The sequence below is a fragment of the Oncorhynchus masou genome, chromosome 33 (genome assembly GCF_036934945.1).
Source record: "Oncorhynchus masou masou isolate Uvic2021 chromosome 33, UVic_Omas_1.1, whole genome shotgun sequence".
Taxonomy (NCBI): domain Eukaryota; kingdom Metazoa; phylum Chordata; class Actinopteri; order Salmoniformes; family Salmonidae; genus Oncorhynchus; species Oncorhynchus masou.
This window is the reverse complement of record NC_088244.1, coordinates 5,878,877-6,023,055: the sequence shown is the minus strand read 5'-3', so window position 1 is coordinate 6,023,055 and position 144,179 is coordinate 5,878,877. Positions and strand designations below refer to the sequence as shown.

At 43.9% G+C, this 144,179-nt stretch overlaps 5 protein-coding genes across 11 annotated transcripts in view; 2 read left to right on the top strand and 3 right to left on the bottom strand.

The window, feature by feature from the left end:
- LOC135527733 (S-adenosylhomocysteine hydrolase-like protein 1) overlaps positions 1 to 31,946 on the bottom strand; it is a 45,124-nt gene extending 13,178 nt beyond the window's left edge. For 2 of the 3 annotated variants that reach the window (XM_064956256.1, XM_064956257.1), the window contains exons 1-3: positions 31,416 to 31,946; positions 4,674 to 4,788; positions 3,643 to 3,786 (exon numbers count right to left, since the gene is read on the bottom strand). In XM_064956256.1, the coding sequence (XP_064812328.1) occupies positions 3,643 to 3,786; positions 4,674 to 4,788; positions 31,416 to 31,607 (451 nt within the window). In that variant the 5' untranslated portion in view covers positions 31,608 to 31,946. Of the gene's footprint in view, positions 1 to 3,642; positions 3,787 to 4,673; positions 4,789 to 18,412; positions 18,546 to 31,415 lie in introns of those variants that run through there. The other variant, XM_064956258.1, reaches the window with a different exon arrangement.
- A 5,332-nt stretch (positions 31,947 to 37,278) lies between these two features.
- LOC135527731 (nuclear transcription factor Y subunit alpha-like) lies at positions 37,279 to 55,610 on the bottom strand. 3 transcript variants are annotated; one of them, XM_064956252.1, is made up of 9 exons: positions 55,505 to 55,610; positions 54,432 to 54,522; positions 52,860 to 53,006; positions 52,490 to 52,666; positions 48,089 to 48,266; positions 47,757 to 47,911; positions 46,548 to 46,721; positions 40,618 to 40,728; positions 37,279 to 38,724 (listed from the first exon to the last, which is right to left on the bottom strand). In XM_064956252.1, exons 2-9 carry the CDS (start codon positions 54,498 to 54,500, stop codon positions 38,659 to 38,661), a joined length of 1,077 nt encoding a protein of 358 aa, XP_064812324.1. In that variant the 5' UTR covers positions 54,501 to 54,522; positions 55,505 to 55,610; the 3' UTR covers positions 37,279 to 38,658. The 3 variants fall into 3 exon arrangements, with proteins under 3 accessions (XP_064812324.1, XP_064812326.1, XP_064812325.1); XM_064956254.1 differs by lacking the exon at positions 55,505 to 55,610 and adding an exon at positions 55,381 to 55,478; XM_064956253.1 differs by lacking the exon at positions 55,505 to 55,610 and adding an exon at positions 54,734 to 55,374.
- Positions 55,611 to 56,235: 625 nt separating this feature from the next.
- Positions 56,236 to 59,191, top strand: ngrn (neugrin, neurite outgrowth associated). Of its 2 annotated transcripts, none has more exons than XM_064956251.1 (4): positions 56,236 to 56,341; positions 57,089 to 57,335; positions 57,615 to 57,725; positions 58,107 to 59,191. In XM_064956251.1, the coding sequence occupies exons 2-4, from the start codon at positions 57,124 to 57,126 to the stop codon at positions 58,951 to 58,953; spliced, it is 1,170 nt and encodes a 389-aa protein (XP_064812323.1). In that variant the 5' UTR covers positions 56,236 to 56,341; positions 57,089 to 57,123; the 3' UTR covers positions 58,954 to 59,191. The 2 variants fall into 2 exon arrangements, with proteins under 2 accessions (XP_064812323.1, XP_064812321.1); XM_064956249.1 differs by having other exon boundaries at positions 57,086 to 57,335.
- A 376-nt stretch (positions 59,192 to 59,567) lies between these two features.
- Positions 59,568 to 105,781, bottom strand: LOC135527729 (sortilin-like). The gene is made up of 19 exons (XM_064956248.1): positions 105,134 to 105,781; positions 93,164 to 93,223; positions 92,723 to 92,796; positions 91,891 to 91,993; positions 91,507 to 91,668; positions 88,322 to 88,395; positions 83,308 to 83,357; positions 82,870 to 82,997; positions 82,226 to 82,370; positions 75,837 to 75,992; positions 75,323 to 75,532; positions 69,989 to 70,157; positions 68,017 to 68,207; positions 66,508 to 66,697; positions 65,499 to 65,615; positions 64,582 to 64,693; positions 64,057 to 64,169; positions 62,324 to 62,450; positions 59,568 to 62,149 (listed from the first exon to the last, which is right to left on the bottom strand). The coding sequence occupies exons 1-19, from the start codon at positions 105,392 to 105,394 to the stop codon at positions 62,135 to 62,137; spliced, it is 2,457 nt and encodes an 818-aa protein (XP_064812320.1). The 5' UTR covers positions 105,395 to 105,781; the 3' UTR covers positions 59,568 to 62,134.
- Positions 105,782 to 121,229: 15,448 nt separating this feature from the next.
- On the top strand, positions 121,230 to 131,792 carry sypl2b (synaptophysin-like 2b). Of its 2 annotated transcripts, XM_064956246.1 has the most exons (6): positions 121,230 to 121,390; positions 121,575 to 121,652; positions 125,325 to 125,443; positions 125,575 to 125,776; positions 129,848 to 130,039; positions 130,332 to 131,792. In XM_064956246.1, exons 1-6 carry the CDS (start codon positions 121,373 to 121,375, stop codon positions 130,464 to 130,466), a joined length of 744 nt encoding a protein of 247 aa, XP_064812318.1. In that variant the 5' UTR covers positions 121,230 to 121,372; the 3' UTR covers positions 130,467 to 131,792. The 2 variants fall into 2 exon arrangements, with proteins under 2 accessions (XP_064812318.1, XP_064812319.1); XM_064956247.1 differs by lacking the exon at positions 121,575 to 121,652.
- Positions 131,793 to 144,179: the final 12,387 nt, after the last annotated feature.

The window sequence follows — 144,179 nt, the reverse complement described above, 5'->3', positions numbered from 1 at the left end:
CCTCCACATTGACTCTGTATCGTGATACCCTGTATATAGCCTCCACATTGACTCTGTAATGGTACCCCCTGTATATAGCCTCCACATTGACTCTGTACTGGTACCCCCTGTATATAGCCTCCACATTGACTCTGTACCGGTACCCCCTGTATATAGCCTCCACATTGACTCTGTACCGGTACCCCCTGTATATAGCCTCCACATTGACTCTGTACCGTAATACCCTGTATATAGCCTCCACATTGACTCTGTACTGTAATACCCTGTATATAGCCTCCACATTGACTCTGTACCTGTACCCCCTTTATATAGTCTCCACATTGACTCTGTACCGTAATACCCTGTATATAGCCTCCACATTGACTCTGTACCGTAATACCCTGTATATAGCCCGGGTTATTGTTATTTACTGCTGCTCTTTATTTAATATTTTCTCTTCCTTTTTTTTGTGTATTTTCTTAAAACTGCATTGTTGGTTAAGGGCATGTAAGTAAGCATTTTCTGTATTCGGGCGCATGTGACAAATACAACTTGAATTGATTTAAAATGAGGATAGGAGAATCAGGATTAAATATGAAAAATAGGCCAGGGGAAAAGCTAATGACAGATGGAGCACAATTGTGACACGTTTCAGGAAACTAGGCGTGTGTCACGGGTCACCACTTCACAGCCATTTGAACATAATCTTTTTAATTTTTTAAAATCAAAATACATTTTGGGGGCAGAAATGCCTTCTGGAACATGTAAACTTTCATGTGCCTTAATAAGAAACTTGTATGCCATTTGTAAATACGAATAAAATTGTTAAATTACGAGCCTCGTTGGTTTCGCCGCAGAAAAAGCCAGCAACATTCCCGCTAGCTATGATTGGCTGAGATAATGAGTGGGCTGGACATGCCGAGAGATGAGTTTGGTTTGGTCTGCCATATAGCACGCTTCTGTCTATTTGAGCTGGTTCGTATGTCTATGTAATCCTGTCTAACGCGTTTAAAAAAATGTATATATAAAATGCTTAGTAGAACTGAACTCCACTTTCTGGAGGACCGAGTTTAGAAATCAGTGGAATTAGAGTATGATAGTTTAGGAGATGGAGAAAACACAAGTTTCTGGATTACATCTTCAAACGAAGGGCAACCATGTGTAACAGTATAACTTTAGACCGTCCCCTCGCCCATACCCGGGCGCAAACCAGGGACCCTCTGCACACATCAACAACAGTCACCCAACGCTCCACAAAAGCCACGGCCCTTGCAGAGCAAGGGGAACCACTACTTCAAGGTCTCAGAGCAAGTGACGTCACTGATTGAAACGCTATTTAGCGCGCACCGCTAACTAAGCTAGCCGTTTCACATCCGTTACACATGGCATCCATGACAGGGAGAACCATGATGTATACGGACGGGTAAGATAGTCTAACTAGCTACATTTTCAGATATTACACATTTCTAATTTTGACAAAGTATTTTTATTTCAAGTTAAAGTGTACTGTTAGCTATCTAGCTAATGTTAGCTGGATGGCTCGCTAGCTAACGTTATGTTTATGATCTTATTACTCGTATCTTAGAGCCATTTGCTTTGCTTGTTATAGCCTAATGCTGGGTAGTAACGTAATGAGTTGTGATTATGGTTCATTGTTTAGCTAGCTAGCTACATGTCTTAACAAAGGACTCCACTATGCAAGTGTCCATTTAAAAAAAATGTCACTGCGGGAACTGTTAGCCAGTTAGCTTGGGTGCTTGACTGCTGTGGTTAGGACAGAACGCTCGGATCAACCCTTAAAGAGATTGGTGGATCTAAAGCTTAACAGGCTGTGAACGATGCTGAACAGGTGTAGACAAAGAAGAGCTCTTCAGTAGGTACCAAAACTTTCAAAGGCCATTTTCTCAAAAGTGAGGTTACAAGTTTATCAACTTTCTTAGCAGAATCACTTTCCCATTGTTCCTCAAATGCAGTATATGATACACCATGTTGTAGCTCTGTGTATCTGCTTTTATCCAATGTAAAAAACACCATTTCTAATTTTGCTACATAAAACCTTAGTTTACATTAAAAGTTTACAGTAAAACCTGGATTCCAGGTGGTCGGTCACAATTCATGTAAAACCACATGCTCATCTACATATGCTTGCAGTAGGCTTACGGTAAATACCAGCAACAGCTGTCAAGGCACAGGCAGCGGTTCTAGGACCACTTACAGAGCACTTCCTCATCATCTTGGTCTATACAACCAGAGAGATACTGTTTATACAACCAGAGAGATATACTGTCTATACAACCAGAGAGAGATTCTGTCTATACAACCAGAGAGAGATTCTGTCTATACAACCAGAGAGAGATTCTGTCTATACAACCAGAGAGAGATTCTGTCTATACAACCAGAGAGAGATTCTGTCTATACAACCAGAGAGAGATTCTGTCTATACAACCAGAGAGAGATTCTGTTTAAACTACCAGAGAGAGATTCTGTTTAAACAACCAGAGAGAGATACTGTCTATACAACCAGAGAGAGATTCTGTTTAAACTACCAGAGAGAGATTCTGTTTAAACAACCAGAGAGAGATACTGTCTATACAACCAGAGAGAGATACTGAGAGAGAGATACTGTATATACAACCAGAGAGGGATACTGAGAGAGGAGATAGTCTATGTTTTGTCTAGATTTCTTTGATACCTACAGGGGCCCTAAAATGCAGAATCAAAAGGCTAAATGATCCTTGGTATGACCATCTTAAAACAACTCCATATGTCAGCTCAGTCGAACTTCCATAGCAAATCATTGAGTCAAACAACGCCAGCACAGCAGAAAGAGAACACTGCTGTTTGATCTGTCTAGGGTCTAGGACCAAAAAGTTCCTTAATAACAGCTTCTACCCCCCCAAGCCATAAGACTGCTGAACAATTAATCACATGGAGCACCAGACTATCACATTGAACCCCCCCCCCCTCCCCCACCCCTCCATTTGTTTTGTACACTGCTGCTACTCTGTTTATTATCTATGCATAGTCACTTTACCCCTACCTACATGTACACTGCTGCTACTCGCTGTTTATTATCTATGCATAGTCACTTCACCCCTGCCCACATGTACACATTACCTCTAACCTGTACTCCCACACACTGACTCAGTACCGGTACCACCTGTATATAATCTCGCTATCGTTATGTTATTGTGTCACTTTAAACAAATATATATGTTTTAACTTTTGTTTATTTGGTAAATATTTTCTTAGCTCTTCTTAAAACTGCACTGTTGGTTAAGGGATTTGTAAGTAACATTTGTTACTTTTCACGGTAAGGTTCTACACTTGTTGTATTCGGCGCATGTGTCTAATAAAGTTGGATTTGATTTGTGTGCTGTATCTTCTTATTACCGATGCTGAGTCGGTCCTCGACGAGGTGCATGGCAGCTCTAAGCACTCTCTGCAGACTCTAACCCACTGATCCTGAATCAGCACTTACACTTATCATTTTCACAATAATGAGCCCAGCCAATATAAGCTGTACTGGGCTGGCCTGATTGCAAATCTACCATAGTTGCTATCAGAACGATGACTGAAAGTGTACGCAAAGTGGATGCCAGAAAGAGGATGCAAAGACAGTGGATGCCTGAAAATAGATGCCAGACAGTGGTAATTCCACACCTTGTTCTGCGATCTCAATCTCCCGTCTGCCGAACTCTGCCTGTTTGACGTTCTTAACGCAGAAGTCGCTGCTGCCCTTGGAGTTGGCCTGGGCCTTGTCCCGAGGAGAGGTCTCGTCATCGGAGCTGTCTGAGTAGGACGCAGCTGGACATTGTGTTGGTGGAGGGGGGAACAAAGAGTCAGAGACACATAAGGAAGTGATTTCTGGTCTACCAGCCTACAGCAGGCAGTGTAGTGTAGTAGCTTGACAAGGAATACCTAGGATAGGATAAAGTAATCCTTCTCACCCCCCCCCTTAAATGATTTAGATGCACTATTGTAAAGTGGCTGTTCCACTGGATGTCATAAGGTGAATTCACCAATTTGTAAGTCGCTCTGGGTAAGAGCGTCTGCCAAATGACTTAAATGTAAATGTAAAGTCTTCCACATCAGTTGAATAATAGCAGGATTGTCAGCTAATAACAGATGTATGATCCTCGACTGAGGACTTTTGCTGCCTTGTTAATCACCAGCACCTATTGCTGTGTACCGTGTGTGTGTACCATGTGTGTGTGTGTGTACCGTGTGTGTGTACCATGTGTGTGTGTGTGTGTGTGTGTGTGTGTACCGTGTGTACCGTGTGTGTGTGTACCGTGTGTACCGTGTGTGTGTGTGTACCGTGTGTACCGTGTGTGTGTGTGTGTGTGTGTACCGTGTGTACCGTGTGTACCGTGTGTGTGTGTGTGTGTGTGTGTGTACCGTGTGTGTGTACCGTGTGTGTGTGTCTTGGTGTGTGTGTACCGTGTGTACCGTGTGTGTGTGTGTGTGTGTGTGTGTGTACCGTGTGTACGTGTGTGTGTACCGTGTGTGTGTGTGTGTGTGTGTGTGTACCGTGTGTGTGTACCGTGTGTGTGTGTCTTGTGTGTGTGTGTCTTGTGTGTGTGTGTGTACCGTGTGTGTGTGTGTGTGTGTGTGTGTGTGTGTGTGTGTGTGTACCGTGTGTGTGTACCGTGTGTGTGTGTGTGTGTGTACCATGTGTGTGTGTGATCTACCTGAGCTGTAGCTATCTGTGGAGGACTGGGAGATGGAGCGAGAGAGGGAGCGCCGGCCGGCCTTAGTGGGGTACTTCTGAAACTCCTGTTTATCCTCCGCGTTGGCAAACTGGATCTGAAGAAGAGGGGGGGGGGGGGGCTTGAGTTACTCACCTGCTGACATTATGGTGTAAACTTTATTCAGTGAGATGGGGTGAGTCAGAGCTACAGTCAGTGAGCCTGTAATGAGTCAGAGATACAGTCAGAGATGCAGTCAGTGAGCCTGTGGTGAGTCAGAGATACAGTCAGTGAGCCTGTAGTGAGTCAGAGATACAGTCAGTGAGCCTGTAGTGAGTCAGAGATACAGTCGGTGAGCCTGTAGTGAGTCAGAGATACAGTCAGTGAGCCTGTAGTGAGTCAGAGATACAGTCAGAGATGCAGTCAGTGAGCATGTAGTGAGTCAGAGATACAGTCAGAGATGCAGTCAGTGAGCATGTAGTGAGTCAGAGATACAGTCAGAGATGCAGTCAGTGAGCCTGTAGTGAGTCAGAGATACAGTCGGTGAGCCTGTCGTGAGTGAAAGATACAGTCGGTGAGCCTGTCGTGAGTGAAAGATACAGTCAGTGACATTGAATTTCCAACTATGGACATTTATGTAGATATGTTAGTGTTTAATGAGGAGGGGACCAGATCTATGGAGATCTGCTATAATATTTGGGTTACAGGACAGTAGTTCTCCAGGAACAGGGTTGGAGTGAAAACATTACAGGAGGGTAGCAGACGGTCAAGTGCACCGTCTGGTTGCTCCTCATTACACACCACAGACCAGCAGCGTCTGGTTGCTCCTCATTACACACCACAGACCAGCAGCGTCTGGTTGCTCCTCATTACACACCACAGACCAGCAGCGTCTGGTTGCTCCTCATTACACACCACAGACCAGCAGCGTCTGGTTGCTCCTCATTACACACCACAGACCAACAGCATCTGGTTGCTCCTCATTACACACCACAGACCAGCAGCGTCTGGTTGCTCCTCATTACACACCACAGACCAGCAGCGTCTGGTTGCTCCTCATTACACACCACAGACCAGCAGCGTCTGGTTGCTCCTCATTACACACCACAGACCAGCAGCGCCTGGTTGCTCCTCATTACACACCACAGACCAGCAGCGTCTGGTTGCTCCTCATTACACACCACAGACCAGCAGCGTCTGGTTGCTCCTCATTACACACCACAGACCAACAGCATCTGGTTGCTCCTCATTACACACCACAGACCAGCAGCGTCTGGTTGCTCCTCATTACACACCACAGACCAGCAGCGTCTGGTTGCTCCTCATTACACACCACAGACCAGCAGCGTCTGGTTGCTCCTCATTACACACCACAGACCAGCAGCGTCTGGTTGCTCCTCATTACACGCCACAGACCAGCAGCGTCTGGTTGCTCCTCATTACACGCCACAGACCAGCAGCGTCTGGTTGCTCCTCATTACACGCCACAGACCAGCAGCGTCTGGTTGCTCCTCATTACACACCACAGACCAGCAGCGTCTGGTTGCTCCTCATTACACACCACAGACCAGCAGCGTCTGGTTGCTCCTCATTACACACCACAGACCAACAGCGTCTGGTTGCTCCTCATTACACACCACAGACCAGCAAATATTCTTTACATCAACAACATATGAATCACTACAAAACGTATTGTCTGACCTCTCATACACTATATTAGGCCCGGCCTGACCTCTCATACACTATATTAGGCCCAGCCTGACCTCTCATACACTATATTAGGCCCAGCCTGACCTCTCATACACTATATTAGGCCCGGCCTGACCTCTCATACACTATATTAGGCCCAGCCTGACCTCTCATACACTATATTAGGCCCAGCCTGACCTCTCATACACTATATTAGGCCCAGCCTGACCTCTTATACACTATATTAGGCCCAGCCTGACCTCTTATACACTATATTAGGCCCAGCCTGACCTCTCATACACTATATTAGGCCCAGCCTGACCTCTCATACACTATATTAGGCCCAGCCTGACCTCCTATACACTACATTAGGCCCAGCCTGACCTCCTATACACTACATTAGGCCCAGCCTGACCTCTTATACACTATATTAGGCCCAGCCTGACCTCTTATACACTATATTAGGCCCAGCCTGACCTCTTATACACTACATTAGGCCCAGCCTGACCTCTTATACACTATATTATGCCCAGTCTGACCTCTTATACACTATATGAGGCCCAGCCTGACCTCCTATACACTATATTAGGCCCAGCCAGACCTCCTATACACTACATTAGGCCCAGCCTGACCTCTTATACACTATATTAGGCCCAGCCTGACCTCTTATACACTATATTAGGCCCAGCCTGACCTCTCATACACTACATTAGGCCCAGCCTGACCTCCTATACACTATATTAGGCCCAGCCTGACCTCCTATACACTATATTAGGCCCAGCCTGACCTCCTATACACTATATTAGGCCCAGCCTGACCTCTTATACACTATATTAGGCCCAGCCTGACCTCTTATACACTATATTAGGCCCAGCCTGACCTCTTATTCACTATATTAGGCCCAGCCTTGGTAACGTTGGTTTTCCTAGATATGGCTACTATATTGTGATCACTACACCTGATGGATCTGGATACTGCTTTAGAGCACATTTCTGCAGCATTTAGTAAAGATGTGATCAATACATGTTGATGATTTCATTCCTGTACTGTTTGTAAATACCCTGGTAGGTTGACTGATAACCTGATCCAGGCTGCAGGCACTGGTAACAGTTAGAAGTTGTTTCTTGAGTGGGCAGCTGGATGAAAGCCAGTCGTTATTTAAAATCACCCAGAATATATACTTCTCTGTTGATATCACATACATTATCAAGCATTTCACACATATTATCCAGATACTGACTGTTAGCACTTGGTGGTCAATAGCAGCTTCCCACAAGAATGGGCTTTAGGTGAGGCAGATGAACCTCTAGCCATATTACTTCAACAGTATTTAACATTAGATAATCTCTTAAGCTTTACAGGAATGTGGTTCTGAATATAGACCGCAACACCTCCTCCGTTGGCATTTCTGTCTTTTCGGTCGATGTTAGAACCATGTATTGCTACCACTGTATCTTCAAATGTATTATCTAAGTGAGTTTCAGAGATACATGATTGGGGATTTATAAATTAAATGACTTACATTGTGTTTGCCACTGTCCCTAAGATCATGTACATTTGATGCAGCATTATGACGACTCATTGTCACAACGGTAGGGATTAACTGAGCTGGTCTTGGATCATTTACCAACGCAGCCTTGAAATGCGTGGACAGAGTCCAGGAGCCAAGATGATTAGGATGGACTCCGTCATTAGAGTATTTTCTGTTTCCAGAAGGTGTCAAAGTTATCTATAAAAGGGACTCCAGCAGAGCTACAGTCGTCTTTTAGCCAGAGGTGTAATCCGCGGTGGTACCAACGATGGTACTGGACCTGGAATTATTGGCCGCTTTCAATGCTAAAATCACTTCTTTAAAATCCATTTTTCAAATGTTCCGAGCTAGCTCTTCTGATGTAATTTGACCCCGCGTGGACTACGACAGTGTCATCTCCCGGGCGCCTGTCGTAGAACAGTCGGAAGCAGCCTTGTTATGTCCTGTACTTGTGCTCCTGGGTAGAACAGGGTTTTTGACTTGGGAACCAAGATGTTTCTCACCATAGAGCTGCCTATGATGACAGCTGGTGATGTTGAATGGGATGGTCTATCAGGCAGCCTCACGGTCTGGTCTATCAGGCAGCCTCACGGCCTGGTCTATCAGGCAGCCTCACGGCCTGGTCTATCAGGCAGCCTCACGGCCTGGTCTATCAGGCAGCCTCACGGTCTGATCTATCAGGCAGCCTCACGGTCTGATCTATCAGGCAGCCTCACGGTCTGATCTATCAGGCAGCCTCACGGTCTGGTGAGGCTGGGAGCTCCGAGGATCTGAACCAGCGGTAAAAGCCACCAGAGAGGGAGACAGAACCGAGGACGAAGAAGCAGGTACCTCCGGATACGATCTTGATTGGGAAGCCACCAAGGAAGAAGGTGCCGGATCCTCTGGATCCAGGTCGACAAAGCTGTTTCTGGTCTGTGTCAATTCCATGCTCAACATCTCCATGGAGACCCCCGTTGCCAAAGGATGCCTTCTTCGACTTTCACGGCGACTGACGTACCTACATGGCTGCTTGGTTTGGTCGAGAACAGCTCCGTTTTCCAGGGAAGGGGGAGACCCCTTCTGCCGAGCACCGGCCAGTCGGTTGTGGAGAGCCGACATGGCAGCGAAATTTCCAGCAGACCAGAGCAGCGTCCGGCTACTGGGGTGGAAGAAAAATAAAAAGTAGGTGGGTGTGGGTTCTCCTGTAGTTTATGTAGGTTTGCTACTTGCTTGCTAAGAGGAGCTACTTCACTCCTGTAGTCCTCCGCAACAAGCAGTTGCTACATTGATGGCATAGAAAGCCCTTCAGTTGCTACATTGAAAGTCAGTGCGGTCCACATTGTCCCGGAACAAAGCAAAGTAAACACAGCTCCTGCAACACTGGAAACATTCAATAGTGGCCCCCATTTGAGACCGCCGAGTCAGCTAGGCTAGCTATGCTTTCGCATCTCTCCCCCTACACTGAATCTGGCAGAATCCCGGGACAGATGGCAGCACTCACAGCAATTTAGCCCAGAGCCGCATGAATTATTTATTTATTTATTTCACCTTTATTTAACCAGGTAGGCAAGTTGGGAACAAGTTCTCATTTACAATTGCGACCTGGCCAAGATAAAGCAAAGCAGTGTGACGAAAAACAACACAGAGTTACACATGGAATAAACAAACATACAATCAATAATACAATTGAGAAGTCTATATACAGTGTGTGCAAATGGAGTAAGGAGGTAAGGCAATAAATAGGCCAATAGTAGCGAAGTAATTACAGTTTAGCAAATGAACACTAGGGTAATAGATGTGCAGATGATGATGTGCAAGTAGAGATACTGGTGTGCAAAAGAGCAAAAAAGTAAATAACAGATGGAATATGTACAGCTGCAGCGATCGGTAAGCTGCTCAGATAGCTGATGCTTAAAGTTAGTGAGGGAGATATGTCTCCAACTTCAGCGATTTTTGCAATTTGTTCCAGTCATTGGCAGCAGAGAACTGGAAGGAAAGGCGACCAAAGGAGGTGTTGGCTTTGACCAGTGAAATATACCTGCAGGAGCGCGTGCTACGGGTGGGTGTTGTTATGGTGACCAGTGAGCTGAGATAAGGCGGCGCTTTACCTAGCAAAGACTTATAGATGACCTGGAGCCAGTGTTGGGGCGGCAAGGTAGCCTAGTGGTTAGAGTGTAGGGGTGGCAGGTAGCCTAGTGGTTAGAGTGTAGAGGTGGCAGGGTAGCCTAGTGGATTAGAAAATAAATATTTGATTAATCCTGTAACTACTATGTAGAGATGCTCTGTTTTGCTGTTACGAGATCAGTCTGGACTAACACGCTTCTTCTTGGAAGTACACACACACAGATCAGTGTGTGCAGATTGAACGACGCTCATCCTGAAAGAAACACAGGTGTTGGATTTTAAATAGATTAAGGGAGAGTTTTAACTGGGTCAATGAGGGCAACTGAGACAGCCATGGTGTTGTAGGTACAGCTCTGTGGAGCGACCTGTGAAAGCTTAGAGAGTGAGAACAGACCGATTTACCTTGTAGTGACGTCCTCACTGATTTACCTTGTAATGACGTCCCCACTGATATCCTCAGAAAAAGAGAAGTATGATATCTAGCGATCAGGCTAGTTGCACCAGGATAATAAACAGGGACTACTTTACCGGACCCAAAGTAGACCCCAGTAACAGAATAGATCTGTATTGTGCACTTGATCTGTATGTATAGCCTCTTATTTTAGTTGTTGTCACGATACCCCAACCTGACACCACACACACACACACACACACGACAGACTGGGTGCAGCCCAAGGTCAGAAACAGAGCATCGTCCCTGGCCAACTAATAACTCAGCCTTAAGACACAAATGTACCAGTGATGTATCCATATCATAGCTCTGTTTCCCTGTGGTCATTTCACATCATTAGGTTTCATTAACCGACAGTGTCCTCACTCCTCAATGACACTTCCACTGGGCCACAGCATCCAGTGTCCTCACTCCTCAATGACACTTCCACAGGGCCACAGTGTCCTCACTCCTCAATGACACTTCCACAGGGCCACAGTGTCCTCACTCCTCAATGACACTTCCACAGCACCAGTGTCCAGTGTCCACCAGTGTCTGTATCTGTGTGTGTACGTGCCTGCGTGTGTGTGTGTGTGTGTGTCAGTGTGAATGTATGTTTGCACGTGCGTGGGGGCGTGCCGGCGTGTCTGAGTGTCTGTGTGATGTCACTAGATTTGTCCCTCTGCAAGAGTTGCAGACATTCCTTCTTCATTTAACTCAACACAACGTGAAGAGAAGGGCGTAACCATGTGAAACGGCTAGCAAGTTAGCGGTGGTGCGCGTTTCAAATCGGTGATGTCACTCGCTCCGAAAATTTGAAGTAGTTGTTTCCCTTGCTCTGCAAGGGCCGCGGCTTTTGTGGAGCGATGAGTAACGATGCTTTGAGGGTGTCAGTTGTTGACGTGTGCAAGAGGGTCCCTGGTTCGAGCCCAGGTATGGGACGAGGAGAGTGACAGAAACAATACTGTTACAGGGACAACCTCCCTGGACATCCATTCCTGCATCGTCAGCTTCCTGGATGTTCTGTTGCTATATTTTAGATGTCCATAGGTTGTGTTTGGACTGAAAACGACACGTGTGGAGCAGACGTGTTGACACAACACGCAAGGGATAGCTCACAGACAACAAGGAGGCAGACTAACAACAGTGACTTGGCCATTATTGGTTTCATTCACGTATGATAAGCACACGTAGTCATTGCATGGTCATCCATACTTTATATTGACAACAACAACAAAAAAAGTGAAAAGGTACACAAGTCAAAACCAGTATTGTTAGTGACAATATTTTATAGAGGCCTAACCCAAAACACAGAAACAAAATGTCATGCGTTGACACTTACAACCATGACAGGAACTGTCTTAAAGATGGCCTGATATGTAGAGTTAGTTAGTTATACACCTAGTCAGTAGTAGAGTTGGTTAGTTAGCTATATACCTAGTTAGTAGTTTGAAGAGTAGAAGCTACCCACTGGGCAAAAACTGGTTAAATCAAAGTTGTGTCAACGTCATTACAACCCCAAAAATGAATATGATGACTTGAATCAAGGTGGATAACTTATTGGATTGGCAAAAAGTTATCCATTTAAGGGCATTTCCTATTTTCTTTCACTCAAATGGCAAATTGTTATGGAATTTGATTAGGATCCTCATTAGCCGTTTGCGAAAGCAGCAGCAACTCTTTCTGGGGTAACAGAACACAAAACATGAAACATAATACAGAACACTAATAGACAAGAACAGCTCAAGGACAGAACTACATATATTTTAAAAAACGACAACGTATCCTACATGTCAGTACAGTGTCCAATAGGGGAGAGGCGTTGTGAGGTGTTGCTTGATCTGTTTTTTTTAAACCAGGTTTGCTGTTCCTTTCAGCAATATGAGATGGAAGGAAGTTGGGTCTATATAATACTGTACGCTTTCTTGGATTTGGGGACTGTGAAAAGACCCCTGGTGGCATGTCTGGTGGGGTAAGTGTGTGTGACAGAGGTGTGTGTAAGTTGACTAAGCAAACAATTTGGAACTTTCAACACATGAATGCATCTTATAAAAAGAAGAAGTGATGTAGTCAGTCTCTCCTCAACTCTTAGCCAAGAGAGACTGTCAGCATAGTATTTATAATCAGCCTTCTGATTACAATGAAGAGCAAGACGTGCCACTCTGTTCTGGACCAGCTGCAGCTTAACTAGGTCTTTCCTTGCAGCACTGGACCACACGACTGGACAATAATCAAGATAAGACAAACTAAACTTTTTACAGTGTCAAAAGATCATCTTTTTATAACGGCTAGACCTCTCCCCATCTCTTTATTACAGACAGACCTCTCCTCATCTTTACAACCATTGAATCTATATGTTTTGACCATGACAGTTTACAATCTAAGGTGACACCAAATAATTTAGTCTCCTCCACTTGTTCAACTGCCATTCATTACCAGATTCAGCTGAGGTCTAGAAAATTATTTGTACCGAATACAATGCTCTTAGTTTTAGAGATGTTCAGGACCAGTTTATTACTGGCCACTCATTCCAAAACAAACTGCAACTCTTTGTTAAGGGTTTCAATTACTTCATTAGCTGTGGTTGCTGACGCGTATATAGTTTAACCATCAGCATACATGGAAACACACGTGCTTTGTTTAACGCCAGTGGCAGTTCATCGGTAAAAATAGAAAAGAGTAGAGGGCAAAGAGTGCTGCCCTGCGGTACACCACCCTTTACATGTTTAACATTAGAGAAGCTTCCATTAAAGAAAACCCTCTGAGTTCTATTAGATAGATTGCCATATTGTGGATTCAAAGCTGAGGTTGAAAAGCCATAACGCAAGTTCTCAACAACAGATTATGATCAAATATCAATGGCTGCATGGAAAAATAAGAGTCCAGCTCCCACAATCTTCTTATTATCAATTTATTTCAACCAATCATCAGTCATTTGTGTCAGTGCAGTACATGTTGAGTGCCCTTCTCTAAATGCATGCTGAAAGTCTGCTGTTCATTTGTTTACAGGGAAATAGCATTGTATTTGATCAAATACCATTTTTTCCAACAGTTTGCTAAGAGCTGGCAGCAAGCTGATAGGTCTACTGTTAGAACCAGTAAAGGCCGCTTTACCACTCTTAGGTATTGGAATTACTTTGGGTTCCCTCCAGTCCTGAGGACAAAGACTTTCCTCTAGGCTCAGATTAAACATACAGTGCCTTGCAAAAGTATTCGCCCCCCTTGAACTTTGCAACCTTTTGCCACATTTCAGGCTTCAAACATAAAGATATAAAACTGTATTTTTTTTGAAGAATCAACAACAAGTGGGACACAATCATGAAGTGGAACGACATTTATTGGATATTTCAAACTTTTTTAACAAATCAAAAACTGAAAAAATTGGGCGTGCAAAATTATTCAGCCCCCTTAAGTTAATACTTTGTAGCGCCACCTTTTGCTGCGATTACAGCTGTAAGTCGCTTGGGGTATGTCTATCAGTTTTGCACATCGAGAGACTGAAATTTTTTCCCATTCCTCCTTGCAAAACAGCTCGAGCTCAGTGAGGTTGGATGGAGAGCATTTGTGAACAGCAGTTTTCAGTTCTTTCCACAGGTTCTCGATTGGATTCAGGTCTGGACTTTGACTTGGCCATTCTAACACCTGGATATGTTTATTTTTGAACCATTCCATTGTAGATTTTGCTTTATGTTTTGGATCATTGTCTTGTTGGAAGACAAATCTCCGTCCCAGTCTCAGGTCTTTTGCAGACTCCATCAGGTTTTCTTCCAGAACGGTCCTGTATTTGGCTCCATCCATCTTCCCATCAATTTTAACCATCTTCCCTGTCCCTGCTGAAGAAAAGCAGGCCCAAACCATGATGCTGCCACCACCATGTTTGACAGTGGGTATGGTGTGTTCAGGGTGATGAGCTGTGTTGCTTTTACGCCAAACATAACGTTTTGCATTGTTGCCAAAAAGTTCAATTTTGGTTTCATCTGACCAGAGCACCTTCTTCCACATGTTTGGTGTGTCTCCCAGGTGGCTTGTGGCAAACTTTAAACAACACTTTTTATGGATATCTTTAAGAAATGGCTTTCTTCTTGCCTCTCTTCCATAAAGGCCAGATTTGTGCAATATACGACTGATTGTTGTCCTATGGACAGAGTCTCCCACCTCAGCTGTAGATCTCTGCAGTTCATCCAGAGTGATCATGGGCCTCTTGGCTGCATCTCTGATCAGTCTTCTCCTTGTATGAGCTGAAGGTTTAGAGGGACGGCCAGGTCTTGGTAGATTTGCAGTGGTCTGATACTCCTTCCATTTCAATATTATCGCTTGCACAGTGCTCCTTGGGATGTTTAAAGCTTGGGAAATCTTTTTGTATCCAAATCCGGCTTTACAATTCTTCACAACAGTATCTCGGACCTGCCTGGTGTGTTCCTTGTTCTTCATGATGCTCTCTGCGCTTTTAACGGACCTCTGAGACTATCACAGTGCAGGTGCATTTATACTGAGACTTAAATACAATCCACCTGTGTGTAATCATCATCATTAGTCATTTAGGTCAACATTGGATCATTCAGAGATCGTCACTGAACTTCTGGAGAGAGTTTGCTGCACTGAAAGTAAAGGGGCTGAATAATTTTGCACGCCCAATTTTACAGTTTTTGATTTGTTAAAAAAGTTTGAAATATCCAATAAATGTCGTTCCACTTCATTATTGTGTCCCACTTGTTGTTGATTCTTCAAACATAAAGATATAAAACTGTATTTTTTTGTGAAGCCTGAAATGTGGCAAAAGGTCGCAAAGTTCAAGGGGGCTGAATACTTTCGCAAGGCACTGTATGACAGACAGGAGTGGCTATAGAGTCAGCTACTATCCTCAGTAGCTTTCCATCTAAGTAGTCAAAGCCAGAAGGTTTGTCATTATTGATCGATAATATTTTTTTCTACCTCTCCCACACTAACTTTAAAAAAATTCTAACATGAGTACAATGGCTCACTGTTCGTTGTTCGGATTTCCTGCATAAGTTTGCCCACTTTGCCAATGAAGTGATCATCAAAATGACTGGAAACATCAAATGGTTTTGTGGTAAATAAGCCGTCGGAGGAAAGAGTTGAATGTCTTTCTGCCCATAATTCCATCCAAAGTTTTTTTTCCCATTATTCTTTATATCATTGATCTCGGCTTCATAATACAGTTTCTCATTTTGTTGAGGTCAGTCACATCATTTCTCAGTTTGCAGCCAGTCAGATGTACAGCCAGACTTATCAGCCAGTCTCTGCCTCATCTCTTTCAACCAGACAGTTGTTCAATTCCTCATCAATCCATGAAGCCTATTTTAGGCCCAGCTGTTGGAACTTTGGCTTTCCTTATAGCCACTATATTGTGATCACTGCATCCAATGGGTACGGATACAGCTTTAGAACAAAGTCTTAGTGTTAGTAAAAATGTGATCGATACATGTGGGCGATCTTGTTCCTGTAGTGTTTGTAAACACCCTGGTAGGTTGATTAATAACCTGAACCAGATTGATTGCAGGCACTGGTTACGGACAGCTTGATGAAACAAGTCAAAATTCAGGTCCCCAAGAAAGTAGACCTCTCTGTTTACATCACATACACTATCAAGCATTTCACACATATTATTTAGACACGGACTGATTTCACGTTGAATTAGAGTTAGTTGACAACTCAACCAACTACATGTTGAACTGACGTCTGTGCCCAGTGGGTAGCAGACTATCCATTGAACTTTCATAACCTCGGATTAAGAAATCAGTGAGAGCCAGAGTAACAAAGAACTGTTTAAAAAATGTTTTAAAAGCAACATGAAGTGGAGAAATCAGCATGTCGCTGTTATGGCAACTAGGTGTGTGGCCTTACTGGCCTGCAGTGTGCTCTGTCTCACATTTTAGTGGAAAACTATTCGGTGTTTGCTTTGCATCTAGAACATGTAGGCTACACTTTGAAGAAATCAGCGCAAGTTCCAGAGATAGGTGTAATATAACCTAATCAACTCACTGCTAGATGGAGTCCATTTCAAATGTCCTGCTTGTCCCAACATGAAGTCATGACATGTGTCAGGACCCGGTTACGAACCCGGGTCTCCGGAGTGAGAAACAGTCACTTAAACAACTGAGCCACGAATAGTCAGCAGAACCCAGAAGATGAGGCAGACACAGCAGTACTTGAGACCGTGTATTTAATAAAGTAAAAAGTGAAGTCCTTCAGGAAAATATGTAACTCCACAACCTCAAAAGGAATTCCACTAGAACAAGGTAATCTACAAGGTAATCCTCCAAGACAAAAAGGTAAATCCACAAGGTGGTAGGTAAAGCATAAAAAGCCTCAAAAGATACTCAAAAAGAAATAAACAAGAACAAAAAAACAGAATTCCACAAGAGCGTCCACCGGGATCAACAAGAGTACACAGAATACTAGGGCTGGGTGCTAACATACAAACACAGAGCAAAGAACTGAGGGAAACTAAGGGTTTAAATACAATCAGGGGAAACGAGGCACAGGTGCAAATAATCATGGGGATCAAGGGAAAGCAAAAGGTCAAAAAGCACAATGGGGGCATCTAGTGACAAAAACCGGAACAACCCTGGCCAAATCCTGACAACATGGGCTGAATCTGGTCGCTGATCCCTGGTCAAAAGGCTTGACTCTGGCGAGGTATTCGAGGCCGAGGCCCGTTCAGATCTAAATGGTCACAGGACCCGGAGAGTGAAGGACACTGACTGTTTAGCACCACATATCACCCGCTTCCAATCTGTGTGGAGGCGGTCAGCTTTTTGAAACTATTTCAACTCATAAACGTAATAGTTTTAAAACCATGGACGTTTTAATGGCATTTTATGAAGCATGTCTTATCTTGTTACAAAGTAGCCCAAAAATAAACGACCACAGAAATGTTGAGGGAATTATTTTATAAATGCTTAATATGGCAGCACTTAACCAGCATGGCTGCCGCAGCATTCTGCTGCGATACGCCATCCCATCTGGATTTTATTGTCCAGTAGCCAAAAGGCATAATCCTAGTCATAATAGGAATAGGATTAGTAACCTATTGATGCATCTTCAGATCTTCCCTCTTTCTTCATTTCTCATTGAAATGTTCATCCCTGTCTCATGAAACCGCGAGCTGTGAGGTGCGCTTTTGAGAAAGGTGTTTTCCCCACGTAGCCTACAGCCATTCACTGGTAGCCTACAGCCATTCACTGGTAGCCTATAGCCATTCACTGGTAGCCTACAGCCATTCACTGGTAGCCTACAGCCATTCACTGGTAGCCTACAGCCATTCACTGGTAGCCTACAGCCATTCACTGGTAGCCTACAGCCATTCACTCGTAGCCTACAGCCATGTGCACATTGATTTCTTCATAATAAATAATAGCAAACTGTATCAACATTTGAAACATTGCTTTAAAAAAAATATGTGTGTGTGGTGATCGTATGAGTTCTGTAGTCCCACAACTGTTTGTTTTGAACTGCCCTCGACATATTTTATAAAGACATAAAAAGTATTGTAATTGTAAAGTTGCAATATTTTACAGGCTACCAAGGACGCCCAACCATCCTCCAGGAGAGCCTTAAAGGGGCAGTGTTGTAATTAGAGACAGGCTGGAATATGTAAAGGACCCAGGACCTCCACATCCGGTTTCTTCATCTGCAAGCCCCACAAAGCCCTTTTGTGGGGAAAAACTCGTTCTGATTGGCTGGGCCTGACTCCCCAGGAGGTGGGCCTGGTTGGCCACCCATGGCTGCACCCCTGCCCAGTCATGTGAAATCCGTAGATTGGGACATCATGAATTTATTTAAATTGACTGATTTCCTTGAACTGTAACTCAGTAAAATCTTAATATCTAAATGTCTTATATAGTAGGTATCCGATTACAGAGCAGAGACATATTCTGGACTAAAACACTATATAAACACTGTTTATAGGTCTGCATTGAGAATAATTACGTTAAGCAACTTCATAAAGAGTAGGTAACTTGCCTGCTCCATCCCGTGCCGATGCCCATGCCCAAATCCATGTTGTGCTTTTCTATATGTCGTGGTTCCCTGTCTGTCCTTCTCCATGGTCAGCTCTTAGTCTCTAGCTCTGCCTCTTTCCCTCAGCCTCTGTTTCTCTGTCTGAGTGATGGTCCTGCGCGTCCCTGACGTTACGTTGCTACTGGGTTATTATTACTGAACATACCAGACCAGACAGACAGCGGGAGGTTTCAGGCATTGGAGATCACCATCATGTCTAATGGACATTATGTAGAAAGTAGGGGTGTCCAAACTGTCCAACCTGAACAATCCCTCCTCTCTGTCTGTCTGTCTGTTTTCGGTCTTGTCCTTGGCAACTATATGCTAGCTAGAGCCGCAGACCATAAGTTTAACACACCTGCACACAAGACACCACGCACACACACCGAACTCTCAGTCCTGCCTTACTTAATCTAACCGAGGCCATTGCCAACAGCTCTTCCTTTCCTACTGTTGGTTCCCAGTCAGACAGGACTTCTAGCTAATAAAAAGGGGATTGAGGTGGAATTAAACCTTAGTTTCCATGAGCCTCCTAGCCTGGTTCCAGATCAGTTTGTGCTGGCTACAAGCCTACAGTGCATTCCTATACCCATCTAGTCATCCTAAAAATACTCCTTCTGTCTCTTAGATGGCTGAGTAGGTCTTCTGGTTCCCCTGGACTCTGTGATCCCCTAGTGACTGTCAATAGGAGGTGTAGGAGCAGAGAACAGGCTAAGTATAGAGGAACATTAAAACCACTTAGAGTGACACCACTAATACTACCATCTGACAGAACAGGACAGTACAGGACAGGAGGTGTAATCCATAGACCAGGGGAAGTCAACTACGATTTGAAAAAGGGTCGGGTCACACATACGATGCATTCGAAAAGTATTCAGACCGACCCCTTGACATTTTCCACATTTTGTTACGTTACAGCCTTATTCTAAAATGGATTACATAGTTTTTTTCCCCCTCATCAATCTACACACAATACCCCATTATGGCATACCTGAATGGCATACCTTATGGCATACCTGAATTTGGGGTGTTTCTCCCATTATTCTCTGTAGATCCTATCAAGGTCTGTCAGGTTGGATGTGGAGCATTGCTGCACAGCTATTTTCAGTTCTCTCCAGAGATGTTAGATCGGGTTCAAGTCTGGGCTCTGGCTGGGCCACTCGAGGACATTCAGAGAATGTCCCGAAGCCACTCTTGTGTTGCTTTGGCTGTGTGCTTAGGGTCATTGTCATGTTGAAAGGTGAACCTTCGCATCCAGGACCTCTATACCAGGCGGTGTCAGAGGAAGGCCCTAAAAATGATCAAAGACTCCAGCCACCCTAGTCATAGTCACACCGCCTGGTATAGAGGTCCTGGATGGCAGGAAGCTTGGCCCCGGTGATGTACTGGGCCGTATGCACTACCCTCTGAGGTGCCTTGTGGTCGGACGCCGAGTAGCTGCCATACCAGGCACTAATGCAACCAGTCAGGATGCTCTCGATGGTGCAGCTGTAAAACCATTTGAGGATCTAAGGAGCCATGCCAAATCTTTTCAGTCTCCTGGGGAGGAATAGGTTTTCTCGTGCCATCTTCACAGCTGTCTTGGGGTGCTTGGACCATGTTAGCTTGTTAGTGATGTGAACGCCAAGGAACTTGAAGCTCTCAACCTGCTCCACTACAGCCCCGTCAATGAGCATGGGGGCGTGCTCGGTCCTCCTTTTCCTGTAGTCCACAATCATCTCCTTTGTCTTGATCATGTTGAGGGAGATGTAGTTGTCCTTGCACCACACTGTCAGGTCTCTGACCTCCTCCCTATAGGCTGTCTCATCGTTGTCGATGATCAGACCTACCACTGTTGTGTCATCGGCAAACTTAATGATGGTGTTGGAGTTGTGCCTGGCCGTGCAGTCATGAGTGAACAGGGAGCACCGGAGGGGACTGAGCACGCACCCCTGAGTGGCTCCTTTTTTGAGGATGAGCATGGCGGATGTGTTATTACCTACCCTTACCACCTGGGGGCGGCCCGTCAGGAAATCCAGGATCCAGTTGCAGAGGGAGGTGTTTAGTCCCAGGGTCCTTAGCTTAGTGATGAGCTTTGAGGGCACTATGGTGTTGAACGCTGAGCTGTAGTCAATGAATAGCATTCTCACATAAGTCTTCCTTTTGTCCAGGTGGGAAAGGGCAGTGTGGAGTTCAATAAAGATTGCATCATCTGTGGATCTGTTGGTGCGGTATGCAAATTGGAGTGGGTCAAGGGTTTCTGGGATAATGGTGTTGATGTGAGCCATGGCGGCTGTGGAGAGTGTGATCACACAAACGTCCGGAACAGCTTATGCTCTCATGCATGTTTCAGTGTTACTTGTCTCGAAGCGAGCATGGAAGTGATTTAGCTTGTGTGATAGGCTTGTGTCACTGGGCAGCTCTCAGCTGTGCTTCCCTTTATAGTCTGTAACAGTTGCAATCCCCGACGCATCCGACGAGCGTCGGCGCCGGTGTAGTAGGATTCGATCTTAGTCCTGTATTGATGCTTTGCCTGTTCATGGTTCGTCAGAGGGCATAGCGGGATTTCTTACAACCTTCCGGGTTAGAGTCCCGCTCCTTGAATGCGGCAGCTCTACCCTTTAGTTCAGTGTGAATGTTGCCTGTAATCCATGGCTTCTGGTTGGGGTGTGTAAGTACAGTCACTGTGGGGACGACGTCCTCGATGCACTTATTGATAAAGCCAGCGACTGATGTAGTGTAATACTCAATGCCATCGGAAGAATCCCGGAACATGTTCTAGTCTGTGATAGCGAAACAGTCCTGTAGTTTACCATCTGCTTCATCTGACCACTTTTTTTATAGGCTGAGTCACGGGTGCTTCCTGCTGTAATTTTTTGCTTGTAAGCAGGAATCAGGAGGATAGAAATATGGTCAGATTTGCCAAATGGAGGGTGAAGCAGAGATGTTTACGCATCTGTGTGTGTGGTGTAAAGATGGTCTCGAGTTTTTTTCCCCCTATGGTTGCACATTTCACATGCTGATAGAAATGAGGTAAAACTGATTTAAGCTTCCCTGCATTAAGGGCTTGTAAGTAAGCATTTAATATTCTTTTTGATTTGATTTGACTGATAGTCAAACACTGTGAGCACAGCACTGCAGCATGACTCAGTACTGCTGGTAATGTCAGAAATAGAGAAGGTACTTACTGTTCCAGATTAAACAATGTTATCAACAGAGTTGCTGTTTGATTTTAGTGTTGAATTTAGATCCATGAGGCACCAGAACAGTTTCTGTCATAAGATCAACAGAGATAAAGCCTAGATAGTAAGTAAGCATTCAAGTTTGTTCTATAGCTATTTGCTAATAGCTTATCTTCTCAAACATGCAGTGCATATTAAAATGAATATCTGAGATTGACCTTGACGTAAACAAAGTATGCCATAAAATGCTATTACAAAATAAAATGGCTTTGAATGTTTGACTAATGTGGAACATTGTTTTTCCTAAGAGGTAGTCTTTCATGAATGCCAATGACGTAAGCGATATGACTGCCTATTAACTAGTGATATGACTGCCTATTACCTAGTGATATGACTGCCTATTACCTTAGTGATATGACTGCCTATTACCTAGTGATATGACTGCCTATTACCTAGTGATATGACTGCCTATTACCTAAGTGATATGACTGCCTATTACCTAAGTGATATGACTGCCTATTACCTAAGTGATATGACTGCCTATTACCTAAGTGATATGACTGCCTATTAACTAAGTGATATGACTGCCTATTAACTAGTGATATGACTGCCTATTAACTAAGTGATATGACTGCCTATTAACTAAGTGATATGACTGCCTATTACCTAGTGATATGACTGCCTATTACCTAGTGATATGACTGCCTATTAACTAGTGATATGACTGCCTATTACCTAAGTGATATGACTGCCTATTACCTAAGTGATATGACTGCCTATTACCTAAGTGATATGACTGCCTATTACCTAAGTGATATGACTGCCTATTACCTAAGTGATATGACTGCCTATTACCTTAGTGATATGACTGCCTATTACCTTAGTGATATGACTGCCTATTACCTAAGTGATATGACTGCCTATTACCTTAGTGATATGACTGCCTATTAACTAGTGATATGACTGCCTATTAACTAGTGATATGACTGCCTATTAACTAGTGATATGACTGCCTATTACCTAAGTGATATGACTGCCTATTACCTAAGTGATATGACTGCCTATTACCTTAGTGATATGACTGCCTATTACCTTAGTGATATGACTGCCTATTACCTTAGTGATATGACTGCCTATTACCTTATTGATATGACTGCCTATTACCTTATTGATATGACTGCCTATTACCTTAGTGATATGACTGCCTATTACCTACATGTATGGCTGCCTATTACCTTAGTGATATGACTGCCTATTAACTAGTGATATGACTGCCTATTACCTTATTGATATGACTGCCTATTACCTTAGTGATATGACTGCCTATTAACTAGTGATATGACTGCCTATTAACTAGTGATATGACTGCCTATTACCTTAGTGATATGACTGCCTATTACCTTAGTGATATGACTGCCTATTACCTTAGTGATATGACTGCCTATTAACTAGGTGATATGACTGCCTATTAACTAGTGATATGACTGCCTATTAACTAGTGATATGACTGCCTATTAACTAGTGATATGACTGCCTATTACCTTAGTGATATGGCTGCCTATTACCTACATATATGACAGCCTATTACCTAAGTGATATGACTGCCTATTACCTTAGTGATATGACTGCCTATTACCTTAGTGATATGACTGCCTATTAACTAGTGATATGACTGCCTATTAACTAGTGATATGACTGCCTATTACCTTAGTGATATGACTGCCTATTACCTTAGTGATATGACTGCCTATTACCTTAGTGATATGGCTGCCTATTACCTACATGTATGACAGCCTATTACCTAAGTGATATGACTGCCTATTACCTTAGTGATATGACTGCCTATTAACTAGTGATATGACTGCCTATTAACTAGTGATATGACTGCCTATTAACTAGTGATATGACTGCCTATTACCTTAGTGATATGGCTGCCTATTACCTACATGTATGACAGCCTATTACCTAAGTGATATGACTGCCTATTACCTTAGTGATATGACTGCCTATTACCTTAGTGATATGACTGCCTATTACCTTAGTGATATGACTGCCTATTACCTACATGTATGACTGCCTATTACCTTAGTGATATGACTGCCTATTACCTAAGTGATATGACTGCCTATTACCTTAGTGATATGACTGCCTATTACCTACATGTATGACTGCCTATTACCTTAGTGATATGACTGCCTATTACCTAAGTGATATGACTGCCTATTACCTTAGTGATTTGACTGCCTTTTACCTTAGTGATATGACTGCCTATTAACTAAGTGATATGACTGCCTATTAACTAAGTGATATGACTGCCTATTAACTAGTGATATGACTGCCAATTAACTAGTGATATGACTGCCAATTAACTAGTGATATGACTGCCTATTACCTTAGTGATATGACTGCCTATTACCTTAGTGATATGACTGCCTATTAACTATTGATAGGACTGCCTATTACCTTAGTGATATGACTGCCTATTACCTTAGTGATATGACTGCCTATTACCTACATGTATGACTGCCTATTACCTTAGTGATATGACTGCCTATTACCTAAGTGATATGACTGCCTATTACCTACATGTATGACTGCCTATTACCTTAGTGATATGACTGCCTATTACCTTAGTGATATGACTGCCTATTACCTTAGTGATATGACTGCCTATTACCTTAGTGATATGACTGCCTATTACCTTAGTGATATGACTGCCTATTAACTAAGTGATATGACTGCCTATTAACTAAGTGATATGACTGCCTATTAACTAAGTGATATGACTGCCTATTAACTAAGTGATATGACTGCCTATTAACTAGTGATATGACTGCCTATTACCTTAGTGATATGACTGCCTATTACCTACGTGATATGACTGCCTATTACCTACGTGATATGACTGCCTATTACCTACATGTATGACTGCCTATTACCTTAGTGATATGACTGCCTATTACCTTAGTGATATGACTGCCTATTACCTTAGTGATATGACTGCCTATTACCTTAGTGATATGACTGCCTATTACCTTAGTGATATGACTGCCTATTACCTACATGTATGACTGCCTATTACCTTAGTGATATGACTGCCTATTACCTACATGTATGACTGCCTATTACCTTAGTGATATGACTGCCTATTACCTTAGTGATATGACTGCCTATTAACTTAGTGATATGACTGCCTATTAACTAGTGATATGACTGCCTATTACCTACATGTATGACTGCCTATTACCTTAGTGATATGATTGCCTATTACCTTAGTGGTATGACTGCCTATTACCTAGTGATAACATCAAAGGTAAACACTTTTATAAATGTATTGTAATGACGACTCCATTCTCAGCCACATTCCTCCCAGGAAGTGTACTGTTGTGTTACTCGTGGGTAGATTGAAGAGGAGGAAGTAGGCACCCACCCACACACACACACACACACACACACACACACACACACACACACACACACACACACACACACACACACACACACACACACACACACACACACACACACACACGCACAGCCGGTCAAAAGTTTGGACACCTACTCATTTAAGGGTTTTTCTTAATTTTGACTATTTTCTACATTGTAGAATAATAGTGAAGACATCAAAACTATGAAATAACACATATGGAATCATGTAGTAACCAAAAAAAGTGTTAAATCAAAATATATTTGAGATTCTTCAAAGTAGCCACCCGTTGCCTTGATGACAGCCTTGATGACACACTCTCAGGCAGATAACTACACTCCCAACTTGCATAACTGTCCAGCATGCAGCCATTTGGTATGGAGAGAGGTCCTGGTTGAGACTTGGGGTAAATAAATCTCTTCCATTTGAAATGTGTTTGTTTGGTTTTAGAAAACCATAATAAAGCTATGTATTTTCCCCCAAATACCGCTTCCCACTCATGCAAAAGAAAAGCATATTTTTGGTAAATACTTTTTAGATTTTATCTATGTTCAGTGTTTACAAAAATCTATGTTTAGTGTTTACATAATCTTCTTCACTATTTTAACCCTGTAAATTAATCTTCTTTCCTCAAGACTTTAACACCATTACATGTGGCACAGTTTGACAACAGTCAGGAGCCCTGGTTCACAGCCTCTCACATGAATTCTTAACACAGATTTATTTTCCTAAGACTCAGACCACATTCCTCCACTGTTTAAACACCAAGACCCGTAATCACAGCGTTTCTCAGAGTAGGAGTGCTGATCTAGGACCAGATCCCGGCTGTACATATAATCGTATTAATTATTATCTTAAAGGGAAAACGTATCTGACATCAGCACTCTGAGACGCTTTGTGAATATGGCTGAGGCTCTGGCTCAATCCACATAGTCATATTGTATGCGACAATATTAATTTATTTTAACTAGGCAAGTCAGTTAAGAACAAATTCTTATTTACAATGACAGCCTACCCTGGCCAAACCCGTACGACGCTGGTCCTATTGTGTGCCGCCCTATGGGACTCACAATAACGGCCGGTTTTGATACAGCCTGGAATCAAACCAGGGTCTGTAGTGACGCCTCTAGCACTGAGATGCAGTGCCTTACACCGTACCCAAACCGGCAGCGTGCGTGCGCCATCATGCACAAATTGATTTTATCCCCCCACACCAAACGCGATCACGACACGCAGGTTAAAATATCAAAACAAACTCTGAACCAATTATATTAATTTGGGGACAGGGCGAAAGGTATTAAAAGGTTATGGCAATTTAGCTAGCTAGCTTGCAGATAATTTGTCCCATTTAGCTAGCTTGCTGTTGCTGGCTAATTTGTCCTGGTATATAAACATTGTGTTGTTATTTTACCTGAAATGCACAAGGTCCTCTACTCCGACAATTAATCCACACATAAAATGGTCAACCGAATCGTTTCTAGTCATCTCTCCTCCTTCCAGGCCTTTTCTTCTTTGGACTTTATATAACTTTCATTGTTACCACAACGACCGACCGAACTCAGTTCATCTTTCAATCACCCACGTGGATATAACCAATGAGGAGATGGCACGTGGGTATCTGCTTCTATAGACCGATGAGGAGATAGGAGAGGCAGGACACCAGCGTTCAGCGTTTAAATAGAAATGACTTCTATTTTAGTGCTTGGCAACACAGACGCGAGAGCAGTGTGGGTGCAATAGTTGAAAAACGTTTAAATGTATTTTTACAATGCTCGCGTCAGCATGTTAGACCGCAGAGCCACTTGGGGAGGGGGGGGGGGTTGTATAAGCCCAATGTGTGCCAAATTACACCCAAACTATTGGCCCTGGTCATATGTAGTGCACTATAAAGGGAATCGGGTGCCATTTGGGACGTATCCATGGATGTCATGTTGTAGCATAACTTGTATACATTCTGAGGATACTAAGCATACATCTTAGTCAGCGCCACTAAATTAGTTAGCACTCGGTCCACATATTGTCCTGCTACCAGAGGGTAGACTCAGCAGACTTAGCTATGTTCTGAGATTAATTAATCTCCAAACCCAGAACTCTAAATATAGGGTGCGCTGGCCAGTTTACCGTTCATACTAACAGTCTTTCACAGGAGGCATACAAAATGACATCTTATTCCCTTTAAAGTCCACTAGTTTAAACCATGGCCCATATGGGCTATTTGGGGAATAGGGTGCCATTCAGGACACAAACAAACAAAGAGTAGGACAGATCCAATTTGATTTGGGTTGAAGCAAGAGTTGAATAAGCCCTGGATGCTTCAACAGAGACCACAAGGCTTGTCCCGTCCACACTCTGCGATTAGCATACAAATCAAAGGGGTAGTGCACCAGGCAATCAGTTTTGCAATGGACATCCCTTCATAATGTTGGTTAGATCATATCAAGTTTCCATCTGTAGCAGCCTACTTTTATCCCCTGACTATACGGGATCTGTCTTTACTGAAACATACTCTGGGGATTAGCAAAAGTATTTATTAGTCTCTGTTGGGGTTAAGATCAGGACTCTGAAGGCCAGTCAAGTTCTTCCACACCGATCTCGACAAAACATTTCTGTATGGACCTAGGTTTGTGCACGGGGGCATTGTCATGCTGAAACAGGAAAGGGATTTCCACAAACTGTTGCCACAAAGTTGGAAGCACAGGATCGTCTAGAATGTCATTGTATGCTGTAGTGTTAAGATGTCCCTTCACTGGAACTAAGGGGCCCGAACCATGACAAAAACAGCCCCGGACCATTACTCATCCTCCACCAAACTTTACAGTTGCCACTATGCATTGGTGCAGGTAGCGTTCTCCTAGAATCCGCCAAACCCAAATTTGTCCGTCAGACTGCCAGATGGTGAAGTGTGATTCATCGCTCCAGAGAACGTATTTCTACTGCTCCAGAGTCCAATGGCGGCGAGCTTTACACCACTCCAACTGACGCTTGACATTGCACATAGTGATCTTAGGCTTGTGTGCGGCTACTCGGCCATGGAAAACTATTTCACGAAGTTCCCAACAAACAGTTATTGCGCTGACGTTGCGTCCAGAGGCAGTTTGGAACTCGGTAGTGAATGTTGCAACCGAGGACAGATGATTTATACTCTCTACGAGCTTTAGCACTCTGCGGTCCCGTTCTGCGAGCTTGTGTGGCCTACCACTTCAGGGGTGAGCTGTTGTTGCTACTAGACATTTCCACTTCACAATAACAGCACTTACAGTTGACCGGGGCAGCTCTAGAAGGGCAGAAATTTGATGGACGGACTTGTTGGAAAGGTGGGACACTATGACGGTGCCACGTTGAAATTCATTGAGCTCTTCAGTAAGGCCATTCTACTGCCAATGTTTGTCTATGGAGATTGTATGGCTGTGAGCGTGATTTATATCCACCTGTCAGCAACAGGTGTGGCTGAAATAGCTGAATCCACTCATTTGAAGGGGTGTCCACACAGTTTTGTATATATAGTATATTCAGGGAAGATGTTCATTATAATAAACATATGGGTAAATGCTAAAAATAAAGGACCGACATAAAGTGTCTTAACAGGGCGTTGGGCCTCCACTTGCCAGAACAGCTTCAATGCACCTTGCCATAGATTCTAGATGTGTCTGGAACTCTATTGGAGGGATGTGACACCATTCCTCCACGAGAAATTCCATCCTTTTGGTGTTTTTTTGTTTGTTTATAGTGGTGGAAAACGCTGCCTCAAAGACGCCACTCCTGAATCTCCCATAAATATTCAATTGGGTTGAGATCTGGTGACTGAGACCGCCATGGATTATGGTTCACATATTTTCATTATCATCAAACCATTCAGTGATCACTCGTGCCCTGTGGATGGGGGCATGGTCATCCTATAGCAATGGCACCGAAGACGTGGATCTCGATTAAGGCAGCCCCCCACACCTCTCTGATTCAGAGGGGTTGGGCTAAATGCGGAAGACACATTTCAGTTGAAGGCATTCAGTTGTACAACTGACCAGGTATCCACCTTTCCCAATGGTAGCCAAAATAATGGCCTGCCCAGCATTTATGACCCTTAGGCGGGGTGTGTATTACACGACGTTCAAAATCCAAACTGGTTCTCGCTGAGTCTCTCACATTAAACGACCGTATTTCCAGTCGTTTTTTGTTGTTGTCTTGCAAGTGTCGTGGTACGCACACTAATAAAGACGAGTGTACGCTACATGATTTTGGCCACGATGTAGCTGTCCCAGACAAGTTTTTAAGATCGGAGAAAAAAATCCCCATGCCATTGCCGACTCTGGGCGCACGGCAGTCACCGACGCTCGTTTAATTTGAGCAGATCAAACACGCAGTCTGAGGACTACCGATCTCTTCTTTGAGCAGTCCCAGATGTCCCGATATTTTCTCAGCACAAAATCTGCAACGCTCTTGTAGTGTGAGACGCGCAACGACAAGTTTAAAGAACAGTGATCAGCAATAGCCAATGAGAGCTCCCCAGAGAAGAAACCAGCGAGATGATGACGTTGTTTCGCATCACCCAGAATGTGTTGACTCTAGCAGGAGGGATGACTACTACTACTGTAGTATGACCTTGTACTTACCTTTAACCGAAGCCAAGGTGTCAGGTAGTTACAGCTCTGAAGTTCACAAGCAATGTTTTTCCATTCAAAATGTTGGCTAGATACTTCAACTCTGTATGGCAAGCGTGAATGTCTGATTTAACGTTCACGTGTCTTCTTTTGAGTCACAGCTCGTAGCTATGTTAAATATAATCACATTGAATAATCGTGTAGTGTCCCTTACAAACAAAAAAAGACTGATGTTTTGAAACTGCTGTAAAAGTGCAGTAAATGCAGTCGACTGTGTTACTTTGGACGCATATTATTGCCGAATAGCGGCCATGTAGTGCACTTGAACTGCAGTTATACATGCACTGTAACTGCAGAACCACTGCAGAATTACTTCAGTAAAACAAGTGTCATTTTGGACGCAATGTTTACATCATACTGCTGATATACTACACTTTAACGGCAATATTTTAAGGGTTGTGGGGTTGTAAGGGTTGTGACCACCATCTGTGCCATATCGTTTGGTGTGCGCACCACTACGTTGGGAACACGAAGAGAAAAACAACTACAGGAAAGAAAGACGGTCGTTCAATGTGAGCGGCTCAGCGATGTTAGGATTTTGAAAGTCATGATGTCCCCCCGGCTTAAACGATGTGGCACAGACAGGGGTCACACGTTACAAGGTTCTTCACTTGGTCTTGAGGATTCTCTCGATACAACGTTGTCTAACGAAAACAATAATGTGATTAGATTTAACGCAGCTATAACAAAGGGAGCTGGCCTAAAGCAGCCTCAAACGTTTTCCGTCAGACATTCACACTTCCCATACAGAGTTAAAATATCTTGCCAACATTTTGAATTGAATAACATTGCTTGTGAACTTCAGAGCTGTAACGACTTGACACTTTGGTTTTGGTTAAAGGCAAGTACAAACATAGCTTGAAAGTCTTCACATTCTGGGTGACGCGAAACATCAGCATCTCACTGGCTTCTTTGGCGAGCCCTTATTGGCCATTGCTGATCTCCGTTCTCAAAATGTGTCATTAGACATCACACATTACAAGAGCATTGCAGATTCTGCAAGAATAAAATCAAAAAATGTTTTGAAAATATCGGGACGTCTGGGACTGCTCAAAGACGAGATCGGTAGCCCCTCTGATTGCGTCTCTTGAACGGCTCACATTAAACGAGCGTCGATGACGGCTGCGCATGGGGATTTTAATTTCAGATCTCAAAAACTTGTCTGGAAGAGAGAGGATCGGCGCCAAAATCGTGTAGTGTACACCCGGCTTAAGCATGATGGGATGTTAATTGCTTAATTAACTCAGGAACAACACCTGTGTGGAAGCACCTGCCTTCAATATACTTTGTATTCCTCCTCATTTACTCAAGTGCTTACATTATTTTGGCCAGTTACACTTGTAGAATATATTCCAACGAGCCTTGTGAAGGTGCTTCTGGCTCGTTATGGCCCAGCGCCCCATTAAGACACGTTCTCTTTATTTTGACAATTACCTGTATATTATAAGAAAAAAGGTTCTGCTCTAAATTTAGAATTTCTCAATAAATAAATCAAACCTTTATCATTGGGTAACAGGAGGTTTAACACATATTTGGTATTATTGAAATGTTATATTTTAGAAGGTCAGACATGCAAAAGGATGTTTCTTCTCGTGAGTATGCTACAGCAGGCAGATCCTGCACCCATCGCTTCATCCCGTATATAAGCAGTTTCCACAACAGTATCCTAGGCCTACGGTAGTGAATGAGGATGATGATGATGATGACTGTGCTTTGCTTCTTACCTTCTTGATGGGTTTGAGAGTTGGCACAGCAGTAAATGCTGCGGACTGCAATTCACCCACGTTCATGTTCATGTCGCTGTTCTTGCTAACGGTCATCGCAGAATATTTTTCCGCGACGTTCTCGGTCTCTTTGACATATTTAGTAGCCTGTTTCACCGCCTCCAATTTACCGTCCACGACCGCGTCTGTCATCTTCGCATTCAAGTGATTCCGACCTCTTGGGATATAATTGTGATGATGTCAGACTTAGTAGCAACTGTGTAGGCTAGGATCTCTCTCTCTCTCTCTGCTGTCACGCACCTCTCTCGTCTTCTTGTCCTGTGAGCTTTTCTGTTTCGTGTTTGTAATTTCCGAACCGAAACGGCCTGCTGTCAACCGCAAAATATAAAGACGGACCTTGTAGCACTAGCCTGACTATTATAGACAGTGTGTGGGCAGTGTTGAATGAGAACTCTATTTTTCTTGCCGTCGTGACTTCGGTCTTCGGCCGGTTAACCAGTCGGTTGCCAAGTCACAAGCTCAGCATCCGAAGTGGGCGGTTGGTTGGATAAGTCACCTGAACGAGGGGCCGGGTAGTGGGAGGCTTTCATCCAATGGTGACAAGGGACTGCTTCTGTGCCCAATGAGAACTGGATTTGACCCATCTCACTTCTGGTACAGTTTGATAGCGTCATGACCACTGTGAGCCCACCATAGTAATACAAACTGGAACAAAAGGTCCTGTCATTAAACTGTATTGATGGTCAAAATCAAGAGATGCACCATATGACTACAATTTAATTTGTAAAAAAAAAAATTGTTCACTCAAATAATTTGTTAAGCACAAAAAAATGTCTCCATCATCCCTGAAAGACTGTACCAGAAGAATATAACATAGTCATTGATTGAGGAGATTAATAGCAGGGATTTTCTTGATGGAGAAATCGTACACTGAAGGTCATGAAATCAGAGGGTGTTATCATTGGCCTATATTAAGAACTAATTATGAACTAACTACTTATGAACAAATGATATTCTTAGAACAATTGATAGGAATTTAAGAATTAAGAGTTTTACGGACCCATTTACAGCATGATACAATCTCTGATTGAGACAGATGCAGAAACCACTGTTACAGATACTTTCACAGGTAAAATCTTCAGAGGATGACCTTGACAATAATGTGCATATAATGTATGGAAAGTGTCTTTCGGTGAATGTGTGTGTAGTTGTGTGTTTGTTCACCCCACTGGGGGTTTCTGTCTCACTGTGAAGGTAATGAAAGACCCTGGGGGTTTCTGTCTCACTGTGAAGGTACTGAGAGACACTGGGGGTTTATGTCTCACTGTGAAGGCACTGAGAGACCCTGGGGGTGTCTGTCTCACTGTGAAGGCACTGAGAGACCCTGGGGGTTTCTGTCTCACTGTGAAGGTACTGAGAGACACTGGGGGTTTATGTCTCACTGTGAAGGCACTGAGAGACCCTGGGGGTTTCTGTCTCACTGTGAAGGTACTGAGAGACCCTGGGGGGTTCTGTCTCACTGTGAAGGTACTGAGAGACACTGGGGGTTTCTGTATCACTGTGAAGGTACTGAGAGACCCTGGGGGGTTTTGTCTCACTGTGAAGGCACTGAGAGACACTGGGGGTTTCTGTATCACTGTGAAGGCACTGAGAGACCCTGTTTCTTTTGTCTCAATGTGAATGTAATGAGAGACCCTGGGGTTTTCTGTCTCAATGTGAAGGTAATACCTGGGGGTTTCTGTCTCACCCCAAATGCCTCTCATTACCTTCACAGTGAGACATAAAACCCCAGGGTCTCTCAGTGCCTTCACAGTGAGACAGAACCCCAGGGTCTCTCGGTGCCTTCACAGTGAGACAAAAAAAACAGGGTGAAAAAACAAACTGTGAAGGCACTGAGAGACCCTGGGATTTTTTGTCTCAATGTGAATGTAATGAGAGACCCTGGGGTTTTCTGTCTCAATGTGAAGGTAATACCTGGGGGTTTCTGTCTCACTCCCAGGGCCTCTCATTACCTTCACAGTGAAACAGAAACCACCAGGCTTTCTCATTACCTTCACAGTGAGACAGAAACCCCCAGAATCTAAAACCGGAACTCATTCTAAAAACCTGTTGAACGCGAAATTGAGGGAGAGCTCAGTTTGTTGTTTGGAAAGTTTGTTATTTTGGAAAGTTTTGAAAGTCTATTGAACAAGTTTGGTTACTAGCTAGCTACCTACCTTTTGAATTTAGGATCCAGCAACGCAGTTGGCATCAGTTGCTGGGACCCCTACTATCTGTCCAGGGATCCAGCCGACCAAGGCCGGGTTTGAGAAGCTGTTTGGCATAGCAGCTAGAGTAGCTGCTAGCTAGCTGCCTATCAAGATAGCAGGGTTTTCTTGAGGTCTTGAACGTGTGATGTTAGCCATTACGGTTGGGACATCGGATTATCTGGGGCTTGTGGCTGTCTAGACCCCTGCTGTTTGTTGTTGTTTTTAAATCTTCCCTGTGACCTGCCCTGTCTGGAACCGCAAGGAGTAACAGTGTAACCTACTGTTGTTGGGATTACAAAGACCCAAGCCGGTGGGAGTACCGTTGAGGACAGTAGTGTCTCTCTATCACAGGTGAAGGATCTTTTAAATGAACAAAAAGAGCTCTACCAGCAGTTGTTACAACAACAAGAAAATAGCTTCAAGTGTTTTATCCAAATGCTGGTGGAGTCAACTAATAAAAGAATGGACTACGTAACCAGAGAGGTCCAGGACCTGAAGAACAGCTTTCAGTTCTCCCAGGGTCAGCTCGATGAGTTTAAACAGGAGAACGGCAAGATGGCAGAAATTTGTAAGTCATCGAGAGAGGACATCAGTTCTGCATGTGAGTCCATGATAACAATGAATGAGAAATCTGATTATCCCGAGGGAGAATCTAAGTGGAATAACATGGTGGTTGACGGAATTGCAGAATAGCCCCATGAGACTGAGGACAGAGTGAGGGAAATGATCTCGGAGAAACTGAAGATGGACCACAGGAAGATCGAGGTGGAAGCGCGCCCACAGGATTGGAAAACCCACCACTGGCCCCAGGTGACAGGCCCAGGCCCCATAGTGGTCAAGTTCCTGAGATTCAAGGAAAAGGTAGGTGTTCTTTTACGGTTGTTGCTACGGGCAACCAAGTGTTAAAAGTCCGTATCTAAATAATATGCGTGAAATGCTTGATAGTGTATGTGATGTAAACAGAGAGGTCTACTTTCTTGGGGACTTGAATATTGACTGGTTTTCATCAAGCTGTCCACTCAAGAGGGAGCTTGAGACACTGTAACCAATGCCTGTAAACAGTGCCTGTAATCTGGTTCAGGTTATTAATCAACCTACCAGGGTGTTTACAAACACTACAGGAACAAGATCGCCCACATGTATCGATCACATTTTTACTAATACTGTAAGACTTTGTTCTAAAGCTGTATCCGTACCCATTGGATGCAGTGATCACAATATAGTGGCTATAAGGAAAGCCAAAGTTCCAACAGCTGGGCCTAAAATAGTGTAGAAGAAATCATAAAAAAGATTTAGCTGTGACTCTTATGTGGATGATGTTAAACATATTTGTTGGTCAGATGTGATTTAATAAGGAGCATCCAGACTTTACACTTGAATTTATGAAATTGCTTCTTCCAATTATTGATAAACACGCACCTGTTAAGAAACTGACTGTTAGAACTGTCAAGGCTTCATGGATTGATGAGGACTTGAACAACTGTCTGGTTGAAAGAGATGAGGCAAAGAGACTGGCTGATAAGTCTGGCTGTACATCTGACTTACTGCAAACTGAGAAAAAATATTATTATTGATCAGTATGACAACCTCCTGGCATTGACAACTTAGATGGAAAGCTACTGAGGATGGTAGCTGACTCTATAGCCACTCCTATATTTAATTTGAGCCTAGAGGAAAGTCTTTGTCCTCAGGCCTGGAGGGAAGCCAAAGTCATTCCGCTACCCAAGAGTGATAAAACAGCCTTTACTGGTTCTAACAACACAAATGAATGATTGTTTGAAAGAAGTTAATAATAAGATGATTGTAGGAGCTGTACTGTTAGATTTCAATGCAGCCTTTGATATTATTGACCATAACCTTTTGTTGAGAAAACTTTTGTGTTATGGCTTTTCAACCACTGTCATATCGTGGATTCAGAGCTATCTATCTAATAGAACTCAGAAGGTTTTCTTCAATGGAAGCTTCTCTAACGTCAAACATGTACAGTGTGGTGTACCACAGGGCAGCTCTCTAGGTATTCTACTCTTTTCTATTTTTTTTACCAATGACATGCCACTGGCATTAAACAAAGCATGTGTGTTCATGTATGCTAATGATTTAAACCATATACGCATCAGCAACCTCAGCTAATGAAGTCACTGAAACCCTTAACAAAGAGTTCCAGTCTGTTTTGGAAAATTAGTGGCCAGTAGAAAAACTAAGAGCATTGTATTTGGTATAACTCATTCACTAAGTTCTATACCTTAGCTGAATCTGGTAATGAATGGTGTGGCTTTTGAACAAGTTGAGGAGACTAAATTACTTGGTGTCACCTTGGATTGTAAACTGTCAGGTTCAAAACATATAGATTCAATGGTTGTAAAGATGAGAGGTCTGTCTGTAATAAAGAGACAGGGAGAGGTCTGTCTGTAATAAAGAGATGAGGAGAGGTCTGTCTGTAATAAAGAGATGGGGAGAGGTCTGTCTGTAATATAAAAAGAGATACTCTGCTCTTTTGACACCACACTCCACAAAGCAAGTCCTGCAGGCTCTTGTTTTATCTTATCTTGATTATTGTCCAGTCGTGTGGTCCAGTGCTGCAAGGAAAGACCTAGTTAAGCTGCAGCTGGCCCAGAACAGAGTGGCACGTCTTGCTCTTCATTGTAATCAGAGGACTGATATAAATACTATGCTGACAGTCTCTCTTGGCTCAGAGATGAGGAAAGACTGACTGCATCACTTCTTGTTTTTATAAGAAACATTATTTTGGAAATTCCAAATGGTTGCACGTTCCACTTACACACCCACTTACCACACATGCCACCAAGGGTCTTTTCACAGCCCCCGAGGTCCAGAACAAATTCAAGGAAACATACAGTATTATACAAAGCCATGAGTGCCTGGAACTCCCCTCCATCCTATATAAACACAAATGAACAGCAAACCTGGTTTCAAAAAACAAATAATGTGATCTACTTGTTGCGTGTATGTACTGACATACATGTGAAACTGATAGATGCACACACTAAATTTTAATGTTTAAAATATTTTGTCTGTATGACAAGCTGTTGCCATTGGTATCGGCTAATGGGGATCCTAATGAAAACAATATGAACACACACACACATGTACATATATACAGTGGGGGAAAAAAGTATTTAGTCAGCCACCAATTGTGCAAGTTCTCCCACTTAAAAAGATGAGGGAGGCCTGTAATTTTCATCATAGGTATACTTCAACTATGTGTTATACTGATAACAAGTTCAAACAGGTGCCATTAATACAGGTAACGAGTGGAGGATAGAGGAGCCTCTTAAAGAAGAAGTTACAAGTCTGTGAGAGCCATATTTGTAGGTGACCAAATACTTATTTTCCACCATAATTTGCAAATAAATTCATTAAAAATCCTACAATGTGATTTTCTGGATTTTTCCCCCCTCATTTTGTCTGTCATAGTTGAAGTGTACCGATGATGAAATTACAGGCCTCTCTCATCTTTTTAAGTGGGAGAACTTGCACAATTGGTGGCTGACTAAATACTTTTTTGCCCCACTGTGTATACATACCTACATATATAATACACACACACAATAAATACAATCAATGAAACACACAGAACTATAAAAAAGACCAAGTGAACCTAATACAATTTAATTAACAGATTAATACACAAGAGTTCACAGTCAAACAATGTTGTAAACCACAAAAAATAAATGTATGGTCCTTCAGAATCAGAAGAATATAAAATGTACTTTTCAAATAAAGATCCACGTAGAGTTAAACAGACAAAGTACATGGATAGTCAGACATCAATGAAACATACATGTGCTGTCTATCTCACAACAAACATCTAGTTTTTATCACGACGGTTGTATAAAATACATTCCCTGTACAAAGAACCGGGGACTGGATATTGAAAACCCTTCTGAAAAGTAGTGTTGGGGTCAATTCCATTTCAATTCAGGAAGTGAAATTCCAATTCTCCTCTGTTTTTCTATGAGAAGTGCTTCCAAAAACATTCTTAACGAATATCCATTTTCATTTAGTCTGTCAATATCTGACTTGAGAATCCCTATGGACCAAGGCTTCTATAATGTTGCCTGTTTCAACAAACAAGATGCATAACTACCATAATTTTTTTGACCCTGACAGCTGAATTTGTAAACAGTCTTTGCTTCAGTAAAATACACACACAAAAAATAAGACCAACGAAATGTATTCTGCAACTAAACTACCATCAGTTATGACCTGCTTTAGCAAAAACATGAAGTCATCGACCAGGGTAACCAGGGTAACCTTAGTATTGGTTTCCAGGACACAGCACAACAGTTCCAGTAAAAGGTCAAGGGTTGAAGTTCATTCATAGTGACCCTTCATGGAGAAATCCCAGTTATAGAATACAGGCAGAGCCTTATATGGGCGATCATGGAGAAATCTGTCATAGAATACAGGCAGATCCTTATATGGGCGATCATGGAAAAATCTCAGTCATAGAATACAGGCAGAGCCTTATATGGGCGAGGGGTAAGGTTGGGCGGTATCAAGATTTTCATAATGTCACACCGTTTCTGTACCATACTGGGTATTATTGGAAATGCACATAATGGGTGCTATTAAAATGATAATATTTTATTATATATATATATATATATATATATAATTACGCAATAAACAATTTAGGCAAGAGGGTTGAGTGTTCTTGATCCAGGATGGGATTGACTGTCTTTGCAGTAACCAAGAAGCTTGATCTTGACATCTAGCCACTTAGCGAGCAAGTTATCAAACCAAATGCATAGCTGGAGTCCTGAACAGGATATCATTTATTTGACACATTTTAGATTTCTATGCAGTGCTGTAGCATGCACCCCCAAAACAAAAATATTATTATATATATATTTTTAAACGGTATTGAAAATCATATTGCCGGTATTTGGAAACACCCCGGTACACGGTTTATCGGCCAAGCCCAGCGAGATGTGTATATACGGAGGAAGACATTGTCGGGGTGTGGAATGCTATGAAACACGGACCATCTGAGCTACAGACTCTTCTCCTGCCTGGGCAGCCAGCTCTGCCTGTTGCTACGGGGAGAGAAGGAGAGAGAGAGAGAGAGAGAGAGAGAGAGAGAGAGAGAGAGAGAGAGAGAGAGAGAGAGAAAGATGTAAGGATACCAGACAACACATGCAACCAAAAACATTCACTAGTTAATGTCTATACACCCATTACACTGTCATCAATGCCTCAAAATTGCATCTCAAAAGGGAATAGATGTGATGTTTTTTTTTACTGATCTACACAACCTACGCCACTATTTTCAAAGTAAAAAACAACAACAAAAAAACAAAGTTAAACTCTTTATTTATTTATTAAACGATTTAAAGCTTTCTTTGTAGCGTATGTCTTCACAGCCCAGAGTTAATGCCTGTTGGAATCCCCAGCCATCACAGCTGTGGAATCATTTTGAATAAGATTCTACCTACAGTGTCTTCAGAGAGTATTCAAACCCCAAGGCTTTCTACACTTTGTTGTGTTACAGCTTGAATTTAAAAATTGATCAAATTTAGATTTTTTACATTTTATTCACACAAGACCCCATTAATGTTAAAGTGGAATTATGTTTTTTTGAAATGTTTACAAATTACACTGAACAAAAGGGTATAAACGGAATATGTAAAGTGTTGGTCCCATGTTTTATGATCTGAAATAAAAACACACACAAAACTCTTATTTCTCTCAAAATTTGGCAACAAATTTGTTGACGTCGCTGTTAGTGAGTATTTCTCCTTCGCCAAGATAATCCATCCAACTGACATGTGTGACATTAAGAAGCTGATTAAACAGCATGAGGCCACTCTAAATATTGCATTTTTGTCACACAAAACAATGCCCACAGATGTCTCAAGTTGTGAAATGGGAAATGCAATTGGCATGCGGACTGCAGCCCTATTTTAACCGTAAAGTATAACAGTAACTGGATTAGTTTGCACATAAAAGATATTTTGAATCACATTTTTAGATAAAACTTGTTATTGAATACCTTTCCAGTAGTCTAATACACCTCTTAAAGCTGTAATATGTAACACATAACACTTTGTATTCAGGACAAAACCTTTTTTTTAATGAAACGGTAGATCTGTTCTATTGGCGCTATTTCTATGTTTCATGTTTTTAAGTTTCGTTTTTGAACACCAGTTTCAAACAGCGAAAATACAATATTATTGTATTATGGGAAATATATTTTACAGCGGTTTAGATGGTACACTGATTCTCTACAGTACACTTGCTTTTTTTGTTGTCACAAACTGAAATTAGGCAAACTATTATAATTTTTGCAAACAGGAAATGGCGGAGCGATGTCTACATAGTGGCACCTTTCATAAAGCACTTAATTTTGCAGTGATTTTTGTGAGGCTTGATTTTGCTGTGGCTATTATGACATTTTGCATGGCGATATGCAACGATTTTGTTGAAATTGTCGTGAAAATTGACGTGTGGCTTGATTGAAACATGACTTGGCAATTTTATGCGGAAATAGTGCTGTTGTTAAAATTTTATTTAAACCTTTATTTAATTAGGAAAGTCAGTTAAGAACAAATTCTTATTTACAATGACGGCCTACCCCGGCCAAACCCAGATGATGCTGGGCCAATTGTACTGTGATGCAGTGCCTTCGACCGCTGCACCTCTCGGGAGCAGTGATTGGTCGTAATTAACAAGCCCTTGCATAATCTAAGGGGAATTTGTGATTTAAAAAAAAAATTTTTTTTAAACGCAATCGCAGAACCCTGGAGGGACTGGAATGACATTGAATTTGTTTCTATTGTGACGCCAAACCATGGGCTAGTGCCACCAACTGAAAAACGTATTGGCACCAGTGAATTGTTGTCTGCAGCCCTGGATTTATGTGTATTGTATATAGCCTGAAGAACTTAGTAAGGACTCTAAGTAAGGTTCCCCCTCTCCAGCTCTCCTACCTGGGCCAGAGCCAGGGCCATCTCCTCCCTCTCCTTGGGAGAGAAGAAGCGTCCTCCGTCTCCCCTCTTGCGCTGCATGGCGTGGCGGTGACGGGACTCGTGCAGATATTTCTGTCAGAGAGAGAGAGAAAGAGAGAGAGAGATCGAGAGAGAGAGAGAGGTGTTAGTCACTAACAACTAGGGTTGTAACAGTTCACCAAACCCACAGTTCGGTACGTATTGCGGTTTTTGAGTCACGGTTCGGTTTCAGTACAGCGGGGAAATTAAGTGCCATTCACCTTGTTCCTTGCATTGTCTGTTGTGACCGGATTGCTATTTTGGGCCTCTCAAGTTTCCACTCTGATGCTGCGTTCGTAACCATGCGGGGGGTTGTGATTTTACCGTAAAGTCGTAAATACCAGTTGCATTCATGTGATTTTAACTCATTGAGAAACACTGATTGGTCAATGAACTAAAAGTACAGCTATCATGCTTGTAAACAAATTGTTGAGTTCAAAAACTCCATTTATAGATTGTTTTTTTTATTTATAAAAACGGTTTGTTTTTTTGCATTTAACTGCCAACAATGCTGTTATAGAGGCCATTTTCTTAGTAGGTGACATTAGAGGTCCCCATGTGTGAGAAGTGGGAGCTCAGGATGATCGTCAATTTCCCACTAGAGTTGCAGCGATGTGACAAGATTGAAATTGGGGAGAGAGGGTAAAATAAAAAATGAAATAAAAAAATAACATTAATAATAAATAAAAGGGCATTATCATAATGTTTTGCAAATTCACAGTATTATGTCAACCAAATAGTGTAGAAATATATACAACACATAGGCAAATCATGTTTTTGACTGCACTGGGCCTTTAAGTAAGCGCAACACCGGGTGCATCGCCAATTAATTGAAAACTTGGGCTTCGGTTTGCTTATATAGAGAGCGGGTACTACTTGTTTGCTGAAATGGGTGCAAGAGGGAAGCTAGTAACGTGGTTCGAGGCCTTTCACAAGGTGCTGAAACCCCCTATTCACAACCACTGAGACGCAAATAAAAAATATTAAACACAATATAAACACGTTGCTAAGATAAGACAAACTAACCGACGGTAGTTTGAGACAGTAAGATACACGTACAGTAAGAGATCGTTAACTCGGGGCTGTGCGTTCCCTGTGGAAACGACGTGGAAGGTGTGTTCCACAACACGCTGGCAGAGCGGAACTGACCTTCCAAAGAGTTGCATTATTTTCCAGAGAACGCATAGATCTCCGGGTAGATTATCCCTTTTATACCATGGCTATAATTTAACAGATTTAACGCCAAAAAAAATAAAATAAAATGTGATCAACATCCACTGAAGTAGTAGTACAGTAGTTGCCTTGGTAACCAAACAGACTTGCTAGTTTAGCTAACCAAACCATCAGTCCTATAGCTTGCTTTTATTATGAAAATCGAATTCAACAACGGCAATAATGTTTTCAATTCGACTTCTGCTTTCAAAAGCAACTCAAACATAGAACATGTAAAAAAAGACTGCAACAGTCCGGCTCTGAGAGACACACTATTGAATTCTACCGTGCAAATATACTGTAGGAAATAATGCAGGCTCTAGAATGTCCTTCAAGAGAGAGAATGTCCTAGAAGCCCTTCAAACCTTCTCGGGCTTTGGCACTTTTATCACAATGAGTTACCAACATATTCAAAATAATGATTGAAACATTTTCATTAAAACATTTTTTTTTACAACATAATATTTCATCCTTTCACAAGATATAGTCTCAACACAAATTTTACATTTATTTTTTATTTGTTATTTTACCAGGTAAGTTGACTGAGAACACATTCTCATTTGCAGCAACAACCTGGGGAATAGTTACAGTGGAGAGGAGGGGAAAGAATGAGACAATTGTAAACTGGGGATTATAAACTGTGATGGTTTGATGGCCAGATTGGGAATTTAGCCAGGACACCGGGATTAACACCCCTACTCTTACGATAAGTGCCATGGGATCTTTAATGACCTCAGAGAGTCAGGAAACCTGTTTAACGTCACATCCGAAAGACAGCACCCTACACAGGGCAGTGTCCCCAATCACTGCCCTGGGGCATTGGGATATTTTTTTTAGAACAGAGGAAAGAGTGCCTCCTACTGGCCCTCCAACACCAATTCCAGCAGCATCTGGTCTCCCATCCAGGGACTGACCAGGACCAACCCTGCTTAGCTTCAGAAGCAAGCCAGCAGTGGTATGCAGGGTGGTATGCTGCTGGCATACCCAAACCGGCTGGTTGTTTCGTTATATCGGTTCGTTTGCCAGATAAGTGACCCAGTCGTTATGTCTTTTTGTTCTGTATCTATGGACGCGACCCAGTCGTTATGTCTTTTTGTTCTGTATCTATGGACGCGACCCAGTCGTTATGTCTTTTTGTTCTGTATCTATGGACGCGACCCAGTCGTTATGTCTTTTTGTTCTGTATCTATGGATGCGACCCAGTCGTTATGTCTTTTAGTTCTACATCTATGGACGCAACCCAGTCGTTATGTCTTTTAGTTCTACATCTATGGACGCGACCCAGTTGTTATGTCTTTTAGTTCTGTATCTATGGACGCGACCCAGTCGTTATGTCTTTTAGTTCTACATCTATGGAAGCGACCCAGTCGTTCCTTCTAAATGTTCCGTTGTCATGATGGCTGGCAACGTACTCATCCCTTGTTTGGTAGCAAGCCAACTTTGGCTAACACATTCATGACAAGAACAGTGTAGCCAGAGTAACAGTAAAGTAGCTGCGAATAATTTAAAAAATAGAACAAAACCGAGAGGCTTAGATGGCCATTAAATTTCTTGACAATTATAAATATAGTTTGTTTAAGCTGTTTTCTAGTGATTTGTTTGGTTTACATCCATAACAATGTGCGATTTCACCTGGCAATGAACATTTGCTCTCTCGCCAGGCCACTGTTCAGAAGAGATATTCAACTACACAGCTAACACAATAACTTAAAACTGAAGCTGAAAAGACAAACTAGCTTTTCTATAGACATTTCTTCGTATATAGCCATAAAAATTATGCTGATTCATGATTTCGACTGTCTGAGAAAAGCTGCCAGCAAGCCTGTCTCTTCCCGACTCCCAACATGTTCATTACTATGGATCAGCTGGAGATCGAATTTCAATATTGAAACAATGTTGCAAATGTCAGAGACAGAGAGTAAGGTTTATTACAAATCTCTGCTGTTGAAAACCAAATGTTTGTCTAAAAGAAATGTGAGATAATGTCTAGATGCTTTTTATAGTGGAGATCAGGTTTATAAATTGCCTGGCTGGGCTGATGAGACAGTGGATTGCACAGTCAGATGGAACAGAGTAAATAGGCATTTTCAATTTCATAGATCGGTACCGGTGCCCCCTGTATAACCTCATTATTGTTATTCTTATTGTGTTATTTTTTTATTAATACTTCAGTCTAGCTTGGCTCGGGCCTGTCGTCACACACTAACCCAGGCTACTCACCCTCCTCTCCTTGGGGATCTTGCCCTCTTCCTCGAGCTTGGCTCGGGCCTGTCGTCACACACTAACACTAACCCGGGCTACTCACCCTCCTCTCCTTGGGGATCTTGCCCTCTTCCTCTAGCTCGGCTCGGGCCTGTCGTCACACACTAACCCAGGCTACTCACCCTCCTCTCCTTGGGGATCTTGCCCTCTTCCTCTAGCTTGGCTCGGGCCTGTCGTCACACACTAACACTAACCCAGGCTACTTACCCTCCTCTCCTTGGGGATCTTGCCCCCTTCCTCGAGCTTGGCTCAGGCCTGTCGTCACACACTAACCCTAACCCAGGCTACTCACCCTCCTCTCCTTGGGGATCTTGCCCTCTGCCTCTAGCTTGGCTCGGGCCTGTCGTCACACACTAACACTAACCCGGGCTACTCACCCTCCTCTCCTTGGGGATCTTGCCCCCTTCCTCTAGCTTGGCTCGGGCCTGTCGTCACACACTAACCCAGGCTACTCACCCTCTTCTCGTTGGGGATCTTGCCCTCTTCCTCTAGCTTGGCTCGGGCCTGTCGTCACACACTAACCCAAGCTACTCACCCTCCTCTCCTTGGGGATCTTGCCCTCTGCCTCTAGCTTGGCTCGGGCCTGTCGTCACACACTAACACTAACCCGGGCTACTCACCCTCCTCTCCTTGGGGATCTTGCCCCCTTCCTCTAGCTTGGCTCGGGCTGTCGTCACACACTAACCCAAGCTACTCACCCTCCTCTCCTTGGGGATCTTGCCCTCTGCCTCTAGCTTGGCGCGAGCCTGTCGTCACACACTAACACTAACCCAGGCTACTCACCCTCCTCTCCTTGGGGATCTTGCCCCCTTCCTCTAGCTTGGCTCGGGCCTGTCGTCACACACTAACACTAACCCGGGCTACTCACCCTCCTCTCCTTGGGGATCTTGCCCTGTCGTCACACACTAACACTAACCCAGGCTACTCACCCTCCTCTCCTTGGGGATCTTGCCCTCTTCCTCTAGCTTGGCTCGGGCCTGTCGTCACACACTAACACTAACCCGGGCTACTCACCCTCCTCTCCTTGGGGATCTTGCCCCCTTCCTCTAGCTTGGCTCGGGCCTGTCGTCACACACTAACACTAACCCGGGCTACTCACCCTCCTCTCCTTGGGGATCTTGCCCTCTGCCTCTAGCTTGGCGCGGGCCTGTCGTCACACACTAACACAGGCTACTCACCCTCCTCTCCTTAGGGAACTTGCTCTCTGCCTCCAGCTTGGCGCGGGCCTGTCGTCACACACTAACACTAACCCAGGCTACTCACCCTCCTCTCCTTGGGGATCTTGCCCCCTTCCTCTAGCTTGGCTCGGGCCTGTCGTCACACACTAACACTAACCCGGGCTACTCACCCTCCTCTCCTTGGGGATCTTGCCCTCTGCCTCCAGCTTGGCGCGGGCCTGTCGTCACACACTAACACTAACCCGGGCTACTCACCCTCCTCTCCTTGGGGATCTTGCCCTGTCGTCACACACTAACACTAACCCAGGCTACTCACCCTCCTCTCCTTAGGGAACTTGCTCTCTGCCTCCAGCTTGGCGCGGGCCTGTCGTCACACACTAACACTAACCCAGGCTACTCACCCTCCTCTCCTTGGGGATCTTGCCCTCTGCCTCTAGCTTGGTGCGGGCCTGTCGTCACACACTAACACTAACCCAGGCTACTCACCCTCCTCTCCTTGGGGATCTTGCCCCCTTCCTCTAGCTTGGCTCGGGCCTGTCGTCACACACTAACACTAACCCGGGCTACTCACCCTCCTCTCCTTGGGGATCTTGCCCTCTGCCTCCAGCTTGGCGCGGGCCTGTCGTCACACACTAACACTAACCCAGGCTACTCACCCTCCTCTCCTTGGGGATCTTGCCCTCTGCCTCTAGCTTGGTGCGGGCCTGTCGTCACACACTAACACTAACCCAGGCTACTCACCCTCCTCTCCTTGGGGATCTTGCCCTCTGCCTCTAGCTTGGCGCGGGCCTGTCGTCACACACTAACACTAACCCAGGCTACTCACCCTCCTCTCCTTGGGGATCTTGCCCTCTGCCTCCAGCTTGGTGCGGGCCTGTCGTCACACACTAACACTAACCCGGGCTACTCACCCTCCTCTCCTTGGGGATCTTGCCCTGTCGACACACACTAACACTAACCCGGGCTACTCACCCTCCTCTCCTTGGGGATCTTGCCCTCTTCCTCTAGCTTGGCTCGGGCCTGTCGTCACACACTAACACTAACCCGGGCTACTCACCCTCCTCTCCTTGGGGATCTTGCCCCCTTCCTCTAGCTTGGCTCGGGCCTGTCGTCACACACTAACACTAACCCGGGCTACTCACCCTCCTCTCCTTGGGGATCTTGCCCTCTGCCTCTAGCTTGGCGCGGGCCTGTCGTCACACACTAACACAGGCTACTCACCCTCCTCTCCTTGGGGATCTTGCCCTCTGCCTCCAGCTTGGCGCGGGCCTGTCTTCTCTTCAGGATGCGATGGTACTGTTTAGCGTTGACGTACAGAGGTTCCTCCTCTAACATCTCAGCCCCGGGTAGAGGGATACGCTGCATAGCAGGCACTGCACCTCCACTAGGCATCATCTAGCAGGGAGAGACAAACTAGTTAGAGGGACAAACACACACATGACCTCCACGAGGCATCATCTAGCAGGGAGAGACAAACTAGTTAGAGGGACAAACACACACATGACCTCCACTAGGCATCATCTAGCAGGGAGAGACAAACTAGTTAGAGGGACAAACACACACATGACCTCCACTAGGCATCATCTAGCAGGGAGAGACAAACTAGTTAGAGGGACAAACACACACATGACCTCCACTAGGCATCATCTAGCAGGGAGAGACAAACTAGTTAGAGGGACAAACACACACATGACCTCCACTAGGCATCATCTAGCAGGGAGAGAGGAAAAGAGACATATGAGATAGAGCCTCTTGCAAAGAGGAGAGAGAAGGATAGAGAGAGGGGGGGGGGGGGGGGGTACTAGCACACTATAGGCTCTATACTAACCCACGACAGGCTCTATACTAACCCACAACAGGCTCTATACTAACCCACGACAGGCTCTATACTAACCCACTACAGGCTCTATACTAACCAGGTACTAACCCACTACAGGCTCTATACTAACCAGGTACTAACCCACTACAGGCTCTATACTAACCCACGACAGGCTCTATACTAACCCACGACAGGCTATATACTAACCCACAACAGGCTCTATACTAACCCACGACAGGCTCTATACTAACCCACGACAGGCTCTATACTAACCCACGACAGGCTCTATACTAACCCACGACAGGCTCTATACTAACCCACGACAGGCTCTATACTAACCCACGACAGGCTCTATACTAACCCACGACAGGCTCTATACTAACCAGGTACTAACCCACGACAGGCTCTATACTAACCCACGACAGGCTCTATACTAACCAGGTACTAACCCACGACAGGCTCTATACTAACCCACGACAGGCTCTATACTAACCAGGTACTAACCCACTACAGGCTGTATACTAACCCACTACAGGCTCTATACAAACTAACCCACCGTGCCCCAACCCCCTCAGTGATCTAGGTAATAGGATGTCTGGTTAGGGCCTTACCATGACCATGCCACCAGCGTTCATCATGTTGCCTGAGACTGGCAGGGTGACGGTCACGGTGCCCTGCTGTCCACTGTTGGTAGTGGTGGTGTTGGCACCCCCTGTCTGTACCATCTGGGCCCCCGCCAGGCTGCCTGCTGGGATGGTGATCATTCCTGGGGAGAAATAGCCTTCTTATCACCACCACCTTCACCGTTTTATTTGTGTGTGTGTGTGTGTGTGTGTGTGTGTGTGTGTGTGTGTGTGTGTGTGTGTGTGTGTGTGTGTGTGTGGACAAGTGTGCGTCCAAGCATGTCGGTGTGTATGTATGTGTGTCCATACTGTAAACATACCCTGTTGCAGGACGGTGCCATCTGCGTTGACTGGCTGGTAGACGATGGTCTGTCCGTCAGCCGTCTGTGCCAGCTGCTGGCCCTGTTGCAACTGAATCTGCTGGCCCTGTTGCAACTGAATCTGCTGGCCCTGTTGCAACTGAATCTGCTGGCCCTGTTGCAACTGAATCTGCTGGCCCTGTAGGAACACACAGGACAGGGTCATATATACAGTATGGGGACAAGTAAAGTAAGTAGCCTTGCATGAGCCTTGGCTTGTGCGAGCCACAATATTATTATTATTATTATTATATTATTATTATATTATTATTATTATATTATTATTATATTATTATTATTATATTATTATTATTATATTATTATTATTATATTATTATATTACAATGGCTCATAGGAGCATGAGCATCTCTCTTGTTTCTGTCGTGTGAGGCAGCTTGATGTACCAGTACAGGGACAGGATGCTAGTCTATCGCAGGGCCTTACCCCTGATCGATCTCCTTAATGCTAGAAAATATCATTAAAAATCTAAATACAATGTTATTGGTCGTGTACACATATTTTGCAGATGTTATCGTGGGTGGAGCTAAATGCTTGTGTTCCTAGCTCCAACAGTGCAGTAATATCTAGCTAAATGCTGGTGTTCCCAGCTCCAACAGTGCAGTAATATCTAACTAAATGCTGGTGTTCCCAGCTCCAACAGTGCAGTAATATCTAACTAAATGCTGGTGTTCCTAGCTCCAACAGTGCAGTAATATCTAGCTAAATGCTTGTGTTTCTAGCTCCAACAGTGCAGTAATATCTAGCTAAATGCTTGTGTTTCTAGCTCCAATAGTGCAGTAATATCTAACTAAATGCTTGTGTTCCGAGCTCCAACAGTGCAGTAATACCTAACAATACGCAAATCCAAAAAATAAATAGAAAGAAATGAATATAGAATATAATAAGTAATAAGTCAAATTAAATATAAAAAATAAAATAAAAATTTGATATATATATTTATATCAGACTGAATCAACAAGGGGGGTTTATACAGTATATACAGTGTCAAGAAAAAGTATGTGAACCCTTTGGAATTACCTGGATTTCTGCATAAATTCATCACATTTGATCTGATATTCATCTAGGTCACAACAATAGACAAACACAGTGTGCTTAAACTATTAACACAAATTTTTGTATTTTTCTTGTCTATATTGAATACGTAATTTAAACATTCAGTGTATGTTGGAAAAAGTATGTGAACCCCTATTCTAATGACTACTTTGAGTCAGGAGACAGCTAACCTGGAGTTCAATCAATGAGACGAGATTGGAGATGTTGGTTAGAGCTGCCTTGCCCTGTAAAAAAATAATAATTAAACTCTCAAAATGTGAGTTTGCCATTCATAAGAAGCATTGCCTGATGTGAACCATGCCTCAAACAAAAGACATCTCAGAAGACCTAAGATTAAGAATGGTTGACTTTCATAAAGTTGGAAAGGTTTACAAAAGGATCTCTAAAAGCCTTGATGTTCATCAGCCCACAGTAAGACAAATTGTCTTTAAAATGGAGAAAGTTCCGCACTGTTGCTACTCTCCCTAGGAGTGGCCGTCCTGCAAAGATGACTGCAAGAGCACAGAACAGAATGCTCAATGAGGTTAAGAAGAATCCTAGAGTGTCAGCTAAAGACTTACAGAAATCTCTGGAACATGCTAACGTCTCTGTTGACGAGTCTACGATACGTAAAACACTAACCAAGAATGGTGTTTATGGGAGGACACCATGGAAGAAGACACTGCTGTCCAAAAATACATTGCTGCACGTCTGACGTTCTCAAAAGACCACCTGGATGTTCCACAGTGGTACTGGCAATATATATATATATTTTTTTTAATTTTACCTTTATTTAACTAGGCAAGTCAGTTAAGAACAAATTCTTATTTTCAATGACGGCCTAGGAACAGTGGGTTAACTGCCTTGTTCAGGGGCTGAACAACAGATTTTTACCTTGTCAGCTCGGGGATTTGATCTAGCAACCTTTCGGTTACTGGCGTAACGCTCTAACCACTAGGCAACCTGCTAAATTGAAGCTCAACAGAAGTTGGGTGATGCAACAGGACAATGACCCAAAACACAGAAGTAAATCCAAGGGTTCACAGTTTGTCCACCCTACACTGTGAATGTTTACATGGTGTGTTCAATACACATGAAAGTGTATAAGTGTTTTGTGTTATTAATTTAAGCAGACTGTGTTTGTATATTGTTGTTTATGCAGAAGTCCAGGTAATTCCAAAGGGTTCAAACACTTTCTCTTGCCACTGTAAACACACAGGCCAGTTTATTAGGTACACACTCAGGCCAGTTTATTAGGTACACACTCAGGCCAGTTTATTAGGTACACACTCAGGCCAGTTTATTAGGTACACACTCAGGCCAGTTTATTAGGTACACACTCAGGCCAGTTTATTAGGTACACACTCAGGCCAGTTTATTAGGTACACACTCAGGCCAGTTTATTAGGTACACACATCTAGTACCGTGTCTAGTACCGTGTCTAGCCCCCGTTGCATACAGAACAGCCTTAATTCTTCAGGGCATGGAAATATTACTCAATTTGAATCAAGGGACCTAACGGGTGCCAATGAAACGTTCCCCACACCATTACACCACCACCATCCTGTACTGTTGACACCAGGCAGGATGGAGCCACGGACTCATGCTGCTTTCGACTAATCATGACTCTGCCATCACAGCATGACTCTGCCGTCACAGCATGACTCTGCCGTCACAGCATGACTCTGCCGTCACAGCATGACTCTGCCGTCACAGCATGACTCTGCCGTCACAGCATGACTCTGCCGTCACAGCATGACTCTGCCGTCACAGCATGACTCTGCCGTCACAGCATGACTCTGCCGTCACAGCATGACTCTGCCGTCACAGCATGACTCTGCCGTCACAGCATGACTCTGCCGTCACAGCATGACTCTGCCGTCACAGCATGACTCTGCCGTCACAGCATGACTCTGCCGTCACAGCATGACTCTGCCGTCACAGCATGACTCTGCCGTCACAGCATGACTCTGCCGTCACAGCATGACTCTGCCGTCACAGCATGACTCTGCCGTCACAGCATGACTCTGCCATCACAGCATGACTCTGCCATCAGCATGACTCTGCCATCACAGCATGACTCAACAGGAACCGGGATTCGTCGGACCAGGAGATGTTTTTCCCACTCTTCAAATTGTCCAGTGTTCCTGCTCCAGTTTCAACTGACCTGAGCCCTAGGACCATGCCCCAGGACTACCTGACATGATGACTCCTTGCTGTCCCCAGTCCACCTGACCGTGCTGCTGCTCCAGTTTCAACTGTTCTGCCTTATTATTATTCGACCATGCTGGTCATTTATGAACATTTGAACATCTTGGACATGTTCTGTTATAATCTCCACCCGGCACAGCCAGAAGAGGACTGGCCACCCCACATTGCCTGGTTCCTCTCTAGGTTTCTTCCTAGGTTTTGGCCTTTCTAGGGAGTTTTTCCTAGCCACCCTGCTTCTACACCTGCATTGCTTGCTGTTTGGGGTTTTAGGCTGGGTTTCTGTACAGCACTTTGAGATATCAGCTGATGTACAAAGGGCTATATAAATACATTAGATTTGATTTGAGTGTTGGTGATGGCGTGCCCAACTAGCCCTGCGTCTTCTTGTTTGTAGCTGATAGGAGTGGAACCCGGTGTGGTCGTCTGCTGTAATAGCCAATCCGTGACCAAGGACCGACAAGTTATGTGTTTCGTTATTTCCCCTGCCTGTTAACTTACACGAGTCTTGCCGTTCTCCTTTGACCCTCTCATCAACGTGCTGTTGTCACCCACAGGACTGCCACTGACTGTTTTATCTTTCGTCGCAACATTCTCTGTAAACCCTAGACACTGTCGTGCGTGAAAAGCCCAGACGTTTATGAGATACTGGAACCAGCACGTTCGGCACCGACGATTCATATCACGCTCAATGTCTCTTAGGTCACTCGTTTTGCCCAATCTAAAAGGTCAATCGGAACACCGAATGTATATATTGCATAGGATTGAAGCTAAACATCTCTGGCTTTGCTGCAACTGGATCAGTTGACCCATGAATCAGTGTCAATGAGAGATTTGAATTTACATTGTTGTTCATCATGTGGAAGTTGAACTAAAAGTATGTTTGAATTCAGACTCAAATGCTGATGGTTAGCGATGATGTCACATTGTCCCAAAAGAGGAAATGTGTAATCAGAAGTCTGTATAGGTGTATGCCTTTCTCTCTCTCTCTGTGTGTGTGTGTGTGTGTGTGTGTGTGTGTGTGTGTGGTGTGTGGTGTGTGGTGTGTGGTGTGTGTGTGTGTGTGTGTATGTGTGTGTGTGTGTGTGTATGTGTGTGTACCTGGTTCTGTCCGGCTGTGATGGCTTGTTGTGGCTGTTGGATGATGATCTGTTGGGGTTGACCCTGCTGTCCCCCGAGCTGTAACATCTGTCCACCCTGCAGCTGGATCTGTTGTCCCCCTAGATGGATCGTCTGACCGTTCTGCAGCTGGATCTGCTGTCCACCCTGTAGCTGGATCTGACAATGAAACATAATCAGATGATAGTGTGCTCATAATATCATTCCAACTCCAAACTCTGGCTCAAATAAATATGATTCCTAGAATGGGAAAAGACTCTTTAAGAACACTGCACTCTGAAAGCATTCTAATTTAATTGAATGGGTTATAGCAATTTTATGTCTTTGGTTTTCCTCTCATCCCATTCCTCACCTGTTGTAGTCCCTGTCCTCCAGACACAGGCACCTGCATGATGGTCTGTCCCTGTCCTCCCCCCATAGCCTGCACCATGATGGGTTGCCCTGACGATGTGATCAGCTGCCCTCCGCTCACCTGCACCACCAGGGGCTGGCCTTGGACCTGTGGGTGGGTGGGTTAAATTTGGGTTAAAGTTGATATTCATTCTTAGATAATCATATACATTGAGTGTACAAATAATTAAGAATGCCTTCCTTTTCCCCCTCACAACAGATTCAATCCGTCGGGATATGGACTCTACAAAGTCTCAGAAGCATTCCACAGGGATGAAGGCTCGTGTTGACTCCAATGCTTTCTACAGTTGTGTCCAGTTGGCTGGATGTCCTTTGGGTGGTGGACCATTCTTGATTCACACGGGAAACTGTTGAGCGTGAAAAACCCAGAAGCATTGCAGTTCTTGGCACAAACCGGTGCGCCTGGCACCTACCACCATACCCCGTTCAAAGCCGCTTAAATCGTTTGTCTTGCCCCATTCACCCTCCGAATGGCAAACATACACAATCCATGTCTCAATTGTCTCAAGGCTTAAAAATCCTTATTTTACCTGTCTCCTCCCCTTCATCTACACTGATTGAAGTGGATTTAACAAGTGACATCAATAAGGGATCATAGCTTTCACCTGCACTCACCTGGTCAGTCTATGTCATGGAAAGAGCAGGTATACATAATATTTTGTACACTCAGTGTATACTATAACTCTGCAGTTTCATGTCACGGCCAGAGCGCTGATAAAACACCAAGCGTGTCATTATGACAGAATATAATTCCTGTTTTAGGACATAAAATTATGAACACATTGAACCAGTTGACAGTGTAAGCGTATCATAGCGTGAACAATGGTGAAAAACTCGGGCAAATGGCCATAATATGATGGTCAATCCGATGTTTCAGACTGTTGCTAGTACCTTCATGGATGACTCGGACTGACTCAGTCAAACCAGTCACTGAGCTGGGGACATGCGGCTCACAGCAGCGATAGCATTCTAGGGAAGCTAGCACTGAGATGGGGCATGGTAATCATGGTAGGCGAGAGGCATGCTGTACACTGTGACAATAATGCAGTGCGATGTAATACTGTGTCCGGGTGACAATGTGACATAGGCAGACGGTCACACCACTACCTGGAGTGTCTGCACCTGCTGGCCAGAGGCCGTCAATACCGGCGCCTCGGTCTGCAGCTGCACAGCCGTCATTGTGCCCTGAGTCTGCAGACAAGGTCATGTTCATTAGGGCACGCAACCGGAAACCGTTTCAAAGCATTTGCATTTCTTATTTAAACAAGCCCCTAAATCCAGGTAGCCCCTCCCTGTTTCATTCAGTTTTCTGACGTTTAGTGCCTAATGAACACGGAACAGCTACAGTTCACTTATCCCAGAAGTCTCAGAGATTAGATTGAATCATTTTATATAAATGAATTGCCTATAATGACACTTCTCAGTCTAGACTCAACAACATGTATTCAGTTGGTGTACCTCAGTAAAGTCTGGTTGAGATTCACCCAGCTCAGGTTCAACCGTTGACACTCACCTGTTGTTGGATCTGGCCATTGGACGTCTGCACGACTATCTGCTCCCCTGTTGAGGTGGTGTACTCCATGGTCAGTTAGTCACAGTCCTTCCTGTCATTGTCAGGAACAGAGTTTGATCAATCAAATTTAGAGGCATTGTGACAAATTAGGGATACAAAGGGAAAAATCCAATACAAACTGGCATATCAATTCCAAAGGGTCACACAAGCAATCATAAGCTATGAGGTTGTTGTTGCCACATATAACAGGAAACTACTGTGATTGATTGTTGGGCCATTAGCTGGACTAGCTAAACAGTCACCATTTCAGCAGACATGTGGAACACAAGCGTTCATGTGTTTTCCGGTTCTTGTTCCCCAGGATTTTAGCCTAATTTAAAGATTCAGCTGAGGCGGGTACATCATCGGATATCACTCCGTTTGAGTATTTGAGTACAAACATTTCGCTACAACCGCAATAACATCTGCTAAATATTTGTATGTGACCAATAAAATTGGATTTGGACAATATTTCTTGAAATTAACAAAATGGGCTACATGGTACATCATGCAGCAAATGAATACAAATGCTAGCTAACGTTAGATTTGTTGAAGGACATCTTGAAGTGTGTGCTTTGTTTTCTTTGTTGTTCGCTAGCTTTACGGTTGCTCGCTACACAGCTAACGTTAGCTAGCTTGAGACAATGCACAGGTATTACATTAGGTAACGAGCTAGCTGGATAGTTGACTAGCTAGTTAGCTTAGCTAGCAAGTTAAATGTTCACATAAAGAACGGAAGCGTGTTGAAAATGTATAAATATTTGCGTATAACATTAGCTAGTTACAACAACAACAAAAAATCACATTATTTATAGGATTTATTCCAAGCTAACGTTGCATTTAGCATGCAAATCTGTCTCGATTATATAACAAGGATTATGTTATACTACAATCATACTGAAATCATTACAGTTCAAAAATACAACAACGTTGATTTGCTTCAACATGCGATTCCTGTATTTTGTAGAGTTAGTAATTTGGTTGGTCAATGACAAACCAATCCGTGCTGACAACAACCATAGGGCTTCTATTACCGTTTCTCTGCTGTCCGGTATCCCTCTGATTGGCTCCAGTTCAGGGTTCCAAAGCCCAATCACCAAAGTGAGCAGACAAAATGGCGCAAATGAAAAACAACAGCGATGTCGAAGAGTTAAGCCATGTGATCGTTCAGGCGAAGACCGCCGAAGATTGCCGATCTTTACAACCCGACTGATGACGCAATTGGTTCAGTATGTAATGTCCTGCCTGTCGTACTCAGATTATTTTTTTTAACTGTTGGAGTCAGTTGTGGAAAAAGTACCCAAATGTCATACTTGAGTAAAAGTAAGGATACCTTAATAGAAAATGACTCAAGTAAAAGTGAGAGTCACCCAGTTAAATACTACTTGAGTAAAAGTCTAAAATTACTTGATTTTAAATATATTTAAGTATCAAAAAGTAAATGTAATTGCTAAATATACTTACGTATTAAAATTAAAACTATTAATAATGTCAAATTCCTTATATTAAGAAAATCACGCGGCACCGTTATGTTTTTTTTTAATTTATCGGAAAGCCAAGGGCACACTCCAACACTCAGACATCATTTTCAAACTAATAATTTGTGTTTAATGAGTCTATATAATGAGTCTATATGAGTCTGGTATTCATAAATATCAATGCATTTACTTAAATTAAGGTTTGTTTGGTATTTTCGATCAAGCGGTGACTGAAATGTATCGGGGGTTTTTCAACACCACATGCCAGTAGGTGGCAGTATGTGTAAATATAGGTTGTATGCCAGACTGTTTGCGGAAAGGCTGCACTGTTTCCACGAGACAAGCAGGTCTAGACTGAAATGTAGCTAAAGAAAGCAGGATAATCTTATTTGGGTGAATACAATTGTTAATTATTTCTATCAATGTTGGCTAGACACATGGTTATTGTTTGACTACTTTGTGAGATGTGAATGTGCGGTTGCAGCAAGAGGCGTATTTAGCTAACTAGCTAAGGTCTTTGGCTCTGTATACTAGCCAAGGTTACTATCAAATCACATTTTATTGATCGCATACACATATTTAGCGGATGTTATTGCGTTTGTAGCGATATACTTGTGTTCCTAGCTCCAACAGTGCAGTAGTATCTAACAATTCACAGCAATGCACACAAAATGTAAAATAATGGAATTAGAAATATATAAATATTAGGACGAGCAATTTCGGAGTGGCATTGACTAAAATACAGTAGAATAGAATACATTATATACACATGACATTAGTAAAGCAGTATGTAAACATTATTAAAGTGACCAGTGATTCCATGTCTATGCCCAGTGGGCAGTAGCCTCTAAGGTGTAGGGTTGAGTAACCGGGTGGTAGCCGGCTAGTAATGGTTATTTAACAGTTTGATGGCCTTGAGATAGAAGCCGTTTTTCAGTTGCGGTACCAGGCGGTGATATAGCCCGACAGGATGCTCTCAGTTGTGCATCTGTAAAAGTTTGAGAGTCTTTCCATTGGCAATGAGGTTATATATATATTTTTTTTAGCTAACTAGATCAGACAAAATTGGAGGTACTGAGAAAAATCGGATAGATTGAAAATGTTGCGAATTTCTGATCCTGTCTTTTCTTCATCCAGTAGTGTCTGGTGACCAGTGGTGAGCCTTCAGAAGAGCCATGATGTCTTTCAGGATTGTCTCCAGGCTTGGCAAACTGTCAGTGATGCCCACAAGGAGCTGTATTCGACACCTCTGCAGCGATGCCAGCAAGGCCTGGATGGATCAGAGGCAGACACACAGGACCTCGGCCCACAGACACAGAGGGAAGGAGGAGAGGTCTGAAGATCCAGATCTGGATGATGTAGACGACAAGGTCCAGGCTGTGTTCAGGTGAGAAACATTTATCCTAAACTGAACCCGAGGCTTTGCCTGGTCCCAAGATCTGTTTGAGCAGCTTTTCTGACAACAGCTGTTGGTGATTTATACGGCACAAACAGCCCTGGGACCACCAGGCCTATTGAAGCCCGTCTACATACTTTGCCACTTTCACCCAGTCAGTGATGGGTCTACATAGTATCTTAAGATAAATATCATTTAACAAAGTCGTCACTCCACACTCGTGATGCAACTAGGCCTAATGCAACCCGTCTCACCTTGGCCCCTGTCTAGTGAAGAGAGGAGGAGACAGAGGACGGTGAAGTACCATATAGTTAAGAGACAGCTGACTGAGTCTGGAGCTCCAGAGAGGATGTTGAGCTGGGATGCCATGGAACAGATCCGGTGAGGAAGACTGCAATGTTACTAAATATTCCGAAATATATATACACACACACACAGTATAAAAGTCTAAGGTTTGGACACACCTACTCATTCCAGGATGTCTTTATTTTTTAACTAAAAAAATTGTATTACTATTTTCTACATTGTAGAATAGTGAAAACATCAACTATGAAATCATGGAGTGAGCCAAAAAAAGTGTTTATATATAAATAGATTTGAGATTCATTAAAGTAGCCACCGTTTGCCTTAATGACAGCTTTGCTGTACTGTATGAATGACATGTTTTGATTGTCTGTCAGGTAGACTAGGGAGTCGTGTCAGCTTTATCTGCAACATTGTCAACGTTTTGCCTCAATGACTCAATTACTGACTACACCCCAGGTATCTGAAGCAGGAGCTACCAGAGGAATGGACCATTGACCGTCTGGCAGAGGGATTCTCTGTCCATCGTGACGTCATCCTACGAGTCCTGAGGAGCAAGTTCGCCCCCACCCCAGAGAGGAAAGCTAAACAGGACACCAGTGTGTGGGCCAGGCTGAGACAGCAGGCCTTACCTGGGGGTGGAGCAGGGGGACAGGGCAGGCAGGTGGCCTTACCTGGGGGTGGAGCAGAGGGACAGGGCAGGCAGGTGGCCTTACCTGGGGGTGGAGCAGGGGGACAGGAGAGGCCGAAAGCCCTACCTGGTGGAAGAGGGGCAGGGGGGCAGGAGAGGCCGAAAGCCCTACCTGGTGGTGGAGGGGCAGGGGGGCAGGAGAGGCAGAAAGCCCTACCTGGTGGTGGAGGGGCAGGGGTGCCGGGCAGAACACAGCTGCCTGCCTCTGGACATAGGAGTAAACCAGCCATGCTGCCTACAGGAAGTAGCACTGGTGCCCTGGTCACCCACAGTAGCCAGAGGCTGCTAGCCAGGGACGTGGAGGATGACCCTGGCCCAAGAGCCATGATGACTACTGCTAATTGTCCTGCTGCTCCTCTCACCTCACTACCCACCCAGCTCTCATCCTCACCAACCCTGCACAGCAGACACACCTCAGGACAAGATAACTCGAGAGAGGAGTGGGAGGAAGAGGAAAATGTGTCGGAGAAAGACGACCAGGAAGAGAGATGGGATGGAAGGGTGTTTTCAGAGGAAGAACTGGAGGAACTAATGCTGTCATCAAAGCCTTCACCAGTGGTACCGAATGGGAGAGAGTTCTTTGACAGTGAAGGAAACTTCCTGTACAGAATCTGAGATAGCAAAATGGCACCCTATTCTCTACATAGCGCACTACTTTTGACCAGGGCTAATGGCACTCTATTCCCTATATTAGTGCACTACTTTAGACCAGGACCCGATGGGTGCCATTTTAGAAGTAGCATGAGATGTTAACGTGTTGGTTTCCTAAATACAGTCAAATGCAATAGACTTCTGTTGGAAGATGCCGGAGACTGATTATCCCGCAAACCAATAAAGCACCATTTCAAATGTATGGGTTCGTCACAAGTTTTGATTCTATACTTTGTTTTCTTGAATATTGCACGGGGCGGCAGGGTAGCCTAGTGGTTAGAGCGTTGGACTAGTAACTGGAAAGTTGCAAGTTCAAACCCCCGAGCTGACAAGGTACAAATCTGTCGTTCTGCCCCTGAACAGGCAGTTAACCCACTGTTCCCAGGCCGTCATTGAAAATAAGAATTTGTTCTTAACTGACTTGCCTAGTTAAATAAAGGTAAATATTGACATTGGAATGAAATGTAATTTTAGTCCAGAAGAGGCAACCTTCAAAGGGGGCAAGTTAATTTAATTGGTCGTCAACCCAAAGCAAAATTCTCAAATATACAGAACAAGAGATACAGCCGATACCAAGATTCAACAATTGAAACCATCACAATTATTTATTTATACAGCCATTCTAAAAATGGAAGAAAAAAAAGTCTCACCTCTCAAATCAAAGACATAAAACCAGCATGATTAAATAGGTATGAATAATTCAGAACAAGGGTCTTCCCAGTGTTAACTACAGTACAGGTGTTGCCTCTAATGCCAATCAACATTTATTTTTAGTCCTGTGCAAGTACAGAGATGTTTTTGTACAAACCGAAACACCAAGTATAGGTTGCATTATAAATTAGAAACATTGCATTTGTCTGTTTCACAGTGGACAAATCAAGTTGTATTGCATGACAAGGGATTATGTTCCCATTGCTTTATAGATTGGGAGAGCATTCAGAGAACAGTTGTACTGAACAGAAGGGTAGTCGGTATTGAAGGGAGTTTCATTTGAGGTGAAATCCTTATTCACATAATTACAGTAAGTGCAATCTACGGGGTGTCAATGACAAAGTGAATGCAACTGTGGTTAGACATCTGATATCTAGGGTGCATCCTATGGGCCCTGGTCAAAAGTAGTCCCCTATATAGGGAACAAGGTGCTATTTGGGATGCACACTTTGAATCTATTATAGACAGTACATACACTTGCCACTCATTGGGAAGGCACAGACCCAACCCCCCATACTACACAGACATTACCCCCAAATGGGCTTCCGAGGTTAGAATGATCCTGTCTCTGTGAAACTAAGTCAATGACCTTCTCATGTAGTTAAACCGTAATAAAATATGTGATTCAGTAGAATTAGCTCATCTCATATTCACATATGAGCTACAGTACATAGAGGTCGGTTCTACACACACTGACAACAGGCACGCCAGTGTTAAACTGCTACACATCCATACAACATTGTTATAAAAACCCACTTCTTCTAGCAAACTGCTTCATCAATAATGTTCAGATCTATGTATTACATTTACAAATGTGCTTACATTGGTGCCCTCTCCATCTTATCAGCTCCTATCTACTGCTCAAACATGCTCTGCCCACAATGCAACACCTGGACACAGTAGCAGCCTCGATGTTTGTGTGTGTGTGTGTGTTAGCGCTAACTCATTGTGTAGTCCAGTGATGGATTCCAACTGTTCATTCTTCACTTTTAGATCTACTTTCACTGGTGTAGGATTACTTTAAAATATTAAAACACAAGTAAGAATTTTTTTATTGAGAAATGAAGAGGCGTAAGGCCAATAGTTATTTGTACACTAGATTTTCTCCCTCTGACTAACTAAAACAGACAGTTTTCAAATACAAAAAAAAGGACATTGTTCCACAGCCAAATTATAATTTGAAATACATGCACGCAACACATTTGTATTACCCCATTGAAATCAAATGCATGATTTAGGAGGTGGAAGTCTGAGTCAGGTACACATTTCTCGGGTTAGGATACGTTGCTTTAGTTCAGTCTAGTTTAGAGGACGTTCACTCCTGCTATGAAAGCTCAGTGTGTTGATACAGTGGATCTAAAAACATGTTATTGCTATCCAACTTTAAATGCTTATAAATATTTCCACTTGCATCTTATTAGTTAGGCAAAATACTTACAAATAATTTTTCCAAGCCACAGTACCCAACAGCAACCCATGTACCATGTCCCTGACTCTGTCACATCAATGAAAAAAGGAAAGCTATTTATGTACAGTGCAGGGTGGAGGGGGGGAAACAGGAAAAGTCTTCATTAGAAGCGTATACGTAATATTCCCAAGAGCCCCAGTCCCAAGCGTGTATAACCCGTAATGTTGTTTATGTTCACTTGGTTGAAAAAAATGATAGCTGTATGTTGTTAAGAGAAGATGCCGATGATGATGAAAACAGCTTCTACACAGCAGTTCCAGAGGTCCATTATTTAAATGTTCACCAGTAGTCCAGAACCACCACATTCCATCACTCAATTGTTCCCAAAGGAGCTTGGGAGATACATTCTAAAATCAACCACAACAACAACACTACTGGCCCCCTTTTGCTCTCCTGCTGAACTCTGTGTGTGTCTCACTCAGAACAGAAAGCCTCATTGGATACCTCACTGATGAGAGCTGAGTTAGAAGGACTCTCCACCAGGCGATGTAAGGTCAGGGGTTAGAGTTAAAGGGTCATGGTGGAGGGGAGAAGGAGGAAGTAACAGGAAGCGAAGAAGAGAGAGCAGCAGCGAGCCTCGGTGTACACATAGGACAAACTTGTTCTTCAATATAGAGCAGTGAGCCTAAGGACAGACAGGAGACTAGATTCCCCTGGTAGCTGCAGGAGCTTCTAGGTTGTAAAGGAGAGACAGGAGGCTAGGGGTTCCTCCTGGTAGCTGCAGGAGCTTCTAGGTTGTAAAGGAGAGACAGGAGGCTAGGGGTTCCTCCTGGTAGCTGCAGGAGCTTCTAGGTTGTAAAGGAGAGACAGGAGGCTAGGGGTTCCTCCTGGTAGCTGCAGGAGCTTCTAGGTTGTAAAGGAGAGACAGGAGGCTAGGGGTTCCTCCTGGTAGCTGCAGGAACTTCTAGGTTGTAAAGGAGAGACAGGAGGCTAGGGGTTCCTCCTGGTAGCTGGAAATGCCACCTGTTACTCCAGAAGATCCTAGAGACACACAGAGAACAAACAACATTCCTATGTAAGTGGACCTTTAATAGGAAGGACTATAGAAAACACTGAGGCAAAGGAAAGTCACAACCAAGGGATTGAGGCAAATTGTATATTTATAATAAGTGCGGAGGCCATACAAAATAAACGTTTGTGTGTTTGTACCATTACCTCGTCTGAATCGTGTAAGCTGGTCTTGTTGCTAGCCCGAGTGTGGTTGCTGTCTAATGGCTCGTCTACTCCGTCTCCCTGGGCCTCAGCATGCTGCTGTAGGACAGAGTACCTGTGTACCAGGAACCTGGAGGAGCCAATCAAAACAGCCCGAGCCACTTATAACCTTTTCACACATTGTGCCGACCAGAACCAAACGGTGCTGGCTCAGATATTTAACATTTTTTTCCACTGTGCTTGAGTAACCGTCTCTGATCTTAAACAACAACAACAACAGTATAGCTTGATTTGCTATGTACCGATCTTAAAACGACAACAGTATAGCTTGATTTGCTATGTACCGATCTTAAAACGACAACAGTATAGCTTGATTTGCTATGTACCGATCTTAAAACAACAACAGTATAGCTTGATTTGCTATGTACCGATCTTAAAACAACAGTATAGCTTGATTTGTTATGTACCGATCTTAAAACAACAGTATAGCTTGATTTGCTATCTATCGATCTTAAAACAACAACAGTATAGCTTGATTTGCTATGTACCGATCTTAAAACAACAGTATAGCTTGATTTGCTATGTACCGATCTTAAAACAACAACAGTATAGCTTGATTTGCTATGTACCGATCTTAAAACAACAGTAGAGCTTGACTTGCTATGTACCGATCTTAAAACAACAACAGTATAGCTTGATTTGTTATGTACCGATCTTAAAACAACAGTATAGCTTGATTTGTTATGTACCGATCTTAAAACAACAGTATAGCTTGATTTGCTATGTACCGATCTTAAAACAACAACAGTAGAGCTTGACTTGCTATGTACCGATCTTAAAACAACAGTAGAGCTTGACTTGCTATGTACCGATCTTAAAACAACAGTAGAGCTTGACTTGCTATGTACCGATCTTAAAACAACAACAGTATAGCTTGATTTGTTATGTACCGATCTTAAAACAACAGTATAGCTTGATTTGCTATGTACCGATCTTAAAACAACAACAGTAGAGCTTGACTTGCTATGTACCAATCTTAAAACAACAGTAGAGCTTGACTTGCTATGTACCGATCTTAAAACAACAGTGGAGCTTGACTTGCTATGTACCGATCTTAAAACAACAACAGTAGAGCTTGACTTGCTATGTACCGATCTTAAAACAACAGTAGAGCTTGACTTGCTATGTACCGATCTTAAAACAACAGTAGAGCTTGACTTGCTATGTACCGATCTTAAAACAACAACAGTATAGCTTGATTTGTTATGTACCGATCTTAAAACAACAACAGTATAGCTTGATTTGCTATGTACCGATCTTAAAACAACAACAGTAGAGCTTGACTTGCTATGTACCGATCTTAAAACAACAGTAGAGCTTGACTTGCTATGTACCGATCTTAAAACAACAGTGGAGCTTGACTTGCTATGTACCGATCTTAAAACAACAGTAGAGCTCGACTTGCTATGTACCGATCTTAAAACAACAGTGGAGCTTGACTTGCTATGTACCGATCTTAAAACAACAGTGGAGCTTGACTTGCTATGTACCGATCTTAAAACAACAGTAGAGCTCGACTTGCTATGTACCGATCTTAAAACAACAGTGGAGCTTGACTTGCTATGTACCGATCTTAAAACAACAGTAGAGCTCGACTTGCTATGTACCGATCTTAAAACAACAGTATAGCTTGACTTGCTATGTACCGATCTTAAAACAACAGTTGCTGTACTGACCTTCCACCGCAGACATACTTCTTGACAAAGAGGAACCCGGCCACGACACTGAGCAGGATAATGATCAGAACCGTCACTACGATGGGTGCTGAGCTGGACAGATGGCCGTCCGTCTTCAGGAGGGGAGAGATACAGAGAGAGTACAAGGATAACTCTTCCATCGTTGTCATGCAGTATACATAGAGAGAGAGAGAGAGACTTCCAGAAATGGGAAAGCGTGTGTTACCATGACGACTGACAGCCGTGCAGCAGGATTAAAGGTCATGTAACCGATGGTTACTGAGGTTTACACTGTTTTGAAGATGAAATCCCTATCAATCTTTCTGTCAGTCTCTTGGGTTAAAATGTGTTAAGTGATTCCACGTTCAAACTGCCCTTGTTATACGTAAGTTGTCAAATTCAATAAATGTTACGCAAGGATTCCTTCCATTGTTTTGTTTTTTACATTCTAGAACAGGACCAGTGAGAACCAGTGAGAACCAGTGAAGACCAGTGTGGTTCAGTGGCGTGGTCGTCTCTACTCACCAGTAGTTCCTGAGGTCCCAGTAGGTCATTGACACATCTCTTACTGAGGTCTCTCTCTTTTCTTTCCGGCTGTGTTCCTCCCTCACACTTATCCCCAGGGATCTTCCTATAGCTGTGGACCAAAACGACATGGTTAGTGGTCAGTCATGGTCACAAAGAGAGTATCTTAATTAAATCAAATTGTATTGGTCACATACACACAGTTAGCAGAAGTTATTGGTCACATACACATAGTTAGCAGAAGTTATTGGTCACATACACACAGTTAGCAGAAGTTATTGGTCACATACACACAGTTAGCAGAAGTTATTGGTCACATACACATAGTTAGCAGATATTATTGTGAGTGGAGCAAAATGCTTGTGCTTAAATATACAGTGGGGCAAAAAAAAAGTATTTAGTCAGCCACCAATTGTGCAAGTTCTCCCACTTAAAAAGATGAGAGAGGCCTGTAATTTTCATCATAGGTACACTTCAACTATGACAGACAAAATGAGAAGAAACAAAATCCAGAAAATCACATTGTAGGATTTAATGAATTTATTTGCAAAAACGTTTTTGCCCCACTGTGTGTGTGTATGTGTATGTGTGTATGTGTGTATGTGTGTATGTGTGTATGTATGTATGTATGTGTGTATGTATGTATATATTTTAAACTCTTCCATCGTTGTCATGCCGTATGCACAGAGAGAAACCTCCAGAAATAGGAACCCATGTGCTACCATGACTATTGACAGTTGTGCAGCACGATCAGGTGGTTCCGGGATCCACACTCTGATAAGTCACCTTGTCTGAGACCTGTAGACTTGTGTTAGCTCCTCAAGCTAATTCCTAGACTTTAGCACAGTGGGCTAACACAGTCTTGTGATACACAGCGCAGGAGATCCAGGTTGGACAACAGATGACTAAAGCCTTACCCTCTGGTCTGCAGCAGCTCCTTCTTGCCTTGCAGACAGAACTCCAGAACGTGGCCCTTCAGGTCCGGCTGCTCCACACACTCCGAGCTGTTCTCTTTACGATAGTACCCAAAGTCACTGCAGGTTGGCAGCGTGGAGCAGGTTGGACAGGGACAGCAGGCAGACAGCACAGTTAGTGGTGTTGAGAACAATTACTATTCTTCTGCCACTGGTAAACTGTCTGGAGCTAGGGTGACCACCACAGTGTACTGTAGCTAGGGTGACCGCCAGTGTACAGTAGCTCGGGTGACCGCCACAGTGTACAGTAGCTAGGGTGACCGCCAGTGTACAGTAGCCAGGGTGACCGCCACAGTGTACTGTAGCCAGGGTGACCGCCAGTGTACAGTAGCCAGGGTGACCGCCACAGTGTACTGTAGCCAGGGTGACCACCACAGTGTACTGTAGCTAGGGTGACCGCCACAGTGTACAGTAGCTCGGGTGACCGCCACAGTGTACAGTAGCTCGGGTGACCGCCACAGTGTACTGTAGCCAGGGTGACCACCACAGTGTACTGTAGCTAGGGTGACCGCCACAGTGTACAGTAGCTCGGGTGACCGCCACAGTGTACAGTAGCTCGGGTGACCGCCACAGTGTACTGTAGCTCGGGTGACCGCCACAGTGTACTGTAGCTAGGGTGACCGCCACAGTGTACTGTAGCTAGGGTGACCACCACTATGTACTGTAGCTAGGGTGACCACCACTATGTACTGTAGCTAGGGTGACCACCACAGTGTACAGTAGCTAGGGTGACCACCACAGTGTACAGTAGCTAGGGTGACCACCACAGTGTACAGTAGCTGACTGAAACATATGCAGTAAACGGTAAAGTTCGCCCAACTTTAAATACCATTGTGGTTACGTTCCCATCTCCATACCGCCACACCAGAATACATGCCCAATACAAGGCTTGATCTTAGGTAGTATACTAGCGTGGCTAAGGGAACAGATTCACGAGGACTAGACTTCTCACCACAGAAAGTCATCCAGGGTGCAGAGACAAGGGGCGGGTTGCTTGTTGACCTCATAGTCCCGTCCGTTCAAGCAGACAGAGGCCTTCCTCAGACGCAGGAACTTCTCCTTGTAACCCAACATACAGCCGTCGTTAGGGTCGCTGATGTCATCAGAGTGCGCCAGCCACTGCACGTAGTCTTGGTCCTCACCTGAGAAACAGACATGAGTTTGCAAGAGGCTTTAGTTCGGTGGGCTAACACAGACCTGTGATGTGCTGGAGATCCAGGAGACATCTAATACGGCAGCTTTTTTCTCCTGGTACTGGGTACTCAATGTTATAATGCATGTCTGGGTACTGGGTACTCAGTGTTATAATGCACGTCTGGGTACTCAGTGTTATAATGTATGTCTGGGTACCTGGTACTCAGTGTTATAATGCATGTCTGGGTACTGGGTACCCAGTGTTATAATGTATGTCTGGGTACTGAGTACTCAGTGTTATAATGCACGTCTGGGTACCCAGTGTTATAATGTATGTCTGGGTACTCAGTGTTATAATGCATGTCTGGGTACTGGGTACTCAGTGTTATAATGTATGTCTGGGTACCTGGTACTCAGTGTTATAATGCATGTCTGGGTACTGGGTACCCAGTGTTATAATGTATGTCTGGGTACTGAGTACTCAGTGTTATAATGCACGTCTGGGTACCCAGTGTTATAATGTATGTCTGGGTACTCAGTGTTATAATGCATGTCTGGGTACTGGGTACTCAGTGTTATAATGCATGTCTGGGTACTCAGTGTTATAATGCATGTCTGGGTACTCAGTGTTATAATGCATGTCTGGGTACTCACTGTTATAATGCATGTCTCGGTACTGGGCACTCAGTGTTATAATGCATGTCTGGGTACTGGGCACTCACTGTTATAATGCATGTCTGGGTACTGGGCACTCACTGTTATAATGCATGTCTGGGCACTCACTGTTATAATGCATGACTGGGCACTCACTGTTATAATGCATGTCTGGGTACTCAGTGTTATAATGCATGTCTGGGTACTGGGTACTCAGTGTTATAATGCATGTCTGGGTACTGGGTACTCAGTGTTATAATGCATGTCTGGGTACTCAGTGTTATAATGCATGTCTGGGTACTCAGTGTTATAATGCATGTCTGGGTACTCACTGTTATAATGCATGTCTGGGTACTCACTGTTATAATGCATGTCTGGGTACTCACTGTTATAATGCATGTCTGGGTACTCACTGTTATAATGCATGTCTGGGTACTCACTGTTATAATGCATGTCTGGGTACTCACTGTTATAATGCATGTCTAGGTACTCACTGTTATAATGCATGTCTGGGTACTCACTGTTATAATGCATGTCTGGGTACTCACTGTTATAATGCATGTCTGGGTACTCACTGTTATAATGCATGTCTGGGTACTCAGTGTTATAATGCATGTCTGTATCACATCATTAGCCTACAGTAGCTGTATCCCATGGTATTACTGGTACTCACAGTCTCTAGTGAGCAGCTCTCTGAAGTCTATGGTGACTGATACCCAGTACTGACTGAGCAGAGAGTCTCTGTAGCCCCAGACACTGACGTTCATAGACCTCGCCCCCGGCTCGGACGCCAGCCCTGTGAAGTGGATGGGATCGCTGGTGAACTGGTGAACGTGCCAGCACTGGCCTTCGTCTGTGGAAAACCTGACAGGAAAGAACATGTATATCAGCGCAATGAGGTGTTTTATTGTACATTTAAGTGGTTTCTTTCTTTCTTTCTTGGCCTCTGCATTCTAGCCTGGGTACCAGTTTGTCTTACAGCCGAATAGTCCGAGACTGGGATCCAGGCTTCCTGCGTCGCCTGTCTGAAACGACACCCTGATCTATTCCCTATATAGTACACTACTTAGAACACATAGCCCTTATTGTTCCTATATAGTACACTACTTAGAACAGAGCCCTTATTGTTCCTATATAGTACACTACTTAGAACAGAGCCCTTATTGTTCCTATATAGTACACTACTTAGAACAGAGCCCTTATTGTTCCTATATAGTACACAACTTAGAACAGAGCCCTTATTGTTCCTATATAGTACACTACTTAGAACAGAGCCCTTATTGTTCCTATATAGTACACTACTTAGAACAGAGCCCTTATTGTTCCTATATAGTACTTAGAACAGAGCCCTTATTGTTCCTATATAGTACACTACTTAGAACAGAGCCCTTATTGTTCCTATATAGTACACAACTTAGAACAGAGCCCTTATTGTTCCTATATAGTACACTACTTAGAACAGAGCCCTTATTGTTCCTATATAGTACACTACTTAGAACAGAGCCCTTATTGTTCCTATATAGTACACTACTTAGAACAGAGCCCTTATTGTTCCTATATAGTACACTACTTAGAACAGAGCCCTTATTGTTCCTATATAGTACACTACTTAGAACAGAGCCCTTATTGTTCCTATATAGTACACTACTTAGAACAGAGCCCTTATTGTTCCTATATAGTACACTACTTAGAACAGAGCCCTTATTGTTCCTATATAGTACACTACTTAGAACACATAGCCCTTATTGTTCCTATATAGTACACTACTTAGAACAGAGCCCTTATTGTTCCTATATAGTACACTACTTAGAACACATAACCCTTATTGTTCCTATATAGTACACAACTTAGAACAGAGCCCTTATTGTTCCTATATAGTACACAACTTAGAACAGAGCCTTTATTGTTCCTATATAGTACACAACTTAGAACAGAGCCCTTATTGTTCCTATATAGTACACTACTTAGAACACATAGCCCTTATTGTTCCTATATAGTACACTACTTAGAACAGAGCCCTTATTGTTCCTATATAGTACACTACTTAGAACAGAGCCCTTATTGTTCCTATATAGTACACTACTTAGAACACATAGCCCTTATTGTTCCTATATAGTACACTACTTAGAACACATAGCCCTTATTGTTCCTATATAGTACACTACTTAGAACAGAGCCCTTATTGTTCCTATACAGTACACAACTTAGAACACATAGCCCTTATTGTTCCTATATAGTACACTACTTAGAACACATAGCCCTTATTGTTCCTATATAGTACACTACTTAGAACAGAGCCCTTATTGTTCCTATATAGTACACTACTTAGAACACATAGCCCTTATTGTTCCTATATAGTCCACTACTTAGAACACATAGCCCTTATTGTTCCTATATAGTCCACTACTTAGAACAGAGCCCTTATTGTTCCTATATAGTACACTACTTAGAACAGAGCCCTTATTGTTCCTATACAGTACACAACTTAGAACACAGAGCCCTTATTGTTCCTATATAGTACACTACTTAGAACACAGAGCCCTTATTGTTCCTATATAGTACACTACTTAGAACACAGAGCCCTTATTGTTCCTATATAGTACACTACTTAGAACAGAGCCCTTCTTATGGACACACAGACGTACTTGATGTCTTTGATGGGCTGAGCAGAGTGCTCCACGGCCACCAGGAGTCCACCAGAGTCCAGGATGGCATAGTGGTGAGGTCCCTCCAGGGCCTGTAGCCAGGTGTAACCTCCATCATCTGACACGAATACGTCAGGCTTCATCACAGAGATGGCATCGCCCACACTCCCTGAGAGGTCAGAGGGGAGAGGTTAGAGGTCAAAATTAAATAGACAGTAAGGTGTAGCCTCTATCATCTGATAGTTTATTTATTAAGTTACTGTATATTCTTCAAGAATCCATTTTCTATTCAGTATATCATTCATTTAAAAAATATCTATTTTTTTAAATGGATGTACCAATCCGTTTAGGGAACAGATGGTATAACTTCTGAACCATTTGACCTGTCAGGAAGAAGAAGAAAGAAAAACTCAGCCCGATCCATAACACACTGCACGGCATATCCTCTTCAGTCATAATCACAGTCACTTAGTGGTGCGACATTGACTACATTCTGCACGTCACCATTTGAGCCACCATGCCAGCCAGATGTGGTCCATCAAGGTGATGGGGTGACACAGGTGTGTGTACGTGTGTTTGCAGCACACAATCAGCTTCAACTTTGTCAATGTAACATCAGCTCTCCACTTTCCAAACCAGGAGGAGAACTCCATCCATTCAGGTGTGTTCCTTTTATCTCAGAATGTGTGTCTAATGCAGACCTGGGTTGAAATATTATAAAAAGGGTTTTTCAATTACTTTCCAAGACATTTGTTAGGAAATAATTGGAAGAATATATATTTTTTTTTTAAACACAATCAGTTGAATATTTGATATGTTTGGAATTATACTTGGAAAGTATTGGCATGTATTTGAAAATACTAAAATACACAGTATTTATACAAATACACACTGCGCTGCATTTAAACCCTGTATTTAAAATGATGTATATGGACATATTTTGAAAAAGTTGGTTATTTATAGGACATTATTTGAAAATACTTTCAAATAGTTCCAGATGTAGGTGATTCAGTCCACATTAATTTAAAATACTCCAATATTTATATTACTACAAATCAAAACACACGTGTATTTAAAACCAGTTCTAAATCTAATGTATGAAACAAAATGGGGGAAATGCTAGTTTTGCAGAATTTTGATAATGTCTTATTCAACACATCTGATGAAATTAAGGTGTCATATCATTTTCTGATATGGAGTGATTTCCTTAAATTGACTGAGTAGAAATGGAATTCACCCCAAAATCTTGATTCCTTTGATTGATACATGCTTTACCGTACACTTTTGCAACAGGAATAAACTCTATCATTGTCAAAGCATATTAAAGCCCACACACCAATCCAGAAAGTCAAGACATGAACATCTCGGAGACAAACAGAACCTCAGTAGTTGGCCTCCATGCACATCCATCAACACTGCTTCCTGCGCACTCAATCTCATCCTGAGTGTCCCCAACCAATGGCTACGTCCTGTGGCTGATCATGACTGGAGTGGGAGGGACAATGTGGCCTCAAGAGTTATTCTCGCTCAGACCTGGCCGTGTCTCTTCTGCCTGAATTCTGTCTTCTTTGTTGTCAGCATACACATCAAATCAACTGCAGTCTCAAGTCTTGCAGCATTTGGCACGGGTCTCTTGTACACTGGTCGACCCTCGTTTCAAAGCTGTATCTGTGTGGAGTGTTACCTGGCGGTGGTTCACCCTGTAACCTTTTTGAAGTACAAACCCCTGAGATACAGGGTGGGCTGTTGTGGTGCTGTCTGGCTGATAGTTCTTGGGGGCGGTTTGTTCGGGGTGTGCATCCGATTTAAAATGTCTATATACATCTATTCTTACTTTGGTTCTGTACCTCCTCCTGACGTTTGTGAAGGGGTTCTGCTGCCTCTCATGGCTGTGAAACGGCCTGGGCCGGGGGAAGGGGACAGGGAGGGGACAAATAACATGAGGATGAGGGCGTTTAAGGTCATTTTGATTATCTTGGGGTCTATCTTTACCTATTGTCCCTCAATCATGATGAAATGCAGTACTTCACACATAACATTGGTTTATCCATTTTTGTGATCACTGGGTTTGTGCAGCCCCTCTGTGTCCACAGGGCTGGGAAGCTCCCCTGTACCAGGGCTCTCTCAATCTAGTTCCTTTCTTTTCTTCCTGTTAAGATGTTTTAAAATGTTTTGGGTATTAATCCTCAACTATTTATTTCTATGTTTTGATAATCCAGATAACAATTTGTGGTTTGTTTTGTTCTATAAATATTTGAAACGGGGAGGAGCCTTTACAAGCCTCTCTGGGCTTTCTACCTCTCCTGTAAATGCTATTTTGACTTGCCTTTTAAACCCTCATCATCACAATGTCTTGTGTTTTCCTGTGTGCAAATGAATAAAAATGTAATCATTCTCTGAGGATGAGGTGAGCAGACTACCTATTAGACACAACTGATTCGAACATTGTATATTGGTGGTCCTCTGTAGTTCAGTTGGTAGAACACGGTCCTCTGTAGTGCAGTTGGTAGAACACGGTCCTCTGTAGTTCAGTTAGTAGAACATGGTCCTCTGTAGTTCAGTTGGTAGAACACGGTCCTCTGTAGCTCAGTTGGTAGAACACGGTCCTCTGTAGCTCAGTTGGTAGAACACGGTCCTCTGTAGCTCAGTTGGTAGAACACGGTCCTCTGTAGCTCAGTTGGTAGAACACGGTCCTCTGTAGCTCAGTTGGTAGAACACGGTCCTCTGTAGCTCAGTTGGTAGAACACGGTCCTCTGTAGCTCAGTTGGTAGAACACGGTCCTCTGTAGCTCAGTTGGTAGAACACGGTCCTCTGTAGTTCAGTTGGTAGAACACGGTCCTCTGTAGTTCAGTTGGTAGAACACGGTCCTCTGTAGTTCAGTTAGTAGAACACGGGCCTCTGTAGTTCAGTTAGTAGAACACGGTCCTCTGTAGTTCAGTTAGTAGAACACGGGCCTCTGTAGTTCAGTTAGTAGAACACGGGCCTCTGTAGTTCAGTTAGTAGAACACGGGCCTCTGTAGTTCAGTTAGTAGAACACGGTCCTCTGTAGTTCAGTTAGTAGAACACGGTCCTCTGTAGTTCAGTTAGTAGAACACGGTCCTCTGTAGTTCAGTTAGTAGAACATGGGCCTCTGTAGTTCAGTTAGTAGAACACGGGCCTCTGTAGTTCAGTTAGTAGAACACGGCCCTCTGTAGTTCTGTTGGTAGAACACGTTCCAGGATAGTTGGTTCGATACCCGGGACCACCACTAAATGTATGCAGCATGAATAAGTTGCTTTGGATAAAACTGTCTGCTAAAAGGCATATATTGTATCATTACAGCGGTGTCAGACTAATTTATTAATAATAATAATATAATCATTTATTAATAATAATATAATATCCAGTGCCTTTGGAAAGTACTCCGACCCCTTGACTTTTTCCACATTTTTGTTAGTTTAGGTTGTAAAATTGATTTTTTTAAATAGTCCCCCCCCCCTCTCATCATTTCTACACACACAATACCCCATAATGACAAAGCAAAGTGTTTTTTTTAGAAACTGAAATATTGCATTAGCATGAGTATTCGGAAACTTTACTCAGTACTTTGTTGAAGCACCTTTGGCAGCAATTAAATGACACAAGAATGAAGCAAGCTTGGCACCTGTATTTGGGGAGTTTCTCCCATTCTTCTCTGCAGATCCTCTCAAACTCTGTCAGGTTGGATGGGGAGCGTTGCTGCACAGCTATTTCAGGTTTCTCCAGAGATGGTCAATTGGGTTCAAGTCCGAGCTCTGGGTGTGACACTCAAGGACTTCTCCCGAAGCCACTCCTGCGTTGTCTTGGCTGTGTGCTTAGAGTCGTTGTCCTGTTGGAAAGGTGAACCTTTATCCCAGTCTGAGGTCCTGAGCGCTGTGGAGCAGGTTTTCATCAGGGATCTCTCTGTACTTTGCTCCGTTCATCTTAGCCTCGATCCTGACTAGTCTCCCAGTCCCTGCGGCTGAAAAACTTCCCCAAAGCATGATGCTGCCGCCACCATGCTTCACCGTAGAGATGGTGCCAGGTTTTATCCAGACATGACACTTGGCATTCAGGCCAGAGTTCAATCTTGGTTTTATCAGACCAGAGAATCTTGTTTCTCATGGTCTGAGAGTCTTTAGGTGCCTTTTGGTAAACTCAGAGCGGGCTGTCATGTGCCTTTTACTGAGGAGTGGCTTCCGTTTGGCCACTCTACCATAAAATGCCTGATTGGTGGAGTGCTGCAGAGATGGTTGTCCTTCTGGAAAGCTCTCCCATCTCCAGAGAAACTCTGGAGCTCTGTCAAAGTGACCATTGGGGTCATGGTCACCTCCCTGACCAAGGCCCTCCTCCCCCGATTGCTCAGTTTGGCCGGGCAGCCAGCTCTAGGAAAAGTCTTCGTGGTTCGAAATGTCTTCCATTTAAGAATGATGGAGAACACTGTGTTCTTGGGGACCTTCAATGCTGCAGAAATGTTTTGGTACCCTTCCCCAAGTCTGTGCTTCGACATAATCCTGTCTCGGAGCGCTACGGACAATTCCTTCGACCTCATGGCTTAGTGTTTAGTCTGACATGCACTGTCAACTGTGGGACCTTATATAGACAGGTGTGTGCCTTTCCAAATCATGTCCAATCAATTGAATTTACCACAGGTGGACTCCAATCAAGTTGTAGAAACATCTCAAGGATGATCAATGGAAACAGGATGCACCTGATCTCAATTTCTAGTCTCATAGCAAATGGTCAAAATTAATTATGTAAATAAGGTATTTCAGTTTTTTTATTTGTAATATATTTGCAAACACGTCTAAAAACCTGTTTTCACTTTGTCATTATGGGGTATTGTGATGTCATTATGGGGTACTGTGATGTCATGATGGGGTACTGTGATGTCATGATGGGGCACTGTGATGTCATGATGGGGCACTGTGAGGTCATGATGGGGCATTGTGATGTCATGATAGGGTATTGTGATGTCATTATGGGGTATTGTGAGGTCATTATGGGGTATTGTGTGTAGACTGCTGAGGATTTGTATTTATTTAATCCATTTTAGAATAAGGCTGTAATGTAAAAAAAAAAAAAAAAAGTGGAAAAAGTCTCGGGGTCTAAATACTTTCCGAAGGCACTGTATGTCTTTTAGATTACGGGAGAAGGCCACAGATCAGTGGCTGAGTCTAGACATGAACCACGAGTGTCAACGCTGGACCAGCCTCCGGCACAAACACAACTGCCTGTCCTTTTTGCTTAGTCAAATTGAAATAGTCATGGACAGGTAAATGAGGATGAGGTGTGTGTGTGTGTGTGTGTGTGTGTGTGTGTGTGTGTGTGATTTACCGTGAGCCATGATGAGCCCTACAGCGTTTGGTTCACTGAGAGGCAGCATGGGGACGTTCAGCTTCATAGCCGTGCTGTAAGCTGCGTGGATGTGGAGACTGCACTTGTCTGGGTCTTTGGCTGTGGAGTCACACTTGGTGTTGGCAGGCTTCTGCAGGGGCACCCATTCCCCTCCTTGGTCGAAGGACACCACGGACTGCACCGAGCCGTCTGGAGGAGAAATAAATAAATACAACGACGAGACAGAGGTTATTCTGAGAGACATATAGACACAATCCAGCGTTTCTCCATGTATGGCTCTCCTATAGACATGCAGCTGAACTCACACTGAACAGCTAATGAAAGTCATTCATCCTAGGCCTCATAACTGTTACGGCGGAACACACCGTAGTCTGACAAACAGGTGTCTGGGACACGGTCCTTTTTCCTGCCTTTGGAACTCCCTTTCCCATCTCAGGCCTGCTCTACCTGTTGGGGGATTCAAAGCAGGTGTGTGTGTGTGTGTAGTCCCTACCCTCTGCCAGTATACTGGTGATGAAGACCCCTCGTAGAGAGGTAACGTTGGTGAAGTCAGTGTCTCCCCCTGTGGTGGTGTAGAGGTGACGCTCCAGAGACTTAGAGTACACCGTACCCCTGTCGTCTGACACGTAGATGCTGCCATAGCCGGTGTCTGGGGACATATAGGAGAAGAACTGTATTTGGGTACTGTAGAGATAAGACATGGAGAAAAGAGGAGGGGAGTAACAGAGGAGGAGAGGAGGACAGGAGGGGAGGAGAGGAGGACAGGAACATGGGAGGAGAGGAGGACAGGAACACGGGAAGAGAGGAGGACAGAAGGGGAGGAGAGGAGGACAGAAGGGGAGGAGAGGAGGACAGGAACACGGGAGGAGAGGAGGACAGAAGGGGAGGAGAGGAGGACAGGAACACGGGAGGAGAGGAGGACAGGAACACGGGAGGAGAGGAGGACAGAAGGGGAGGAGAGGAGGACAGGAACACGGGAAGAGAGGAGGACAGGAACACGGGAGGAGAGGAGGACAGGAACACGGGAAGAGAGGAGGACAGGAACACGGGAAGAGAGGAGGACAGGAGGGGAGGAGGACAGGAACACGGGAAGAGAGGAGGACAGGAGGGGAGGAGAGGAGGACAGAAGGGGAGGAGAGGAGGACAGGAACACGGGAAGAGAGGAGGACAGGAGGGGAGGAGGACAGGAACACGGGAGGAGAGGAGGACAGGAGGGGAGGAGGACAGGAACACGGGAAGAGAGGAGGACAGGAGGGGAGGAGAGGAGGACAGAAGGGGAGGAGAGGAGGACAGGAACACGGGAGGAGAGGAGGACAGGAGGGGAGGAGGACAGGAACACGGGAGGAGAGGAGGACAGGAACACGGGAAGAGAGGAGGACAGGAGGGGAGGAGGACAGGAACACGGGAGGAGAGGAGGACAGGAGGGGAGGAGGACAGGAACACGGGAGGAGAGGAGGACAGGAGGGGAGGAGGACAGGAACACGGGAAGAGAGGAGGACAGGAGGGGAGGAGAGGAGGACAGAAGGGGAGGAGAGGAGGACAGGAACACGGGAGGAGAGGAGGACAGGAACACGGGAAGAGGGGAGGACAGGAGGGGAGGAGGACAGGAACACGGGAGGAGAGGAGGACAGGAACACGGGAGGAGAGGAGGACAGGAGGGGAGGAGGACAGGAACACGGGAGGAGAGGAGGACAGGAGGGGAGGAGAGGAGGACAGAAGGGGAGGAGAGGAGGACAGGAACACGGGAGGAGAGGAGGACAGGAACACGGGAGGAGAGGAGGACAGGAGGGGAGGAGGACAGGAACACGGGAGGAGAGGAGGACAGGAGGGGAGGAGGACAGGAACACGGGAAGAGAGGAGGACAGGAGGGGAGGAGAGGAGGACAGAAGGGGAGGAGAGGAGGACAGGAACACGGGAGGAGAGGAGGACAGGAACACGGGAAGAGAGGAGGACAGGAGGGGAGGAGGACAGGAACACGGGAGGAGAGGAGGACAGGAGGGGAGGAGGACAGGAACACGGGAAGAGAGGAGGACAGGAGGGGAGGAGGACAGGAACACGGGAGGAGAGGAGGACAGAAGGGGAGGAGAGGAGGACAGGAACATGGGAAGAGAGGAGGACAGGAACACGGGAGGAGAGGAGGACAGGAACACGGGAAGAGAGGAGGACAGGAACACGGGAAGAGAGGAGGACAGGAACACGGGAAGAGAGGAGGAGAGGAACACGGGAAGAGAGGAGGACAGGAACACGGGAAGAGAGGAGGAGAGGAACACGGGAAGAGAGGAGGACAGGAGGGGAGGAGAGGAGGACAGAAGGGGAGGAGAGGAGGAGAGGAACAGGGGAGGAGAGGAGGAGTGTATGAGAGGAGGAACAGGTGAGAAGAAGAGGGGAGGAGGAGTGTATGAGAGGAGGAACAGGGAAGGAGAAGAGGGGAGGAGGAGTGTATGAGAGGAGGGGAGGAGTAGAGGAACAGGGGATGAGAGGAGAGTATGAGGGGAGGGGAGGAGGAGAGGAGTGTATGAGAGGAGGGGAGGAGTAGAGGAACAGGGGATGAGAGGAGGAGAGTATGAGGGGAGGAGAGGAGGAGAGGAGTGTATGAGAGGAGGGGAGGAGGAGAGTATGAGGGGAGGGGAGGAGGAGAGGAGTGTATGAGAGGAGGGGAGGAGGAGAGGAACAGGGGAGGAGAGGAGGAGTGTATGAGAGGAGGAACAGGGAAGGAGAAGAGGGGAGGAGGAGAGTATGAGGGGAGGGGAGGAGGAGAGGAGTGTATGAGAGGAGGGGAGGAGGAGAGTATGAGGGGAGGGGAGGAGGAGAGTATGAGGGGAGGGGAGGAGGAGAGGAACAGGGGAGGAGAGGAGAGGAACAGGGGAGGAGAGGAGGAGTGTATGAGAGGAGGAACAGGTGAGAAGAAGAGGGGAGGAGTAGAGGAACAGGGGATGAGAGGAGGAGAGTATGAGGGGAGGGGAGGAGGAGAGGAGTGTATGAGAGGAGGGGAGGAGGAGAGTATGAGGGGAGGGGGGAGGAGGAGAGGAGTGTATGAGAGGAGGGGAGGAGGAGAGTATGAGGGGAGGGGAGGAGGAGTGTATGAGAGGAGGAACAGGGAAGGAGAAGAGGGGAGGAGGAGTGTATGAGAGGAGGGGAGGAGTAGAGGAACAGGGGATGAGAGGAGAGTATGAGGGGAGGAGAGGAGGAGAGGAGTGTATGAGAGGAGGGGAGGAGTAGAGGAACAGGGGATGAGAGGAGGAGAGTATGAGGGGAGGAGAGGAGGAGAGGAGTGTATGAGAGGAGGGGAGGAGGAGAGTATGAGGGGAGGGGAGGAGGAGAGGAGTGTATGAGAGGAGGGGAGGAGGAGAGTATGAGGGGAGGGGAGGAGGAGTGTATGAGAGGAGGAACAGGGAAGGAGAAGAGGGGAGGAGGAGTGTATGAGAGGAGGGGAGGAGTAGAGGAACAGGGGATGAGAGGAGGAGAGTATGAGGGGAGGAGAGGAGGAGAGGAGTGTATGAGAGGAGGGGAGGAGGAGAGTATGAGGGGAGGGGGAGGAGGAGAGGAGTGTATGAGAGGAGGGGAGGAGGAGAGTATGAGGGGAGGGGAGGAGGAGAGTATGAGGGGGGGGGAGGAGGAGGAGAGGAGTGTATGAGAGGAGGGGAGGAGGAGAGTATGAGGGGAGGGGAGGAGGAGAGTATGAGGGGAGGGGAGGAGGAGAGGAACAGGGGAGGAGAGGAGGAGAGTATGAGGAGGAGAGTATGAGGGGAGCGGAGGAGGAGAGGAACAGGGGAGGAGAGGAGGAGAGGAACAGGGGATGAGGAGGAGAGTATGAGGGGAGCGGAGGAGGAGAGGAACAGGGGAGGAGAGGAGGAGAGGAAAGGAACAGGGGAGGAGAGGAGGAGAGGAACGGAGACTTAAACAGTGCCTCTGTCATCTGACACAGACGGTCCAAAGCCAGTGTCCAGGGACATAAAGGATTAGGTCACTGTATTAGGTCACTGCGACAACTGTATTAGAATAGATAAACAATGGAGAAAAGTGAAGGAGAGGAAGAGAGGAGACATGGCAAGTGTCTGGAGACAATGAAACATTTAGAAACTAAAGGAGAACTTTTTAGAGAAAGTTGTTCCATATAGTGAACCTGTTATTCAATGCATTTGTATGGGCTAAAAGCAATAAGGCCCTCCAAAACAATTTAAATGAATAAGCACAATACCAGTCAAAAGTTCAAACACACCTACTCATTAAAGGGTTTTCCTTAATTTGTACTATTATTTACATTGTTACATCATGCAGTAATTTAAAAAAAAGTGTTAAACAAATCAAAATCTATTTCATATTTGAGATTCTTCAAAGGAGCTACACGTTGCCTTGATAACAGCTTTGCGCACTATTGGCATTCTCTCAACCAGCTTCATGAGGTAGTCACCTGGAATGCATTTCAATTAACAGGTGTGCCTTGTTAAAAGTTAATTTGTGGAATTTATTTCCTTCGGAATGTGTTTGAGCCAATCAGTTGTGTTGTGACAAGGTAGGGGTGGTACACAGAAGTTAGCCCTATTTGGAAAAAGACCAAGTCCATATTATGGCAACAACAGCTCAAATAATCAAAGCGAAACTTTAAGGCCTGAAGGTCGGTCAATGTGAAAATTTCTTGAACTTCGAAAGTTTCTTCAAGTGCAGTCGCAAAAGCCATCAAGCGCTCTGATGAAACTGGCTCTCATGAGGACCACCACAGGAAAGGAAGACCCAGAGTTTCCTCTGCTGCAGAGGATAAGTTCATTAGAGTTAACTGGCTCTCATGAGGACCACCACAGGAAAGGAAGACCCAGAGTTACCTCTGCTGCAGAGGATAAGTTCATTAGAGTTAACTGTCTCTCATGAGGACCACCACAGGAAAGGAAGACCCAGAGTTTCTTCTGCTGCAGAGGATAAGTTCATTAGAGTTAACTGTCTCTCATGAGGACCACCACAGGAAAGGAAGACCCAGAGTTACCTCTGCTGCAGAGGATCAGTTCATTAGAGTTAACTGGCTCTCATGAGGACCACCACAGGAAAGGAAGACCCAGAGTTACCTCTGCTGCAGAGGATCAGTTCACTGGCTCAGTTCACTGGCTCAGAAATTGCAAGGGTTTTTCTTTATTTTTACTATTTTCTACATTGTAGACATCTGGATTCGCGCCCCCCCTTGGGTTGTGCCGTGGCGGAGATCTTTCTGGGCTATACTCAGCCTTGTCTCAGGATGGTAAGTTGGTGGTTGAAGATATCCCTCTAGTGGTGTGGGGGCTGTGCTTTGGCAAAGTGGGTGGGGTTATATCCTGCCTGTTTGGCCCTGTCTGGGGGTATCATCTCCTGACCCCTCCTGTCTCAGCCTCCAGTATTTATGGTGCAGTAGTTTGTGTCAGGAGGCTAGGGTCAGTTTGTTGTATCTGGAGTACTTCTCCTGTCTTATCCGGTGTCCTGTGTGAATTTAAGTATGCTCTCTCCAATTCTCTCTTTCTTTCTCTCGGAGGACCTGAGCCATATGACCATGCCTCAGGACTACCTGGCATGATGACTCCTTGTTGTCCCCAGCCCACCTGGCCGTGCTGCTGCTCCAGTTTCAACTGTTCTGCCTACGGCTATGGAACCCTGACCTGTTCACCAGACATGCTACCTGTCCCAGACCTGCTGTTTTCAACTCTCTAGAGACAGCAGGAACGGTAGAGATACTCTGAATGATCAGCTATGAAAAGCCAACTGACATTTACACCGGAGGTGCTGACATGCTGCACTCTCGACAACTACTGTAATTATTATTATTTGACACTGCTGGTCATCTATGAACATTTGAACATCTTGGCCATGTTCTGTTATAATCTCCACCCGGCACAGCCAGAAGAGGACTGGCCACCCCTCATAGCCTGGTTCCTCTCTAGGTTTCTTCCTAGGTTTTGGCCTTTCTAGTGAGTTTTTCCTAGCCACCGTGCTTCTACACCTGCATTGCTTGCTGTTTGGGGTTTTAGGCTGAGTTTCTGCACAGCACTTTGATATATCAGCTGATGTAAGAAGGGTTATATAAATACATTTGATCAACTATGAAATAACACATATGGAATCATGAAGTAACAAAAAAAATAAACAAATTGAAATATATTCAATATAAACACAAGCAATGGACATTATACCAGTGGAAATTTGTCCTTTGGTCTGATGAGTCAAATTTTTTAAATTTTGGTTCCAACTGCCGTGTCTTTGTGAGACGCAGAGTAGGTGAATGGATGATCTCTGCATGTGTGGATCCCAACGTGAAGCATGGAGGAGGAGGTGTGATGGTGTGGGGGTGCTCTGCTGGTGACACGGTCTGTGATTTATTCAGAATTCAAGACACACTTAACCAGCATGGCTAAAACAGCATTATGCAGTGATACGCTATCCCATCTGGTTTGTGTTTAGTGGGACTATCATTTGTTTTTCAACAGGACAATGACCCAACACACCTCGAGGCTGTGTAAGAGCTATTTGACCAAAAAGGAGAGTGATGAGTGCTGCATCAGATGACCTGGCCTCCACAATCACCCGACCTCAACCCAATTGAGGTAGTTTGGGCTGAGAAAAATAGTTTTAAAAAATAAAGAAAAACCCTTGAATGAGTAGGTGTGTCCAAACTTTTGACATATATACATATTTTTTTTTAATGGACTTCAAGGGGTCTTAAAAATCCAATTCAAATAGCTAAATGATCCTTGCTATGACCTTCTTAAAACAAGTAGAAGAAGACCGGAATAGGAGCGGAAGGAGATGAAGGGACAGAGGACAGGATGAGGAGAGAACATCGGTCCTGTTAGGGTCCTCTCCAACATGGTTAACTAGAGTGACATTCTGTGGAAAAAAAGAACACAGTATAGGCTATTGACTGACCTCCTGGTTCATCCACGTGCATGAACACCATGTCGTCATTGGCTGACAAGATAGAATAGAACTCCTCGTGGCCAACCGGAGGCAGCTGAGCCATGTTCCACTCCTCCCCCTGGTTAGTCGACACATGGATCATCCTCAGAGTGCCCTGGGGGAGGGAGACAGAGAGAGAGAGGGGAGGGAGAGACAGAGAGAGAGAGGGGAGGGAGAGACAGAGAGAGGGGAGGGAGAGAGAGACAGAGAGAGGGGAGGGGAGGAAGAGACAGAGAGGGGGAGAGAGAGATGCAAAGATAGAGATGCAGAGATAGAGAGTGCGAGGGAATGAGAAAGAAAATGAGAGGGAGATGGAGAGATGGTATCAGCTCGGCCTTAGGCTTAAAGAACAGGCTCACATACAGAACATTTGCAAACTAACACACACAAATAAACAAGTACACCACACAGACGGGACGGCAGGGTAGCCTAGTGGTTAGAGCGTTGGACTAGTAACCGGAAAGTTGTAAGTTCAAACCCCCGAGCTGACAAGGCACAAATCTGTCGTTCTGCCCCTGAACAGGCAGTTAACCCACTGTGCCGAGGCCGTCATTGTAAATAAGAATTTGTTCTTAACTGACTTGCCTAGTTAAATAAAGGTAAAAAATACTTACAGTTCCAGTCATAACAGAAGCAAACAGGAACTTTCCCCCCAGGCCGAAAGAGAAGATCTTAATGGCAACAGTCTTGATGGTCTTCCCGTAGTCTACCGTCTTTCTCAAGTCTAGCATCCCCCTTTCATCTGAGAGAGAGAGGGATTGATGGAAAGGGATTGAGAGAGAGGGATTGATGGAAAGGGATTGATGGAAAGAGGGATTGATGGAAGGAGAGAGAGAGAGAGAAAAAAAATACTTGGATTTGAGATTGATCAAGACTTGATACAGTTTCTAACTATAAGAATAGATAGAAGAAAACATCTTTCTCTCTCAATCCCTCTATCGCTGTTTCCATCCCTCTCTCTTTCCTTGGCATCCATGTCCGTCTGTCACGAGAGACTATGAAATCATTTTCAAGGTTTATTGGCTATTTGAATGGATGTCAGTGTCACTCACTGCAGGATCCATTGAGGTTGGTGGTAAAGAATAGGTTACTGTCCATCCCCCTGGAAACAGAGAAGACAAGCTGTCACACATTACTGTACAGATCCTAGCCTTTATAAACATGTACAAGCTGTCCCCCACACGTACAGAATCTAGCCTTTATAAACATGTACAAGCTGTCCCCCACACATTACTGTACAGAACCTAGCCTTTATAAACATGTACAAGCTGTCCCCCACACATTACTGTAGAGAACCTAGCCTTTATAAACATGTACAAGCTGTCCCCTACCCCCACATGTACAGAACCTAGCCTTTATAAACATGTACAAGCTGTCCCCCACACATGTACAGATCCTAGCCTTTATAAACATGTACAAGCTGTCCCCCCCACATGTACAGAACCTAGCCTTTATAAACATGTACAAGCTGTCCCCCACACGTACAGAATCTAGCCTTTATAAACATGTACAAGCTGTCCCCCACACATTACTGTACAGAACCTAGCCTTTATAAACATGTACAAGCTGTCCCCCACACATTACTGTACAGAACCTAGCCTTTATAAACATGTACAAGCTGTCCCCCACACATTACTGTACAGAACCTAGCCTTTATAAATATGTACAAGCTGTCCCCCACACATTACTGTACAGAACCTAGCCTTTATAAACATGTACAAGCTGTCCCCCCCCCCCCCACATGTACAGAACCTAGCCTTTATAAACATGTACAAGCTGTCCCCCCCCCCCACATGTACAGAACCTAGCTTTTGGAAACATTTACAAAATAGCCAAACATGTTTTATTGTAAGTACAGCACCATGGTCACTGTTTTCAAACTATAGTGGAATAAAATATGACCTTGTTGAGGATATTCTTTGGGACACACTGGTAACAGTTGAAAATACGCTGCTCCTGCTGTACTAAAAAAAGACCTTGGTGACGTGTTTCATCATCTTAGCACTAATTGTCATGGTGCCACATGCCTACGGTTAGTTTACCACACGTCCCATCCCGCAGACTGTTAGAGCCGTGCCCTTCTCAAACAGGTACTTCGCGCCAACGGTTCCATTGTGCCGATCTTCAGAATCTCGTCATGTCCTAGTTAGGAATATAGGTCAAGCTAAACTATCAAGGTTGGGTTTCAAGGGACTGGGAAGAGAGGCTGGGTGGCGTGATATCGCTGTATGTGTTTCTGCCTGCCTGCCTGCCTTCGTGTGTGTGTACTCAACACTACTGGTGCTGCAGCATTAGATAGTGAACCAGCGAAGGTAAACAGAGCTAGTACCGATGCCCTTTCATCACAGCTAGTACTGACTTGGCCCAGAGAACACCTAGTCAAACACTAAACTAACAAAGGGCTTGGCCCAGAGAACACCTAGTCAAACACGAACTAACAAAGGGCTTGGCCCAGAGAACACCTAGTCAAACACGAACTAACAAAGGGCTTGGCCCAGAGAACACCTAGTCAAACACTAAACTAACAAAGGGCTTGGCCCAGAGAACACCTAGTCAAACACTAAACTAACAAAGGGCTTGGCCCAGAGAACACCTAGTCAAACACAAACTAACAAAGGGCTTGGCCCAGAGAACACCTAGTCAAACACTAAACTAACAAAGGGCTTGGCCCAGAGAACACCTAGTCAAACACTAAACTAACAAAGGGCTTGGCCCAGAGAACACCTTGTCAAACACGAACTAGCAAAGGGCTTGGCCCAGAGAACACCTAGTCAAACACTAAACTAACAAAGGGCTTGGCCCAGAGAACACCTAGTCAAACACGAACTAACAAAGGGCTTGGCCCAGAGAACACCTAGTCAAACACTAAACTAACAAAGGGCTTGGCCCAGAGAACACCTAGTCAAACACTAAACTAACAAAGGGCTTGGCCCAGAGAACACCTAGTCAAACACAAACTAACAAAGGGCTTGGCCCAGAGAACACCTAGTCAAAGACGAACTAACAAAGGGCTTGGCCCAGAGAACACCTAGTCAAACACGAACTAACAAAGGGCTTGGCCCAAAGAACACCTCGTCAAACACGAACTAACAAAGGGCTTGGCCCAGAGAACACCTAGTCAAACACGAACTAACAAAGGGCTTGGCCCAGAGAACACCTAGTCAAACACAAACTAACAAAGGGCTTGGCCCAGAGAACACCTAGTCAAACACTAAACTAACAAAGGGCTTGGCCCAGAGAACACCTAGTCAAACACAAACTAACAAAGGGCTTGGCCCAGAGAACACCTAGTCAAACACTAAACTAACAAAGGGCTTGGCCCAGAGAACACCTAGTCAAACACGAACTAACAAAGGGCTTGGCCCAGAGAACACCTAGTCAAACACAAACTAACAAAGGGCTTGGCCCAGAGAACACCTAGTCAAACACTAAACTAACATAACTGCAATGCCAGTTTCCTGCCTGCTTTTACTGTTTGCATGGTGCCCTGACAACAGTGGGGGAAGTACTGGATGGGCCCAGAGAACACCTAGTCAAACATTAAACTAACATAACTGCAATGCCAGTTTCCTGCCTGCTTTTACTGTTTGCATGGTGCCCTGACAACAGTGGGGGAAGTACTGGATGGGCCCAGAGAACACCTAGTCAAACATTAAACTAACATAACTGCAATGCCAGTTTCCTGCCTGCTTTTACTGTTTGCATGGTGCCCTGACAACAGTGGGGGAAGTACTGGATGTTTATTCAACATACTCAGGGGTGAACGTAGATGTCATTTCTACCTGACACGGGACAATCCTATGTGTGTATGAGCTCTCTGTGGGCCTAGTCTGTGGACTGGGCCTAGTCGTGAAGATTTGTCATTTAACGTTTATGACCTCTTATTGTGTCATAAACACAACCGGTCCGCACGTCTCTGTGTCGCCTACTCGACCTCTGCCTTATCAGTGTTTTCATCTAAACACGCCACATTTTGGAACGTAGGCTATACTACACGTCCATTCCTTCACTCTTCTTTCCTCTGACATGCAGTAATGATAAAGAATAATAATAACTAGTAACAATATATAGTAACGATATATAGTAACGATAAAAGAGTCATGATATATAGTAACGGTAACGATAAAGAGTAACGATAACTAGAAACGATATATAGTAACGATATATAGTAACGATAAAGAGTAACGATAAAGTAATGATAAGTAACGATATAGTACTGATCAAATCAAATGTATTTATATAGCCCTCCGTACATCAGCTGATATCTCAAAGTGCTGTACAGAAACCCAGCCTAAAACCCCAAACAGCAAGCAATGCAGGTGTAGAAGCACTGATAAGTACCGCTATAGTAATGATAGGTACCACTATAGTAATGATAGGTACCGCTATAGTAATGATAGGTACCACTATTGTAATGATAGGTACCACTATTGTAATGATAGGTACCACTATTGTAATGATAGGTACCACTATAGTAATGATAGGTACCACTATAGTAATGATAGGTACCACTATAGTAATGATAGGTACCACTATAGTAATGATAGGTACCACTATAGTAATGATAGGTACCGATATAGTAATGATAGGTACCGATATAGTAATGATAGGTACCGATATAGTAATGATAGGTACCACTATAGTAATGATAGGTACCACTATAGTAATGATAGGTACCGCTATAGTAATGATAGGTACCACTATAGTAATGATAGGTACCACTATAGTAATGATAGGTACCACTATAGTAATGATAGGTACCACTATAGTAATGATAGGTACCACTATAGTAATGATAGGTACCGATATAGTAATGATAGGTACCACTATAGTAATGATAGCTACCACTATAGTAATGATAGCTACCACTATAGTAATGATAGCTACCACTATAGTAATGATAGGTACCACTATAGTAATGATAGGTACCACTATAGTAATGATAGGTACCACTATAGTAATGATAGGTACCACTATAGTAATGATAGGTACCGATATAGTAATGATAGGTACCGATATAGTAATGATAGGTACCGATATAGTAATGATAGGTACCACTATAGTAATGATAGGTACCACTATAGTAATGATAGGTACCGCTATAGTAATGATAGGTACCACTATAGTAATGATAGGTACCACTATAGTAATGATAGGTACCACTATAGTAATGATAGGTACCACTATAGTAATGATAGGTACCACTATAGTAATGATAGGTACCGATATAGTAATGATAGGTACCACTATAGTAATGATAGCTACCACTATAGTAATGATAGCTACCACTATAGTAATGATAGGTACCACTATAGTAATGATAGGTACCACTATAGTAATGATAGGTACCGATATAGTAATGATAGGTACCGCTATAGTAATGATAGGTACCACTATAGTAATGATAGGTACCACTATAGTAATGATAGGTACCACTATAGTAATGATAGGTACCACTATAGTAATGATAGGTACCACTATAGTAATGATAGGTACCACTATAGTAATGATAGGTACCACTATAGTAATGATAGGTACCACTATAGTAATGATAGGTAACGATGATAAATAGTAATGATAAATAATTTTGTAAAAGCCAACAGTTTTCTTGACATTGTGTTGTAGTTCTTGTGATCAGCTCATGTTTCACCTGTATAGCGTACCCCACTATCTCTTTAACTGGGACGCCGTACCGGACCGTAACACCTTACTTTGACCCTTGAACTAAATGTAAAACTAAAAATCGGCTAGCTGCCTGAGGGAGAAGAGGTCAAGAAAATATAATTCCACCAAATCAACCTCAGGGACTCAGAGCTGCAGTTTGAGAGGGAATGAACATTCAGTACAGTCTACATAACAATAGTGGTCATTATAGGAAATCAAAACAGACCGTGAACAATGGTATAACTGGCTGCTATATATATATATATATATATATATATATAAAAATAAATAAATAAATAAATAAATAAAATATATATATATATATATATATATATATATATATATATGGGTTCTTCTGCTAACTCTATTCTTAATATATTTACCTAAACAGTTGTCTCTTACCATTTGGCCAGACACACCATGTCGTGGATCTTCCTCCACTTCTCCCCAAAGTCCTCAGACAGCCAGAGTTCATTCTGTAAAAATGGTTAAATGGTTAACAAGGGTATTCAAAATGCACACACACACACACACACACACACACACACACACACACACACACACACACACACACACACACACACACACACACACACACACACAACATAATGGACGCCAGTAATGTTCTCTAGTTTTGTTTGGATTCCCACAGCTCAACTCTCCACCTCTGACAGAGACCTGCTATTGCGTCAGGCCTGCTATTGCGTCAGATCATGAAGGGATTTAGAGGGTCTTCACACTTAAAGACTTTTTGCTAAAATGCTCTCTTTGAGCATGGGCTCAAAAAGTGTGACCGTTTCATTTGCAACAAAATATTTCGCTGTGCGACCAGGAGTTTTATTTATTTTGAAAGCACAGTACAACTAGGAAATAAATCTCCCAGATAATAACGGTTGTGGTGATAAGGCTTCCCTTGTACCATTGTTTCAGGACGGCCTTAGAGAAACGAGTGCAGATTTCAAAAGCGTCATGATTGCACCATTCCTACAGTGACAACGGCTTTGCTTCCAACCCGATCAGGGTCGAAAGATCTGACCCATATTACCGGCACCAAATATGTATCTTCCTATAGCGAATTGAACAAATAAATAAAATGTAGAAACCATGTCATGGGCCGTTCTAAATCTACTCGTGTATCATTAACACATTTAATCGTATCAACAATTTAGGTTTTTATATAATAAATGTATGTCTTTACAGCATGTTGTAATAGTTGTAGATGTCCTTCAGAAGTATATTGAATTTATACATTTATACTCCTAAATTTCATGTGGTGCTCCTAAATTTCATGTGGTGCTCCTAAATTTCATGTGGTGCTCCTAAATTTCATGTGGTGCTCCTAAATTTCATGTGGTGCACCTAAATTTCATGTGGTGCTCCTAAATTTCATGTGGTGCTCCTAAATTTCATGTGGTGCTCCTAAATTTCATGTGGTGCTCCTAAATTTCATGTGGTGCACCTAAATTTCATGTGGTGCTCCTAAATTTCATGTGGTGCCCCTAAATTTCATGTGGTGCCCCTAAATTTCAGGTGGTGCCCCTAAATTTCAGGTGGTGCTCCTAAATTTCAGGTGGTGCTCCTAAATTTCAGGTGGTGCTCCTAAATTTCATGTGGTGCTCCTTACTTTGTTAAGTTGGAAGCACCAGTGCTACTAATTAATACATTTTAAAAATGTGGAGTCCTGCTCGTCCGACAGTTGCTCCCCCTCTGTCGGGGCAGTGTAAACAGAATTGTTTCATTGAGCCAACACTCTTACAGCATATATATATATTTATTTATTTATTTTTAAATCGCAGAGCAATGTTTTTGAAACAACTGAAATGTACAGACATTTTGAAGACTTGTCTTAAGTTTTTTACTTGAATTGTAGTAACAGGCTGTTTCATTGTGAAATTGTCTCCATAGGTTTAAATCCCAGCAGCATTTTTGTTGTTGTTGCTTGCAGACAATAAAGAAACTCCCCTGGTGAATCATCCATGTTTTCAATGGAAATGTGCTTTTACCTCATATAATGACTTCCATAATTATTGATCAAATGAAGCCTGCTTTGTTCTAAGGTCACTTTGATATGCTAGTGTAAGCCTGAGAGTACATACAGTCCCTTCGGAATGTATCCAGACCCCGAGACTTCTTCCACCTTTTGTTACGTTACAGCTTTATTCTAAACTTGCCTAGTTTAATAAAGGTTTAAAAAAATAAATAAATAAATGAAATAGGGCCTTGGTCAGGGAGGTGAGCAAGAACCCGATGAACTCTGTAGCTCTGTCAGAGTGAACCTCTGTGGATATGGGAGAATCTTCCAGAAGGACAACCATTTCTGCAGCACTCCATTAATCAGGCCTTTATGGTAGAGTGGCCAGATGGAAGACACTCCTCAGTAAAAGGCTCATGACAGCCTGCTTGGAGTTTGCCAGGAGGCATCTAAAGGACTCTCAGACCATGAGAAACAAGATTCTCTCATCTGATGAAACCAAGATTGAACTATTTGACCTGAATGCCGAGCGTCATGTCTGGAGGAAACCTGGCACCATCCCTATGGTGGTGGCAGACTCATGCTGTGGGGATGTTTCTCAGCAGCAGGGACTGGGAGACTAGTCAGGATCGAGGCAAAGATGAACTGAGAGATTATTGATGAAAACCTGCTCCAGAGCTCTAAGAAACCTCAAACGGATTAAATTGAAGACAGACGGAAGCTCCGAACACCTGTGTGGTATGGAAGAATGGCAGCCAGAAATGTGATGTCACTGAAAAACACTGTCTTCTTCTGCAACTGTGATAAAGCAGGTTAAAACAGTGAGTATTTTGCATTTTTCAAATTATTTTTGATGTGATATGAAAGTAAAGGGCTTTATGTTTCTAGAATCGTATCACAATTGAGAATGGATTCACGTTTAGATGGAGTATTTGGCTGTTTTGGCTGCCAGAGCCGGTCTACCTCTGAACCATATTACACTCTTGAATAATGTAACAATTCACAAGTATGTGCAGACAATTTAAAGGGTTTATTTTCTTGTCCATTACACAGCTAACGCCTGCTAGATAGCTATAGTGCCTTCAAGAAAGGATTCATACCCCTTGCCTTATTCAACATTTTGTTACAGCCCAAATTTAAAATGGATTCAATTGAGATGATATATTGATTATATTATTATATATTTGGGGGGGGTTGGGGACCCCCAGAGCAAGGTGGGGGGGGGGGGGGGGGCACGGGCTTGGATTGTTAAATAGTTTGTGCTTAATGGCTAGTGTCTACTGTGATATTTACGGTAAATTTGAGCTGCGACCCAAGAATGTCACGTTTCCAGACACAACAAAAGGCTAAGGCAAGGATGTAATATGAATTGGCCACTCCTCGCTCTCCTTTATCTCTTGTAGTGGGAATAAGGCCATAGATAAAGAAGGCCTGAACAGCTCGTCAATCCTGAGCGCTACATCACGGGAGACTGGCCAGACGACAGGTGCGTAGAAGTATTGATAACTTGTGTGTGCTGATGGGTCTGGGTGTTAGGAGAAATAAGAATATTTTGTATTACTCTTCAGCTTCCATAAGCAAGCACACACACACACACCCTGACCCCCCTACTCACAGTGTTGCTGATGACCAGGAGAACGTTGGCGTCTATGGGGTTGTATATGATCTGCATCAGGGGGTTGAAGGGAAGGTCCTGCTGCTCAAAGCTGTTCCCAAAGTCTCTGGAGATAAAGATACGAGAGCCCAGGCTGCCAGACACATCACCTGTCAGAATCACCTGAGAGGAGCAGGACAGGCAAACCAAATGAACTCCTAGAACTATTAGGAACATCAAACAGCTTTTTTTGCTACATACGGAGACATCCCATATTATACGCTTAGAAAAGTAACTAAGCTTTCAGTAAAAGTGTTGCCATTATTTTCAGAAAAACATTTCTTATAGGATATGCCATGAACATGTAAGCTAGTTCGCGGGTTTTAAACACAAAACGAGTCTTACCTTCCCAGAGTTCTCTGGTCCGATGGCGATCCCGAACTCTGTCCGGATGAAAGTGTTGTTGATGAGGTTTGTGACGTCCTGGAACGACTTCCCGTAGTTCTCACTGAGGAGGCAGAGAAGGAGGTGAGACGGTCAAATGGAACACTTTCTTGTCCAAATACACTAATATACTTTTAAATATTTAACCAGTTGTCAGCTCAAATAATAGCTGTATTCTTACACGGACATTCTTGCAACATAACTGGTGGTGAATCTCAACATGAAGAACCCTTACCTTCGATAGAGTTTAGACTGACCGAATCTCAACCCTTACCTTCGATAGGGTTTAGACTGACCGAATCTCAACATGAAGAACCCTTACCTTCGATAGAGTTTAGACTGACCGAATCTCAACATGAAGAACCCTTACCTTTGATAGAGTTTAGACTGACTGAATCTCAACATGAAGAACCCTTACCTTCGATAGAGTTTAGACTGACTGAATCTCAACATGAAGAACCCTTACCTTTGATAGAGTTTAGACTGACTGAATCTCAACATGAAGAACCCTTACCTTCGATAGAGTTTAGACTGACTGAATCTCAACATGAAGAACCCTTACCTTCGATAGAGTTTAGACTGGCCGAATCTCAACCCTTACCTTCGATAGAGTTTAGACTGACCGAATCTCAACATGAAGAACCCTTACCTTCGATAGAGTTTAGACTGACTGAATCTCAACATGAAGAACCCTTACCTTTGATAGAGTTTAGACTGACTGAATCTCAACATGAAGAACCCTTACCTTCGATAGAGTTTAGACTGACCGAATCTCAACATGAAGAACCCTTACCTTCGATAGAGTTTAGACTGGCCGAATCGCAACATGAAGAACGGCACCTGGAATGTTGTCAGAGCCAGGATGACCTGTAGAGAACAAGTCCAGCTTAAGGACTAGTATAAACTGTGTGGTTCGAGCCCTGAATGCTGAAATTCTTAGTATGTAAAACCGTATACCAAGGGTATGACAAAACACGTATTTCTACTATTCTAATTACGTTGGTAACCAGTTTATAACAGCAACAAGGTAACTCGGGGGATGGTGGTCTATGGTCAATATACCACGGCTCAGAGCTGTATTGGCCATATATAAATCACACACCCCACGGGCCTTACTGCTTTAGTAAAGAACACCTGTATTCCATCAATGAGTTTGACATAATGATCATTTAAAAATCAGCACATAATTATGGACAGAATGGAACGTGATTAAAATATATTTTTTTAAACTCACCCCGGTGGCGTCTCCAACCCAGGCCAGTGACACGGACCCACTCAGGTCATTGAAGGAATACTGACAGGAAAAAGTGAGTTAAAAGCAGAATATTTGCATTCTGTTTATTGTTGACTGACTTGATATGCATCACATACATACAGTTGACTTTGGAAGTTTACATACACCTTAGCCAAATACATTTAAACTCAGTTTCACAATTCCTGACATTTAATCCTAGTAAAAAAAAAAAATCCCTGTTTTAGGTTACTTTATTTTAAACATGTGAAATGTCAGAATAATAGTAGAGAGAACGATTTATTTCAGCTTTTATTTCTTTCATCGCATTCCCTGTGGGTCAGAAGTTTGCATACACTCAATTAGTATTTGGTAGCGTTGCCTTTAAAATTGTTGAACTTGGTTCAATTGTTTCGGGTAGCCTTCCACAAGATTCTGGGTGAATTTTGGCCCATTCCTCCTGAAAGAGCTGGTGTAACGGAGTCAGGTTTGTAGGCCTGTAAGCTCCCCCACAACATGATGCTGCCGCCCACGTGCTTCACGTTTTCCTCCAAACATAACAATGGTCATTATCGCCAAAAAGTTCTATTTGTGTTTCAGCAGACCAAAGGACATTTCTCCAAAAAGTACGATCTTTGTCCCCATGTGCAGTTGCAAACCGTGGTCTGGCTTGTTTATGGTGGTTTTGGAGCAGTGGCCTCTTCCTTGCTGAGCGGCCTTTCATGTCAATATAGGACTTGTTTTACTGTGGATATAGATACTTTTGTACCGGTTTCCTCCAGCATCTTCACAAGGTCCTTTGCTGTTGTTCTGGGATTGATTTGCACTTTTCACACCAAAGTACATTCATCTCTAGGAGACAGAACGCGTCTCCTTCCTGAGCGGTATGACGGCTGCGTGGTCCCATGGTGTTTTACTTGCGTGTAATACTTGTGTGTTTTACATGGTGTTCATACTTGTTTATACTTGCGTACTATTGTTTGTACAGATGAACGTGGTACCTTCAGGCGTTTGGAAATAGCTCCCAAGGATGAACCAAACTTGCGGAGTTCCACAATTTTTTTTCTGAGGTCTTGGCTGATTTCTTTTGATTTTCCCATGATGTCAAGCAAAGAGGCACTGAGTTTGAAGGTAGGCCTTGAAATACATCCACAAGTACACCTCCAATTGACTCAAATAATGTCAATTAGCCTATCAGAAGCTTCTAAAGCCATGACATAATTTTCTAGAATTTTCCAAGCTGATTAAAGGCAGTCAACTTAGTGTATGTTAACTTCTGATCCACTGGAATTGTGATACAGTGAATTATAAGTGCAATAATCTGTCTGTAAACCATTTTTGGAAAAATGACTTGTTTCATGCACAAATCAGATGTCCTAACCGACTTGCCAAAACTATAGTTTGTTAACAAGAAATTTGTGGAGTGGTTGAAAAACAAGATTTTAATGACTCCGACTTCAACTGTAACTAAAAGGAAGCAAGCCATCACATTAGTCATGGGGTGTGTAATACAGGAGTGGTTTTTAGGCATACGTGATTTTGAAAATTAACTGCAGAAGATCTAACAACGTAATAAGGATATACACCACATGACCAAAATATCTTGTTCTGACTGGCAGCATGTTGTCTAACTGGAATTTACACTACATGACCAAAAGTATGTGGACACCTGCTCGTCAACCATCTCATTCCAAAATCATGCGCATTAATATGCAGTTGATCCCTCCCCCTTTGCTGCCATAACAGCCTATAGTCTTCAGGGAAAGCTTTCTACTAGATGTTGGAACATTGCTGAGGGGACTTTCTTCCGTTCAGCTGGAAGATCATTAGTGAGGTCGGGCACTGATGTTGGGTGATTAGGCCTGGCTCGCAGTCGGTGTTCCAATTTATCCCAAAGGTGTTTGATGGGGTTGAGGGCAGGGCTCTGTGCAGACCAGTCAAGTGCTTCCACACCAATCTCGACAATGCATTTCTGTATGGACCTCGCTTCGTGCACAGGGGCATTGTCATGCTGAAACTGTTGCCACAAGTTGGGAGCACAGAATCATCTAGAATGTCATTGTATGCCATAGCGTTAAGATTTCCATTCACTGGAACTAAGGGGCCTAGCCCGAACCATGAAAAACAGCCCCAGACCATTATTCCTCCTCCACCAAACTTAACAGTTAGCACTATGTATTCAAGCAGGTAGCTTTCTCCTGGCATCCACCAAACACAGATTCATCTGTCGGACTGCCAGATAGTGAAGCGTGATTCATCACTCCAGAGAACGCGTTTCCACTGCTCCAGAGTCCAATGGCGGTGAGCTTTACACCACTCCAGCCGACACTTGGCATTGCGCATGGTGACGTTAGGCTTGTGTGCAGCTGCTCGGCCATGGAAACCCACTTCATGAAGCTCCTGACTAACAGTTCTTGTGCTGACATTGACTTTACTTCCAGAGGCAGTTTGGGACTCGGTTGTGAGTGTTGCAACTGAGGATTCATTTTTACATGTTACGCGCTTCAGCAGTTGGCGGTCCAGTTCTGTGAGCTTGTGTGGTCTACCATTTCACGGCTGAGCCGTTGTTGCTCCTAGACGTTTCCACTTCACAAAAACAGCACTTCGAGCTAACCGGGGCAGTTCTAGAAGGACAGAAATTTTATGAACTGTCTTATTGGAAAGGTGGCATCTTTCGACGGTGCCACGTATAAAGTCACTGAGCTCTTCAGTACCGGCCGTTCTACTGCCAATGTTGCTATGGAGATTGCATGGCGGCGTGCTCGATTTATATCCACCTGCCAGCAACAGGTGTGGCTGAAATAGCTGAATCCACTCATTTGAAGGGGTGTCCACACAGTTTTGTACATATAGTGTATTCAGGGAAGATGGTCATTATAATAAACATATGGGTAAATGCTAAAAAGCTATTTGGGCACTTTATAAAATGTAGATTCGATGTATAACACACACACACACACACACACACACACACACACACACACACATACATATATATATATATATATATATATAAGAAAGTTATATGCCTAATCTACATTTTATAAAGTGCCCAAATAGCTAAGCAACATAAGTATTGTGTATAAGTACTATGTTTGTGTGTGTGCACAAGTGAACCTAATTCCCTTTCCCTCCCTACTGCTGTACCATTCTGACAAGGTACAAATCTGTCGTTCTGCCCCTGAACAGGCAGTTAACCCACTGTTCCTAGGCCGTCATTGAAAATAAGAATTTGTTCTTAACTGACTTGCCTAGTAAAATAAAGGTAAAATTTAAAAATAAAAAATAAAATGTGTCTGCCTCTCACTCTCCAGACACCCAAGTGTTACAAAGCGTCACATGTAGACACTAGTGTTACAAAGCGTCACATGTAGACACTAGAGTGTTACAAAGCGTCACATGTAGACACTAGAGTGTTACAAAGCGTCACATGTAGACACTAGAGTGTTACAAAGCGTCACATGTAGACACTAGAGTGTTACAAAGCTTCACATGTAGACACTAGAGTGTTACAAAGCGTCACATGTAGACACTAGTGTTACAAAGCGTCACATATAGACACTAGAGTGTTACAAAGCGTCACATGTAGACACTAGAGTGTTACAAAGCGTCACATGTAGACACTAGAGTGTTACAAAGCTTCACATGTAGACACTAGAGTGTTACAAAGCGTCACATGTAGACACTAGTGTTACAAAGCGTCACATATAGACACTAGAGATACAAAGCGTCACATGTAGACACTAGTGTTACAAAGCGTCACATGTAGACACTAGAGTGTTACAAAGCCACACATGTAGACACTAGAGTGTTACAAAGAGTCACATGTAGACACTAGAGATACAAAGCGTCACACGTAGACACTAGAGTGTTACAAAGCCACACACGTAGACACTAGTGTTACAAAGCGTCACATGTAGACACTAGTGTTACAAAGCGTCACATGGAGACACTAGTGTTACAAAGCGTCACATGTAGACACTAGTGTTACAAAGCGTCACATGTAGACACTAGAGATACAAAGCGTCACATGTAGACACTAGAGTGTTACAAAGCGTCACATGTAGACACTAGAGTGTTACAAAGCGTCACATGTAGACACTAGAGTGTTACAAAGCGTCACATGTAGACACTAGTGTTACAAAGCCACACATGTAGACACTAGAGTGTTACAAAGAGTCACATGTAGACACTAGAGATACAAAGCATCACACGTAGACACTAGAGTGTTACAAAGCCACACACGTAGACACTAGTGTTACAAAGCGTCACATGTAGACACTAGTGTTACAAAGCCACACATGTAGACACTAGTGTTACAAAGCGTCACATGTAGACACTAGTGTGTTACAAAGCGTCACATGTAGACACTAGTGTGTTACAAAGCGTCACATGTAGACACTAGAGTGTTACAAAACGTCACATGTAGACACTAGAGTGTTACAAAGCGTCACATGTAGACACTAGAGATACAAAGCGTCACATGTAGACACTAGAGTGTTACAAAGCGTCACATGTAGACACTAGAGTGTTACAAAGCGTCACATGTAGACACTAGAGTGTTACAAAGCGTCACATGTAGACACTAGAGTGTTACAAAGCGTCACATGTAGACACTAGAGTGTTACAAAGCGTCACATGTAGACACTAGTGTTACAAAGCGTCACATATAGACACTAGAGATACAAAGCGTCACATGTAGACACTAGTGTTACAAAGCGTCACATGTAGACACTAGAGTGTTACAAAGCGTCACATGTAGACACTAGAGTGTTACAAAGCGTCACATATAGACACTAGAGTGTTACAAAGCGTCACATGTAGACACTAGAGTGTTACAAAGCGTCACATGTAGACACTAGAGTGTTACAAAGCGTCACATGTAGACACTAGTGTTACAAAGCGTCACATATAGACACTAGAGATACAAAGCGTCACATGTAGACACTAGTGTTACAAAGCATCACATGTAGACACTAGAGTGTTACAAAGCCACACATGTAGACACTAGAGTGTTACAAAGAGTCACATGTAGACACTAGAGATACAAAGCGTCACACGTAGACACTAGAGTGTTACAAAGCCACACACGTAGACACTAGTGTTACAAAGCGTCACATGTAGACACTAGTGTTACAAAGCGTCACATGTAGACACTAGTGTTACAAAGCGTCACATGTAGACACTAGTGTTACAAAGCGTCACATGTAGACACTAGTGTTACAAAGCGTCACATGTAGACACTAGTGTTACAAAGCGTCACATGTAGACACTAGAGATACAAAGCGTCACATGTAGACACTAGAGTGTTACAAAGCGTCACATGTAGACACTAGAGTGTTACAAAGCGTCACATGTAGACACTAGAGTGTTACAAAGCGTCACATGTAGACACTAGTGTTACAAAGCCACACATGTAGACACTAGAGTGTTACAAAGAGTCACATGTAGACACTAGAGATACAAAGCATCACACGTAGACACTAGAGTGTTACAAAGCCACACACGTAGACACTAGTGTTACAAAGCGTCACATGTGGACACTAGTGTTACAAAGCCACACATGTAGACACTAGTGTTACAAAGCGTCACATGTAGACACTAGTGTGTTACAAAGCGTCACATGTAGGCACTAGTGTGTTACAAAGCGTCACATGTAGACACTAGAGTGTTACAAAACATCACATGTAGACACTAGAGTGTTACAAAGCGTCACATGTAGACACTAGAGATACAAAGCGTCACATGTAGACACTAGAGTGTTACAAAGCGTCACATGTAGACACTAGAGTGTTACAAAGCGTCACATGTAGACACTAGAGTGTTACAAAGCGTCACATGTAGACACTAGAGTGTTACAAAGCTTCACATGTAGACACTAGAGTGTTACAAAGCGTCACATGTAGACACTAGTGTTACAAAGCGTCACATGTAGACACTAGAGATACAAAGCGTCACATGTAGACACTAGAGTGTTACAAAGCGTCACATGTAGACACTAGAGTGTTACAAAGCGTCACATGTAGACACTAGAGTGTTACAAAGCGTCACATGTAGACACTAGAGTGTTACAAAGCTTCACATGTAGACACTAGAGTGTTACAAAGCGTCACATGTAGACACTAGTGTTACAAAGCGTCACATATAGACACTAGAGTGTTACAAAGCGTCACATGTAGACACTAGAGTGTTACAAAGCGTCACATGTAGACACTAGAGTGTTACAAAGCTTCACATGTAGACACTAGAGTGTTACAAAGCGTCACATGTAGACACTAGTGTTACAAAGCGTCACATATAGACACTAGAGATACAAAGCGTCACATGTAGACACTAGTGTTACAAAGCGTCACATGTAGACACTAGAGTGTTACAAAGCCACACATGTAGACACTAGAGTGTTACAAAGAGTCACACGTAGACACTAGAGATACAAAGCGTCACACGTAGACACTAGAGTGTTACAAAGCCACACACGTAGACACTAGTGTTACAAAGCGTCACATGTAGACACTAGTGTTACAAAGCGTCACATGTAGACACTAGTGTTACAAAGCGTCACATGTAGACACTAGTGTTACAAAGCGTCACATGTAGACACTAGAGATACAAAGCGTCACATGTAGACACTAGAGTGTTACAAAGCGTCACATGTAGACACTAGAGTGTTACAAAGCGTCACATGTAGACACTAGAGTGTTACAAAGCGTCACATGTAGACACTAGTGTTACAAAGCCACACATGTAGACACTAGAGTGTTACAAAGAGTCACATGTAGACACTAGAGATACAAAGCATCACACGTAGACACTAGAGTGTTACAAAGCCACACACGTAGACACTAGTGTTACAAAGCGTCACATGTAGACACTAGTGTTACAAAGCCACACATGTAGACACTAGTGTTACAAAGCGTCACATGTAGACACTAGTGTGTTACAAAGCGTCACATGTAGACACTAGAGTGTTACAAAACATCACATGTAGACACTAGAGTGTTACAAAGCGTCACATGTAGACACTAAAGTGTTACAAAACATCACATGTTACAAAGCCACACACCGCTAATCCTTAGCGTGCAGAACCAGACCAGTAGGCCTTGGACCAAAATGTCCTCACAGTAGGAGGCTGCACTATAGTATAACTAGTCCCAACTGTCAATCAACTGCCAAATCCTCTTTAGAAGAAGAGTCAAACATACACGTACTTAACCCAAATTACAAAAATGACATGTTGTTTTCCTTATGACAGCAATCCATGATTTGGTTTAGTTTACCTGGCACTGTATCTACATGCTTAGTGTTTTAGCAGTTGTGGCATACATCCAATCAAGTCCTGGCTGGTCCTGATATGAGCATTTTTCCCCCAAATCCTCCTAAAGGATCTAAAATTGATTGTTAAGCTCAACAAAGTCACTTATAGATGATTTGAAAATTATGCGTGAAAACAAATGCTAATATGACTTGAAATGGGATTTGTGCTACAACTTCTAAAACGTTAGCACGTGGAAACAGTGCCAGGGAAATTAAACCAAAAGCATGGATTTCTGACCAGAGCTGTTGGTTCTGCTAGATAGCTAGAATAAGATACTTAAACTCTTAATCTCATCAAGCGGTTACTCTATTCTTTCACTATGTGGACATTCGTAGGATTAGGCCCAGGCCACATCCGGGCAGTACTATCTATAAACCAGACCTGGGTTCAAATACTACTTGAAATCATTTCAAATACTTCCATCTGTGCTTGATTGAGATTGCCTGCTGCAATGGAACCAATAGACCAATCCCAAAAGTGCACCTGGCACTCCAGGCAAACTCTCAGAGTATTTAATAGATTTGAAATATTTCAAATAGTATGTAAACTCAGGTCTACTATAAGCTGCAGTGGGAACTATGCTGTACGGTACCCAAACAGGAGCATGTTGGACCTATTGAGGACATTTAGGTTGAGCCTCTTGGAATTCTGCCTTCAGTCTTTAGGATTCTTCCAACATAGGACTCTATTCACTATAAAGGTCACTACTTTTGACCAGGGCTCATAGGAGAAAGTGTGGCATTTGGGACACACATTTAGTCCCTAGATTACACATAATCCTGCCTTTGGCTTCAAGGTCTGGCTGGGACAGAGAAACTATGCAAAGTATATCGCTTTGGAATGGCTGGATGAATGGCGTTAGATCTGAAACTATGTCAATCATTATCAGTGCATGACTCTAAGAAGATCTGAGACAACACAATACTGTACGTACAGGAATGAATCCATTTATTATGTTTTGGGAAGCCCATAATGACTAAGTGGTCATTGTTTATCCTATTCACGGTTGGTTCAGAGATGTACAATTTGTAGCCAAGGACTGACTATAAAGCTGATTGTTCATTGTCAGAGGTTAACTAGGGTGCAGGAGGTGGTGTCCCTACTCTTTCCCCTCAGGGCCTGGTGTTACCACTTTTGAATCATGTCAAGATTCCTTATGTGTGATGTAGCCAACGTGCAATAACACATTCATATGTAGGAAGAAGGTATCATTTGGAAGAAAGTGCATCGTTATAAGTTCCTACTAAAATGTTTATACTAAATGTAATTTGTTTTCACTTGCTAGAAGGTAATGAAGGACGACGGTAAGGACAATCAAGAACAGGACACACACACACATTCTTATCAGGAACTACCAACTAAATCAACGAGGTGTCTGTGCGTAAGCTGTTTTGTTATCCGAATAGACCACAGACGTATTGGGTAAGATGTTAAAACAAAAACATTTGGTTTACTCTATCCTGTGTTAACACAGCCAGATAATAATAATATAGCCTTGTTTCAAGGACATCTGGTGATCTGAAATTAGACTGTGCTTTAAGGAAGAGCTAGCTACAGGGTGTTTGAGGACGACATCATTAAGAAAGGCAGTCAGCAGCTTGTCCATGATGTACAGTGCATTCGGGAAAATATTCAGACCCCTTGACTTTTCCCACAGGGGCGGCAGGGTAGCCTAGTGGTTAGAGCGTTGGACTAGTAACCGAAAGGTTGCAAGTTCAAATCCCCGAGCTGACAAGGCACAAATCCTTCATTCTGCCCCTGAACAGGCAGTTAACCCACTGTTCCTAGGCCGTCATTGAAAATAAGAATTTGTTCTTAACTGACTTTCCTAGTTAAATAAAGGTCAAATAAAAAAATGTTACAGTCTGATTCTAAAAATGTATTTAAATTGTATTTTTCCACCTCATCAATCTACACACAATACCCCATAATGACAAACCAAAAACTGCTTTTTAGAAATTCGAAATCTGAAATATCACATTTACATAAATATTCAGACCCTTTACTCAGTACTTTGTTGGAAGCACCTTTGGCAGCAATTAAATGACACAAGAATGAAGCAAGCTTGGCACCTGTATTTGGGGAGTTTCTCCCATTCTTCTCTGCAGATCCTCTCAAACTCTGTCAGGTTGGATGGGGAGCGTTGCTGCACAGCTATTTTCAGGTCTCTCCAGAGATGGTCGATCGGGTTCAGGTCCGAGCTCTGGCTGGGCCACTGAAGGACATTCAGAGACTTGTCCCGAAGCCACTCCTAAGTTGTCTTGGGGTCGTTGGGGTCGTGCTTAGGGTCGTTGTCCTGTTGGAAGGTGAATCTTTGCCCCAGTCTGAGGTCATGAGCGCTCTGGAACAGGTTTTCGTCAAGGATCGCTCTGTACTTTGTTTCGTTTATCTTTGCCTTCATCCTGACTAGTCTCCCAGTCCCTGACACTGAAATATATCCCTGACACTGAAATATATCCCCACAGCATGATGCTGCCACCACCATGCTTCACCGTAGGGATGGTGCCAGGCTTCCTCCAGGCGTGATGCTTGGCATTCAGGCCAAAGAGTTCAATATTGGTTTCATCATACCAGAGAATCTTGTTTCTCATGGTCTGAGTCTTCAGGTGCCTTTTGGCAAACTCCATGTGCCTTTTACTGAGTGGCTTCAGTCTAGCCAATCTACCATAAAGGCTTGATCGGTGGAGTGCTACAGAGATGGTTGTCCTTCTGGAAGGTTCTCCCATCTCCACAGAGGAACTCTAGAGCTCTGTCAAGAGTGACCATCGGGTCCTTCTCCCCTGGATTGCTCAGTTTGGCCGGGAGGCCAGCTCTAGGTAGAGTCTTGGTGGTTCCAAACTTCTTTCACTTTTTTTTGGTACCCTTCCCCAGATCTGTGCCTTGACAGGTGTGTGCCTTTCCAAATCATGTCCAATAAATTGAATTTACCATAGATGGACTCCAATCAAGTTGTAGAAACATCTCAAGGCTGATCAATGGATAGTCAAAAGCCTATGAATATGGGCCTACTCCCAATTGTCATCAGTTCTGCCATGGAGCCTATTGTAAATGGCAGAAGTGCTCTCAGAAGCAGAAACAGTTGCTTGTAAACATATCTAACTACACACACCCTTTCCCTATATGCCTAGCCTATTACCATTCTTGAAAAACATTTTACCATCCAGACACACTGAGTCAGAACATAATAACAAGGTAGCCTGAACCACAGGTTTTGCATGTGTGAATTTGATAAGCTAAATGCCTAACAACTAAACTCACACCCGATGACACCAGTACTTTCTTGAAAATACCCTCCATAGACTACACAGGATATTTTACTATCTATTCTAGAGTTAGGCAGAAAATGAAAACAAGCTAGCAGGCCACGTAATTTGTAGTATTAAGTACACCACCACCATTGGGGCGGCAGAGTAGCCTAGTGGTTAGAGAGTTGGACTAGTAACCGGAAGGTTGCGAGTTCAAACCCCCGAGCTGACAAATCTGTCGTTCTGCCCCCCAGTTAACCCACTGTTCCTAGGCTGTCATTGAAAATAAGAATTTGTTCTTAACTGACTTCCCTGGTTAAATAAAGGTTAAATTCCATGAATTACCTAACTATCAAACGTACACTGGGTTACAACTATTGTCTATAGCTTACATAGATAAAGAATATATCCTTATTGAAAAATAATGCCAGTTCAAGCCATGTGGAAAAACAAGCTCGCTAAACAAGGCCTAGTATGAAGTACAGCAGCATCATTCCTGTGGGGAAATATAGGTCAGACTCATAACCATTAGACAGGGAACAGTTGAGAGACCGGACTAACTGGAGACGCATATTAGTATACGTTTACACTAGACTGGAGAATGGCCTCCATGCAGTACGGCACTGGGAGGGATATAACATTTAAATGAATTGCTCTTTGTATTTCTATACTGTATTAGAGCTGTAGAACAGAAGACAAACTGTATGCTAAACTCACATAAGATTAAACGTGACGTGATTTACAGATACCCTAAAACAATTAGCTACAGAGATGCTAAATTGAAGATTATAACCCATAGCCCTGCTCTGTACGGGGTTGAAGTAATCTTTAACTCCAGTAGCCTACTTGTGTCAATGATATGCTGTTGGAAAAAGATCCGTAAGTAAATGGGGGGGGGGGGGGGGGGGGTTGTACGCGTTACACTTGTCAACGAAGCATGTGACAAATAAACATTTATCTTGATTTCTATTTATTATGAATCCTCATTAGCCATTACGAAAAAATATCGCAGTCAGAGTGCAGTATAACTGCAGTGTGCTGCAAATGCGTCCAAGATACGACATTCGATTGCAGTTACTGCACTTTTACTGCAGTTTCAAAACGGCAATATTTCTTTAGGGGGGTAAGGGCTGGCTTGACGATAGTTCAGTGAGTCAAACATGAAAACATTGATCTCGTTCACATGCCGTAGCATTAACACAAGAAGTGTTTTACACAACTGGAAAATATATGCTATTTGGTTAGTTGCATGGCAACCGCAACATATCATTTGCACTGTTAAAACCCACGTCATTTGAGAAGGGAGCAGTCATGTTATTATGAGGATAATTGTCGAGGTAAAGTGTCACCCGAAGAGCATTAACCTATTATGTGGGTGAGTGTAACCTAACCGGACCTGCGGGGTTAACTTACGGTTTGGGTGTTGTTAGTCAACTTGGTGTCGAATCCCTGGAGACGGTTACAGTCCCCTTGATTCGCACTTCTTCTGCTCCTAATGTGGTCGGATGATTCAGAATCAAACGGATCTAAATCTGGTGATCTCTTTTCGATATTCAAACTGGGATCTTTCACAAATTCATACTGACCGCTGTTATATAGTCCTTCTTTAAAATCATAAGATGACGTCAAATGCTGGAATATAAAAAGAATAACACAGTGCGCCAGAACTCCCATATTCACTGTTGGCCAAAAACACGACTATTATTGTACGATATATTTTGGTTATTCTAGTAATCCTGACTAGAAATCGTGGGTCGCTCCGGTTCGACCACGGCCACCGATGACATCAACACAAACAGTAGTCCTGACAGCGAGTGGTAGCCTACTTCGGGCTTTGTATGCTCTGCATGGGTCATAGACTATTTGAGGCGGCGCGCTCCAGTCTCCACAGCGCTTAGTTTTACGTCCCGAAGCGCGGAAAAAATGTCGGAAGTCCCCAGCTAAAAACAAATCAGACGCACTAATTTGCCGAGATACATTAGGTACAATTGTCCACCGTGCAACTCCTTGTCCAAAAATTATACACTGTAACGGTGCATGAAATTGTGTCTATGGGATGGATATTACACACCTTTGCAGATAGCCCGCTGTGATTGGATTTTACTGTGTTTGACACTGAAAATGAGTCTTCTGATTGGTTAAGACCCCATTCGCACTTCCTATCACACAACTTTCTGATAGCTGGCAAAGCCTTGTCAAGCTTGGTTGAGGGCACTACAGCTATTCTATAGAGACAAAGATTATGGATATACCGATAGAGAGCAATAATAATGGCGTATTTTTGTAGGCACTAACTTCGCAATGGTTCGTTGGACAAAGCCTATGGGGAAATTAATGGAGTTTTTGTAGGGTTTTGGATAAACGCCAAAAATACGGTCATGTTAACTTACTACTATCTCATAGAACAAAACATATATGATCTCATAAGCCCGTGTTAACCTCAGACCTTATTATCGTCGTCTATCCCAAAACCAATTTTCCACATGACTAAACGAACTAATTTCCGGTTTTAAGGACTACTCGCCAGCTTGTATGGTTGTTACTAGTTGGCACAGCCACAAAGTCATAAACCTAAACAATGATTTCTACAATTGATCTTCTTAAAATGTGTTTTTAAACCTAACATTAACCCTAACCACACTTCTAACCTTAAATTAAGACCAAAAAGCTAATTTTTGTTGTCACATTTTTGACCATATTGCCAATTTTTTCCCCCAAGGTTGAAAATGAATGGGGAGAGAACAGGGTTTTGGGGTCCACGACGATAACAAGGTCTGAGGTAAACACAGGCTTAGGAGATCTGATACGTTTTGTTCTTTGTCAAAATAAGGGTTAGTTAACATGACCTTTATAAATTATGAAGCCTTCATGTTCTGTTCTATGAGTTACTATTAGTCAGTTAACCTGACCTCTAGGAATTATGAATCCTTCATGTTTTGCTCTATGAGATAAAAGCAGTCAGCTAACATGACCTCTATGAATTATGAAGCCTTAATGTGATTTATGTGCTTTTTTAAATTACATAAATGCTTAAAAATTCACAAAAAGTCACGTTAGCTGATAGAACAAAACGTATCAGATCTCCTAAACCTGTGTTTACCACAGACCTTATTTCCGGGCATTTATCCAAAAACGGCATTCATTTCCCAATAGGTTTTGTCCAACGAGCCACAGAGGAGTGCCTATAAAAAAATATGCCATTACTGGCCTATTTCTCTCCATTATGGAAGTATTTGTCTCTTCAGTGAGCTTCATCAATTTGTTAATATTTATGATTCAGAATATGTACAATTATCAAAGGAAATATACAGTCCAGTTAAAAGTTTGGACAGACCTACTCATTCCAGGGTTTTTATTTTTTTACTATTTTCTACATTGTAGAATAATAGTGAAAACGTCAAAACTATAAAATAACAGATATGGAATCATGTAGTAACAAAAAAAGTGTTAAACAAATCAAAATATATTTTAGATTCTTCAAAGTAGCCACCCTTGATGACAGCTTTGTACACTCTTGGCATTCTCTCAACCAGCTTCACCTGGAATGCTTATCCAATAGTCTTGAAGGAGTTCCCACATATGCTGAGCACTTGTTGGCTGCTTTTCCTTCAATATGTGGTCCAACTCATCCCAAACCATCTCAATAAGGTTGAGGTCAGGTGATTGTGGAGGCTAGGTCATCTGATGCAGCACTCCATCACTCTCCTTCTTGGTCAAATAGCTCTTAAACAGCCTGGAGGTGTGTTGGGTCATTGTCCAGTTGAAAAAAATGATAGTCCCACTAAACACAAACCAGATGGGATAGCGTATCACTGCATAAAGTTGTTTTAGCCATGCTGGTTAAGTGTGTCTTGAATTCTGAATAAATCACAGACCGTGTCACCAGCAGAGCACCCCCACACCATCAAACCTACTCCTCCATGCTTCACGTTGGGATCCACACATGCAGAGATCATCCATTCACCTACTCTGCATCTCACAAAGACACGGCAGTTGGAACCAGAAATCTCAAATCTGGACTCATCAGACCAAAGAATAAATTTCCACTGGTCTAATGTCCATTGCTTATGTTTCTATTGAATATATTTCGATTAGTTTAACTTTGTTTTGTTACTGCATGATTCCATATGTGTTATTTCAAAGTTGATGTCTTCACTAATATTTTACAATGTAGAAAATAGTAAAAATAAAGAAAAACCCTTGAATGGGTAGGTGTGTCCAAACCTTTGACTGGTACTGTACATGAATAGGAATACATGTTTATAAGCATGCAAAACATGTATAGGCCTACCTACTGTATAAAATGTTAGAAAAACCATTGTCCAAAATACGAGTTTACTAGATGGCCTAGCTTAGTTGTGGCAGCCTCTTATCATGAGTCAGGTAAGACTCAGATAACATCAAAGTAACAACAGTTTAGTAATCCAACCTGGGCAGGCAAAAGACAGGTCAAGGGCAGGCAGGGGTCAGTATTCCAGATAGGTGGGGCATGGGTACAGGATGACAGGCAGACTCAGGGAAGGCAGAATGGTCAACACTGGGAAAACAAGAACAATCGAGAGACAGGAGCAGAGGGAAAAACCCTGGTATACTTGACAAAAAAATTACCTGGCAACAGACAGAGAGCACAGGTATAAATACATAGGGGATAATGAGGTAGATGGGCGACACCTGGAGTGGTCACAAAGACAGGTGAGACAGATCAGGGTGTGACAGTACCCCCCCCCCTCTAGGGGCCCACTTGGCGTCCTACCTGGGAACATACCTGGTTGACTGGGATGTCAGTGTTGGAGATCTGTGATGAGGCCCTCCCAGTCAACCAGGTACTGGAACCCCCTGCCCCGAGGTCAAACCTTCAGGAGAGGCCTCACTGTCTAAGCCGGTTGGCCGTTGATGAGATGGGGGAGAGGGGTGGGCCTGGAAACAGGAGACAAAGGGCTGTAAGACATGGGTTTAACTCTGGACACATGAAAGGTAGGATGTATAAGAAGGGTTTGGGGCAACAGAAGACGAACAGCAGAGGGGCTAATGATTTTGGATCCAGGGTGGAAAGCCTTACCTTCTGCCCGAGACGATGCCGGGGTCTGGTGGCGATCTGCTTGTCGTCAATTCCTGGAGGTGGTCTAGAGTAGGGCCAACCGGGCTCTCCTCCAGTTACGACGACAGAGGTGGACAAACATGAGGCAGAAGGTATGCCGACCTCCTCTTCCTGCTCAGGGAAGAGCGGGAGCTGATACTCCAGGGAACACTCAAAAGGAGATAGGCCCGTGGCAGTGCAGAGAAAGATGTTTGCTTGCGTATTCGACCCACACCAGCTTCTGGCTCCAGGTGGTGGGGTTGGCGGAGACCAGGCAGCGCAGAGTAGTCTCTAGGTCCTGTTTGGCTCGCTCCGACTGGCTGTTGGACTGGGGGTGGAACCCGGAGGACAGGCTGGCTGATGACCCAATGAGGGTGCAGAACGCCTTCCAGAATTAAGACAAGAACTGAGGGCCCCGGTCAGAGACCATGTCGACTGGTATGCCATGGATCAGGAAGACGTGCTGCATCATGAGCTGGGCCGTATCTTTGGCAGAGGGTAGTTTGGGAAGAGGAATGAAGTGGTCGGCTTTGGAAAACCGATCCACCACTGTCAAGATGGCGGTGTTGCCATCAGATGGGGGAAGACCCGTGACGAAGTCCAGGGAGATGTGAGGCCAGGGACGGTGAGGGACAGGGAGTGGTTGGAGAAGACCAGCCTGAGCTTGTCGAGGAGTCTTGTTTTGTGAACAAACCGTGCAAGTGGCGACGAATGCGGAGACGTCAGGGACGAATAGCATTGTCGCACAAAAGTCAGGGCCCGACGGAAGCCAAGACCGCGAAGCGGACTGCATCAGGCACGAACATCTGGTTATCTGGAGACCCCCCCGGGGTTCGGCTGGGAACACTGCGCCTCCCGGACCTGCTTCCCTATAGCCCAGGCACGAGGTGGGAAGGATGGTCTCGGGCCCCGGGATAATAGCATAAGGTTATAGCGGCGAGACAGTGCATCCGGCTTGACATTCTTGTATCCTGGCCGATATTGCCCACCAGAGAACTCCTACCTGTGAACCTGGTTTTAAAGGACAAGAGGACACAAAATGACTAAGAGTCCCCAATACAGACAACTCTTCGTGTTGATTCTGTATTGCCGTTCCGCTGGCGACAGCCCAGCTCTGCCTAGTTGCATAGGCTCGGGAAGCAGTGACTCAGCCGTCGTCGGGGAAGGTCGGAAAGCCTCGGGTTCTCTCGGCAACGGGACCGTCTGGGAGTTCTGGGATGACTCGGAGGCAAGGTGAAATCCCTGGACGTGCGAGCAAAATCAAATTTCCTCTCCCTCCGTCATTCCCATAATCGCCCATTGATTCGGATGGTCAAAGCGATGAGGGAATCGAGATCTTTAGGTAACTCCCGAGCAGCAAGCTCATCCTTGACCTCCTCTGAGACGCCGTGCAGGAACATATCGAACAGCGCTTCCTGGTTCCAAGCACTCTACGCTGCCAACGTGCGGAAATCCACCGCATAGTCTGCCATACTGCGGGAGTCCTGCTGAAGCTGGATTAGATTCCAGGCAGCTTCTCTCCCGGGGGAACTGGGCATCAAAAACCTTCACCTCTCCCACGAACCCCTCCAAGCTAACGCATATGGCCGGGTGTTTATCCCCATACAACAGTAGCCCAGGTGAGAGCCCTCCCGGTCATGAGCGTGATGAGGTAGGCTATCTTGGAGCAATCTGAGGAGAAGTAGGAGGGCTGAAGTTCGAAGATGAGGGCACACTGTGCTAGAAACGCCCGACAGGTGCTCGGCACTCCAGGGGGAGGTAAGCGGGGCTCCCAAGAAGGTGGAGTGACGATGAGCTGCTAACAGCTGAGTTACTGAGGGGCTGTGGGTTTACCACCGTGGTAGGCTGCCTCCCAGTCAACCCGCGTAATTGCTCCAGCAAAATGTCCAACGCCCGGTCATGGTATTCAGCCAACGTTTGGACCCCCTCCATAAGGCCACGAAGCAATTCCTCGTGCCTACCGATGGTGGCTCCTTGGGAGGAGATGGCGTTGCGCAGCTGGCCCTTGTCTGCTGGGTCAGTCATGACCAATTCATACCATCATGTTTCAGGTAAGACCAAAGATGCAGACAACGTCGAAGTAACAACAGTTTAATCCAACCAGGGAAGGCAAAAGACAGGTCAAGGGCAGGCAGGGGTCAGTTATCCAGATAGGTGGGGCAAAGGTAGAGGACAGCAGGCTCAGGGTCAGGGCAGGCAGAGGTCAGTAATCAAGATAAGTGGGGTTAAGGTACAGAATGGCAGGCAGAATGGTCAACACCGGTAAACCAAGAACAACCAAGAGCCTGGAGCAGAGGGAAACCGCTGGTAGGCTTGACAAAACAAAATAAACTGGCAACAGACAAACAGAACACAGGTATAAATGCACAGGGGATAATGGGGAAGATGGGCGACACCTGGTGGGGGGTGGAGACAATCACAAAAACAGGTTTATTTGAAAAAGTTTTTTTTATTTCACCTTCATTTAACCAGGTAGGCCAGTTGAGAACAAGTTCTCATTTACAACTGCAACCTGGCCAAGACAAAGCAAAGCAGTGCGGCAAAAACAACACAGAGTTACACATGGGATAAACAATTGTATAGTCAATAACACATTAGACAAATTTGTATACAGTGTGTAAATGAAGTAAGGAGGTAAGGCAATAAATAGGCCAATAGTGGTGAAGTAATTACAATTTAGCAATTTACACTGGAGTGATATATGTGCAGATGAGGATGTACAGGTAGAAATACTGGTGTACAAATGAGCAGAAAAACAAATATGGGGGTGAGGTAGGTAGTTGGTTGGATAGGCTATTTACAGATGGGCTGTGTACAGCTGCAGCGATCGGTAAGTTGCTCTGACAGCTGAAGCTTAAAGTTATTGAGGGAGATATAAGTCTCCAACTTCAGTGATTTTTGCAATTCGTTCCAGTCATTGGCAGGGGAGAACTTGAAGGAAAGGCGGCCAAAGAGGTGTTGGCTTTGGGGATGACCAGTGAAATATACCTGCTGGAACCCGTGCTACGGGTGGGTGTTGCTATGGTGACCAGTGAGCTGAGATAAGGCGGAGCTTAACCTAGCAAAGACTTATAGATGACCTGGAGCCAATGGGTTTGGCAACGATTATGTAGCGAGGACCAGCCAATGAGAGCATACAGGTTGCAGTGGTGGGTAGTATATGGGGCTTTGGTGATAAAACGGATGGCACTGTGATGACTGCATCCAATTTGCTGAGTAGAGTGTTTGAGGCTATTGACATCGCCTCACAAGCTCTTTTTTTCTATACATTTTGAGCCTGTAATCAAACCTACAAATGCTGATGCTCCAGATACTCAACTAGTCTAAAGAAGGCCAGTTTTATTGCTTCTTTAATCAGTACAACAGTTCTAAGCTGTGCTAACATAATTGCAAAAGGGTTTTCTAACGATCAATTGGCCTTTTAAAATTATAAACTTGGATTAGCTAACACAACGTGCCATTGGAACACAGGAGTGATGGTTGCTGATAATGGGCCTCTGTACGCCTATGTAGATATTCCATTAAAAGAATCTGCCTTTTCCAGCTACAATAGTCATTTACAACATTAACAATGTCTACACTGTATTTCTGATCAATTCGATGTTATTTTAATGGATTTTTTTTGTTGCTTTTCTTTCAAAAACATGAACATTTCTAAGTGACCCCAAACTTTGGAAAGGAAGTGTATATACTCAGCTTGAATAAACCCTCAGTAAACAGGCCTGCCCTGTATGTCTGTCTGTCTGCTCTTTGGTCCGCCCACCCATCCGCCTGTTACTTACAGAATTCCATAGGCGACATTGATGGAGGTGCTGACGGGTGGGTCATTCAGGTCAACAATTCAACCCTGCCTAAATGACCGTACTATGCTCTCTGTTCTGTTCCTGAATTAACTCACATAATGTGCTATTTGTTCACCGTACACAACCTCAGATTAGATTTAATTCATTTTACGAGAAGGAGTGAGTCAGAAACCGATAAGATGTTAAATGTATTCATGTGATGGGAGAGCCCTAGTGCCAAGGGGATTGGGGGAACCCATGACCGGAGATCATGTGGTGTTGGAGAAAAAAGACTGCCTGGAGAGTGTCTCTTGCCGGCCAGACGGTTTTAAAACTCAGTGGCCATCACGGCCACAGGACCTTCAACGACACCTAGCCTACCTCCCTGGCAGTGGAACATTGAGAATGAGGTAAGACATTCTAGAGCCTTCCAGAGTTCCAGAATGCTGAGTCATTCCACTGCAGGAATATCTCCACAACAACAAGTCCCTGCACTGATAGGATGGGAGTAAGGAAAGGAGGAGAAGACATTCTAGAGCCTTCCAGAGTTCCAGAATGCTGAGTCATTCCACTGCAGGAATATCTCCACAACAACAAGTCCCTGGACTGATAGGATGGGAGTAAGGAAAGGAGGAGAAGACATTCTAGAGCCTTCCAGAGTTCCAGAATGCTGAGTCATTCCACTGCAGGAATATCTCCACAACAACAAGTCCCTGCACTGATAGGATGGGAGTAAGGAAAGGAGGAGAAGACATTCTAGAGACTTCCAGAGTTCCAGAATGCTGAGTCATTTCACTGCAGGAATATCTCCACAACAACAAGTCCCTGCACTGATAGGATGGGAGTAAGGAAAGGAGGAGAAGACATTCTAGAGCCTTCCAGAGTTCCAGAATGCTGAGTCATTCCACTGCAGGAATATCTCCACAACAACAAGTCCCTGCACTGATAGGATGGGAGTAAGGAAAGGAGGAGAAGACATTCTAGAGCCTTCCAGAGTTCCAGAATGCTGAGTCATTCCACTGCAGGAATATCTCCACAACAACAAGTCCCTGCACTGATAGGATGGGAGTAAGGAAAGGAGGAGAAGACATTCTAGAGCCTTCCAGAGTTCCAGAATGCTGAGTCATTCCACTGCAGGAATATCTCCACAACAACAAGTCCCTGCACTGATAGGATGGGAGTAAGGAAAGGAGGAGAAGACATTCTAGAGCCTTCCAGAGTTCCAGAATGCTGAGTCATTCCACTGCAGGAATATCTCCACAACAACAAGTCCCTGGACTGATAGGATGGGAGTAAGGAAAGGAGGAGAAGACATTCACACTACCATGATAGTGACAGCTCTAGCCAGCTGATGTGACAACCTAGTATCCGCCCAAACCCCACCCCATTTACACATTATTTTAGACTGTTGATTTTTGATACCATACTATCACGCCCACAAATCTGATGATGTCTTGACTGTGACCTGTTGTCACATCTGAGCCACTTTTTCTCTATTTCAATCCATAACACCATGCAACACAATGCCATCCACTGTGGTCAGAGAGGATCCACGCAACCCACACCCATAGGTTCAGTGTCATTTCCAACATCCTTTTGGACTCTTGATACCATATTCATGCACCACTATTTAACATCTGGTGGTGAAAATAGTTTCAGAGCAAGATACAGAAGAACAGTGACATGGTAAACAAATAATATGAGCCAGCTTTAGTGAAACAGTTTGAATATGTTTAGACGAGATGTAAGATGCCTTGCTAACCGTGCAACAGCCTGACTGTGTGTGACCTGTTGTCAAAACATTGGCCTACGTCAATCCCAACAGTGTGGTGAGTTGTTGTGTAGACTAACTTTTCTCTTCCTAAACCACAACACCAGCCACGCCCCAGTGGTTACCTGTTACATATACACCAGCCACGCCCCAGTGGTTACTGGGTACATATATACCAGCCACGCCCCAGTGGTTACCTGTTACATATATACCAGCCACGCCCCAGTGGTTACTGGGTACATATATACAAGCCACGCCCCAGTGGTTACCTGTTACATATATACCAGCCACGCCCCAGTTGTTACTGGGTACATATATACAAGCCACGCCCCAGTGGTTACCTGTTACATATATACCAACCACGCCCCAGTGGTTACCTGTTACATATATACCAGCCACGCCCCAGTGGTTACTGGGTACATATATACCAGCCACGCCCCAGTGGTTACTGGGTACATATGTACCAGCCACGCCCCAGTGGTTACCTGTTACATATATACCAGCCACGCCCCAGTGGTTACCTGTTACATATATACCAGCCACGCCCCAGTGGTTACTGGGTACATATATACCAGCCACTCCCCAGTGGTTACCTGTTACATATATACCAACCACGCCCCAGTGGTTACCTGTTACATATATACCAGCCACGCCCCAGTGGTTACTGGGTACATATATACCAGCCACGCCCCAGTGGTTACTGGGTACATATGTACCAGCCACGCCCCAGTGGTTACCTGTTACATATATACCAGCCACGCCCCAGTGGTTACCTGTTACATATATACCAGCCACGCCCCAGTGGTTACTGGGTACATATATACCAGCCACTCCCCAGTGGTTACTGGGTACATATATACCAGCCACGCCCCAGTGGTTACCTGTTACATATATACCAGCCACGCCCCAGTGGTTACTGGGTACATATATACAAGCCACGCCCCAGTGGTTACCTGTTACATATATACCAACCACGCCCCAGTGGTTACCTGTTACATATATACCAGCCACGCCCCAGTGGTTACTGGGTACATATATACCAGCCACGCCCCAGTGGTTACTGGGTACATATATACCAGCCACGCCCCAGTGGTTACCTGTTACATATATACCAGCCACGCCCCAGTGGTTACCTGTTACATATATACCAGCCACGCCCCAGTGGTTACCTGTTACATAAATACCAGCCACGCCCCAGTGGTTACCTGTTACATATATACCAGCCACGCCCCAGTGGTTACTGGGTACATATATACCAGCCACACCCCAGTGGTTACTGGGTACATATATACCAGCCACGCCCCAGTGGTTACTGGGTACATATATACCAGCCACGCCCCAGTGGTTACCTGTTACATATATACCAGCCACGCCCCAGTGGTTACCTGTTACATATATACCAGCCACGCCCCAGTGGTTACCTGTTACATAAATACCAGCCACGCCCCAGTGGTTACCTGTTACATATATACCAGCCACGCCCCAGTGGTTACTGGGTACATATATACCAGCCACGCCCCAGTGGTTACTGGGTACATATATACCAGCCACGCCCCAGTGGTTACTGGGTACATATATACCAGCCACGCCCCAGTGGTTACCTGTTACATATATACCAGCCACGCCCCAGTGGTTACTGGGTACATATATACAAGCCACGCCCCAGTGGTTACCTGTTACATATATACCAGCCACTCCCCAGTGGTTACTGGGTACATATATACCAGCCACGCCCAAGTAGTTACTGGGTACATATATACCAGCCACGCCCCAGTGGTTACTGGGTACATATATACCAGCCACGCCCAAGTGGTTACCTGTTACATATATACCAGCCACGCCCCAGTGGTTACTGGGTACATATATACCAGCCACGCCCCAGTGGTTACTGGGTACATATATACCAGCCACGCCCAAGTGGTTACCTGTTACATATATACCAGCCACGCCCAAGTGGTTACCTGTTACATATATACCAGCCACGCCCCAGTGGTTACTGGGTACATATATACCAGCCACGCCCCAGTGGTTACCTGTTACATATATACCAGCCACGCCCAAGTGGTTACCTGTTACATATATACCAGCCACGCCCCAGTGGTTACTGGGTACATATATACCAGCCACGCCCCAGTGGTTACTGGGTACATATATACCAGCCACGCCCAAGTGGTTACCTGTTACATATATACCAGCCACGCCCCAGTGGTTACCTGTTACATATATACCAGCCACGCCCCAGTGGTTACTGGGTACATATATACCAGCCACGCCCCAGTGGTTACTGGGTACATATATACCAGCCACGCCCCAGTGGTTACTGGGTACATATATACCAGCTACGCCCAAGTGGTTACCTGTTACATATATACCAGCCACGCCCCAGTGGTTACCTGTTACATATATACCAGCCACGCCCCAGTGGTTACCTGTTACATAAATACCAGCCACGCCCCAGTGGTTACCTGTTACATATATACCAGCCATTCCCCAGTGGTTACCTGTTACATATATACCAGCCACGCCCCAGTGGTTACCTGTTACATATATACCAGCCACGCCCCAGTGGTTACTGGGTACATATATACCAGCCACGCCCCAGTGGTTACCTGTTACATATATACCAGCCACGTCCCAGTGGTTACCTGTTACATATATACCAGCCACGCCCCAGTGGTTACTGGGTACATATATACCAGCCATGCCCCAGTGGTTACTGTTACATATATACCAGCCACGCCCCAGTGGTTACTGGGTACATATATACCAGCCATGCCCCAGTGGTTACTGTTACATATATACCAGCCACGCCCCAGTGGTTACTGGGTACATATATACCAGCCACGCCCCAGTGGTTACTGGGTACATATATACCAGCCACGCCCCAGTGGTTACTGTTACATATATACCAGCCACGCCCCAGTGGTTACTGTTACATATATACCAGCCATGCCCCAGTGGTTACTGTTACATATATACCAGCCACGCCCCAGTGGTTACTGGGTACATATATACCAGCCACGCCCCAGTGGTTACCTGTTACATATATACCAGCCACGCCCCAGTGGTTACCTGTTACATATATACCAGCCATGCCCCAGTGGTTACTGTTACATATATACCAGCCACGCCCCAGTGGTTACTGGGTACATATATACCAGCCACGCCCCAGTGGTTACTGGGTACATATATACCAGCCACGCCCCAGTGGTTACTGGGTACATATATACCAGCCACGCCCCAGTGGTTACTGGGTACATATATACCAGCCACGCCCCAGTGGTTACTGTTACATATATACCAGCCACGCCCCAGTGGTTACTGGGTACATATATACCAGCCACGCCCCAGTGGTTACTGGGTACATATATACCAGCCACGCCCCAGTGGTTACTGGGTACATGTACAGTACCTCTCTCACAGATTCAGTGCCAACCGTTCTGGCGAGGCCGGCGACTGAGGCAAGCAGCACTACAATCTGCTTAGTGAACCAAAACTCCACTATGTAGAGATTAGGGTTCCATTTAGGATGTAGACAGAACTGTCCAATGCACAGGCGACCCATCCCCCATGGCCCCAACATGGACGCCCATTCCACTATCATATGGTGGAGAACAAACTAAGTCTTATTCCTTCTTGGAGATGTGCCCAACAATATGGAGATGTGCCCAACGATATGGAGATGTGCCCAACGATATGGAGATGTGCCCAACGATATAGAGATGTGCCCAACGATATAGAGATGTGCCCAACGATATGGAGATGTGCCCAACGATATGGAGATGTGCCCAACGATATGGAGATGTGCCCAACGATATGGAGATGTGCCCAACGATATGGAGATGTGCCCAACGATATGGAGATGTGCCCAACGATATGGAGATGTGCCCAACGATATGGAGACGTGCCCAACGATATGGAGATGTGCCCAACGATATGGAGATGTGCCCAACGATATGGAGATGTGCCCAACGATATGGAGATGTGCCCAACGATATGGAGATGTGCCCAACGATATGGAGAAAACTGGGACTGGAGCCTTTCTAACAGTAACTGCTGGTTGTTCAGGGTCTGGCCGCTTGGTGGGCAACAGGGCTGGGCTTCCGTGTTCAGAGAGAAATGGCTGGTTGTTCAGGGTCTGGCCGCTTGGTGGGCAACAGGGCTGGGCTTCCGTGTTCAGAGAGAAATGGCTGGTTGTTCAGGGTCTGGCCGCTTGGTGGGCAACAGGGCTGGGCTTCCGTGTTCAGAGAGAAATGGCTGGTTGTTCAGGGTCTGGCCGCTTGGTGGGCAACAGGGCTGGGCTTCCGTGTTCAGAGAGAAATGGCTGGTTGTTCAGGGTCTGGCCGCTTGGTGGGCAACAGGGCTGGGCTTCCGTGTTCAGAGAGAAACCAAGAGAATTCATTGACAGAGATTAGAGAAAGTAAGGACATCAACTTGTTCAACAGAGGACATACGAATCAATGTTATGAACCTTTAAATGAAGCTATGTCATGCATCTGTCTTGGACATACACTCCTATACGTATTTATTATGTACCCAGTATATATATACTCCAGCATTTTGGATTTTAGATTAAAAAAATGTATAATTGATAATAATAATAATGAAGCAACAGTACAGAATATCTCTTTCGTTTATTTGAGGGTTTTGCCATTTTACCGTTTAGAAATAAATGCACTTTGTGTATCTAGTCCACCACATTTTAAAAGGTGTCATAAGTTATGTGGACAAATTTACTTATAGCGTGTTACATTTAGTCAAATGTTTCAATCGGATCGACCTATTTGGCTCCATATGGGGCGGCTGGGTAGCCTAGTGGTTAGAGTGTAGAGGCGGCAGGTAGCCTAGTGGTTAGAGTGTAGAGGCGGCAGGGTAGCCTAGTGGTTAGAGTGTAGAGGCGGCAGGTAGCCTAGTGGTTAGAGTGTAGAGGCGGCAGGGTAGCCTAGTGGTTAGAGTGTAGAGGAGGCAGGGTAGCCTAGTGGTTAGAGTGTAGAGGCGGCAGGTAGCCTAGTGGTTAGAGTGTAGAGGCGGCAGGTAGCCTAGTGGTTAGAGTGTAGAGGCGGCAGGTAGCCTAGTGGTTAGAGTGTAGAGGCGGCAGGGTGGCCTAGTGGTTAGAGTGTAGAGGCGGCAGGTAGCCTAGTGGTTAGAGTGTAGAGGCGGCAGGTAGCCTAGTGGTTAGAGTGTAGAGGCGGCAGGGTGGCCTAGTGGTTAGAGTGTAGAGGCGGCAGGTAGCCTAGTGGTTAGAGTGTAGAGGAGGCAGGTAGCCTAGTGGTTAGAGTGTAGAGGCGGCAGGTAGCCTAGTGGTTAGAGTGTAGAGGCGGCAGGTAGCCTAGTGGTTAGAGTGTAGAGGAGGCAGAAAGACACAGGAAGAAGAGAGATCATGATACAGAAAGACACAGGAAGAAGAGAGATCATGATACAGAAAGACACAGGAAGAAGAGAGATCATGATACGGAAAGCAGTGGAGCGTCAAGTAAAGAAAGCATAAAGAGGGCCAAGGTAGGAAGCAGGAGTGGTGATGTGTTGGAGTGGAAAGTGGTGATAGTGTTTGATGAGACCACAGGGCCTCACGCCCTATCAGATGAATTAATGCCATAGAGAAAGAGGCAGGTGAAGTGAAATTAGCTCGGTTCATTGGAAATGGTAGATTGTTAATATTGTGTGGCAGTCAGGCTCAGCACGAGAAGATTTTTAAAATGGAAAAGCTTAATGGGGAAGAAGATTTGAAAGCCATGTCCCTGGTGCTCATGCTAGATTGAGAGGAGTCATCACTGGTGTCCCAATATCTATGTCCACAGATGATATTAAAGAACATGTGAGGGGAGTCATCACTGGTGTCCCAATATCTATGTCCACAGATGATATTAAAAAACATGTGAAGGGAGGCAGTGTGATTGAGGCCGAAAAGGTTGATCAGTAGGAAAGAGAGTTGAAGAAGTGAAAACTACTCAGTGATGCTGAGGTTTGAGAAAGTCTTATCTGTAGTAAGTGGACCTACTGATGGAGCTGACATGGATGTATCTGTAGTAAGTGGACCTACTGATGGAGCTGACATGGATGTATCTGTAGTAAGTGGACCTACTGATGGAGCTGACATGGATGTATCTGTAGTAAGTGGACCTACTGATGGAGCTGAGATGTATGTATCTGTAGTAAGTGGACCTACTGATGGAGCTGACATGGATGTACCTGTAGTAAATGGACCTGCTGTCAGACTGATGCTTCTGATGGTCCTATCATGGTTTCGAGGCCTGTTCAGAAATATTGTTCATGATTGTGTGGTGTCAAAGGACACTTTTAATAATGAATAAAGTTGACTTCATAGCTTTTATTAGTAAGGCTATCAATATGACTTGGGTACAATATGGCACTACTTTAACTAAAATGAAAAACGATAAGGCAATTAAAACTTGTATTATTAATGAATATGATTTGTTTGCTTAGAATTCCTGGCAATATAAATAGTTTGTATGTATGCCTGTTTGCATGTGACTATTCCTCTTTTGTTTGTGATTATTTGTTAAGCAGAATTGTGGAAAGCTGAATTGTCAGGTTGAAGGTTATTGTGGAGATGGCAAAACATATATTGGGGGTTAACAGATGTTACTGTTGAAATGGTTGTTGACATGCTGGGTGGAGTGTTTCAGCATGATTTAGATACAGTTGACTTTGGTTGGGGAGAGGGGTGTGGCAGAAGTCAGGGATTTATTTGGTTTAGAATTGTATTTTCATGGTAATACAGAATCGGGCAGATCGCGATTGATCGAACCTTCCACACAGTAGGTGGCGGTATGCACTTAAACGATTGTTTGCGGACCGCCATGATATCATAGAAGAAGACGAAGTTGAAGACGGAAAGGCGGACTATCCATTCACAACGTGTCACTTTAAGAACGTCGGTGATCACGTGTGCAGTGCTTTTCACACACACACAAAAAAAGTTTGACATAAATTTCGAAAATTATTTTGTAATTGTCTAAGTGTTTAATACTGTCCGAGAAATAAACTTGGATAGTGGTACGATGGACGGGATATCCCAGGTAACAACAGCGTGTCAAATACGTTTTTATGTGTTTTCTAAATATAATTTTCAACCTACTTCTATTCCGCAAACATATTGCGTGGTAATCAATGCATGTGGTGGTTGAATGCGGAAGCTTTAACGAACACCTTGTTTTAGCTAATAAAAACGTTGTTTACCTCTTCGTCCTTGAATATCAAAAGAAAATTCTGACTTCAGGATTTGCTCTTGACCTGGGGCCCTTGAAAGAGCCCTTGGCATTTATTAGAGTGCTCGAATGGGTAAGTGAGTTTTTTTTGTTGTTCTTCTTTACATATTATGATATTATGTAGGTAACCAAGTAGAACTCAACCCGGAGATGTACTCTACACCGACGGAGTTGAGCGGCGAGACGTGTGGACGGACTGGCGCTTTTACGTCACATAATATGAAGTTTTTATTTCAAAAACAAATACGGCTTTCGGTCTAACCAAAGAATAGCCTCGATTAGGCTCAACGCTGTTGATGTGAAGTAACGTTACATTGATGAGTCGAATTTCGCTTAGTTATGTGGCCTAGGATGGGGAGGAATTCAATGTATCAAATATATGTTTTTATTTAGCTAAATCATTTAGGCCTATGCAACCAGTGACTTTTTAAACCATATTGCTGCTGGTGTTGTGCGGGAAAATTCCCCCACCCACCCCTTCGCGTTCTTCATTACTGCGACTTGCTTGTTTCTGCTCTTCACTCTGTTGTCAGTTTAACCTGCATTTCACTGGTCTTAGTATAGCAGAATGGGTTTCTAATTGATTGAAACTACCTTGTCACTGTACAGAGCATGCCCATAGGTAAGAGTTCACCTATTCATCATGTAATTACAATGTAATCATTTAGGCGTCCTGAACCTATATTGTAAGAACTTCGTTGTAGTCAACTGAACATTAAACATTGTTGCAATTATGAGATTGTTACATTGTAGTTTGCGAAGCATGTTATGACTGCCTGCCTGAGTTGTGACACGGAACACATTGTGCAGTTACAAAAGACTATAGACCATAACTCTTTAGATTCTCGTTTTCATCTTGCTGGTAATGTTGATATAATCGGTCAACCTCTAACTGGTAGTATTTTGAATTTAGGTCCGATACCGATTATTGGAGGACCAAAAAAAGCCGATACCGATTAATCGGCCGATTTTTATTTATTTAGTTGTAATAATGACAATTACAACAATACTGAATGAACACTTATTTTAACTTAATATAATACATCAATAAAATCAATTTAGCCTCAAATAAATAATCAAACATGTTCAATTTGGTTTAAATAATGCAAAAACAAAGTGTTGGAGAAGAAAGTAAAAGTGCAATATGTGCCATGTAAAAAATCTACCGTTTCAGTTCCTTGCTCAGAACATGAGAACATATGAAAGCTGGTGGTTCCTTTTAACATGAGTCTTCAATATTCCCAGGTAATAACGTTTTAGGTTGTAGTTATTATAGGAATTATAGGACTATTTCTCTCTATACCATTTGTATTTCATTAACCTTTCATTGACTATTGGATGTTCTTATAGGAACTTTAGTATTGCCAGTGTAACAGTATAGCTTCCGTCCCTCTCCTCGCTCCTACCTGGGCTCGAACCAGGAACACATCGACAACAGCCACCCTCGAAGCAGCGTTACCCATGCAGAGCAAGGGGAATAACTACTCCAAGTCTCAGAGCGAGTAACTTTTGAAACGCTATTAGCGCGCACCCCGCTAACTAGCTAGCCATTTCACATCGGTTACACAAGCCTAATCTCGGGAGTTGATAGGCTTGAAGTCATAAACAGCGCTGTGCTTGCGAAGAGCTGCTGGCAAAACGCACGAAAGTGCTGTTTGAATTAATGAGTATGAGCCTGCTGCTGCCTACCACCGCTCAGTCAGACTGCTCTATCAAATCATAGACTTGGTTATTACATGATAACACACAGAAATACGAGCCTTAGGTCATTAAAATGGTCGAATCCGGAAACTATCATTTCAAAAACAAAATGTTTATTCTTTCAGTCAAATACGGAACCGTTACGTATTTTATCTAATGGGTGGCATCCATCAGTCTAAATATTCCTGTTACACTGAACAAACTTCAATGTTATGACATAATTACGTAAAATCTTGGCAAATTAGGCGGCCCAAACTGTTGCATATACACTCACTCTGCGTGCAATGAACGCAAGAGAAGTGACACAATTTCACCTGGTTAATATTGCCTGCTAACCTGGATTTCTTTTAGCTAGTTATGCAGGTTTAAAAACATATACTTCTGTGTGTTGATTTTAAGAAAGGCATTGATATTTATGGTTAGGTACACATTGAAGCAACGATACGCACCACATCGATTATAAGCAAAGCACAACACGGTAGACAAACTAGTAATATCATCAACCATGTGTAGTTAACTAGTGATTATGATTGATTGATTTTTTTTATTTTTATAAGATAAGTTTATTGCTAGCTAGCAACTTACCTCGGCTTCTTACTGCATTCACGTAACAGGCAGACTCCTCGTGGAGTGCAATGAGAGGCAGGTTGTTAGAGCGTTGGACTAGTTAAATGTAAGGTTGCAAGATTGGGTCCCCCGAGCTGACAAGGTAATAATCTGTCGCTCTGCCCCTGAATGAGGCAGTTAACCCACTGTTCCTAGGCCGTCATTGAAAATAAGAATGTGTTCTTAACTGACTTGCCTGGTTAAATAAAGGTGTATAATAATAAAAAATCGGCGCCCAAAAATACAGATTTCCGATTGTTATGAAAACTTGAAATCGGCCATTCCGATTAATCGGTTGACCTCTATTACCAGTATATTACTAACAGACGGCTGTAACATTCAACACAATATAATACAATCAGCCATCTTTCATTGTAGCAAATCTGTCAGTATCAAGTCATTCACACCTGTCTATAGGTGGTGTTTCTTGAGATTGACAAGTGTTTTAGACATTTTTATTTAACCAGGCAAGTCAGTTAAGAACAAAGTCATATTTTCAGTTACTACCTAGGAACAGTGGGTTAACTGCCTTGTTCAGGGGCAACAGATGATATATTTTGACCTTGTCAGTTCGGGGATTGGATCTGAGTCCAACGCTCTAACCACTAGGCACCTTGCCGCCCCTTGTATCCTGTAGTGTATGTATAACAGGCGTGTTTGTTACAGCTATTAAAACCACCTCTAGAGCAAGGCTGTTTTATAGTAGGCTAGTGGTCAGTCCTCAGTCATTTTGTCAGGCAGAACCATACAGAACAGATTTGGGGGCATTGCCAGTAGCCTATAAAACTCAAATGAAAAACAAATAAACCCAAAAAACAGAGAAGATAAAATGAGGGGGAAAAATATACAAATCTGTTTGAAAAAACAAAATATACTGAAACTATGTTTGACTCCAAAACAAACTAAAATAACTTTTAAACTGAACATAAAACCAAATTATTTTTTATTTTTTTTGGGTGCGGGCAAAAATAAATGTTTAAATAAACATGAATCTAACCACCATATTTAACCCTTGTATCAAACCCAGACCATCACTACAGTTCTACAACCACAGTTGATTTCTCTAAGGCTGTTTTTTTTTCATTCTATATTGAAGTGATAAAAATCACTTCCTGTGAGGAAGGATGTCATTCTGGTATGTGTGTGTGTGACTCATCCACGATGACTCGAAGGCCAATGATCCAGTCTTGGTCCACATTCTGTCAGTAGTTCTATCTGATCCGTTACCTGACCTATCAACTCCTGTCACAACGCCTTCGGACTGCTTTAAACCTGTAAAGCAAACTGCCGTTATAGTTACCATGGGTTGACATAGTCATATGTTCTGTAGGTTTTTTGGACTGAACGTAATTTCATAAAGTTATGTCCCGTCGTGTGTCAACTGCTTCTTTCATTTTGATTGTGTCCTGTCCTTATTTGAGCTTTCGTCTATCCGCAGGTCTTCTCCATATTTGCCTTCGCTACAACGTCGGGTTATGCCGGCTCTACGAGCGTCAACGTGCTGTGCCAGGGAAGCAGAAGCCAAGAAATCACTGCTGACTTTAACTACCCATTCAGGTAAGCAGAGCATAAAACAAAAACATGCATTTATGTATGACTATGACTGACCTGAGAAGTGTGTGTGTGTGTGTGTGTGTGTGTGTGTGTTTGTCCCTTGTGAACACGACCTTATCTCACTACTCCTACAGACTCATGGCTCACCCATACACTGTCCCCTCCTGTAAGAACGACTCCAGCACAATCCAGACCTATCTGACCGGCGACTACTCGTCTTCAGCCGAGTTCTTCGTCTGTATCGGGGTGTTTGCCTTCCTCTACAGCACCGCCAGCCTGGTGATCTACCTGGGCTACCAGCACGTCTACAGGCAGACCAGCCGCGGCCCCATTGTGGTGAGTTAACTGGGAATTGTTCTGTTCATGCTCTTTTTTTTCTTTTTCTTTTTTTTGTAGTGGTGAGTTGAAGTTGGTAGGTGTTGAGCCCGTCTATAGAACGACGTTGAACACTAAAGAGCTTGAGAGATTTTGTTGTGTGTAGCTAAAGACATTTGAAATCTGTGTGAGACTTTGGGAAGAAGCAAACATTCTGTAAACCTGGCCCCATTGAGGTGAATAAACTGGAATGGTGAACTTTATGCTCTCTGTGGTAGAGGTGAGATGGTGTTTATGCTCTCTGTGGTAGAGGTGAGATGGTGTTTATGCTCTCTGTGGTAGAGGTGAGATTGTGTTTATGCTCTCTGTGGTAGAGGTGAGATGGTGTTGATGCTCTCTGTGGTAGAGGTGAGATGGTGTTGATGCTCTCTGTGGTAGAGGTGAGATGGTGTTGATGCTCTCTGTGGTAGTGGTGAGATGGTGTTGATGAGTGTTTATGCTCTCTGTGGTAGTGGTGAGATGGTGTTGATGAGTGTTTATGCTCTCTGTGGTAGTGGTGAGATGGTGTTTATGCTCTCTGTGGTAGTGGTGAGATGGTGTTGATGAGTGTTTATGCTCTCTGTGGTAGTGGTGAGATGGTGTTGATGAGTGTTTATGCTCTCTGTGGTAGTGGTGAGATGATGTTTATGCTCTCTGTGTGTCGTGGAAATTTCCTCTATTTACCAAATCGTGAGAGCAAACCACACACCAGTCAGAGTTAGTTATCACGAAGTCCATCTTTAATTACATGAGCTCCATTACAACCCTGTGACTCTCAGATCAATTCAGTGTCTATAAATGAATTCTCTGAGAGTCCCTTACACATTGTAACTGAGATCCTTTATAGCAAAGACACACATAGCCAGACAGCAACGGCATAATTTATCGTTCAGCTTTGTCTCCTAAACTATGTTCTTTTCTCAAACTCAGAACCATAACCAAATCCTCCATATCTACAGGCATATATCAAATCCATCCTATCTTGACAAGATCACAGAGACACACTGACTGGCACACAGACATTGTGGAGCCAAGAGATACACGCTTGACCTCTCCCCTCTCTCCGGCCCACGTAACTTAGTCTTGACAGAGACCAGATGACTACAAACCCCGCCACAGTATTATACAAAAACATTCTGATGAGAAGTAACTTACAAACATATGATGAATATAAAACATCTTACCTATGTCAAATCAAATCAAATTTTATTTGTCACATACACATGGTTAGCAGATGTTAATGCGAGTGTAGCGAAATGCTTGTGCTTCTAGTTCCGACAATGCAGTAATAACCAACAAGTAATCTAACTAACCATTCCAAACCTACTGTCTTATACACACAAGTGTAAGGGGATAAAGAATATGTACATAAGGATATATGAATGAGTGATGGTACAGAGCAGCATAGGCAAGATACAGTAGATGGTATCGAGTACAGTATATAAATATGAGATGAGTATGTAAACAAAGTGGCATAGTTAAAGTGGCTAGTGATACATGTATTACATAAAGATACAGTAGATGGTATCGAGTACAGTATATACATATGAGATGAGTATGTAAACAAAGTGGCATAGTTAAAGTGGCTAGTGATACATGTATTACATAAAGATACAGTAGATGGTATCGAGTACAGTATATACATATGAGATGAGTATGTAAACAAAGTGGCATAGTTAAAGTGGCTAGTGATACATGTATTACATAAAGATACAGTAGATGGTATCGAGTACAGTATATACATATGAGATGAGTATGTAAACAAAGTGGCATAGTTAAAGTGGCTAGTGATACATGTATTACATAAAGATACAGTAGATGGTATCGAGTACAGTATATACATATGAGATGAGTATGTAAACAAAGTGGCATAGTTAAAGTGGCTAGTGATATATGTATTACATAAAGATGCAGTAGATGATATAGAGTACAGTATATACCCTACATTATTCATCTCATATGTATACGTATGTAAACATTATATTAGGTAGCATTGTTTAAAGTGGCTAGTGATATATGTATTACATAAGGATGCAGTAGATGATATAGAGTACAGTATATACCCAACATCATTCATCTCATATGTATACGTATGTAAACATTATATTAGGCAGCATTGTTTAGAGTTTCCTCTGGAACCAGGCTAAATCAAGCGCACATCAAATACTTTCAAGTCTTTGACATTGTTTATTTACCCCAGGTAAGTCCCACACAATCAAATGCATTAAAATGGAGATCGTAAGCCTTATCACACATTTTTGTGGAATGCAGTAATAACCTGGTACAGAGTGAGGTTATTATGGTCTGTTTACGTACACTGCCTTCAAAAAGTAGTCACACCTCTTTTACATTTTGTTATAGCATGAATTGAAAATTGATTAAATTGTGTTTCATTTTTTTAATATATATATTTTTTTAATCAATGTCCTACACACAATGCCCCATAATGTCAAAGTGGAATTATGTTTTTCAAAGTGTTTTCAAATTAATAAAAACGTATTTAAATTGGAAATGTTTTAAGTGAATAAGTATTCAACCCCTTTTGTTATGGCAAGCCTAAATAAGTTCAGGAGTAAAAATGTGCTTAACAAGTCATATGCAGTGCATTCGAGAGAGTATTCAGACCTCTTCATTTTGTTCAGTTTTATTCTAAAATGGATTCAATTGTTGTTTTTCTCCTCATCAATCATAATGACAAATCAAAACTGTTTTTGGACATTTTAGCAAATGTATTAAAAAATGTAAAATGTACCTAGGTATTCAGACCCTTTACTCAGTACTTTGTTGAAGCACCTTTTGGCACCGATTTACAGCCTCTAATCTTCTTGGGTATGACGCTACAAGCTTGCCACAGCTGTATTTGGGGAGTTTCTCCCATTCTTCTCTGCAGATCCTCTCAAACTCTGTCAGGTTGGAAGGGGAGCGTTGCTGCACAGCTATTTTCAGGTCTCTCCAGAGATGTTTTGTTCGTGCTCAAGTCCGGGCTCTGGCTGGGCCACTCGAGGATATGCAATGGTAGCCCGGATTTCGAATTAACTTGAAACACCGACACATTGTGCAGTTAAAGAAGAGACGGTAGCCCATTTTACTCTTTAGAATCTCGGTTTTCATCTTCCTACAAATGTTGATAAAATTCTACCAGTATATAAATATGTATAGTATGTAAATAAAGGTGTATAATAATAAAAAATCGGCGGCCAAAAATACAGATTTCCGATTGTTATGAAAACTTGAAATCGGCCATTCCGATTAATCGGTTGACCTCTATTACCAGTATATTACTAACAGACGGCTGTAACATTCAACACAATATAATACTATCAGCCATCTTTCATTGTAGCAAATCTGTCAGTATCAAGTCATTCACACCTGTCTATAGGTGGTGTTTCTTGAGATTGACAAGTGTTTTAGACATTTTTATTTAACCAGGCAAGTCAGTTAAGAACAAAGTCATATTTTCAGTTACTACCTAGGAACAGTGGGTTAACTGCCTTGTTCAGGGGCAACAGATGATATATTTTGACCTTGTCAGCTCGGGGATTGGATCTGAGTCCAACGCTCTAACCACTAGGCTCCTTGCCGCCCCTTGTATCCTGTAGTGTATGTATAACAGGCGTGTTTGTTACAACTATTAAAACCACCTCTAGAGCAAGGCTGTTTTATAGTAGGCTAGTGGTCAGTCATTTTGTCAGGCAGAACCATACAGAACAGATTTGGGGGCATTGCCAGTAGCCTATAAAATGAATCATGAAAAAACAATTTAGTAAACTGAAATAAAATAATTACTTATGTAAATGACATTTCTGCTTCCATTTTTTTATTTTTTTTTCCTCCCACATTTCTACAACATGTTTTCACTTTGTCATTCTGGGGTATTGTGTGATCTATTGAATTCAGGTTGTAACACAACAACATTTGTAATAAATCGAGGGGTGTGAATACTCTCTGACGGTACCGTTTAGTTGGCTTTCTTTTTTTAACATTCCAACTTTCATCCTGAACCTGAATATAATTGAAGTTTTTTATTTACCATGTCTCCCATCCTTCCAACAGGACCTGCTGGTGACCGCAGCCTTCACCTTGCTTTGGCTGGTGTCCTCCTCTACCTGGGGTAAAGGCTTGACTGACGTGAAGTGGGCGACCAGCCCCTCGAACCTGGTAGGCTTAATCTCCACCTGCAAGGACGTCGGTAACAAGTGCACACCAGGAGCAGTGCCTCACATGGGACGACTCAACTCCTCTGTGGTAGGCTATATTACCTGTAGTGTTGTTAATGGTGGCTATGTATAGTGCCCTCCTGAATCTGCACCTTCAGTTCAAGGAAACTGCTTTAAAAAAATTAAAATGGTTTACTTCCTCAATTGATTGAATTGAACCCTGCTTCACTTGAAGTCCTCTTTTGTAGTACCTTCTTTCAATCTCACAACGAGAAAAGTTCAAAATGAGGCATAGTAGCAACGTCTTCAACGGGGGAAAAAAGATGTACCTCTTCCTGACTAAGAAACATGATTTTTGTTGCCCCTCCCCCTTACGGCAGATCTTTGGATTCCTCAATCTGATATTATGGGGTGGTAACTGCTGGTTCATCTTCAAGGAAACATCTTTCCACAAGTCAGCCAACCCTCCTGCGGACGTAGAAGACGGTTCAGGGGTCAGGCCCATGCCGTCCTAACTGGGCAGTTCTCTGCTGTCAACGGCTGTGTTCCAGACTGCCTGCAATGCAGCCACACTGCATAAATTAACCAATCTTTTGGGGAGAATCTTAACTTCCACTCAAATTGTCACATAGTCATGCATCGACGCCAATAGGAGACAATGTGACATTGTGGAAGTTAGGATTTTCCTCTCTTATGTGATTTCTGACTTGTTAAACGCGTATCCAGGCGTTTTGAGATGTGTGACTGATTTGCAGATGACCTGGAACAGGGTTGAAGTTCCCTCCAACCAAGTAGTTCCTGTACTTTTTTTTTCTCCCCAAATTATTTGTAAATTGGTTCGAATGCTCTGCTTAGAAATGTCTTCCGTAAACTTACTCACAGTTTCGTTCATGCATTGGCACATGTATTAATCAAAAGCTTTCAAAGTTGTGCATTTTAGGTTCTTTAAATGGGTACAGAACGGAATCCAGCAAATATGGAAGGAGACATTTTGGGGAGGGGGGGGGGGGGTTTAAGTCATAACTAGTCATGCAGTTAACTCTTTACTTAACGGTATAACTAACTAACTAACCCAATGCAACAATCAAATCACTTTATTATAATGTCTCTGATTATTTCATTCTTGTTACTTTGTGGATAGTTTTGTGTTTTTTTAATGTGTATTAAAAAACAAGGGCTTATTACAACAAGGGCTTATTACAACAAGGGCGTTGCTCGTTATTTCCCACGTAAAAGAAACAAAGCAGAAATAGTTACGGACATCTATGTGACGCCATGATCAATTCTACAGTACTTTCCATGTCATGTTTCGAAATGTGCCTTTTTTTCTTTCTTTGTGCCAGAAGGTTTGTAAAATTGAATGTGTTTTTAAATTAACAAGTTGGAGTTTTTTGTATGGGGGAGGAAAGCCAGCAAAGTCCTGTTTTCACTTTGTCATACCTTTTTGGTCACAAACATTTTTCAACTCTTGTTGTTCAAATACATTTTAAAAGATGTACTGATTGATATGTTCTGTATTTCCTTGGGTCTCTTCTACCTCAGTTTTGTGAAGGCAGAACCTTTTTTACTCTTAAAAAAAGAAGTTCAAGTTTCAAATGGTAGGTCTCATTCAGTATTGTTTAGAGATACATTTAAGTCATTTAGCAGACGCTCTTATCCAGAGCGACTTACAAATTGGTGAATTCACCTTCTGACATCCAGTGGAACAGCCACTTTACAATAGTGCATCTAAATCATTTAAGGGGGGGGGGGGGTGTTTAGAGATACACTTGACTTTAAGGTGTCATAATTGTGACACACCGTTAAACAAAGCTGTAAATTAAAGGGAAATAGCTGGTAAATGTGTCCTGTCTCTTCTATAATTTACATTTGCCTCAAACACTGAGATGCAGTGCCTTAGACCGCTGCGCCACTTGGCAGTGTCTTGGGATCAGTGGCGACGCAGTTCCCGAATTCCTTCAGCCTCCTGAGGTTTGAAAAGTTGCTGTCTTGTCTTCTTCACCATTGTGTCCCTTTTGGTTTGACCATTTCAGCTCCTCTGTGATGTACACCGAGTTACTAGACGTTGTTGACCTCCACGGCGGCTCCGTTGACCAAGATGGGGGCGTGCCCAGCCTGGTTCCTCCTGAAGTACACAATCAGCTCCTTTGTTTTGCGGACATTGTGTGTATCTAGCTGTGTGTGTGTGTGTGTGTGTGTGTGTATCTAGCTGTGTGTGTGTGTGTGTGTGTGTGTGTGTGTGTCTAAAAATATTTTTTGTTATGTTGGTTTTGTATGTGACTTTGGTATTTGAACATAGAAATACACTTTATAGGGTGGCGCAGTGGTCTAGCTGTGCCACCAGAGACTCTGGAGGGTTTGTTTGGCCAGTAGAGATATCCTTGTTTCATCGCGCGCTAGTGACTCCTGTGGCGGGCCGGGCTCAGTGCACGCTGACCAGGTCGCCAGGTGTACGGTGTTTCCTCCGACACATTGGTGCGACTGGCTTCCGGGTTGGATGCGCGCTGTGTTTAAGAAGCAGTGTGGCTTGGTTGTGCATCGGAGGACGGCTGTGTTTTTCATGGTTCGGGCCCCTTAGTTCCAGTGAAGGGGAATCTTAAGGCTATAGCATACAACGACATTATAGACGATTCTGTGCTTTGTTGCAACAGTTTGGGGAAGGCTCTTTCCTGTTTCACCATGACAATGCTCCCTTGCACGAAGCAAGGTCCACACAGAAATGTTTTGTCGAGATAAGTGTGGAACTTGACTGGCCTGCCCTGACCTCAACCCCATCGAACACATTTGGGATGAATTGGAACACCGACTGGGAGCCAGGCCTAATTACCCCCAACATCAGTGCCCGACCTCACTAATGCTCTTGTGGCTGAACTGAATGGAAGCAAGTCCCCCTGCAGCAATGTTCCAACATCTAGTGGAAAGCCTTCCCAGAAGAGTGGAGGCTGTTATAGCAGCAATGTTCCAACATCTAGTGGAAAGCCTTCCCAGAAGAGTGGAGGCTGTTATAGCAGCAATGTTCCAACATCTAGTGGAAAGCCTTCCCAGAAGAGTGGAGGCTGTTATAGCAACAATGTTCCAACATCTAGTGGAAAGCCTTCCCAGAAGAGTGGAGGCTGTTATAGCAACAATGTTCCAACATCTAGTGGAAAGCCTTCCCAGAAGAGTGGAGGCTGTTATAGCAGCAATGTTCCAACATCTAGTGGAAAGCCTTCCCAGAAGAGTGGAGGCTGTTATAGCAACAATGTTCCAACATCTAGTGGAAAGCCTTCCCAGAAGAGTGGAGGCTGTTATAGCAACAATGTTCCAACATCTAGTGGAAAGCCTTCCCAGAAGAGTGGAGGCTGTTATAGCAGAAATGTTCCAACATCTAGTGGAAAGCCTTCCCAGAAGACTGGAGGCTGTTATAGCAGCAAAGGTGGGACCAACTCCATATTAATGCCCATGATCTTTCGAGTGAGATGTTCGACGAGCAGTTGTCCACATACTTTTGCCATGTAGTCAAGGTGAGACTCACCTTATGCTGCTGTAATAAAATGGTAATTTATGGAAAACTATATATAAAAAAAATACTTGGAACAACTTTTATATTGAAATTACAGGCAACATGTAGAAATAAATTATGAAATAGTTTTAACTTAGCTGTTTGGAGCGCCATCTAGTGTAGCAAAAGCATAAACTTCAGTTTGCTCATTTTGGACTGCAGTAACACCATGACAACACCAGATAGCAGTAAACCATTAGCTTTATACAGAGTAAATGGTCTTTTTGTTGTTGTTGAATTTAATTAATTGTAATTTTACTGGGCTAGATCTAGATATTCTCATTCAATTAATTGTTATACTTAATTAAAAATTAAATTCATCAAATGTGTTATACACAATACATTCTGAAATGTTCTGCCCTCCTGATCAGACCGCCAATTGGCTTAATGGCTGGATGGATCGTAATGTCCTTCACGAGACAGAGGAGAGTTCATATATCGCTATCTAAAGACATCCATCTGCTATACTTGGTCATATTCATTAGTGCACACTGTAGCAAAACATTTTGCAACGGAAAACAAAAACTCCTCGTTTCAGACCATTTTCTTCCATTTGGTTCCTAGTGATAACATCTAATGTCCCAGCATAAACCTCCTCAGACACAGGAGGTCATCAAACTCATATTGGTGTTCCAAAAGCAAAATAGGCCTGAAGTGTGAGTTGCTAGCCCCTCAAATCTCAGTGGCCGGCTATTGTCATAACTAGTATTGATATTCAAATCAGTATAGCTGCAAGGAGTTGGAAAAGAGCAGAAGCTTAAAATAGATCTCGCTGAGGTAGAAGCCAGCCTGAAGCTCACAGCCTTCTTACTCAGCGAGAAGAGAGAGAAGAAGGAAGAGAGGGAAGAAGGAAGAGAGGGACGAAGGGAAGAAGGAAGAGAGGGACGAAGGAAGAGAGGGACGAAGGAAGAGAGGGACGAAGGAAGAGAGGGACGAAGGGAAGAAGGAAGAGAGGGACGAAGGGAAGTAGGAGGAGAGGGACGAAGGGAAGAAGGAGGAGAGGGACGAAGGAAGAGAGGGACGAAGGGAAGAAGGAAGAGAGGGATGAAGGAAGAGAGGGACGAAGGAAGAGAGGGACGAAGGGAAGTAGGAGGAGAGGGACGAAGGGAAGAAGGAGGAGAGGGACGAAGGGAAGAAGGAGGAGAGGGACGAAGGGAAGAAGGAAGAGAGGGACGAAGGGAAGAAGGAAGAGAGGGACGAAGGGAAGAGGGAAGAGAGGGACGAAGGGAAGAGGGAAGAGAGGGACGAAGGGAAGAGGGAAGAGAGGGACGAAGGGAAGAGGGAAGAGAGGGACGAAGGGAAGAGGGAAGAGAGAAGAGAGGGACGAAGGGAAGAGGGAAGAGAGGGACGAAGGGAAGAGGGACGAAGGGAAGAGGGAAGAGAGGGACGAAGGAAGAGAGGGACGAAGGGAAGAAGGAAGAGAGGGACGAAGGGAAGAAGGAAGGTAGAGAGAGGAAGGGAAAGAAGGAGAGAGAGACGAGGAAGGAAAATAGTGGAAGGAAGGGAGAGAGAAAGGAAGGGAGAGAGGGATGAAGGGAGAGAGAGAGACGAGGAAGGAAAATAGTGGAAGGAAGGGAGAGAGAGAGAGAGAGAGAGAGAGGAAGGGAGGGAGGGAGAGAGAGGAATGGAGAGAGAGAGAGAGGAAGGGAGGGAGAGAGAGGAATGGAGGGAGGGAGAGGAATGGAGGGAGGGAGAGAAATGGAGGGAGAGAGGAAGGAAGGGAGAGGAAGGAAGGGAGAGAGAAATGGAGGGAGAGAGGAAGGAAAGAAAGGAGAGAGAGGAATGGAGGGAGAGAGGAATGGAGGAAGGGAGAGAGGAATGGAGGGAGGGAGAGAGAAATGGAGGGAGGGAGAGAGGAATGGAGGGAGAGTGTCCGTTGAGAGACGGTCTTCAGGCAGTCTTTTAACATTGAGGTAACTGTACTGTACGACAACATGATCTCTTGAGAGAAAACATTTCCAGGAAAAACACAGACTTTTCTCTGTCCTCCAGGGTGCTTTGAGATTCTGCCATTGAAAAAAGGCTGTACTCCAACAATGGGCAAAATATATGAACTATGCTAGATTACAGTCTGTGTAGATATTGCAATGGGGATTTATTTCAGTATATGAATCAGTTTCAAGATAATGTTTTTTTATTTAAATAATCCTAATTTCATTGTCTGAACATCATTGCTCCCCCGTAGATCCATTTATTTTTAATAGCAGAGTGGGGCGTGGTCTTCCATTAGTGGAATTACATGGTGAAAATATCTCTCCTGTGACATCCCATAATGAGTGTTTCCTCCTTGTTATAGAAATGGACTGATTGGTCTCTCGGGATGTCTATCGTCCTCCGCTGGTTTAGAACTAGCAGAGGTTTGTTGGCACAATCTGATGAGAACTGGAGAGGTAAACACTGGACTGGCCCTTGTAACCAAATGTTGAAGTTGGCCGTCAATGTCTTTGAGCTTTATCTATGGGTACGGTTGATGAGCGTAGTTATTTTAAGTTTTTTATTTTACCTTTATTTTACTAGGCAAGTCAGTTAAGAACAAATTCTTATTTTCAATGACGGCCTAGGAACAGTGGGTTAACTGCCTGTTCAGGGGCAGAACGACAGATTTGTACCTTGTCAGCTCAGGGATTTGAACTTGCAACCTTTCGGTTACTAGTCCATATCTCTAACCACTAGGTTACCCTGCCGAGGTGCCCTTGACTAAGTTAGTCCAAGGGGCCCATGTGAGACCCTCATCGCACTGCGGCATGACACGACCTTAACAGACAGAGTTCTCCAACACAAGAACTATACTGGTCATGAGGAAGTATCTGGTCAGTAGGACTATGTGTACTGGAGGGAGTGGGACCAAAACAACAACAACAACAACTACCACATCAACCACAACAACAACTACCACCAAAACAACAACAACTACCAAAACAACAACTACCACATCTACCACAACAACGACCACCGAAACAACAACAACAACCAAAACAACAACAATAACAACTACAAAAACAACAGCAACCACCAAAACATCAACCACCAAAATAACAGCAACAATAACAACTACCAAAACAACCAAAACAAAAACAACTACCACAACAGCCAAAACAACAACAACTACCAAAACAACAACTACCACAACAACCAAAACAACAACAACAACTACCAAAACAACAACTACCAAAACAACAGCAACCACCAAAACAACATCGACCGAAACAACAACTACCAAAACAACACCAACTACCACAACAACCAAAACAACAACAACTACCAAAACAACAACAACCACAAAAACAACAGCAACTACCAAAACAACAACTACCACAACAACCAAAACAACAACTACCACAACAACAACAACAACTACAACAACAACAACCAAAACAACTACAACAACTACCACAACTACAACAACAACTACAACAACTAGCACAACAACAACTACCGAACAACAACAACAGCAACTACCACAACAACCAAAACAACAACAACAACAAAAACAACAACAACAACTACAATAACAGCTTAGTACACCGCATAGAGGAGTGGAAATGTAGAGACTTCATTAACATTGTATATATTGAAGCAACATCTTAAGACATCAGTCAGGAAGTTAAAGCTTGGTCGCAAATGGATCTTCCAAATGGACAATGACTCCAAGCATACTTCCAAAGTTGTGTGCAAAATGGCTTAAGGAAAGTCATGGTATTGGACTGGCCATCACAAAGCCCTGACACCAATCCTATAGAAAAGTTGTGGGAAGAGCTGAAAAAGCGTGTGCGAGAAAGGAGGCCTACAAACCTGACTCAGTTACACCAGCTCTGTCAGGAGGAATGGGCCAAAATTCACCCAACTTATTGTGGGAAGCTTGTGGATGGCTTCCCGCAACCTTTGACCCAAGTTCAAATATGTAAAAGAAATGCTACCAAATACTAACTGAGTGTATGTAAACTTTTGACCCACTGGGAATGTGATGAAAGAAATAAAAGCTCAAATAAATAATTCTTTCTACTATTATACTGACATTTCACATTCCTAAAATAAAGTGGTGACCCTAACTGACCTAAGACACAGACATTTTTACTAGGATTAAATGTCAGGGATTGTGAAAATGTCTTTTGGCTAAGGTGTATGTAAACTATATGTGACTTCAACTGTAAATATGTATATATTTTTTTATGAATAAATATGTATTATTTATATATATGTATAAATTATACATATTTATTAATAAAAAAAAAATGTATTCACATTTTCAAACAGTACATTTAGATTTTCGAACATTTGGGTGAGTTTTTTTCTCGCCTGAGTAGCCTCGTTTCACTGCCAAAAATAAAATTAAACCGTGTTCAGCGAAATAACAACACAAATCCAGGTAGCTTAGTCAAATAATTAACATCCAATCACATTAACCGTTACTCTCTCACAGGAAACCTTCACTTTTGCGCAGACATTTAGAAACATGACCATTTGAAAAATAAGATACAGGGAGTTTTTTGAGCGTGAATAAAGACAACTTTTGAGTAGTAAGACATGTCTTAAAGACAAATACCATTAATAAGAAGGGTCTAGAAGCATCATATATGATGAGCTACAGAGTGGCTAGGACAGGCAAGCCCCATACTATTGTGGAGGTCTTCATTCTTCCTATGGATATGGGACAACGCTGTCCCAGCCAAAAAGGCCCCCAAAAAACTATACAGACAATGACTTCATCAAACAACACTGTTTCACGACGCATCAGTGACATGGCAGGAGATGTTTTGAAACAATTACTGCTTCACATACAAGCCAGTGAATTATATGCGTTACAGCTGGATGAGTCAACAGACGTGGCGGGCCTGGCACAGCTCCTGGTATATGTCTGTTACAGCTGGATGAGTCAACAGACGTGGCGGGCCTGGCACAGCTCCTGGTATATGTCTGTTACAGCTGGATGAGTCAACAGACGTGGCGGGCCTGGCACAGCTCCTGGTATATGTCTGTTACAGCTGGATGAGTCAACAGACGTGGCGGGCCTGGCACAGCTCCTGGTATATGTCTGTTACAGCTGGATGAGTCAACAGGCCTGGCACAGCTCCTGGTATATGTCTGTTACAGCTGGATGAGTCAACAGGCCTGGCACAGCTCCTGGTATATGTCTGTTACAGCTGGATGAGTCAACAGACATGGCGGGCCTGGCACAGCTCCTGGTATATGTCTGTTACAGCTGGATGAGTCAACAGACATGGCGGGCCTGGCACAGCTCCTGGTATATGTCTGTTACAGCTGGATGAGTCAACAGACGTGGCGGGCCTGGCACAGCTCCTGGTATATGTCTGTTACAGCTGGATGAGTCAACAGACGTGGTGGGCATGGCACAGCTCCTGGTATATGTCTGTTACAGCTGGATGAGTCAACAGACATGGCGGGCCTGGCACAGCTCCTGGTATATGTCTGTTACAGCTGGATGAGTCAACAGACGTGGCGGGCCTGGCACAGCTCCTGGTATATGTCTGTTACAGCTGGATGAGTCAACAGACGTGGCGGGCCTGGCACAGCTCCTGGTATATGTCTGTTACAGCTGGATGAGTCAACAGACGTGGCCTGGCACAGCTCCTGGTATATGTCTGTTACAGCTGGATGAGTCAACAGGCCTGGCACAGCTCCTGGTATATGTCTGTTACAGCTGGATGAGTCAACAGACGTGGAGGGCCTGGCACAGCTCCTGGTATATGTCTGTTACAGCTGGATGAGTCAACAGACGTGGCGGGCCTGGCACAGCTCCTGGTATATGTCTGTTACAGCTGGATGAGTCAACAGACGTGGTGGGCCTGGCACAGCTCCTGGTATATGTCTGTTACAGCTGGATGAGTCAACAGACGTGGTGGGCCTGGCACAGCTCCTGGTATATGTCTGTTACAGCTGGATGAGTCAACAGACGTGGCAGGCCTGGCACAGCTCCTGGTATATGTCTGTTACAGCTGGATGAGTCAACAGATGTGGCGGGCCTGGCACAGCTCCTGGTATATGTCTGTTACAGCTGGATGAGTCAACAGACGTGGCCTGGCACAGCTCCTGGTATATGTCTGTTACAGCTGGATGAGTCAACAGACGTGGCCTGGCACAGCTCCTGGTATATGTCTGTTACAGCTGGATGAGTCAACAGACGTGGAGGGCCTGGCACAGCTCCTGGTATATGTCTGTTACAGCTGGATGAGTCAACAGACGTGGCCTGGCACAGCTCCTGGTATATGTCTGTTACAGCTGGATGAGTCAACAGACGTGGAGGGCCTGGCACAGCTCCTGGTATATGTCTGTTACAGCTGGATGAGTCAACAGACGTGGCTTGGCACAGCTCCTGGTATATGTCTGTTACAGCTGGATGAGTCAACAGACGTGGAGGGCCTGGCACAGCTCCTGGTATATGTCTGTTACAGCTGGATGAGTCAACAGACGTGGCCTGGCACAGCTCCTGGTATATGTCTGTTACAGCTGGATGAGTCAACAGACGTGGCAGGCCTGGCACAGCTCCTGGTATTTGTCTGTTACGTTTATGGGGGGGGTCAATTAAGGAAGACATCCTCTTCTGGAAACCACTGGAAACCAGGACAACAGGAGAGGATATTTTTAAAGTATTGGACATCTTTGTGACATCAAATGGACTTTGGTAGTCAAGATGTGTTGGTATCGGTACTGATGGCACAAAAGTCATGACAGGGAGACATAGTGGAGTGGTAATGCACGTGCAAACAGTTGCTCCCGACGCCACTTGGGTACAATACACTGCAGCATCCACCAAGAGGCTCTTGGGTCCACTGCAGCAACCACCGAGAGGCTCTTGGGTACACTGCAGCATCCACCGAGAGGCTCTTGGGTCCACTGCAGCATCCACCGAGAGGCTCTTGGGTCCACTGCAGCATCCACCGAGAGGCTCTTGGGTCCACTGCAGCATCCACCGAGAGGCTCTTGGGTACACTGCAGCATCCACCGAGAGGCTCTTGGGTCCACTGCAGCATCCACCGAGAGGCTCTTGGGTACACTGCAGCATCCACCGAGAGGCTCTTGGGTACACTGCAGCATCCACCGAGAGGCTCTTGGGTACACTGCAGCATCCACCGAGAGGCTCTTGGGTACACTGCAGCATCCACCGAGAGGCTCTTGGGTACACTGCAGCATCCACCGAGAGGCTCTTGGGTCCACTGCAGCATCCAAGGGAATGCCAAGGGAATGCCTGACAGCTTGAAAGATGTTTTGGACACTAAAGTGAAAATGGTTAACTTTGTTAAAGCAAGGCCCCTGAACTCTGGTGTATTTTATGCATTCTGCAATGATATGGGCAGCGACCATGTAACGCTTTTACAACATACAGAAGTGTGCTGGTTATCAAGGGAGAAAGTATTGACACGTTATTTCAAATTTATCTAGAGAGCTTAAAGTTCTTTACTGACAATCATTTTTACTTGTCTGACTGCTTGCATGATGATGAGTTTCTCACGCTGCGCAATCACGTAGGTACTTTACCGAAACAGATGACACAAATAACTGGATTCGTTCTCCCTTTCATGCCCTGCCTTCAGTCCATTTACTGATATCTGAACAAGAGAGCCTCATTGAAATTGCAACAAGCGGTTCTGTGAAAATGTAATTTAATCAGAAGCCACTGCCAGATATTTGGATGGGGCTGCTCAGAGTATCCTGCCTTGGCAAATCGTGCTGTTAAGACACTGATGCCCTTTGCAACCACGTTGCTATGTGAGAGTGGATTATCGGCCCTCACTAGCATGAAAACTAAATACAGGCACAGACTGTGTAGAAAATGATTTAAGACTGAGACTCTCTCCAATACAACCCAACATTGCAGAGTTATATGCATCCTTTCAAGCACACCCTTGTCATTAACCTGTGGTGAGTTATTCACAATTTCTGATTAACAAATAAGGTTTTATATGTAAGATGGTTAAATAAAGAGCTAAATTATTGATTATTATTATATTATTATTTGTGCCCTAGTCCTATAAGAGCTTTTTGTCACTTCCCACGAGCCGGGTTGTGACAAAAACTCACACTCATTCTTATGTTTAATAAATGTATCGTATCTTATCGTGTGTGTGTGGCAGGCTTACAATGGTGGCAAAGAAACAACATTGTGTACCCCCTCTAGCACTGATCCTGGTGCTAGAGGAGGTACAGTAGACCCTGGTGCTAGAGGAGGTACAGCTGACCCTAGTGCTAGAGGGGGTACAGCTGACCCTGGTGCTAGAGGGGGTACAGTAGACCCTGGTGCTAGTGGGGGTACAGCTGACCCTGGTGCTAGAGGGGGTACAGCTGACCCTGGTGCTAGAGGGGGTACAGCTGACCCTGGTGCTAGAGGAGGTACAGATGACCCTGGTGCTAGAGGGGGTACAGCTGACCCTGGTGCTAGAGGGGGTACAGCTGATCCTGGTGCTAGAGGGGGTACAGCTGACCCTGGTGCTAGAGGAGGTACAGGTGACCCTGGTGCTAGAGGGGGTACAGCTGACCCTGGTGCTAGAGGGGGTACAGCTGACCCTGGTGCTAGAGGAGGTACAGATGACCCTGGTGCTAGAGGGGGTACAGCTGACCCTGGTGCTAGAGGAGGTACAGGTGACCCTGGTGCTAGAGGGGGTACAGCTGACCCTGGTGCTAGAGGGGGTACAGCTGACCCTGGTGCTAGAGGAGGTACAGATGACCCTGGTGCTAGAGGGGGTACAGCTGACCCTGGTGCTAGAGGAGGTACAGGTGACCCTGGTGCTAGAGGGGGTACAGCTGACCCTGGTGCTAGAGGGGGTACAGCTGACCCTGGTGCTAGAGGGGGTACAGATGACCCTGGTGCTAGAGGGGGTACAGCTGACCCTGGTGCTAGAGGAGGTACAGCTGGAGGTTGAATGTTTGAAAGGGTACGGGTCTATAAAAAGTTTGGTGAACCACTGTTTTATAGCATAGTTTATGGTGCCAACTCAGCCCCTCCCCTTCCTGTGCCTGTATCTCCCTCCAGCCCCTCCCCTTCCTGTGTCTGTATCTCCATCCAGCCCCTCCCCTTTCGGTGTCTGTATCTCCCTCCAGCCCCTCCCCTTCCTGTGTCTGTATCTCCCTCCAGCCCCTCCCCTTCCTGTGTCTGTATCTCCCTCCAGCCCCTCCCCTTCCTGTGTCTGTATCTCCCTCCAGCCCCTCCCCTTCCTGTGTCTGTATCTCCCTCCAGCCCCTCCCCTTCCTGTGTCTGTATCTCCCTCCAGCCCCTCCCCTTCCTGTGTCTGTATCTCCCTCCAGCCCCTCCCCTTCCTGTGTCTGTATCTCCCTCCAGCCCCTCCCCTTCCTGTGTCAGTATCTCCCTCCAGCCTTCCTGTCCTCCCTGACCTCCTTAATTACTGTAGTCCACAGATGAGTTGTGTTTCTGGGAGACGTGTTCAACCCCCAGACAGATGCTGCATGGTTTATAATAGTGTTAAAACCGCAAAGGCCCCAAGTCGCCAGGAGAGGATAGCACCAGCCAGGCCAGAGGACAGTTCTGCAGTAGAGTCAACCACTAACACTAGGACATTAGCACTGAGGAAATCAGTGTTAGCTAACCATCTAGTATCATCACCATGGGTCGTAGAGAGAAAAATCAATCTGATAGGGAAAAGTCTCCATCAAATTAGTGAGTGAGTTCAGCTCAGAGGGATAACACTAATCCCGCTCTGTAATCTGCATGATGGGGTTTGTATGTTGATTTTACTCTGTATTAATCACATCTCATTGACTCTGGATTAAAGCCATATCAGGCCATACCAGACCATACCAGGCCATACCAAGTGCTTTTAACGGACCTCTGAGACTATCACAGTGCAGGTGCATTGATACGGAGACTTGATTACACACAGGTGGATTGTATTTATCATCATTAGTCATTTAGGTCAACATTGGATCATTCAGAGATCCTCACTGAACTTCTGGAGAGAGTTTGCTGCACTGAAAGTAAAGGGGCTGAATAATTTTGCACGCCCAAATTTTCAGTTTTTGATTTGTTAAAAAAGTTTGAAATATCCAATAAATGTCGGTCCACTTCATGATTGTGTCCCACTTGTTGTTGATTCTTCACAAAAAAATACAGTTTTATATCTTTATGTTTGAAGCCTGAAATGTGGCAAAAGGTCGCAAAGTTCAAGGGGGCCGAATACTTTCGCAAGGCACTGTATATGTATATACATATATATATATGTATGTGTGTGTGTGTGTATATGTGTGTGTGCCTGCGTGCCTGTATGTTTGTGTGTGTGTACATATATGTGTGTGTGCGTGCCTGCCTGCGTGCCTGTATGTGTGGGTGTGTGGGGGGGCTGCCTGTGTACTGATGATGACAGAGGGATCAAACTGAATCCTAATAATGACAGGACAGTATTATGTTAAGAGACCATCACCCTCCAGACACACTACAGCAGGGATAGATTACCAGATGGTATTACTAGAGCAGAGAAAACTCTTAAATCTCACCACAAGGCTCTTCACCAAGCACCAAGTGTACTGCAGCTTGACATAGGCTTTATTTAACACTATGAAACAAATGTGTAAGGCTATAGGGCTTTACACAGGGCTGATCTAAAGAGTCGGCCTGCAGCGGGGGCTTCGCTGGTCACATGAGGATGACACGAGACATGAAACAAAACGCGTTGCTATTCTTCTCTTCATTTTGTCCTGTTCTTGTGTTAAACAGTGATTA

What these genes read in the sequence shown, in the direction of transcription:
- sypl2b (XM_064956246.1), top strand. An exon ending in TTATTAGAGTGCTCGAATGG is followed by an intron (nt 121,653 to 125,324) that starts GTAAGTGAGTTT and finishes GTCTATCCGCAG; the next exon opens with GTCTTCTCCATATTTGCCTT. An exon ending in GACTTTAACTACCCATTCAG is followed by an intron (nt 125,444 to 125,574) that starts GTAAGCAGAGCA and finishes CTACTCCTACAG; the next exon opens with ACTCATGGCTCACCCATACA.
- ngrn (XM_064956251.1), top strand. Translation starts at nt 57,124, where the DNA reads ATGATGTCTTTCAGGATTGTCTCCAGGCTTGGCAAACTGTCAGTGATG. An exon ending in AAGGTCCAGGCTGTGTTCAG is followed by an intron (nt 57,336 to 57,614) that starts GTGAGAAACATT and finishes GCCCCTGTCTAG; the next exon opens with TGAAGAGAGGAGGAGACAGA. An exon ending in GATGCCATGGAACAGATCCG is followed by an intron (nt 57,726 to 58,106) that starts GTGAGGAAGACT and finishes ACTACACCCCAG; the next exon opens with GTATCTGAAGCAGGAGCTAC.
- LOC135527729 (XM_064956248.1), bottom strand. Translation starts at nt 105,394, where the DNA reads ATGGGAGTTCTGGCGCACTGTGTTATTCTTTTTATATTCCAGCATTTG. An exon ending in GAGCTGCTGCAGACCAGAGG is followed by an intron (nt 64,694 to 65,498) that starts GTAAGGCTTTAG and finishes TTTGGTCCACAG; the next exon opens with CTATAGGAAGATCCCTGGGG. An exon ending in TGGGACCTCAGGAACTACTG is followed by an intron (nt 64,170 to 64,581) that starts GTGAGTAGAGAC and finishes CCCCTCCTGAAG; the next exon opens with ACGGACGGCCATCTGTCCAG.
- LOC135527731 (XM_064956252.1), bottom strand. Translation starts at nt 54,500, where the DNA reads ATGGAGTACACCACCTCAACAGGGGAGCAGATAGTCGTGCAGACGTCC. An exon ending in ATGGCCAGATCCAACAACAG is followed by an intron (nt 53,007 to 54,431) that starts GTGAGTGTCAAC and finishes ACCCACCCACAG; the next exon opens with GTCCAAGGCCAGCCCCTGGT. An exon ending in AGATCCCCAAGGAGAGGAGG is followed by an intron (nt 40,729 to 46,547) that starts GTGAGTAGCCTG and finishes TCTCTCTGACAG; the next exon opens with AAATATCTGCACGAGTCCCG.